We start from the raw sequence: 144179 nt of genomic DNA, 5'->3' as shown, positions 1-144179 counted from the left end.
TGACAGAACTTTAGAGAGATTAGATGTCTTTGCAAAGTCAAAACTAAGTTAAGAACAGAACCAGTCTTGAAGTCAGATCTATCTGCCTATAAAGTCCATGCTTTTTAACTATGATACTTCCTCAGTCACTGTTTCATTCAGGCATTCATTTTGTTCAGCAAAATATTATTATGTTATTATTATTATTTGACTTCTCCTGAGTGCCTGATTTTTACCACTCAATTAGAACTTCCTAGAGTCAGGGACTGTATCTTATTCCTTATTGTATCCAAGCAGAAGCTGGTGCTATCACCTGCACAGAGCAGACACACCATACACGTCTGTCCAATTAATTAATTAATGTAACCATAGAGTACATAACAAAAGATAACTCAACTATAGAAGATATTCAAAGATAGAAGGCAGAGGTGTCAAAATGTTTCTACCTGGCTGGAAACCTCTCCTTGGTACAGTCAAATTTTATTCCTCTTTATATTTTCAATTGTTCACAAGTTCTTGGCATCATCCTTGTTGTGTGAATTAAGAAAAACTGGTTTATAACTGGGGGTCTCACAGAGTGGTAGAATTAAACAGTCTTGAGGGATATTTTATCAAGACTTTTGAAAGTTTTGATAGATAAGCACCTAGTATGATGCTTAGCATACCGAAAACACTCAAAAATTTTCGAATAAATCAGTGGTGGTTTCATAGTAACTGGTACAATATCTGATACAAAGTGAATATTCAATAGCTGATCACTAACTTGTATGATTAAATGATTTGGCCACGCCCAATGAAAATTGGTTCCATTTATCTAGCCAGGCACTATTTTGCATTTAGTATCTCACTTAATCCTCATAGCATCTCTATAGAGCAGGAATTATTACCTGCATTTTACAGATATAAAAACTGAGGCTCAGAAAGTTTAAGTACTTTTCCTAAGATTCCACAGATATAAGGGCTATAACTCCAAAGTTATAGCCACGAAGCTTGGTCCTGTCAGCTCCTTGTAGGGGAGGCACTATAGCCTGACAACCTGATGGTCCTGGGACATCGCTAAGCTTCACGAGCCAGGAGAGAAGTTCAGGTACATGGCAGTGCCTTAAGATGGTGCTTGGGCTTCTGACTTCCTCTACGGCCCACAGCCAGAATCCCCCATGTTCTCCCTCCTTTCCAGTAACAACTTCAAGTCTCAGGTAAGAACACAAAAGATTTGAGGGCTCTTGGTCCACATATGTTATCCGACATCAAAGTTCTTTGCTGTCATTATGTCATTGAGGTCTCTTGAAAACACGTGACATAGATACTGGATTTTATTACCATTTATGGAAGAAGACACTTAGGCTAAGGGAGGTTGAGTTACTTGTCCAAGTTCACACAGCTGGTGAGTGGCAAAGCTGGGATTTGAACTCGGGTCACCTGGCTTCCCAAGCCCTTTACTATCATGACTACCTTACAACTTATAGTGTCCAGAAGCTGCCAGTTAAGATATTAATATTGATATAATAATTATAATCACGGAAACCATGTAGTGGGTGCTCCCTGTTTGCCAGGCATTGTTTGAAGAGTTTATTCCCCTTATTTGATGCTTCTGCCAGGGCTACGGGTGAGTACTATTAGCCACATTTTAGTGGCAAGAAAACTGAGGCTAACGCAAAGAAGTGGTAGAGCTGGTATTTGGACACAGGCCTGGCTAATTCCTGCCCTTGGATACTCCACTCCCTTCTGAGCTCCGTGTCCTTGACAATCAAACTTTCTGGTGTTTCCGTGTTGGCTTTGCTTTCGTCTTTGAGGTTGAACTACATACTGCTTCCACTCGATATGTCTTACGCTATATACTTCTTGGGAACTACGATCAGGAAGATTATGGAGAAATACAAACAAATGAATGTTGATGCCTCTACCCTCTGCCTTCTACTGGACCAGTGAGGGGTAGCCCTGGTTTTCTGCCCTTTTCTATAAAATCATCAGGGTTACGCTTTCACAAGGACTGTAAAATGGAGGGACGTTGGAAGGATGTTCCTGCTCCACTTACAATACATTTGGTTTTTAAAAAGTGTAAGACAAGGCATATTCTCATTAACAAGCAGAATGGCTTCCTCAAGTAAAATCTGTTTGAAAGCATCCCTTTAACCAACAGCTAAGCGATAGAAAGAGAAGTAAACATATGTGCAGACTAAGAAGCACAGATGCTAAAGGGAATTTCTTTTGTCATAGGTTTAAACCCCTTCAAATTTTGTTGCAAATGCTACAGAAACTTGTCAGAAAACGAATACTTCACAAACGGCTCTAGGTATTTTCTAGAAATAAGCATGTTATGTTGTTAACATTGAAATCAACATTGGCAGAATGTCTTACACATTAATTAAGCTGGCAAATGCTTCTGAGTATAATTTATGCAATCAAGGAATGATAATAATAACCCCTAACAGCTGTATGAATTTATGGTTTATGATACTTTTTCACATATACTGTATTGCTTTGTCCTCACCACCACCCATTGAGATCCAAAGGATTTCCATTTAGTACAAGAAAACTAAGGTTCAGATTCTAGGTTTCCTGAATTCAAATCCATTGTTCATTTGTTTTTTCTGTTATTCTTAAATGTAGTAGTAGTAATAGTAGTAGTTGTTGTAACATAGAACTTTAAGGGAATGGCCCAGAAAAGCAAATATATTCCCTACCTTCACAATTCTGCCTTGACCTTGCTTGTGCATTGGCTTCTTGCATTTTACAAAGAATAATGAAAAATGAGTGAAATGGGTGCAATTCCTCCCTTCTGGATGATTACATTTAGATAAGGCAATGGTGCTGCCCAGCTAAAGAGTCTGCATTTATTCATTCATCAAATATAAGGACCTAGCGAGCTGGTGCCTAAGGAGCCTTTGTGTAAATTAGAAAAAGGTGCCTCTGAGCTGATGTGGCCACCACCATTGCAAATGACCAGCACAGCACTGGCCAATTTGAGCTCCGATTTGTCCCCCAGGCCAGATACTTTTGTCCAGTACAAAAATTGTACCACCAGAGGCAAAGGCACTCCAGAGGAGAAGACATATGTAAATGGATCATTATGGCAATGTAATAAATATTATAAAAGAGAGTTGAGAAAGGTACTGCATGAGGATAAACTAGTTCTGGTCAAAATTTTATTTTCAATACCACAGCTGATGTTGAGCAAGCCCAACGAATGATGTCCCTTTTCCCTGCCTCTGAACCAATTGAGAGAGAATTTAGAAAAAGCGGATATTAGAGAACGTCTAATTTGCTAGACTTTACATCTGTGGGCAAGTGGACTTCTTGATACTAAATCCCAGAATCAGACCAATTTACCCACCGGGTCAGTTGCAAGCAGTGATGGATTTTCACTGTCTACAACCCACCTGGAGGACACTGGGACCTGCCATGTCAAACTCAGTAGTTGAAAAGGCCAAGCAGAATGGGTGCTTCCTGGATTATATACCAGAGAAAGAGGAAAGAGAGGATTGAAACACCCACTCCCAATTCCTTACCCCAAATTCACCAGTCAAAAGTTAGAAAGGCCAGGAGCTAAAGCACAGCTTCTCCTACATGGAAAGAAACATCAGAAATGTGGAAGAATTTCTGCTCTACTTTACCCCACATTTAACAAATAGTATGATGTCATCCACTTCTAGTCCTAGCTCTAGACCACGAGCAGCGACCACATCTGCTCTGCTCTCCATTTTTTCCCTCCAGCTCTCATCACAGTACTCGGTGCATAGTAGGCACGCAATAAATATTTGTTTTAAAAAAATGATTAAACGTTGACTGAAAAGATCAGAAAAGGCTTCCAAAAAGAAAATAACATTTGAATTAAGCCTTAAAGAATCAACAGCCAAGAAAAAGCAGACCAAAGCCACACCCAGAATGAGACCTCAAAAATTCCAAAGGGCTCCATTGGAGAAGCAGAGGTTAAATAACTAAACAGCCTATTTCACTTTCAGTTTTCCTTTCAGGGGACATGAATCATTTGTGAGATTTGTAAATTTTAAGAGAAGCAGAAACCCCCAAGCATCCATTGGGTAAGTAAGGACAGGGTCTGTCACCTTGTGGCTGCCATCATTGCCACCCAGGATCACAATCTTGGGGTATCAACTGAGGGCAGGCTGCAGGAACGTCTGTGATCCTTGTTACAGACAGGAAGAAGCCCACATTCCTATCTCTGCATTCCCCAGGGAGCCCTGCTCCACCCACCCTCCCTTCCTCCCACCCCTACCCCTCCCTACATACACATGTGGGACACCCAGCCCCACTCCTGCCCAACACAGAGCAGCTAAGTTCTCATGATTGCAATGATGGTATGAGGTCTGTTTATTTGGGGTTAAGAAGTAAATGTTTATAACTCAGAAAGTCAATGAATGGTTTCCTAGTAACTGCTTGTATAACTATTATGAAATAATATTCATAGTCTCTCTCTCTCTCTCTCGCTCGCTCGCTCGCTCGCTCTCTCTCTGTTTCTCTCTCTCTTTTTCTCTCCCTGACCACCAAGGATTCATTCTCTGTCTTAAGTCTTTAAGTAACAGACTACATTGAGGGTCTGATACAAACTGGGAACCTCTCCCTAGGAAAATACATGTAAACACATACAGGTTCGCTCACAATTCTGTATATACAATTCAAGGCGTTCATAGACCCCTGAAACTCACCCATGGAACCCGTGACTAATCCTCGTGTCCTACACACAGGTAACATCTCATTAGTTTGATATCTCTGTTGTCCAGGCAAGAAAAAAACAAATGGCCATGGGGTGGACCCGGCTTCCTTCAAACTATCACCTCTACCCCTCCCAATGTTACACATTCTAATCCCAAAGCCTCAGCGCTCCTAGCCAGCAGGGCCTGATCTGGCTGCTTCTGTCAGCATTCGTCCAGCTGGCCAATGCTTAGGGAATGCAAACACACTGTGCGACAGCCTGAGAAAAATGCCGTTAAGATAAGGCAACTCGAAAGCCTTCCAAAGCCCAGTGCAAATGGCATTGGTGGTCTCCCCGCCAGGCTTCCTTCCCCAGGCACAGCCACCACTGGGCGTCGAGCATCAGGCAAGGCCCAAGAGCCCCAGCCAAGTGTGGATGCTGAACTGCCCTCTTCTCCCTCGCCTCTTAACACAGCCCAAGGTTGACTTCATTACTTCGTGAGGCCCAGGGGCCTCATAAATGTCAACTGGACTCGGGATAGCATTAGGTCCCTGATCACTTCAATGTCATCAAGTTGAAATGTCTCCTTGATCCAGTCCTTTATAAAGTAAGAAACACATGGAAGGAAGGAAGATATTAACAATCACCATGGAGTGCTTATTACGTGCCAGGCACTGGGTCAGATTCTTGCCCTATCCATCTTTCTGTCGTCCTCATAGACAACCTTTTAAACTATCACTTCAAGGAATCAGAGTAACCTGGGGAAGCCCACCTCTACCCCATATCAGCTGTGTGACTTTCAAAAAATTGTTTAACTTCTCTGTGCCTCCGTTTCTTCATCTGTAAAAGGGGAACAAAATATTTAAAAATATCTCTGTTATAGGTTGTCATGAAGATTAAATGAGCCACCACATATAAGATATTTGGAACAATCTCTGGCCATAGTAAGTGCCCAATAAATGTAAGCCATTACCTCTCTTCCCACCCTACAGATGGGGAAACTGAAACTCAGAGAGCTGAAGTGACTCTCTTAAGCTCACAGTCCTAAAATGCATCTCTAGGGAGCAATCCAAAGGCCTGGGAGCACAACCAGTCTGTGATGTTTCCAGTCTTTCTTGAGTGCCAAACCCTTTGAAACAATCACCTTTTTAAAAGCAGTCTTTATGACACTGCATCACTCCTCTGCTATTCCTGCCAAAATTGCAAACTTGCATCTTACTATAATGCTTAAGATCTTTACTATAAAGGAAACATCAGATAAACCCAAAGTGAGAACCGTTCTAAAAACATTTTTTAAAAAAATTACTGTCCCACATTTTTGAAAAATGTCAAGGTCACAAAAGCAAAGCCTGAGGACAGTTTCATATTGAAGGCAACTAAAGAGACTTAATTAAATTCAACACACGATGCGGGATTGGATCCAGAACCAGGAAAATGTTTTGTTTTGTTTTGTTCTTTTACTATAAAAGATATTATTAAGTCAATTGGCAAAATTTGAATAATGTCTGTGAGTTAGAAATACAATTATATCAATGTAAATTTCCTGCTTTTGATCATGGTAAAAGAATGTCCATGTTCTTGGGGAAATACACATTGAAGTATTTAGAGGTGAAGGGACATCATATCTGCAACTTCCCCTCAAGTAGTTCAGAAAAAGTGATGATAATATGCAGACAGAGACAGAGAATGAAAAAATAAATGTGGTGTAATGTTCACTTCGGGGAAATCTAAGTGAGGAATATTCAGGAATTCTTTGACTGTTTTTGCAACTTCTCTATGGATCTGGAATTACTTCAGAATAAAAATGCTTTGAAGAAAGAAACACAAAGAATCAATGTCTTTCACTTTCAATGACTGCGCCTGAGCATATGAGGTGTAGAGAAGAATTTCTTACAGTCTCACCTCTAGCCACAGCTTCATTTCAGAGAAGGCCTCCCTGTTGATGTTAGCCCAGTAGATTTGCTTTTCCAAGAGATAAAATACTCCTAAAACATCCAATGGGCCCTTTTACATAAAAAGAGAGACATTTTAAAATTAGAAGACGTCGTTCTCTCTTGTCCAAAGTTCATAGCAATTCCTCACCCCTTTTCCCATTCCTAAAAATTGTCCATGGTTACACTCATCCTTTGACACCCACTCACAAAACCCTTTTTTGTCTGCCAGATTTTCACAGGCTCCTAAAGAATGTGGTGAATATGCAGTTGCTAAATGTGGTTCATTTGCACAAAATTCCTCAACCCCTTTTTCCATCCCCTCTTTCATCATCCATGCCCTTTTCTCCAATAGGTCACTTAAAACAGAATCAGAGAGTGAGGGGAAGACAGGCAAGGCCTGGAGGGGAGGCTGCAGTTCATTCAGTCAACAAGCATTCATTTAGTGAGCACCTACTATGTGCTGCCAACTGGGCCAGGGACCCAGTAGGAAAAAAGGCAAGCCTGATCTGTCCTACAGAGCCTGCTCTGGAGAAGTGAAATGGGAGCTGCTAACCAAAACTTGGAGAGTGTTACAGAAGGGTGTTGGGAGGTGGGGGGCCATGGAGAAGGGGAGCCAACATACGCTGCCCAGGTCAAGGGCAATCTTACACCTGAAGGGTGACCACATGTTAGTTAGATCAGAGGGAGTTGTGTGGGGAGAGGAAAAAGAATGCTTTTCACTTATAAAAATAAACACCCATACTTTCTTAAAGCATTTTATTGGAACACCTCCACACCCACGCATGTCCATATTGTCTGTGGCTGCTTTTGTGCTACAAAGTTTGAGTTGAGTAGTTGCAACAGAGACGCTATGGCCCGCAGAACCTACAATGCTTACCACTATCTATTCTCTTTACAGAAAAAGTTAGCAAATGCTGCCCTACATACACACCTTGACGAGCCCTTAGCTTTTCTTATTACTATTAGTTATTAACTAACAGTCACATTTTTCAGATAATAAAAATCCAGCCGAGTCTAATACCAAAGCCTCATTTTCTTACCCGCATTAAAGCTTCTCACTCATACCCTGGCCCCTCCCACCACTCTGTTCAAGCCCCGCCCCCAACACACACCCGCTAGGAAGCCTCCAATGAGGAGGGCTCCAGCCCCTCTCTCACTTGCTGATGTTTTCTGGTCCTTCCAGGCTAAGGTTGGAGTAGGAATAAAGGGAAAATCCAATTGGGTTGGTGCTGGCATTGTGGCAGATGGAGGCACTTTTGTGATTGTAAGAGACTCTCTCCTTGGGGACTTCCCACTGTGCCATTCTCTGACAAAGGTGGTCACCACCTCCTTCTCCATACACCCCACACAGCCCTCACCTTGCCTCACAGTTCCATGAAGAAGGGTGAGTCTTTCCATGGTGAGCCAGCATTAGCTTTCCCACCCCTTCCCTGCACTGGAGCCCTCACCCTTTGCTGTTTTGTCACATGCCACTCAAGCCAGCTTCTCACTTTTAAACTTCTCCAGGCCAGAGTCCCAAAACACCCAGCCATCCCAGTGTTCTCCCAAACGCTCTAGTTACGTTCAGTTCCAACCCAGTGGAGTCCCGGAGCCCATAAGTTTACACAGCTCAGCCAGCGTGAGGGTGGTGGAGACATATATGTCTCCCTCCTGATGGGCTTTCCTGTTCTCTGTGAAAAATTGTCTTCAAGTCCCTTTGGCTGAAGATGGGAAGGGGAACTCCTGGTCTCTGACAACTTTCTGCACAGAAATCCTCCTTCCCCCTCTTTTCTTCCTCTGTCTCACCTTCTCTTAAACATTAGCTGAGTAAGTGAAGCTACAGGTCACAGAACTGGTCTGGGACGAGCCTCACATGAATTGTCTAGCACCGTGGTTTGCATCCAGGGGTAATTTTGTGCCGTCCCCCTTCCAAGCCATTTGATAATGTATGGGAACATTTTTCGTTGTCACACTGGGAGGGGCGCTACTGGCATCTAGAGGGTTGAGACACCAGGATGCTCCTAACATCCTACAATGAGCAGGAGACCCCTCCGTAACAAAGGGTCATCTGGTCTGAAATGACAATAGTGTCAAGATTGAGAAACTCTGTTCTAGTATCTTTCTTTGTATGACGTTGGGGGAGGGGAGAGATGCCTGTAATTCTCAGGTTGGGGACTTTAGTCAAGAGTAGAAAAAGTCCCATTAGACATCCTTTATTATTTATATTAAGAGCTCCAGACGTTCCCAAGATGGCTACTCCACTTCCAGGGACGGAAAAGAGAGTGATTCCTCCTTACCTTTTTAATATAGAACGATAGGCATTCCCAAACGCCCCTGCTGACTTCCCCTCCTGTCTCCCTGCCAGCATTGCATCACCTGCCCACACCCCCACGTGTAGTGGCGAGTGGGAGGAGAGCACTTTGATTGGCTTTCACCAATCGTGATTCTTCCCCGGGGTTCTCCACAGCTGCACAGCCACCCACGACCCAAGTATTGTCCTGGTAGCAAGTACAAAGAGGGATGAATGGCTGTTGGGTAGGAAATCAACGGTGTCTGCCACATCCTGATCCAGTGTCGCTAGCTTCCTCCTTTCGCAGCTCAGACAATGCGATTTTATATAGAGGTTCTAGGGCAATGGTTGTCTAACTTAAACACGTGTCATTGTCAACTGGGTACAGAAGCTCCTGCACTTGCGATCCTTGCAGACTTTGCCCTGTGCGCCACTTCATTTGGCTGTTCATTTGTAGCCTTGATAATAAAATCATAATTGTTAAGTATAGAGTTTTCCAGAGTTCTATTAGGTCATTCTAGTGAATCGTCAAATGTGTATGTGTGTGTGTGGAGGGGGGCGGGGGGTGATGGGAACCCCTGAATTTGTAGACAAGTTGGACAGAATATGGATAGTCTGGGGACCCCCACTTGCACCTGGCATCCAAAATGAGGGCAGTCTTGTCGGGGACCTTGCCCTTTAACTTGTGGGACCTGATGCTAACTCCTGGTAGGATTAGAATTAAAATGAATTGTAAGACATTCACTGTTGTCGGAGAACAGGTGTCGGAATAAAGTCAGACAATGACAACAGTTACAGTGGGATGCAGGACAGTCCCAATTTACATTCAGATTTGTTTCTGTCCAGACCCAGAGCTCTAAACCCAGGATGACAGTTTAGCACAACACCAGTGGGCACCATTTACATTCTGCATAGGTGAGGATGCTCCTGGATGCTCCTGCCTGTCCCTGCTGTTGTGCAATGCACAGCTTGCAATCACTCCCCCAGTGCTGGCCAAACTTGCCTGCTCATCAGAATCATCTGAGGCACTTATTAAAAATAGGGAGTCCCGGGCCCCTCCTCTTTAGATTCTGATTCAGTACGTTTGGGTGGGGCCTGGGAGTTTTTATTTTTAACAAGCTCCCCAGGGGAGTCTGATAATCAGGCCAGTTTGGCAAACACTGCAATGTGTTGCTTTTATCAGTCTCTTTACTCAGGTCTGTCCATCTGCCATATAACCCCACCCTCTGTTGCCCAGTTTTTGTCTGGGTACCTGCAACATTCTTATGCAGAGATTCTAAGAACTGGATATAGTTTTTTCCAAGCTCTGCACTGTTGCTCAGTCTTATACTTAGAAGAATTTTCATGAATCAGGCAATATAAATTCAACTGAGCTTGGCCAAAGCCAAACCCATCAACAGCCCTACTCCTGCTTCCTGCTCTTTCTCCTATGCTCTCAAACTCAACAAATGACCCACCATCCACCCAAACAGCAGAGCTAGGGATCTTAGGCACGTCCTCCACGTTCTGCTTCACTCTTCATTTCCTGATCACCATTTGCTAGTCATTTCTACCTCTGACAAAATACAAATCAGCCCTCCTCTTCTTTCACAATGCCTTGATGACATCCCATTTCACTTTTCACACAGACCACCTTACTAACAAGGCTTTCTGCCTTCATCCTTTGCCCCCCCCCCCCCCCCCCCGTATCTGCCATCCCAGAGGAGGCAGACTGTATATTCCAAAGACTGTTACAGCAACATATCCCATTTCATGTGTTCTTCTGGAATTTTGCCACTACTCCATCAAGAGGTGGGGTCTAATTCCCCCTCTCTTTGAACACGGGTGCTTTTTTATGACTATTTCAATCAATAGAGTATGTAAAAGTGATGCTGCATGACTTCTGAGGCTAGCTCTTAAAAGGTGATTCAAGAACCACTTTTCCTACTCTGACACTCTGGACACCTTCAGTCTCCATCTATGCCTCCGTGTCAGCAGTCAACTGCCTGAGACAGCCATTCTGAGAGGAAGCCCAAACTGGCCTATGCAGAGAGACCACGTGAAATGGCCCTGAAACTACACAAAGAAAGATGCCTGACCAGCCTCCAGCTTCTCCAGGCCTGACTATTCCATCTCTAGTCACCATCTAGCTACATCCCCAAATAAGCCCACAAACCAGAACCGACCAGCCGAGCCCTTCCCAAATTCCTGACCTAAAGAAATTATGAGGGATAATAAAGTAATTGTTTTAAGCCATGAAGGTTTGTGCCGCAAGAGCTAACAGCTGCCCCATTTAATGAGCACACTGGCCAGAAGTATGTGAAGCAGTGCTGCTCAAAGCATGGTCCCCGGCCCAGTGCTGGAGAGTACACTCGTTACCAGTCAGTATGGATATTGAGAGTAAGTAGTTAGATGCCTTTGATGGGGTGACTTTACACTTGTTGAATCTAATCATTAATAAAAAATGGACTTGCTATTTTGTCTGGATTTAGGCAGATGTGAGGTCATAGGGTGACGGGGAAACCCATTTTGATGCGTTGCTGAGACGCAGCCCCTCGGCAACTGCACTGCATTGAAAGGATGAAGAGGAACTATGGGAAGGAGTGAGGGGAAAGCAAGCCAGGCAGAGGCAGGATATGAGGGGGGTCTCTTTCTAATGCAAGAAAAAGCGTGATGTGTTCATGGGACTGAAAGCAAGCAAAGTGACCTTAGACAAGAATTCACTTTGGGAATCCCTTCAACTGCAAATAACAGAAAACCCTACTCCAGTGGCTTTTAAAAAGTGTGCTTTATTTCTGTCATTGTGTCAGAATTTTGTCCATGGCACTCCTAGAGCCTCTTGGCACCGGACACTCTGTACACACTGGCCTCGCCCTTGGGTGGGATAACATAAGTGCGTGTTCTACACTGGCTCCCACAGTCCCCAGGTACAATTAAGCTCCAAGCACCCCAAAGAGCATACTATATTGCCTTTCTTCCCATCCTTGTCTCATGCCCCCTCTTCCTTATCCGCTTCCTGGGCTCACTTACCAAATAAACTATTTGCATTCTGTGCAGCTAAAGCAGCAAAAGTATGACAGGGAATGGTAGGTAACAATGCCAGAGACGTAGGCAGGAACCAGAGAGGCAAGAGGCGGGGACTAGCCTAAGAATACACAGAAGTTAGTGGCACAGCTGGAATTAGACCCTGCCCCTGGGAGAGCCGGGCAGTTCTTCTCATTAGGCTGTACTGTACTAAGAAGTCAATAAATAAAAGCTATAACTTACAGTTGCCTCCAAAACAATCTTTGTGATTCTTCCTACAAATGATCTCACCTGAATTCTTACTTTTCACAGCTTCTTCCCACCTCACAGCACCCACCACAGAGCATTTCTGATACTGACACTGTCAGCTAAAAACAAACTGGAAAAGAGACTCATAGGAGTAGGGAGAACCTTACAGGTATGTTCACGTCAGTCAGCTTAAAGTAGAAGGAACAGAGCACTTGAAGTCAAACAGTCTCTGCTCAGTATAGGTCTCCTCCACTTCCTAGCTGTGTGACTAAGGGCAATTTTCTTAACTTCTCTGTGCCTCCTCTGTAAACAGAGGTATGCCCATAATGCTACCTTGCTGGATCATTTCAAACTAAAATGGATAACATGGAAAGTGCCTAGGGCATACCTGACACAGAGTAGGTGCTCCGTCATGGCCAGTTTCCTCTCATCTCTTCCCACACACTCTCCCTTTCACAACAGAATGAAATATCAAGTAAAGATGTATTAGCCAAATAATCAACTCCATTCGTCTGGCTTTTCTCAGCCCACTTGCTTCACATGATTATTTCTACGAGGCTAATACCTCATTACAATAACACTGCACTCTAATACCAGTGGGTCCATAAACAGGGGCCCAACTAAAATAAAACCATTATAATCATGGCTCAGATTTAATCACTGGCTAGTGGGCTCTCCAGTGGTTTGACCAAGAGCCAGGCAATAGTCAAATAATCACACTACAGATGCTGGGATAGCAAATCGGCTTATATTTAAACAGTGGCAAAGACCCAAACTACAGTGGGGAGAAAAGAGAGATGAGGAGGGGGCGATGCAGCCTTGTACTACCTTGGAATTTCCCTTCCACAGCCTCCCAAGTTAATTGGCCCATAAAATAACCAGGCTTGTTAATGAATAATGGGCTCATTCCCGAGAGGCACCTAGGTCAGGCGTTTGCTCGGGGCCTGCTGGCTGTTGACTCTGCTCTTAGAGCTGAAAAGGATCCCAAGGGTGACATGAAGGCAGAGGCAATGATCTCCATCCCACTGATCACTCACAGACACGCAGTTACTCACGAAGCAGATCCTGAGTCATACAACCAATAATGATAAGGAAGGAGAGGCAGATCGGTTTGGGGGATGGGGCTGAAGCTTTGAGAAGCACAGGACAAAACTGCGTATATAAAATATGCTCGGCCATCCAACACCACCTTGCATGGAAGAGTGCTCACCCCAATACCACCCAACCCAAGAAGTGGCTCAGGGGGAGGTGAAGTAAATGGAGAGAGCAGTCTTAGCCACTGCAGTTACAAAAGCATACGGCTATGTGACTATGAAGCTAGAGCTGCTCCTGGGCCAAGAAGAGGCCCCAAAGTTTCATTCGCTTCATGGTAAACCCACCTCTCATGAGGAACGAAGACCATGAACTTCTGAGTTTTCCACAGTTTGCTTCCTGATTTCATTCCATCAAACCAAGAACCCTAGTGCTTCCTAACTTTGGAGGTGGGCCTCCACGAAGAACATGGCCTAACCAGGCATGGTGAGCATAGTACATCTGAGGGTGAGTGTCTGAGGGCACATCAGACTGTTTCCAAAACCAAAGCACCGATGGATTTTTAATTATCCAGGTTTCTTCAGTCCTCCCTGATCTCCACAAAACATTGTGTATTTGAAAACTAGGTGTTCGGTACTTTATGCAATAGGCAGACATTGAAGCCCCAAATTCTTCCAAGGAACCTGGACATTCAAAGAGAATTGTGGGTTATACAGACCCTCAGTGGAGCAGGTGGTCAGTGGCTGGTTAGAAACGTGGGCTTTTAAATTAGATGGATTTGGGCTTACGTTCTGACTCTGCCACTTACTACCTCTGTGACCTTACATAACGTCTTTAACTGCCTTCAACCTTGGTTGTCTCTTAGGTAAAACTGAGGTAATAATAATACCTGCTTCACAGAGGTGGAAAAGGAACTAACTAACTAATTCACATAAAGCACTTAGCCCAGTTTCTGACACATCATCATAGGAAACTGAGATTCACAGGGATTAAGAATAAACCTACTTTCCTTCCTATTATGAAATGAGTGTTTGTCCCCCACCCCCATCCCCAAATGCATATGTTGAAGGCCCAGCTTCTAATGTGACTGGATTTGGAGATAGGACTTTAAAGAGATAATTAGGGTTACATGAGGCCATAAGGGTGGGACCCCAATCCAAAGGAGTTAGTGTCCTTGTAGGAAGAGACACCAGAAAGCTTTCCACTGTGTGAAGACATGGGAGAAGGCAGTCATCTGTAAGCCAGAAAGAGGGCCCTCACCAAACACTGATCCTCCCAGGCTTTGATCTGGGACTTCCAGCTTCCAGAACTATGAGAAAATAAGTGTCTCTTGTTTAAACCACTCAGTCTATGGTATGGTGTTAGGGGAGCTTCCGTGGGTCAGTCCTCCCCATAGATAAAAATTACTGACCAGTATGTCCTGCATGTCTTCTGTTCTCCAGCATAAATAACATCTCCAATTTCCTTACTGATTCTTCGTAAGAATAAAATGTACCAGCGAGGTGAGTCTCTCTAGAATCCAGTTAAATAGATTGGCTCTAATAGACTGATAAAATATATCGATGGCTGTCTTAAACATTTGTGTCCAACATTGAACTTCCTCTTCCCAAGTGTGATCAGACCAAAAGGAAGGCAACAGCCAGGGACACTTTAGGCTGGTCCTTCCAAGCTGGGTTCTCAGGTCCCAAGAAAGAAATAGACATGCATAAATGACTTCCAGTGACGGCCTTACTGCAAGGATCCTTGGAAATGTGATGTGGAGGGAGAGACCAGCACACTCAACATCAACAGTAGGATAATTTCATATTATTCCTTCTACTCTGAGATAGTTTCAAAGCGATGGGAAACATTGCCCACCAAGGCTCAGAAAGCAACTAAAGTCAAGGACCCATTTCCCCTAAATGGAACCAGCATTTGTTCTTCCCATAGTGAACATATATTTTGACTGTCCAGGATCCATTCCATTTGGGAATGCACTCCTCTCCCCACTCCAAGTGCTACCTGGGGGCTGCCAACCCCCACGCCCACTCCAGTTGCAGTCGTGGGTCAGTGATCCAGGATGGCCATTGTGAACATTTTCACTCTCCAGCCACAGTGATTAGACAAGAAGTGAACACATGACCTGAGCCACACAAATCGGTCTTCACTGAGACATTTTTGCTAAAGCAATCTGAGAAGATAACTTCCTGTTATGGGGATTCTTGAGAGGGCATGAGGTCATGGTTTCTAGTGGTCATCTTCCTCCATCACAGGGAGTGAAGCTGTCTGTAGGGGGAGAGAAAGAGGCCAGTGCAGAGAAGGGGAAAAGAGCAAAGAGATGAAGAAATAGAGTTCACTCTAAAGATGGTTGAGGTCCGGATCCAGCTATGCCTGAAAGCTATTTGGACTTCCCAGTTATGTAAGCCAACAAATTTTATTTTTTCGTTAAGCTAATTTGACTTGGATGATTTTTTTTCCCTGTCACTTATATCAAAAAGAGCCCTAATACACTTCCCATTCTGTACATGACTGGACATTTTTAGCACCATTTGGTCAGGCGGATCACTATTGGACAGCATTCTCCCACATTACCTCAAATTCAAAAGTAGCCAGTCCCCCTTGCTGCTTCATGTGCTGGCCACCCAGTCCTTCGCTGCCAGGTGGCATGGTGGCATCACGCCTACAGACCTCTGCAAAGCATGCTGCCCACACCACAGCATTTAAAGCAGGAGAAGCCAAGTTGGGGCCGCTCTGCTTAAGTCTAGTCCAGACACCTTTAAACCTGCAAACACAGTTAACTGAAGGGAAGGTAATGGAGTCTGCCAGCCAAGCAGGTTCTACAAGAGAAAGGAGTTGAAGTTTTCTTGTCAGACCAGACTTCCAAAGCTGGTTCTGTGTCTCCAGTGTTTGCTCTGGAGAGAGATGTAGTTTGTCTGTCTTGGCTTGTCTGTGTGCTGAAGGGAGGGAGAGGTATAAGGAGCCAACACCTCTATCCACAGGACACAGATAAGTGGAGTCAGCTTGATTTGAAGGGTGTCCAACCCCCGTGACATGGGACTAGAGGGCACCGGCTCCTGGGGGAAAAGCATATGCCCACATACGTGTGTGACAGCCCAGTGCAAATGAGACAGAGCCTCTCCTAGGCCCACATGCACGTCAGAGCCCTGAACTTGTTGCTGACAGCCCAGATGGGAAACAAGAAACCAGAGCTTGATGGCATTTCCTTCCCCCTCGTCCTGTGATGCGCTTTCACAGATGTCAGCTCATGTGAGTCTCACACCAAGCTTGAAGACAGAGGGGATGGACAGAGCAGGAGTGAGTCTCTTCCATGTTTTATGTGGGGAGACCGAGGTTAAGTGAGATCAAGTTGCTTTCTCAAAGCCACGCGGTCTGTCCCGTGCCTCACTTTCCCTACCTCAGCCTTTTCTAGTATATTGGCCACTGATCCATTCACCGGCGAAACCCATGAAACCTTCAGCAATCCCCGTGGTATCCTGTCTGACCAGCCCTGGATTGAGGCAGGAATTTCTTTAGTTCGCACACAAACATCTCTCCCCACATGTACACATTCCTACACATATACATATACACACATATACTCATTTACATGTTCACACGGATGTACATATATACTATACATTCATGCATATAGGCTAATCACAAACATATGGAGAGACCCATGCAGACACACGCGCACACACACACACTCACCTGTGTGAAGGTTAATCCCTGGCACTCGCCTTAGGCAAGTTCACAATAGTGTGACCCCCTTAGAACTAATGCCTGCATTCCTCCATTGAGCTGAGTCATCCGGACTGCAAATCCTTCCTCTAAACCCGCCAGATTCCAGCGATTTCATCCAGGATCAAGAACTGAGTTTTTGTCCTCACTTACAGCCTCTCACAGATGCTCCAGGGCTGTCGTTGTCACAACAGCTGGACTAAAATCTGTCACTAACATATGTGGAAAGGCAACAGAGAGGACATATGGTCCAGTGGAAAGACCAGGGACTGGTCCACTTGTGCCAAAGTTAGACAAGCAGAGCACACATATAACAAGCCGTAGGCCATATTCACTAAGATAGATGATAAATCCCAAATAAATATTAACAGATCAGACTTAGCATTATAATAAAAGAAATTTAAAAATCATAAGACATATATTACTGTAATTCACTAACTATCTCATTCAAAAATATTTAGTGTGTTGTTTGAACACTTACTCTTTGCCAATGCACAATATTGGTTCAAGGACGGAGCAATACAACAAAATAGATGGATGAATATAACTAAGCCTACAAGCATATTAATGGATCAGGCAATTCCAGAGACAGACCCATGTATGGGATATACGCTAATGATAAAGGTGACAATTTAAATCAGAAGGGGAAAGGAAAGACTAATACATGGTATTGACATGACTTCTCATTTACAAGGGAAAAAAAATAAAACTAGATCCTACTCAATGCCATTCAAAAAAATAGATCCCAGATACATTAGACTTCAACACAAAAACCAAAACTACAAAGTATGCCCCATCACAATGAATTCAAATATAACACGACCAGCGATTGGCAATTAATTCTCATCTTCAATGCAATAACACTGACTCCCACATTTTAAGTGACAATATTTTGGGCCCCACTTCTGGCAATCAGATGGGATTATACCAGAGGAGAGCACAGGAGATTATTTTCACAACCTTGGGATGGGGGAAGACCTTCCTACGTAAGACACAAAACTCAGAAGCTGTAAAAGAATGTCTGACAGATACGTATGACTACATTAGAATTTAAAGCCATGTCAAATGAACACTAACAAGTGAAGTTCAAAGATGAAACACTACAAATAATCCAAACATTTTTCAATAGAGAAATCATTCATACATTTGATTACATAATTATCATACAACCATTTCATGGAATGTTAAGTAGTGGTTACAAGAAAAATGATGCAAAGTTATATATACAAGTATGGAAAAATTTCCATGACATAGAGCTAAGTGTCAAAAATGAGTCACAGAACTGGCTAAATAGATAGATACCATTCACGTTTAAAAAGTGTGTGTGAAAATTGTGATGAAACTTCATACAAAACGACTACTCTCATTCGTAATGAACTGTTAATGGTGGTTACCTCTGAGGAGGAAAGTGAGGTCAATCGGTGAGGGATGAATTTCACTTTCACTCTATAAACTTCTGAATTGTTGAGTTTTTACAAAAAGACGTCTCTGTGCATTTCATTGTGTAATATGTAGGAGGTAAAGAGAATCGTAATATTTGAAATCAGATAGGCAGTCATCCTGGCTCCAATGTATATTAGCTTTGTGACCTGTGGCAAATTGCTCAGTCAAAATGGAGCAATAATGCATAGCTTATAACAATGTTATGAGCATTGAATAAGGTAAGATAAAACTACTGTTTATCGAGCACCTGCTGTATACCAGGCTTTTCAAATGCACTATTGCCTTTTTTTCTTTTTCTTTTTTAATTTTATTAGTTTCAGGTGCACAAGACAAAGCAATTCTTAGACATTTATCATTTATATCCCTCACACTGTGTGAACCCCCCACCCCATCCACTGTCCCTCTGACATCACACAGAGCCATTACATTTCCACTATTGCCTTTTAAATAAACTATTACACTGCACTGTAGTAGCAGCCTCTAAGGTAGCTATTATCGGTGTTTTGCATATAAGGAGACTAAGCCCCTGAGAGGTGAAATAACTTGCCCAAGGTCACAGCGCAGGGGGGAAACCTGGATCTTTTCACTCTAAAATCAGTGCCAGTCCCTCCCATGTTCGCCAGTCAAGATCCTCCCATTGTCTCTCTCAGAGGGGTGGTGCTTACACTGGGCTAAGGCACCACCCCAGAATAAACCTTAGACCAGCTAGCCCCCAGCCTAACCCCTGCAGAAAGGGGACCAGGAATTACTGACTCACAGCCTCCGCCGATTGCTCATACGCAGTGTCTGGAAGCGCCCATCTCCCACTTCCTCTGAAATAGATAACGATAGCTATTTTAGCCTGAAATGCCACTGGCATAAACACACAAAGAGTAATAAATCTGGACTGAAAAAAAAAAAAAGAAAAAAAAAAGCCTTGTAAAAGAATAATCAGGGACTTGCATTGTAAAACTCCCAATCCCGATACTGCCAGCTGGGACCCTCACTCTAGGGACCCCCAGCCAAAGACAGGAGAAGAAGAGAGGACCAGGGACACATGCCACATATAGTGGGGGGCTCATTAGAAACTTCAGTGGCAGAAGCTGAACACACATTTAAGACCAGAAATGGCTAACTGGATATTTGAATTGTTGACAGCAGGGTACACAATCTGATTCCTCTCTGTGAACCCCAAATGTTCAGTGATGTCTAATATACCTACAACTATTAACCAACCCCTTTTAAGGACTTACTAATGCCAGGAACAGTTTTAGGGATTTCCACAAATTAACCGACTTAATCCCCACAACAACTCAATTATTACCCCAATTTTCCAGATGAGGAAACAGAGGCACAGAGAAGTTAGGTAGGTTGTCCAAGGTCCCAAAACTAGTAAGTGACAGGCCCTGAGCAGTCTGACTTCAGAGTCCACGTCATTAACCATCACCCCACACTGTCTCTCAAATGCTTGGCATGGTGGGGGTGCAGGGTGGTTTGCATTGAGATCAGTGAATGAGCTAAAAGTCAAGTCTGGGTTTATGTAGCACAGAGAGCTTAGCCTCAAGGCAAAAATGGTCTTGAGAATGTCAAGAATACTCAGAAGTCTGGAGCAGAGAGCTGGGCTGCTCAGAAACGGAATGAGGTTTCAACGCTATCTTATCTGGATCTCAAGGGTTCCGGAGACACAGCTGCTGTCTGGGTTATGTGTCTGAAGGACTTTACCACTTCCTCGCCCCCAGATCTTTCTAGGGGGGTCAAGAAGACCTAATGTGTGCGGGGCCTGGCATCCTCCGGTCCCTGGCAGCTGGGCTCCTCCCTTCCAGGTCCCCTTCAGGTCCCAGTTCTAATGCACCCCTGTCCTTGCCTAGTTGTGCTGGGATTCAAAGGATTCAGTCTCAGCTCTGCTCCACTGCCCCGAGGGCAAAATACATCTAGAACTTTTTATATAAATACGGAAGTCGGGTAAACTCAGCTATATTCTTGATTTGGGCCAATTGGAGAACATGGGGAATGCTCCCTGGCTAATGGGTGTCCTACGAGTTTCCCTGAAGTCCAGCCCAGTGCCATCCAATAGAACCTTCTGTGATAATGAAAGTTCTCCGCTGTCCACAAGCCACATGTGGTGACTGAGCAGTTGAAATGTAGCTGGTGCAACTAATGGAATGAATTCTTAATTTGTGTTGAATTTTAATTCAAATAGCTTCATATGGCAAGTGGCTACTGTATTGGACACCACAAGTCTAGACTTTGGAGCACATCCCCTGAGGAAGACCAGACCACACAGCAGCAAGAAGGGGAATTGCTGTCTCATACCAATTCAGCCTGTATTCATTTCCTATTGCTACTGTAACAAATTACCAAAACTTAGTGGCTCAAATCAACACACATTTATTATCTGGATGTCAGAAACCCAACACATTTTTATTTCACTGGGCTAAAATCATGGTGTCACAGGCCTGCATTACTTTCTAGACACTCTAGGGGAGAATCTTTCCTTGTCTCAAAGCCCCTTCCTCCACCTTCAAAGCCAGCAGTAGGACATCTTCAAATCTTTCTTTCCTCATCGCATCACCTTCCCTCTTATAAGGACCCTGTGGTACCAGATAACCCAGGATAAGCTTCCCTTCTCAATATCCTTAATGTAATCACACCCGCAAAGTCCCTTTTGTCATGTATGATAACATATTCAGAGACTATGGGGACCAGGATGTGGACATCTTTGGGGGTGGAGGTCATTTTTCTCCCTACGGCAAGCTCTGCACTGGGACAGGAAGAGATGGACTTCCAGATGTGCCTCTAAAGCCTGCCTCTGGGCCCTGATCCAACGCTGTTCACCCCATTGTGGGCTGGAGTTAGAGGAGAATGCAGGGCCGGTACCCTGCTCAACTTCAGGGGTACCATTTGCTCCCTTCATGCAAATAGGATGCATGGAGTACACAGCCTGAGTATTACAGTACACAACCTGAACAGCTGTAAGTGGGGACTCTGGGAGAAAGCTTCTATCCTGCAGACAAGCCATCAAGGGGAAAGAGAGCATAGGCGACCATCCATCCTCAGTTCCTTATCCATTTAGCCAATCAGATTAGGCCCTCGTCATCCCTTGGGGGAAGATTAGGTGAGCAAAAGGTAAGAAATGCTTTACCTTCAAATGCTTTTATCTCCTGGAAAGTGGGGCAAAAGTTCCTCATGGAAACATGAGGATAAAGGAAGAAGTTACTCCTAAAGGGTTATCTGGCTCAAAGCATCCAGCTACCAGTTGGCTGGAGTAAAGATTCCTCCCCACACCACAACACACCCCACACTCTGGACTGACACAGCTGGAAGACTGATAAGACCAAAAGTCCCTCACCAAGATCACCGCTTACAACTGGCCCACAAAAATGTCCTGTGGGGTTGGCCTTTCCCTACTGGGAAGAACTGAGAGAAATCAGCATGCTTTACAGCTCTCTCTGTCTTTGTCAAGTTACTCATACCCGCCCTTCCGGAAAGAAGAGGATTTGTAATTTTAGCCACAATTTTCCCCTCTACCAAGTACCCGTAACAGAATTTTTCTGGCTCTATCCTGACAGTCAGGAATCTCCAACTACAATTAGATTCCCCCAGCGAGTTCTGAGAATCCTCGGGTCGCTGTGAAAATTAGAAATAACATCTCTAAGATGTCTGAGACCTCCTAGCTGCTCACATAAATGATAGCTGCCCACAATGGCAAGTGTACGGAGGAATAAATTGCTATTTTATTTAACTGTTAAAGAGGGCCTACTCTATGCCAGCCACTGGGCTGATTGATGACTGTCATGAGTCATCTTGGTGATCATATCATGATCAAGACAGGGATTGCTGTTATTCCCACTGGACAAATGGCTGGGGTTGCCCGATGTAGCAAATAAAAACACAGGATGCTTATTTAAACGTGAATTTCAGACAAACAATGGATCATGTTTCAGTATAAACGTGTCCCATACAATATTTGAGACATATTCATGCTTCACAAAAAAATGAAGCACAATGAAGTTACTGTTTTACAGTGAAATGTGCATTAGGTACCTAACAGATGCCAGGCACGGCCTAGTAAACAAATGCAGTAAGACAGAATCCCAGCCCTTGAGGAATATTGTTCCCTTCATGGAGAGCATTATGGGTCAGGGTCAGTCTTTCTGGAGGAAATTTGGCAATGACGATGTAAGGCCTTAGAAATATTCTGCTTCTTTGACCTAGAAATTCTACTGCATGTGACTTTCTGACGTATTAGTTAATTTTCTAAGTCTTTAACATGTTTCATAATTTTTTGCACAGTAGGCCACAATTGTAAAACATCAACACTTTCATCGAGACAAAGAAAAAAAAGAAATTTTATGGACTCATGCCCTTATGGTGGTGATTGGGAACTATTATGAAATGAATTGTGTCCCCCCCCTCAGAAAAAAAAAATGTTGGAGGCCTAACACCCAGTATCTCAGAATGTGACATTATTTGGAGAGATAAACAAGTTAAAATGAGGTCATCAGGGTAGGCCCTAATTCAATATCACTGGTCTTTCTGAAACGGGGAAATTTGGACACAGAGACACACACAAAAGAGAGACGAGGTGAAGAGACACTGGGAGACGGTGCCCATCTAGAAGCCTGGGACACATCTTTTGTTCACAGCCCTCAGAAGGAACCAGCCCTGAAGACACCTCAATTTTGGACTTCTGGCCTACAGAACTTTGAGACAATAAACGTCTGTCCTTTAGGCACTCGGTTTGTGGTATCTTGTTACAGCAGCCCTAGCAAACTAATGTAGGGACATCTTAGCTCATTTTCAAATTTGGGAATGAAATTGATCATGAGTTTCTTTTTCTTTCTTTTTCAATTTGGCGCATGATTTGAAATCTGTCTACCACCCTGGGTTAAACAAATTGTAGTACAATAGAAAACTTTGCAGCTAAAGCTATAGAAAAATATTAGTATGGCAAGCTATTCCCATCTATTGCTAAATAAAAAAGTGTGGAGTCAAATGCCTAATTCAAATACTGTCTTCATTACTCACTGCTATGCCAGCTTATTTAACCTCTCTGTGACTTAGTTTCCTTGTGTCTAAATCGGACATGGTCATATTAATACCTACCCCACAGTGTTATTATGAGGATTAAGTAAGCTAGACTATACAAGACATTAGAATAGTACCTGCACGTAGAAAGTCCTTTATAACTATTAGCTATTATTACAGTTTGCAGTGTAGTTTGATTCCATGTTTGTAAAAATCATATGTATGTATATATACATAAAATTTATATGATTCATATATATATATATATAATTTATACACATATATAATTTATATCAATATATCAGGATCTATAAATATTTTAAAATCCTAAATAAATAACAGTGACTAGTTCTGGAGGGTGGAATTACAGGTGATTTCTATTTTCTTCTTTTTGTTCATATTTATTACTATTCTATAAGAGGCATGTGTTATATACATAACACATCTTCATAGATGTCTTTATTACTTTAAAAATATGTCTTTTGACATTCCTAAGATTACATTGCAACATAGTAACACACAAGGAGTTGACCAAAGGCCAGTTAACAGAAGGATATCTTCATCCCCTGTAACCTGGGCTGGGGTTTTTGATGTCAGGAAGAGACCTGCAAGTTTGTCATTGGCAGGTTCAGCTCTTCTTCCTGTTCTTGGTCAGGTTGCCATGGGGAGGGCAGGTGTGGATAAAAAAGGGAAGCACCCATTGATCACAGCCCGTGAACAGGGAAGATAGGTGATATGACTTTTGATGATTCCTCCCTCAGTATATGATGTGTGTCTACGCGAAGAAGGTCTCAGTTATTTACTCACTTGTGTTTATGCATCAAGAAACATTGATTAAGTACCTGCTACACACCAGGACCTGTGTTAAGGATAAAAATATAGTTCAGATGTCATCCCTGACCTCAGAAAGCTCCCAGACCAATGCTGAAGACAGGTGGCAGAGGCTACGCCATGAGCGGTGACAATACCTAGAGCTTAAGCAATGACCCGCGCAGGGACGCAAAGACCCTCAGGAAGGCCAACCAAGCCACAGAAGCTGTGCACAGAATCTCTTCTCAAAAACTCCTTCAGAGCCTTTTTGGTTGATTCTGAGATTTTGTACCTCATATCTAATCCCCAATCTGGGAGAAGAGTCAGACATTGTCCTTGACATTTTGTTCTTTGATATTTATACAACCAGCAGAAGAGATGAACTCAGACATCTGAGAACGAAAGCATTCCCGTCCCACAAAACACAAGTCTTCCACTTTTTTGATGCAGGTGTACCCCTGCCAGGTTAATAATAGCTAATAAAAAACATTTGTCAAGCTCTTTGCAAATCCGATAAAAGGCATTGTAACAGATCCTGTCCAGCGTTGAGAGATACCATAATGTCCAATAGCAAGCAATAATAACTGGATAGCATCCTATAAACTCACTCCAGAATCTCAGGCCTCAGCCAAGAACATTCCACTGCTTCACCTCATTGTCTCCCGCGGCCCTGCCTTCCTCCCAAAGGCTGAGCCATCAACTTCTGAAGCCTGTGCTGCCTATTAGCTTTAAGACGCCCACAAGACAGAGGGAGAGAGAGCCTCTGAAGCTGAGGCACGTCAGAAAAGAAAACCTTTCTGGAGCCTGGGAAGGAGGAGATTAACAAGTCCTCGTCACCACCACCATCACTGCCACCATCATCATTCTCTACCTCGGGAGATAATGTTGAGAACCAACTACGAGCTCAACCCTCCTGAGGCTACAACATAAGCAACACAGAAGAGGATTCTGCCCCCACGGAACTTTCATCCTCATGGAAGAGAAGCAACAAAAAAATGTTCAGAAAATTCCAGATGCTGATACATATTATAAAACAGAGAAGTTTGGGTGAGGGAAAGCTTAGAGAAGGAGAGGAGAGGAAGCACCCTTGGAGGGGAGAGCCTAGAGGTATAAAGAAGCCATGAGGCTGAAGATTCGTGAGGAGAGTTCTCCACACAGAGGGAGCACCACATGCCAAGGCTCTGAAGTGGGAACGGGTTGTCATGTTGGAGGGGCCGAAAGACCAGTGTGTTCGCACCGTGTGCAGTAAACCACAGAAAGAGGACAGGAGATGGGATGGGCGAGAGACGAGCGGCCAGATCACGTGGAGCTTATAGACCGACCGTGACAGGGACGATGGATTTAGCTCACTACTTTATGGAGCACCTGTTATGTTCCAGGCTTTTTACAGACACCACCTCTTTAGAGCCTCATCCTAATCACAAAAACATAGAGCAGCATAGAGAGGGTATGGGGTGTGTTTTGTATCCCACAGTAAATGGCAGACCTGGAATGTCAACCCACATTTGTCAGACCCCAAAGCCCGTGCAGCTAACCACCACACCACGCTTGGTAAAAGAAAAGGATTTTAGCGGTTACAGTGCCTCTGTGTGTTCACCTCTCCTCCTTCCTCCTCACAACGCCCCCGCAACTGCTTGTCCCTCCTCATTTCCCTCAAACATCTGTGGTATGTGAACAATGTGAGGGTCAGGGCCAGACAGCTGCCCTAGACCCTTACTGATCTCAGCGCCCAGGACTCTGCACCAACAAGCCATCCTGCATGTTGGGGTGTGAGCCCCTTCCTTCCCCTCCTGACGTGCCTTCCATGCGGAGATCCCTAGGGTAAGCTCTCAGCTTCTCTGTTCCCTCTCTCACCTCCCCCAGGGGAGAAGGGCTGACTTAAGCTGATTGGTAAGATTGAAAGGAAACCCTTATCCCTTCCCTCCCCTCCTCTCACCTCTCCTTTTCTTCCCTTCCTTTTGGGAACACGTTGCCCACCTGGAACACCCATTCTGCTCTCCTACCTCTTGGCAGGCTTGGGCCTCACTGGGGAAGGCGGGCCAGAGCTGCGTATGGCTGGTGGGTAAATCTATCTATTCCAGGGTTAGCGTTAGGATACCCACAAGTCTGCCATCTGATCCACAGCTAACTCACCTCCTGCTGCTTTTAGAGGAACAAATAGTGCGGGAACACTTTCTAGGGGAACAATTAATGTGTGAGGGTGTGGTGCCATTATTAGGCACCCACTGCATGCCACCATCATCAATGGGCCTCTGCTTAGGTTCCCTGAGCCATGTTTGCACGTTGGTAACAGTTGGGTGATTGTGAGAACCACCTGAACAAGATGGTGAATGGCAAGGTGGCCCATAACCCATAAAGCTCTATGAATAAGGGTGGAGGGAGGAGAACATGATTAATATAAAGATGCAGATGCCTGGGCATAAGAGTCGGACCTCAGAATCAGGAGTATCCAGAGAGTGTGATGAGAAGATGGCACAGAAAGTGGCGAGGGACAGCATGCTCTCAGCAGTGCATAGCAGAAGGAGCAGGGGCTTTGGAGTTAGAGACCTGGGCCAGACAATTGGCAGCTCCACTAACTAGCTGTGACTTAACCTCTTGGTCAGTTTCCTCATCTGTGAAATGCATGAGGCATCTGTTGTACCCGCCCTGTATCCATGGCCCCTTTCTGGTAACAACCTCCTGATTTCCCTTGTGGAACCACCAGTCCCCACTCTCAGGCCATGTCGTGGAGCTGACCTCACCCCCATGTCCAATGTGGGCATCTGACAGAGAGCTGTATGGCTCAAGCATGAGACTCCCACAGCCACAGCGGGTTGTTTAGAAATGAACAGGTGAATCTATTCACATTCTGAGACCTTTATGGAAACTCTCAACCAAAAATGTCTCCAGACCTTGACAAATGTTACCTGTTTGGGGGGGAGGAGGGGTAGAATCATCCCAGCTGTAAACTACTGATAGACCAAAGTCATGACTGTTCAATCCATTGAATAATCTTGGAAGTAAAATGTGAAACCCAAGGACCCCAACATTTTCAAGAAGAAATGCAAGTATGAAGTTTGGAGACAGCTTGGAAATGCAAATTACATGCTAGTGGTGAGAGCAGTCACATGGGTAAAAAATTAAACAAAGCTTAACACCAAGTACGCCAACACTGCTTACCAAATGCTGATGAGAATCTGTGATTGGCTATCAGCGCCAGCAATTCCTAAAATGCAATTTTATCGTGTAATCAGAAAAATGTACATATCTGAATCTAAGTAGCAGGAAACGCATATTTGCTATTATTTAACATATAGTTTGTTCAGAAGACAATATCTTTCAAAACATGGGAAGAAAGAGAATAAGAGAAAGCCCCCAGGCATTGAATAGTGTGAAACTCTACTTTGGTCCAATCTAGTTGTTTTTAATGAAAGTGGAAAATCATGGGAGCCAACCTGGACAAGCCTCACAAATGCATTGCGTTTTTCGATGTGTGGGTTGAACTTCCCAAAGAACTTCTCACTGTGGCAGAGGAGTTGGCCAACCGTCCTAGATATGGAAACATTTGCATGGAGCCCCACAAAATGAGCATGTGACCAGCAGGGAGATGTAGAGAAAGCAGAAGAACAAAAGCACCAGCCTCCTGCATCCTGCCCAGGCTTGGGCAACAGCAGAAGGAAAGGCTGGCTTGGCCAGTTCACACGGACCACCCACATGACCCGTGCACATTTGCAGAAGGAAATGAAACCCTGGCTGTGGTCATGTGCTTATTTACTGATCTTCCCTCCAAGACGACAACCTTCTCTTTGTATCTCCAGTGCCCAGCACCTTTCTTGCCATGTAGTAAGCACACCATAAATGGTCCTGACTCTTACTGGCAAACTTAGGGACCCGATCTAGGCTTCATTGCCTTATCTGTAAAAATGAGTAAATTCGAAAGTATTAATAAAACTCTCTGCCACGTTGGTGGAAAGGTGAATGATTACAGACATTTCAGAATGCAATCTGTCAGCCCCGAGTGAAATTAAATGAGTATATGCCCTCTTGGATGCATATATCCCAGAGAAATTCTGGTTTACGGTAACAGTTTATGGTAATGGGTGATGCCAGGGGAAATAACAAAGTTTAATGTAATGATTGTGGTCTCTGGAATGCAATGCAGCCAAAAGAGCAACAAACTATACATCCCTAGCACATTGTGGATAGATTTCAGAGGTGCAGTGTTAACATACAAAACAAGCAAGCATCCAGAAGCATATGAAAGACCTAAAACCTCACTCATAAAAAGAAAAAATGCAGATTAAATCTGTACTGAGATACCATTTCTCATCTATTAAATTTTTAATAATATAAAAGTATGATTTCACTCTTGGCAGGACTGCAGATTAACTGGCATCTCATACCTTGAAAATGTCTCACAAAGGGTTGTAGCATTTCTGCAAATGCACCTCCAGAAATACAACATATGCCCAGGGACATACACCGTGCCATTGTCTGTCATAATAAAAGAATGGAAGCAACCTGAATTTTCAACAGTAGGAAACTGGTTGAGGAGACACTTGCACACAATGGAGAACTAAGCAATTCTAAGAATAATGAAGAAGATCTCTATATACTGATTGAAAGTAACTCCAGGATATATTGTTAAGTGAAAGAAAACCAAGGTGTAAAATGCTGTTTATATATGCACCACATTTCATGTAGTAAGAAAGAGAAAGAACAATATATATACATATATGTGTTTATTTTTGCCAAAAAAAAAAAAAAATGATGCCACAAAGGAAAAACAGAAACTAATAATAATGGCATGGGGCCAGAAATAGGATGGAGGGGTAGGGATGAACGGGAGATATCTCCAAGTGGAATTTTAAATTTAGTTTTGTCTTTTGAACTATGTGTGATACATATTCAAAAAATAAATTAAACCAAAAAGAACGAAAAACGATAAACCTCAAAATTGAAAACAAACTTTCGAACACAACATCCTATTTATCGTTAGTGGGATATAGTCTAAGAACCACAAGAATAAGAATTCTGCAGAGAAATCTCAAACTTCACTCAGTAGCTCTATTGTTAGTAATATTTGTAATTTTAAAAAAAAAAGTAGTATTGAGTGAGAAAATAAGGAAAGAATAAGATGTATGGCACAATACCATTGTGAAAATTAAAAACCCGTATTTTACAAAGACACATCCATATTTAAGGACATATGAGTATATGTGTATCCCATTAGGATGAGTACCTATCGAAGGGAGAGAGAATGGACATGGGTATTTTGAAGAAATTGGGGGGAAATAAAACAAGGGAGAGTCTTTGCAAGGACTAATGATGACAAAGAGCTCTGAGCTGAGAGGTGTGACACAAAATTCTCTGAAAGGTAGAGAATTTTCAGAGAAAGGTAGTACAGATATTAAATAAATAAAATCATTGGTCTAACGAGTAATTGCTGAGGTTTCTCCCAGCTCTCTAATCTAAGTTTAAATAAAGAAAAATAAAAGACCATGAGCTAAATGAAGGCATTCTTCTGCTCCCAGAACTCAGCACAATGCCTGGCTTACGATAGGTGCGCATTAAATGTTTACTGAATAGATGCCGGTCAGCTATGAATTGCATTTGACTATTACTAATACAGATGGAACTTCATAAGAAAGAAACTTATTTCCCTCACGCACAAAAGATGTCTAGTAGAGGTAGGTAGTCCAGGGTAAGCATGGTGGATTCATGGTCATTAGGGACACAGACATTTCTCTTTCAGCTCCACTGACCTCATCCTCCTATGACTTTTGTCCTCAAGGTCACTTCATGATCAAACGTGAATACCAGGTTGCCAGGCATTTCATCTACATTACAGGCCAGATGAAGGGGAAAATGGGAAAGACCAAAGGGAAAGAAGCATAGTTTGTTTGCTCTCTTTGAAGGAAATTTTCCAGAAGCGCCAAACAACTTGCGATTGCATTTCATTTGATATCACCTAGTCACTTGGTCACACCTAGTTTTAAGTGCCCAGTAAGGAAAGCTTAGAAACATTGTCCTTTATTCTGAAGGATGTGGCCAGCTGGAAGTGAGGGTTTGTTACTGAGAAGAGATAGTTAACAGGAATTGGATAAGCAGCTAGTAGCTTCTGCAATAGAAAAAGGAAACTAAGACTTTTGTGTACAACCTAAGTGCTAAGTGGTTAACAGAGTTTCCATGCGTATCACGTGGCCATATTGCATGGGACACAATACTAAAAATTATCTGAAATATGTTGCTTACCTGAAACTCAAATTTAATTGACAATGCTATATATTTGTTGATGAAATCTAGCAAACCTACACCCTCAGGATGTGATACAAGCTAACAGTTGCCTGGGAATCTGTGTGGCTTAGTGGTAAAGCAAGCAGACGCCGGGGTTCAAACCCCCATTCGTGATACGAACTGGAACAATTTCTCAGTCTCTTCCTATGCTTCAGTTTCTTCACTTGCAAATGATGATAACAATAGCCTCCATCTTTCAGGGTGTCGCTGTGAAGACTGGATGAGCTACGTGAGCAAAGTACCTAGGACACAGCGTATCTACATAGAGCCAGGAAGTGGGTCTGTGACAAAGGACCCAGTCCATCGCCTTGTCATCTCTCCTGACTTCAGACTCCAGGAGACTGTGGTCCAGTAACATGTGTTACCACCGACCCTCTATGCTTCACAGTCGTTACTATTACTAATAATGATGATTAATCATAATGGCAGTAATTGCAATCACCCATCCACCCCACTTCACAACGTATGACAACAATCTCCCCTGTATCGGCTCATGCTCTCCAGTCTCCATTTCATCATCTGTAAAGTACCTGGCACATAGTAGATGGTCAATAATCCTTGTGCTTGATTTCTATACTCTCTAAGTTAGCCCTTGATGTGCAACAAATATCGAATATGTATACATTATTTATTTTATACGTATTTGAATACAGACTGTATATTTATATCTACTGAATACATATGTATATATGAATATTTATCATAAATAAATGTCTAAATGAACCAACTCTTGTCAGTGCTACTAGTCACCCTCACGGATGGCTTTTATTGGGTCACCCCGAGGCACTTTTGAATTAGGGTTTGCTCTCTAGGGAGTCTGAGCTTGACGTGTTTCCATTTAGCCTGGCCCTCACACCAGTAGAGTAACTCAAACCTCTTTTAATCACTGGCCTGTGTCTGGAGTCAGGAATAAGCTCAGAGTCAGGAATAAGCTCTAAATGAGAGCCTTTTGTGTGTTCTTTCTGGTGTTGGCCTTGCTCAGAGGAGAGGCTATAGGGCAGGAGGAGAGAAGTGTATTCAGGATGCTAGATGGGGCTTGGAGGGCTGATCATGCCAGGTGGACCCCACGACCCACGGGAGGCTGTGATTGGTGTCTGTCCTATCCCGACAGAATCCTGGGTGACTGACATTCCCAGGACAGTCCCATTTCCTTTGTAATGCCCAGTGGGGACAGACAGTAAAGGGGAACGGAGAGCAAATATCTCATGTGAGTGGGAAGGACAGAAAGAAAGGTGAAGTTTGCCAACGGTGGTGTCACCAGAAGAGCCTCAGGCATCCTTCATCTAAATCTGAGGTTGACAGAGGGCAGGCCATGTCACACAATAAACAGTAACAAAAGGAGACCAACTCAGAACAGATGTTAAAAGGCATATTTCACCAAATAGGGAAAATAAAGTTCTGCCATACCTGGGCCTCACAAGCAAATGGGTTGGACTGCGGCTGGCCTGCTACAGCTCCCATTCAACCCATCTATCCAGAGTCCTCTGAACCAAGGACCAAAGGGAATCCACTTATCTCTTCTTTCCTCGGAAGGGATCTTGACCTTCACCCAGCAGAAGTCACAGCGGAGAGGGCCCGAGTGATGTGCTTAAGATCCAAGTGACCTGGGTTCAAGTTTCAGCTCTCCCCGGTACAAACTCAGGACCTCCAGAAAGGAGCTTCACCTCTTTGGGGCCTCAATTTCCTCATCTATTCTGTGGGGATAATAGTAGATCCTGATGGGTTATAATGTGGATTAAATGAGATGGTATAGGATGATTTGTTACTTGTCGTGGGTCATTTCTTGGCTGCCCAAAATTTGAATCTCTGGGCCTGTGACCCAGGCCAGAGCACTCAGACACACCTGCCCAGGATTCCAGATCTCAAAGTAGCATCCACAGAAGCAGAGAAGAGGGAAAATTCATCCTGGCAATTCCAACCAGGACCATCTCATCATATTCTAGGGCAGTAGTGCCCAGTAGTTGGAGGTCAGACCTGGCAGTGGTACCAAGCATCCACAGAAGCAATGTTCAGCCATAGTAGCTGCTGCGGTCTTCACAACAAATTGGCTCTGTAGCCTGATTCTGGCTGAGTTCTGACCACCTTGCTTCCTTTACATTCCCCAGCCTTTCGTTTTCCATGCGTTATTTCCCAGGCTCCCTGGAGGTTCTGGGAATTGCCCCATATTCTTTGATAAGTTCCTTTTCTGCTTAGATCAGCTGGGTTTCCTTTCTGTTGCTTGCAACCCAGAGTCCTATCTGGCATAACAGTGGGAAGGACTTGCCATGATGCCCGGTCAGCAGCAGGTGTGTAACGCAGGCTCATTTCCCTCAGAATTAGTTTTCTGTTCGTATGAGTTTGCTAGGGCAGCCATAACAAAATACCACCAATTGAGAGGCATAAAGAAACAACACCCACTTGTTAGCTCACAACTCTGTAGTTCAGACATCTGGCTTGACGTGGCTGAACTGCTCAGGGGCTCATGAGGCCAAAAGCAAGGTGCCAACAGAGCTGCATGCCTTTCTGGAATCTCTGGCAGAGGAACCCACTTCCAAGCTCATTCAGTATTGACAAAATTCAGTTCCTGGTAGCTGTAGGACGGAGGTGCCCATTTTCTGGACCTGTGGCCCCCCTCCATCTTCAAGCCAGCAACAGCCGTTGACGCCTTCTCATACTTCAAATCTCTCTGACTTTCCCGTCTGCCTTCTGCTGCTGCTGCTAAGGGTTTATGTGGTTACACTGAGCCCACCTGGGTAATCCAGGCTAATTACCCGATCTTGAGGTCAACTGATTCTAATCTAAATTGCATCTGCAATGATGGTTGGGTTATTTGTTTGTTTTTTCCATTAAGACTGGAGTCTTGTGGGGCCACAAGTATGCCCTCCTAAAGCCACCTTTAACACCTCAAATCTCTTTCCTTGCTCAGACTGTTGGTACTGCCTTGAAGTGAAGTCTGATCTGCTTTTTAGAAAGACTCGGTGTCAGTGTGCAGAAGGGAGGGCAGAAGGAAGAGGCAGTCAGGGAAATCAGCTCACGTGAGAGATGATAAGGATGAGAAGCACGGCCATGGCAATGGAAGCACACCTGACATTGAGAGTGATCATCGAGAAACCAACAGGAGACAGGGAGGGAGAAGGAGAGGTGAGGCTGGAAGCATCCTGCCCACCCTGGAGCCATTAAGCAACATAGAAAACCATCTAGGAAGAGAAGTGGCTTTACCAGGTGGGAACAAAGTGATTTTGATGGGAAGGCCTGAAGATTATTAAAGCGAAAATTCCTCCCTAGGCCCTGGGAGGAGCCAGAGGGAATGTGAGATAAAAGCCAAAGCAAAAAGTAGTGAAAGCAAAGGAGAGAGAGGGAGCAGGAACTCAGAGGGAGTGGGAAGTCCAGGGGAGGAAGCATGAGAAGCGTCTGACATACGAACAGCCCTGCTAGGGGGACAGAGTCTGCTGGCTGCACCCACTGCGACATGTGATTTTACGTTCCCATCTGCTGCATAATCAGACCTGTCAGTCTCTGTCTGCTTCCAAAGCACGAGGCTTTTAGCTTCCCCGAGCTGCAGCCCAGCACCGGCCTACTCTCCTGATTTTGCAGAGATAAAATTGGCTTTGGGACTTTATGGAACTCCAGATGGCACTCTGGGATTCCTGCCCACATGCCTCATGCTTCCCGTGCCCCAGGGATCACCGCCACCTGGATCCTCCTCCATTCCTGCCTGCAGTCTCCAAAAGTCATACACAGCAGCCTCCTCCTTATCTCCTTCTCATTCCTCCCTGCCTCTTCTTCCCCTGCTCCGTGATACACTGGAAAGTTCTGGAACCCAACAGTCCTGGGTTAGTACCTTAAATAGCTGTGTGGCCTCGAGCAAGTTACATAACCTCTCTGAGCCTCAGGTATTCACACATAGAATGGAATCAGTAATACCTGTCTCAATAGGCCCATTGTGAGTAAATTGCTCAGTACATTATCTGGCACGAAGGAGAAACTCAATCAATATCACTCCCCATCCTCCAGCCTGGCACACAGGCCCGTAGATCACTTTTCAGGGGCAAGAAGGTACAGCCAAAGGCTCTGGGGCCAGAATGACTATGGTGAGCCTGAGCTTTATAGTGAGGGGGCTGAGAAGTGTCTTACGGATATAATCTTGGACCCCTATCTAACCTCTCTGAGCCTTGGTTTCCTCGTCTAGAAAATAGGGCCAGTAAAGCGTGTGCCTCTGCTGAGGAGCTCCCATTCACCCTTCCAGATGGACTCTCTGCCTTTCTCCACCTGCTCTGGGCCATTGGAAGGTGAGCTGTGTCAACTACATCAACATGGATATTCCTGCCATCTGGCTGCAGTTGAAGTTCAGCTGAAGGGGGGCCCTGGGAGAAGAGCGAGGCCAAGGTTGTCATTCCTTCCCTTTCGGGTCACTGTCAAGCAGAGCACGTGCGTCCATTGCCAGCCCCAGGGGAGGACTCTAAACACTTCTGCCCATTGCCTCTTGGTTTTGGAGTCACCAAGAAGAACACAAGTACTAGATGGAAGTCAAGTACTAGATGGAACAATGCTTTGCTTACACAGTGAAGAGATGGAACCAGATCAGCTTCAATAGTGGGGTTGGGTCCCTCATGGCCAGCCGGTCTCTCTCAGCAACTGAGGCAGGTGATTGGCCTACACACACCCATCTTGTGCCCGAAGCAGAAGGAACCTATCCCTTTCCCCAATGTAGGACAGATACAACAGACGCCATATGACACACATACTGTAGACCAAAGAGTACTCATTGTACCTGAAACAGGGAAAAATATTCCCACACTCGGCGACAAGCCCGACAAGCTCTTTATCTCTTAGTGAGGAGGTGCTCCAGGCCCCAGAAAACCCATTCTTACACGGCCGAGTGGAGGTTGAAAGACTGCATCCAGGGGACTGCTTTTCCCAACAGCCACCTCGGATGGACTGCTTCCCCTGATGACAGCTCCTGTCAAGGAGGCCCTCTCGACACAGCTCTGTCCTTCCAGAGCCCAGGAACTGACACCTGCCTCACTCCCCTGCAGCTGCCCTACTCCTTGCCCATACCTTTGAAGACTGTTCTTTTATAAAACGCAGAACTTATCCTGTTTTGTGCCAGGATCCTGCCTAAAACTAGTAAGGAATGAATGAACTCATGTATGTCAAGGGCTTAGAAAATTTTCTGGCGTAAACACTAAATAACGGCTAGCTCTGAAAATGATGTTATTTTGTAGGGTTTTCATGAGAATTTAATGAGTGCTTAGTAGCATGTGTGACACAGGAAGGTCCCAATCTATGAGAGTATTAGGAGAGTGTTTATTCCCCCCTTTTTAACAAAGGGAGGAAACTCCTTTGCTACTTAACAAAAGAGAATATTGTTAAGAGGGACATAGCTCATCCTTCTCTTTACCTCTCTCTCCTTGGCACAGAGCGATAATCTGGCTGGGGAGACCAGGAGAAAAGGCACAGGGCAAGCTCACCCAAGGTCTTTAGAGGTCACTCTCTTGCCCACAGGGGTCCCAGGTTCTTCCCTTGATCCCAGGCGAGGCGCCCTGTGCAGGGGAAGCTGTGTTCCTCCAGCTTCTCTGACTCTCACTACTAGAAAAGTTTACTTGAATAGAAAAGGAGCAAAAGCCCAGTATGGCCTAGGGCCCAAGTCATAGCCCCTACTTGTGCTTTACCAGGAATAAAGCTAATAACAAAGCTAACACCTGGGTTGGTTTGTCAATAGGGTCAGAACCTGAAGCAGAAAAGGTGAAATTATTTATTACCCTATCAATCCTAAACTAGAAGTTGGTCGTATAGTATTTTAATTATTATCATTATCCTGCATTGGGTCCAATATTTGGGTCCAGGAGAAAGAGACATCCAGCTAGTTAGAGTGGGTGAAGAGATCCCCCTGCGGTGTGGAAGGCAATGAAAGCGAGGTGATGTCCCACTGGAGTCCCATTGCTGTGGGAGGGACAGTTTCCCAAAGGAAGTAGAATGACCAAAAAGAGCAGATGTCCACTAGAGAGCCATAAGGGGCACAAAAGCTACTAGAATGGAAACTAAAGTAAGGAGTAAGGAATTCTCTTACTAAGATTAATACATTCTTCTCTCTCCCTTCCCCTCCCCCTTCCTCTTCATCTTTTCTCCTCCCTCCCCTTCCCCTTCCCCCCTCGCTTTTGTTCCCCCTTCCCCTCCCTCCCTCTCCCTCTCTCTGTCTCACATATACACATGAGGAAGAGGTTTCAAACAGTCCCTAGGGTCCTTACAGGGGAAAATGGCCATGAAGATCTATCCCCGTATTACTCGGGGGACAGAGCTAAAGTCTCTTGTTACATCAAGAGGAAAAGAAAAACCACGAACTGAAGCATAAACTTCCTAATTATGAGGACCCTGATTGGCGGGCAGTGAATACTCATCATTCTCCAATAGACCGTAAGCTTCAGGAAGCCTTCAATAAATAACCTGTTATATTGACACGAATAAAGTTAAGAGGGAGTAGGAAGAGCTGAGGCAGGAGAGATGAAAAGAGAGGGGGGAAAAGAGATTGTTTCTGATGTCCCTTTGTATCTAACTCTTACCCAGATACTGAAATTGAACCACCACAATGAGCTAAGTATCATATTCCCAAAAAATCTGCCAGACATTCCTGCCATTTCAGCTTTATTGAATTACTATGTAGTGCAGCCTTAGAAATATAAATCATGGAGAAGCAGGAAATGCATTTATTTCATTAACCCATCAAGCTTTCATTTAAGGTCTGCTGGTGCCTCTTACAACAGCCTTGCAACCTCTCCCTGCAAATACATTGCATTTTGTTTTCCAGCAGCAGGAAACCTGACAACAGGACATCACTTAACTCCTCCTCTTCCTCAAAAGCCCTTTCTTTCCAATTTAGCTGCCCAGATGGAGTAGAGAGCTTTCAGATGGGGACATCTGTGTGTCCTTTTGTTTGTCATTTCTCAGTCTTCCAGGCAGTAGTTGGCCAGACTTGCTTTTCACTTCCATCCCAATCAACCCTCCACAAAGAGGAACTCCCAAGACTGGCAACAAACATCTGGATGACATGCAAGAGCCCACATGACCTTTGGCACAAAAACGTGGTGCTCAGTGGAGAGGCGGCACATGCAAAATGCTTTATTGATGGCCGAGTAATGAAGACAGAGATCGTTTGGCCACAGCAAGCAACTTTGCATGTTTAGGATTGGAAGCCCCGGAGTCAGATGCCCTGAGTTCAGAGTCAGGCCATGGACTTACCAGCTGGATGACTTGAGCCCATGACTTCCCTTCTCCAAGCTTCCGTTTCCTCAGTAGTATTAATGTTTACCTCCAGGGCCTATTGAGAGGGTGCTTCAGGAAAAAGCTGAGTGTGGCAGACCTGTAACCTACAAAACATCACTCAGCTTTGCTATGATTATGACACTTAGACCAAAGAAGGCAAGAGACATACACTTAAATGGCTCAGCTTGAGGCCAAATTTCAGAGTCTGCCCTTGCCACCTTTCCTGTGAAAATTCCCCTGTTTTCTCATCCCGTCCCATTTCCCAGGGGGCCTATGTTGTTCTCCATTCTTATTCTCAGTTAGCACTTAATAAATCTCTCCTGAAACTTTAATGGTTGGCTAAGGTTTAGCTGACAGTGGCTCAACGTGTAATTCCTCCTAGGAGTATTGACATTTATTTTAATAGGGAAGGAGGCCCTAACTTCTCTCCTAACGGCTCAGAAGCTCCACCAGGATCCAGGGAGACATCTGCAAATGTCCCCATCTGGGCCTTTCCCACATGATCATGAGCATGAAGGTTTGGGAGAGACAGCAAGGAGAGAGAAAAACCTATTGAGAGTTACCTCTTACCCTCCAACATGAAGAAAAGCTTAGTGCCTGGAATGTGGTGGGTGTTCCATAAAGAACCTTGAATGGATGAATACATGATAGAACTAATGAATGAGTGAACAAATAAATGAAGAGCTGCCCCATGCATTCTCTACTCACTCACAAAGAAGAAAAGAAATGAAAGCTCCCTTTGTCAGGGCACGTCTGAGAGGTAGCCAACTATAACAGCACACTCCCTGGCTAGTCCTTTTTACGGGAATTGCCAGCAAGCAAAACAACCAATTTGCTTTTTACTGATTGGAGTTTTACCTGCCTTCTTTCTGGAATGTGATTTTTTTTAAAAGGGGGTGAGGTGGGGAGGAGAACAGGATCTGGATAATGGTAAAAGGCAGAGGCTTCAAAGTCTGCCATATCTGAGTTTAAGACTCAGTTCTGCCAATAATTATTTTTGTGATTGAGCAAATGAATTCACTTCAATTTTTATTTCTATCCATGAAGGAGAAGCTCCTATGGGAAGTCCCTTGCCCCACTGTGAAAACAAGCTACAAGACAGAAAAAAATATGTGGAACAAATATTTTCAGACATTAGACAGCAAGCAACATAGGAGTATGATCCCAGCCGAAGGGGGAAAAAAAATTAGGGAAGCCCTATAATCATCCCAGCTTAACCTGGGAGAAGTTTCTGGTGAGAATCACCAGGAGGGGGAACCCAAACAGAGCAAGTGACAGAGATCAGGGAGACCAAGGCAGCTAGATTTGGGGGCACAGAGTCCCGGAAAGGATGCCACTACACAAAGAAAGAATCCCAGAAATCTGCATGGGGACACTCTGAGTCTTTAACTAAATACTAATCTGCTAATGTGTAGGGAGAAAGTCTATGAAGCTAGGCAAAGAAAAATAACAACAAAATAATCCTTGGGGAGCTGTAAGCCAAACAATTTTCAGACCTAACCAAGAACTGGAAATGTCAAGTTCCCACCAGCCAGAGTAAAGAGACATTGTTGAATGTATAGAAAAGAAGAAGGGAAAAAAAGATAGATAGATAGATAGATAGATAGATAGATAGATAGATAGATAGATAGATAGACAGACAGATAGATATAGATATAGATATAGATATAGATATAGATATAGATATAGATATAGATATAGATATAGATATAGATATAGATATATAGATATATAGATATATAGATAGATATAGATAGGTAAATCTCTCTCTCTCTCTCTCTCTCTCTCTCTCTATATATATATATATATATATATATATATATATATATATACACACACACACACACACCGAATGGAATATTTAGGGATGAAAAACACAATATCTGATGTCTGAAATAAAATTTCACAAGATGGAACTTAGAACAGATTAAACACTACCAAAGAAAAGATGGGTAAACTTGAAAACACACCAAAAAATCCAAAGGAATCATGGAGAGAAAAAACAGAAGAAGAGCAGAGCTTCACTGTCACAAAAATAACAACATCAGGTGGTGGTAAGACAATGGAAGAAATACAGTAGGACAAAGGAAATCAGGAGGAGAGCGGAGTGAGAAACAGGATTTTTTAGAGTGGTCAGGGAAAACTTCATTGAGTAGGTGACACTTAAGCAGAAGCCCTACAGCTGTGTATTGAAAAAGACTTCACCCAGAGGAAGGAGCAAGTGCAAAGGCCTCAAGTAAGGAGAACACTTGAGGGGTTCAAGAAACAATGAGGACCAGGGTGGCTGGACAGAGGGAGTCATAGGAAGAATGGCTAGAGCTGATGTAAAGAAGTAGCCAGGGGTATCCCAAGCCACAGAACCCAATTGTGGAACTTAGGGAGAGTTTTGTTTTGTTTTGTGTTTCCTTTGTAATGTGCAACGTGTAGTCTAAGGACTGCTGAAAATCCCCCAAGGCCTTTTGCAATTACACATCAGATTTTCTTCATATACTTCAAGCAAAACAACATATAACATGGTATTGAATGCAGAAGAAGCAGATATGAGAATCCAGCGAAGTATATAGATAAAAGCATCTATTTATATGTTGTCTGTCTCCTCCCCACAACCATTGGAAGTTATCTCCACGATGTTAAGGGCCATCTCTATCTTTTCACTGCAGACTCCTCTGAACCTGTCTATAACAGTATATGCAATATATATGTGCTGATTGAATCAATGTTAAAAGTGTGGCAAGAAGCAGAGGTAGAGGATTTCTGATACCAAAAGAAATAGGGAACAACGCTATAAAAAGTAACCAATATATATCCATTTCATTCATACAGTGAAAAACCACTGTGGAGTGCTTTGGAGTAGCTATTTCCCTTTGTGCGACATTGGGGGAGACCACTAAGCCTAGCATGGTGCTGGAGGACACATATACCGGCTCACAAGAGCCAACTGATATATTTCCAGGAATTTTGCTAGCCCATTGATAGCACATCGTTATCTTGAACTCGATCAATGTGGGAGAATTTACACTATGGAAATGGGCAAACTATAAATCAATGCATCGCCTCACACCTCCCCCTCCCCCCATACCCCACTGCACTGACTCCAGAGAGCCATTTGCTAAGCATTTACCAGCACACCACTGACTAAAGCTATACAGACCAGTGCTGTGTTTGGAAATTTTCTAGCCATGAATTTCACTCTTCAAACAAAAACGTTTCAAGAGGCACAACACACAGATAAATGGAACAATTCAGATTAAAGTGTGGGTTAGTTATCTAAACCCCAGCAGCTCAGGTTTCTTTCTCTCCCCTCTCCCTGACCCAGGTGGGTACTCTTTAAGATGATTCCAAAAACACAATTTGCAAATCACTGTCCCAATCCAACACCTCCCTTTGCAGATGAGAAAAAAAATGGAGTCCAGAAAGAGGAGACAACTGGGTCAAGATCACAAACGCCAAAACTAAGATCTCCCAACTTGGCATTGGCATCTATATTGGACTAAGACCCCTGACTTCCTCTAGCTTGAAAAGACAATTCCCAATATTTTATTAGGCACTGGGTCAGAAAACAAGGTCGCCCAGAGCAGGGAAACTGTGCAGGCTAATCCAGGGTCCAGGCTTGGAAGTCACAGCAGTGTTCACATTCAAGGAATGAGTATGAGGCTAAAAACCAAGGCAAGCAAGACTTCAAGGGGCAGGAGAAGGCAGACATGGTTCAGCAGGTGAGATGGAGGGAGGAACAAAGCCCTGAGCATCAGGACACTGGCTGTGAGGAACGTGGTTGGCACTGGCAATGGTGGCAAGACCACGAGTTGATCCATCAGGACGGAAGACGCAAGGACAGGAAAGACCTCAGGTGCAACAGTCAAAGCACCAATGGGAAACTGCACTGGAACCTTAGAGGATGACTTGTCTCTTTCGATCTCTTCCTTCGCTTGAGAATCCTCTTCTCAACAAGGAGGACTCCTATTAGTTGCAACTTAACCTCATCAGCAACATTATCTTACTATCCTGGATCCCCAAAGAACCTGAGCATGTGGTTCTGAGTTGTCACTCTAAAAGGGGGGCAATCTTTCCCAAGCCCCCATGTCTCTTTCCTTCGTCATCAGGATACCCAGCTATACGTGTTTATGAGAAGCCAGTCTAAGAAACTGCCACTGCCAGGGACCATTTTTACTTCATAGGGACTGAACCCATAACTGTGGCCTCTTTGGAACTGACCAGCAGGCCTGCCTCTGAGGTCTGCATCTGGCTTTCTGTTTTGCTCACATCCTTTTGTCTGAGCTCCAAAGCCTGATGGCTGAAGCTTCTGGAATGCCCTAGGCACTGCTGAATCAGATGTTTTTCAGTTTCAGTGATTCACGAATTCCAACTTTCAGAACTTTCTCAGGTTAGTGATTTTTTTGGAGCCTCTTTTCTCCAGCTGCCTCCAAAATGAACTGTTCCCCACTCTCCCCGTTTCTCCTCACTGGGAGAGGTTCCTCTGGAAGTCCGGTTTGGGATCATGCCTGTGTCATCACCTTGCTCTGGGCTTTGAAGACGTGGCAATACTCTGTTTTTTTGTATGATCGGAGCTGCTGTTGCAATGCCTGACCCCAGGCAGGTTCATACAGCCCAGCCTGGCATCCTGGATTTCCATATGGCTCCAAGCAGTTGCTTTGAGCAATCAGCCCTCTAAAAGCAGGGTCTCCAGAGGCCCATCAGCACAGGAAATGGCATGTGGAGCCCTGTTGGGGATGCATGGGAATACACAGCTTTGGACAGGAAGACCCAGCCATTGAAGGTCCACTGTCCCTCTACTGAGTTCTGAGCCACAGTAGGTGCTCAGGATGGAGAAAGACTCTCTCCTCCATCCCATTCAACTCAAGAGGAAACAGGAAACCTGAGTCAACTCCATTAGTTCCATCTGCTGAGACTGGATCTTCTAGAACCTAACACCAATGGGATACCGGGGACGGTTGCTCTCTCCATATTTGTTTGGAGAGTGCATTGACTTGGGCCAGTATCTTCATTCCTGAGTGTATCTGTTTCACTCCTGCAGGAAAATACCATTTACATGAACAAGGATGGTGACAGGATGGGGCTTACGATCAAGGAGCCTGACTCGAAGAAGGATCAACTCAAGGGCACAACAGAGCAATTAAGATCTTGGGCTTGGAAGCCAGTCAGCCAGGCCTTTATTTGAATCCAGCTCCACATTTAACAGTTGGGCAACTTGGGCAAGTTACTGCACATTTCCAACCCTCAGTTTTCTCATCTGTAGAAATGGAGATAAGGGAACATGAAGAGCATTAAAAGAGATAATGTATGTCAAGGGCAGATACACTGCCTGCAGCTCAGTAAGAACTCAGTTAATATTAATAATAATGTTTTTTATTTATGCTGGGGCCTTTCCATGAGAAACAAACATACGTTGTGACTGAGACACTGTTATGTGTCCATCTGATTCCATGTTATTTTCCACTTTGGCCTTGAAGACTATCCAGGAAGTTAGGTTGGAGTCAGATGACTGAGTTCTGGCCAATGGTATGTGGGTAAAAATGAGGTACATCAATTATATCCCAGCCTGATTCTTTAAAGATCTTGACCTGTGTTTTTTCTCTCCCTCATTTGCACAGCTAAAAATGAAGGACCCTAAGATGGCAGAACCACAGGGCGGAAGAAACTTGGATCCCCAAGTGTCTGCATGGAGACGACATGACAAGGAAAGCTGCCCAACCTCTATTGAAATTGGTGAGAGTAAGATATAATTGTTTATCATATTGAGCCAGACATTCAGGGCTTATTTGTCACTTCTGCATAACATAGCCTATCCACACTAATTCATGAATGAATTATTAGGAAGTAGATGAGGGAACCAGCTGATCAAGAAACAATGGATATTCCCAGTCAGGTGGAGATGGCACCATAAACTTTTAATCAGTAGGAAAATAATTGTCGCAATTAAAACACAAAATTGATGGCCAATTTTCCACACAATTCCCTGCTGCAACCAGACAGCTGTGATAGCTTGGGGCAATTTTGGTGACATGGCAGCCTTAGTGTGCACTTGCTGATCTTTATAGAGCATCACCTTTGCCCCAGTTCCATGGCCCAAACTTGGTAGAATTCTGTGGATCAAAAACATCCTCTCCATAAATTTCAGTAAGTTGGCAGTGAATTTCTGCAGTGGAAACATATTCTCATTTAAAATGCACGTCATGGCATGTATCTTGTCTGGGGACCACCTGTTGAAAGCAGCAGCCATTTGTAATTATGGGTACACAATGTCAAATGATCACAGCCAGTTCACATTAGAACGTGGCCACATATGTTTAGCAAAGCACCAAACTAGACCATGGTTGTCTTATGCCAATGGACTGGAAATTAATCCTGTAATGCTGTTTTGGAGACCCGAGGGCTTTTGCTTATACTGTTCCTGCTGCCTGGAATACTCACGCTGCATACAGCTATTACTTCATCTTCAGACCTCTACCCACAGGGCAGCTCTTCAGAGATGCCTTCCCTGAGTACTCTTTCTATGAGAGGTCCTTCCTCACTTAATTCTCTATGTTTGCATGCTATCCATTTCCTTCATAGCACTTATTACAATCTGTAGTTGGGGGGGAGCATTGTTTATTTACCCATTTATTATCCATTTCTCCCACTAGGCCTAAGCAACCGTGAAGTCCACCCTCTCTCTAAAATTCCAGATATATGAGCTAAGAAAGCCCCTGTAGTGCCAAAACCAGTTTCAACTGGATCTTCTCATATGCTAGCTCATTTCACAGCTAAAACCTTCCTAACGAATATATTTCCTCTATAGCATATTGTCTTCCTGATATACCGTCTGTATAAATTTAAAAACTTGTGTGTCAGGCCCTGCATTAGGCACTTTATTTCATTTAATTTCACAATACCTCTGAAAGTTAGGGATGATTTCATGCTATTTTATAGATGAGGAAATTGAGACCCAAAAGGTGTAACTTTTTGTTTTGTTGGTTCTGCACCCCTTCTTTTCGGGGTGCTGCCCTTCCCACCCCGTGTGATTCTGAAGGAGCTGTCATTCAAGTATACCACAAGGGCGGGCACATGATCTAGGCTGGCCAATCAAGGCATCTCTCCACCGGAACTCTGTGTCTGGGCCAGAGGGAGACACATGATCCCAGCAAAGCCAATCACAGTGCTTCCTTGTCACATAAATGCTAGGATAGTAAGAGTCTCTTTCTGAATCTAGGGTCACACGTGAAAAGGACCTCATAACCCTGTTACTAGCAGACGCTATCTTGCTGCCATGCAGTGAGAGCCTACCTAAGAATGAAATCCACATTTAATGAGAGTGAGTGAAAAAGACGCCAATGGCATCACTTGAACCCCTGGATCCAGCTGTGCCTGAGACATACACCTTGGACTTCTCAGTTACATGAAGCAGTAAGTTCATCTTGTTACTTAACATGGTCTGAGTTGGGTTTCTGCCGCTTGCCCCTGAATGAGGAATGAAATGAGCACCATGTAGAAGCTCAATAAACATTAGTTCTCAATTTTCCTCCTTAAAGGAACCACTTCCCATAACCTCACAGATCTATCAGTTGACAACATATTAACTGTGCTACTCCTGCCACCCCTATTTTTCCTCACTACCCCTATATGTCACATTTGGTCCAGCCCCTCGCCGTGCATATGCTATTCCCTCTATCTGGCTGCAGAATTATGTCTTTCCAAAGGGGCTTACTTTTAAGTAAATGTCCCTAGTCCCTTACCCTAAAAATGACTGACAGGCCCATTTGCTAATAGTGGCAGGGACCACAGCAAGAATTACAAGCCTCCAAGCGAGGTAGATTGCCTCTAAAATGTCCTATTTTAAAAGTCAATGGATATTACCCTGTAAAGAAAGGGCTATGGTTTCCCAGTCAGGTTGAGTTTTATACTCAAGGGAACTTCATAGAAATTCTCTCACTCCATCACAGCCCTGTTATCAGTTGGGTAAGGCAGCAATCAATGTACCCAGCAGATAAATGAGAAAACTAAGGCCAAAAGATGCAAAGCAATTTGACTCAAGAGCAATCACATCCAAACTGGAGCTGGAGTTCTTCCCACCTCAGCCCAGCTTGAGAGGCATGGACGTGTCCTAATTTTGGCAGGCCACAATTATAAGCACCCATTCCCCAACCCTCTGCCATAGCTGGTACCCAGTCAATTTAGCCAATGAAGCCCCATCATATTAGGTTGACAGATAAAATATACGATGCCCACTTAAACTTGAATTTCAGATAATCTTGTTTTTTGTTTTTTGTTTTTTGTTTTTCAGTATAAGCCTGACCCAAATATTGCATGAGACATACTTATACTAAAAAAATATTTCCTCCGGGTGGCCAGATGGCTCAGTTGGTTAGAGCTCAAGCTCTAAATAACAAGGTTGCCGGTTCAATTCCTGTATGGGATGGTGGGCTGCGCTCCCTGCAATTAAAGATTGAAAACGGCAACAGGACTTGGAGCTGAGCTGCGCCCTCCACAACTAGATTGAAGGACAATGACTTGGAGCTGATGGGCCCTGGAGAAACACAATGTCCCCCAATATTCACCAATAAAATTTATTTAAAAAAATTAAAAAGTGTATATATATATATATATATATATATATATATATATATATCCATTATTTAACTGAGTGACCTGTAGTTTTATTTGCTGAATGTGACAATGCTACATCAGGTGTTCTCCAAGTAGACCAGATAAGGGGTGAAAGTTGCAATTTCTTTGGAGAGTCAGATTATTCAAACCCTAACACTGCTCTTCAGTACAGAGCATGACTGTGAGGTTTGATACTCGGATTGGGTTTGATGTCCCTTGATACTGTGACTGAGATCCAAGAACTCCTCAATCTTACCCTATTATTCATCCCTCTTTCCCGGAGCTTCCTGGAGTATCTGTTTGCACAAGGAACAATGGCAAAATGGGACTCAGGAAGCCATTTTATTATAGGCAGAGCAGTGGCCCTCCCCATTAGGAAACATGGCCCATTGACCAAATTAGCAATTTATCAGCCCTTGGCATAGAGGGGCGTGCCAGGGACGGGAGCAGGCAGAGGAAGCTGAGGTGTGGGCACAGAGCCTGGCTAAGTGTTAACCTCTGATGCTGTCTCTAGTCCAGGTTGAAGGAATCAGGTTAGTAGTCTCTTTCAGAAACCAGAACTGAGAACGTGTAAATTTGAAAGCTAATGGGATAAACCAAGGTGGGTCATACAATCAGCGAGAAGAAAGCCAGGCTACTAAGCAAGAAGAATAAAGTTGGTATGAATAAAGAGAAGCACAGAAGACCTGTAGTTCTCTTAGATCCCACTACTCCAGTTCTTGGTTTTAGCTGCATTTCCTCTTCTGAGAACTTTAAATAAATTCCCCTTTTTGTGCTTAAGTTAGCTTGGATGGGTTTCTGTTACTTATATCCATTCTGTCACTTACTTAACTAAGAGAAAAACAACCAAATAAAGAAGCGAGGTCCCAGTTCAGTTCAGTTCATTGCAATTTATTTAATTTAAAAATAAAAACAGAAACAAAAAAACCGAAAAACAAAACAAAAATCAGTTTCCAATGAAAATACAAACACTTTGGGTGGTTATCCAGCATTTTTTGTTTTTTGTTTTTTGTTTTTTTCCCTGTAGGCTGTTCTGGGCTCAAACCAATCAAATGAGTGAAAACCAATTTTGACTGGAGCCATAAAGCATGTTGCACCAATTAAATTATACCAATATATTATTATAATACCTTTGAAATGCCTTTCAGACCAATAAATTAAAAAAAAAGACAAATTCAAATAAAAAAGTCAACTTTTTATTACCCAAAAAAATAGAAATTAAATAAAAGTCACAACACGGATTTAAAAAAAAAAAAATGTGCAGTCAAGTTTCTCTCTCTCTCTCTCTTTTTTTTTTTTCTTCTAGGAATGATACCATGCCAGTTAATCCCTACATTTCCAGTTTGGCAATAAGCAGTCAGTCAATCATTCACATTTGTACTCAAGACAGCAGGCCTGGGCAACACTCACCTCAATTTCACCCTGAAAAGTGCTCCCTGTCATCAGAAGAAGCAGCACCTTATAACAGGGATGGAAATTCAGAGAGTACTTAACATTTTCATTTCACCTGGAGTCTTGAAGCACTTCCTGAAAACTGATCATGCCTTGAAATTTACCTGTAAAAAGAAGTATAATTCTACTCCTTTGGCAGATGTGTAAACTAAGACACTGAAAAGCCCACAGAGGCAAGGAAAGGACCAGGAGAGCTGACATCGAATCTCCTGCTTGGTCCACCAGGTCATAAAAGTGTCTCTCACTTGTAATTCATGGAAATGAATGAAACATGACTTCCTTGGCTGGGGATTGGCTGGTAGGGACAACAGGACTTAATCGGGAAGCAGGGGACTGCTTTTCAGAGTTTTTCCCTCTATTCCACATTTTTCCTTGAAAAGACAGAGTGAATATCACATCTGGAATGAGAGGATTTAGCAGAATGTCAGAACTAGGCAGGGCCTGAGCGACCAGCTAGCTAATCCACCCCTCCAGCCCTCACTGAAGGGAAAACTTAGCCCCCAACACACTGCAGGCCACCAGCTAGTTAGCAGCACATCAGGACTCAACTCAGAATCTCTGCCTCTGAGTAGAGGACTGTCTTCGCCACAATCCACTGTCTGGGTTTACTGATAAAAGAGAACGTGCGCACGCGCGCGCGCATTGGTGTGTTTTTTTTGGGGGGGAGGGGCGTAGAATAACTTCCCTCTTAGTGTCATTTTTATTGAAAGATTTCGAGAAGGCTGGAAAATATTAAACAGAGGCAATCACTTGGCAAAAGGAAAAAAACACACCACATCAACCAGTTGGTAGGTGTTATACTGACAGCTACCAACTAGGCCAGCTGCCATGCATGAGGGACCAGCACTGTGGCGGTACAGGCTGTGTAGAAAAGGCTGCACAAAATGAGGAGCAGGGAGTTCAAAGATTGCAAAATGTCCTCCTTGCATCCACATCCCCTCCACACACAATTTGCTACCTACAGATATTTTTCCCTTTGAACCTATATTGGAGCTCACGAAGGAGGTGAAACTGACTGAAAGGAAACTGAGAAGCTTCCCACAATACATGACTCACTCAACCTGAAGGAATACACAAGCCAAAACCCCAGAACTGGTGGCAAGGGGACAAATGGAGCCATCTCCTAGGGAAAGGGCAGTTTCGTTCTAATTAATGTTCTCAATGCCTTATGGTGAATTTTTTCTCATCTCCCTATGAACTACTGTCTGTTGGTTTTCCCAAAAATACCCTCAAGACTAGTCCTCCTTATATATCAAGGTGGTGACCAGAAGTCAGCCATCTTGAAACAAGGGTTTCTGGGCCAGTAGAACCTGAAGTCATCCAAAATACCCAAACAAAACCATTAATTCCAAACCCCGTATCTGAAGATGTCCCACTGTGGGAGTGACATCTTGTCACCTGTAATTTGGGTGTCTAGAAGTTAAATATGTTACTTTTGAGAGTCCTATCACATCGCTTCTCTGCCTCCTCCGGAACCATCTGGATGACTTCTAGGGAAATGTTCCCTTTCCTGTATGCTTTCTCCTAACCCACTCTGTTCTTTCAACACCTTATTCATTTGCATGGATGGAACTTTCTTCTTCCCCAGAGCCAAGAAGTTCAAACCCATGACACAGACAACCTAGATTTGGGGCGAAAGTACCTTCTGCCTGACTTTCCTTTCCTCATCCAAATATTCCACCTACACACTAACTCCCTCCAAGCAAACTCGCCTACCTCTGAGGATTCCATACTTGGTGGATGGAGAACCGTCTGCTATCTGTCAACAGTCAGTGGTTGAGCCAGTTATTTCTTTGGAGACTATGGACAGTATCACATCCAAATTAGAGCATTCATGCAGGTGGAAACGAACCCAAGAGGTGGTATTCCAGTTAATATTGAAACATGAAAGAAATCGTGGCCCCCTTGTGGGTGTGGGTCAATTTCCATTCATCTGCACAAGGACAACAGAGAGTCCCACGCTCTGTTATACACTCAAGTTTTGACCTCCGACACCATCTTTTTTCCTGCCCACCCTTAGGAGGTTGTGCTGAAGAGCAAAACAGACCTCAGGAAAAAAGCCAAAAAACTCACCATGGGCTGACTCTAAGTCCTTAGCAGAGTTCAAAGCATTCTCTCTCTGACCAAGGCCCTGTCTTGCCACACCAGCGGCCTGAAAGAGATAACGCAGATCCCACAGAATGCCCTAACCTAATTCCCAGGGCTTAGCCAGGTCAAGGACGGCAACTACGTAGCATGAGTGCTACTGCCCCCCTCCCCATCCCCATGGCAGCCATGACTATTCAATCACAGTACTCCTTCCCATGTGTCTGGGCTACTCAAACCAGCACCTTCAGCAGCCACTATCAATCCATCACCGATTCAAGCTCAGGTTGCTGAAATCTAGTTGCCAACCCCATGCGGTCAGACCAAGCTTGCTAACACAAGGAGAAGAGCAAGCTCTAAGCTCACCCAAAGCCAAGGGTCTCTCTTGTTCCTCCTCCTCCGGAAGCATCTGGACGACTCTAGGGAAATGCTCCTTCTGCCATATGCTTCCTCCCCACCCTCTAAGAGCTGGCCAACACCGTCTCCCCTGGATAGATGGTCTTCTAGGAGGTGCCATAAAGCTAATGCCAATTAGGAGCCAAATTCTGACTGGCAGTTGACAGGACTGGCAGAGAGCCCACTTCTCCCTTTTAGGGGCTGGCCCAAGGCTGCAAACCTGGCCAAGCGACATGGCACCAATCCTTTTTCAGTTTATTATCAAGGCCAGCAAAGAGGTAACCAGCTCATTAGCACAAGTCCTTGCTCCCCTCTCTCCCTCGTACCCACCCCCAACCCACCCTTGCACCCCGGAGGAGCTAATTGAGCTTGTTGCAGATCTCTAGCGCTTTCTTATAGACCTGAGTCACGTCATCCATGTCTGTGAGGAGGGAGAAACTGCTGTCTCCCAGCCGGTTCCGGTACCGCTTCAGGTACTGGGGCCGGGGCCGGTTTTGGAGCCCCTCAAAGTCCTGGATCTGGAGGAAATTTTCGGCAGAGACGCAGCTGCGGATGCGCTGGCGGGTGGGGCGATTCTCCTGCAAATCCAGCAAGTCAAAGGAGTCACTAGACAGGACGCTGTCATCACTGATGACACTGGAAGGCCGGCTGTAGCTCCGGGAGAGGCCCTCGGCGGGGACGCCAGGCTCCAGCAAGGATTCCAGTGTGGGCATTTCGGGGCTGGCGAGGGCTGGGTCCATGGTGCCTGTGGAGTATTTGCTGCTGTGCTTCAGGATGCCCTTCCTGCGGCAGGAGAGGCTGTGGACAGTCACCCTGGTGGGGTCTGGGGGGCTGGGAGACGGGATGCTGTTCCCCATCCCGTCATTACTGTCCAACAGCTCGGAAGACTCACTGCGCTCCGGAGAGGAGTAGTAACCCGATTCTCTCTGCTGGGTCTTTTTCAAGATGCCTTTCTTGGGCATGGTGGCTGACTGTTTGGGGCTGAGTTTACCTGGCACCTCTGCCTCGGGGGAGCTTGGGAGGGGCACACCAGTCCGGCACAAGTCCTGCTCCATCTTGAAAGCAGAGGGTAAGGCAGGACTGACGACGCCTTCCATGAAGCCGGTGCTGTGACAGCGGTGCTCACTGTTGCTTCGCTTCTTCAGGATTCCTTTGGGCCTCTTGGAACTCAACTTGGATGGGCTCTCGGGCATCGAGTCCTGGCCGGACTGGGCAAAGTCATTCTCTTTCTTGGACTTCTTCAGCGACCGCTGCCGCTCCAGCATGACCTCAGAGGCCCCAGGTTTGGCCAGGCCCTTCATTTTGGCTTCGGCCTCAGCCTGCAGCCCCGTGGAACGGTGGTGCCAGTCAATAATGCGAGCCAGGAGCGGGGACTCGGAGTTGTGAAGGGCGTCACAGTCGCAGACGCTGCTCTTGTAGCCCCAGTTTACCCACCAGTGGTTGGCGATGTCCTCGATGGTGGCCCTGCGATCAGGGTTCACCATCAGCATCCACCGAATGAGTCCTCGAGCATCTATGGGACAAGAAACAACAGGAAGATGCATCACATGGGAGCGCTTGGCGTTGCGACAGGGCTGACACTCCAGGACTGGCTCAGGAGACACGCTCACTTTCAGAAACCTCCCGTTGGAGCCCTGGTCCAGCCAAGTCTGCCAGACTATACCCCAAAGGCATCATCAAGACTCAGAACCATAGGCCAGTGCGTCATCACATCCTGGCATGTTTTTCCGTATGAGTGAAGGAATGTCATGTACTACTGAGCTGTCCATCAACTCCGGTCTTTATAATATGGGCAAGGCCAGGTACCCAGGAAAGAATCTAGACCCAACCACAAACAGGGCACCACCATGCCCTTGGTGGATATCATTTTACCAAAAAGGAAAACAGGTGTCGATTGCCATGGCTTTGTTTAGTCCTCCAAAGGTCGGCTTGCATAAACGCACAGTGCTCTGTCACGAAAAGGAACTCTGGGGCTGAGACGGTGAGAAAAAGCCCCCTCCTCAGAGCGGGAAAGACAGAGAAGGGTACAGAGGAGCTCATACGTGGCACACCAGGGCAGTGAGAGGGGCCGTACCCGAGGTTGGCCTTAGCCAGGTTCTGAGACCCACACCCAGGGAGCTCGCCTCCTTTCCCTCTCTGACATAAGCCAGTGTGCTGAGCTCTCATATCAGGGAGCTGATCTACGTCTGCTACGTGCTTACAGCCTGCCTGAAAAACTCCATTTGCAAATTTCTGCTGCCAGAGAATTAAGGGGAAGCCCCAAAGGGACGTCAAGGAAGACACAGGAACCGACTGACTCTCATAGCTGATAAACTGACTTTTAAGATCAAGCTGTGCTCTCCCGATGGGGACTAAATTATATCCTGGGAAGGCACCGCCTCCCCTTAGCTGCCATGCAGGCTAATGAGTCATTGGCAAGGGGGCCAGGGTGAGCTACACCCCTGAAAAGTACAGGAAGATCATTCATTCAGTCAGTCATTCAACAAATATTTTCTAATCCCCTGTAAGGTGCCAGGAACTGTGTTGACACCAGTCAGCTGGTGAGGCAAATAAGACTACCAAAGAGGTCACCCTGGAATTTCTCAAAGAAAAAAAAGTTGGCTTATTAAAAAATAAAGATGCATATATATGTAATATATACATAAATTATATATATACATATATATATATATATATATATATACACACACACATATACACAAACATATACAACAGTCAATCCTCATTATTCACAGATTCTGTATTTGTAAATTCACCTACTCACTAAAATGTATTGGTAACCCAAAAAAATCAATATTCAGGGTGCTTTCCCAGTCATTTGAGTACATTTGTAGAGTGGCAAAAAATGTGAGTTGCCCCAACAGGCATGTGTGCTCCCAGCTGAGACCCAACAAGGGGACAACAGCCTGTCTTCTTGCTTCTGCTCTCATACTAACAAGTGTCCTTTTCACGGTCTATTTAGTCGGTGTTTTTCACATTTTTGTACTTTTTGTTGGTGATTTCACTTTTTAAAATAGTCCCCAAGCATAGTGCTGAAGTGCTAGCCAGTGTCCCTAAGTACACGAAGGCTGTGATGTGCCTTGTGGAGGAAATGTGTGTGCCAGATAAGCTTCATTCAGGCATGCGTTATGGTGTTGACCACGAGGTCGATATTCATGAATGAACAATGTATTTTAAGTGAGGTATCTTTAAACAGAAACATACGTAAAACAAGGTTATGTATTGGCCGGTTGACAAAAACATTGTGACCAGAGGCTCACGGGATTTGAGCCATGTATTTCCGCTAAGAGCAATGCTTCAGTAACTCCATGTTCATAGCAACTTTATAGAACATAAGTATCATGAGTAATGAGAATCAATGATACGTGTCACGTACGTGTGTGTATACATATATAGTACATATATATGTATATGTGTGTGTATATATATATATATATATGTGTGTGAGTATATATATATATATATATATATATATATATACATACACACACACACATATATATATATATATATATATATATATATATATATATGGAGGGTCCGTGTTAACTATATTCCAAAGATGGCCACCTGCACACACTGTTTTACATGCGCACATGGCACTCTCCCATCAAGAGATAGAGCTTATGGCCTCGGTTGCTTTGACCAATAGAACATGGCGGAAGTGACATTATCTGGCTTCCAAGTGCAAACATGAAGAAGGCCTAGCAGCTTCTTCCTCCTCCTTCTTAGAGCCCTGAGCTGCCACATAAGAAGTCCAGGCTCCCTCCTGGACTGAGCGGCCTGGGGAGTTACCTCACGGAAAGAGAATCCACACGGAGGTGTCCCATAATCAGCCCCAACCCCAACTGCCATCTCATTGCAGCTGTAGGAGAAATCCCAGGCACGGACAGCACAGCAGTAGCTAACCCAGGGACTCAAGAGACGTGGTTACATGGTTGTTGTTTAAACCACTGAGTTTGTCTGGGGTGATGGGATACAGCCATTGTGTAGATAACAGACAACGAAACAGCACCCATGGGCCATACCTCAGGCAGTGGCATACTAGTGCAAAGGGCATTTACAGTCCGGCCCTGGTAGTCTAGTGAGGGCATTTTATATGTCCACGTGAACTGGAAGGGACTTCATGCACTACCTTTCTCAAAATTTTAATTTTTAGTGGAGAAAATGAACCCAAACAGAGTCAGAGACTTGCCCAAGTTCACTCAACAAGCAAACAGCACTCTTAGCCCGCTTGCTGTGTAGAATGCTTCTCCTGAAAATTTAATCTGGGGAGGTTTGGGTGAAGCAGGCTAACAAGCCAGCTTTGCCAGGAGGCAAAGACATGGAGAGAAGAAAGAGGAAAAGCAGGAGACTCCTTACACACACTAAACAGAAGCAGAAAGCGTGAGCCAGGGCAGGTAACCTGAACACTCCTACCCGACCTCTGACCCTCCCCGGGCACGCACCTGAGGGCTGCGTGGGCTCTCGGTACTCTCCGCTGCTGATCTGCCGAATGAGGTTTTTGTGATCGAAACCATCGAATGGCATTGTTCCATAAACGAGAGTGTAAAGCAACACGCCCAGGGCCCAGCTGTCCACCTGGAGCAGAGAGATAGGACATACAGGAGCTGGGAAGCAGATTCCGGACGCCTCCCAAACCATTAGCATCACACAGTGAGCAGCCACCCCCGGCGACCCCAGGAACTAATTTAGTACCTGGCAGACAGGTTCCCATGCAGCCTGACAACTGATATGCAGTGCAGCTGGGCATTTCCATTTCAAACCAAGACCTAACCTACATAAGAACTTTTCAAATAGATTATCTTCCTTGATCCTCATTATAATTTTGTGAAACAGGCAGAGCCTGGATTATTTTCAAACCTACTTGACAGGTGAGAATACTGAGTCACAAGGAGCGAAATGGTTTCTCCAGAGGCCTCACCCCAGTGCTGGAAGTAAAACTGGGACCCAGGGCTCTTTACTCCTAATCCAGGAATCAGTTCCTTCCTGTATCCTCTTCAAGTGGATCAGGGGTGGCAAACCCAAATGCTTACAAGAGCCAGGCAGACAACAAACATAAACAAAACAAGAGAGAATTTGGGGGACAACAGGGAGTGTTGGGGACAGAGACAAACTGCAGAGTGCATTCACCCATCTTAAGCAGGCAGCCTCCCCTAGGCTCCTTGCTGCCACATAGCAGTGTAGGCCCAGCACTGTTAAATCCTTTGGTTCTTTAAGAGATGTGAGAAACCAAATTTTTATGTGAAATCTCTCAGTTATTAAATGCGTGTTCAATTTTTTGTAGAAAGACTAGCATGGCCAAATAAAACACGCTTGCTGGCCAGATCACAGGCTGCCAGCTTGTAACCTCGGAAACAGATCCTGGAAGATCAAAGAAGCGTTCATTATCTATGATAAATTTACAGTGTCGAGTTTCTACAGTTTTGTAAATTGAATCCTATGCTCCTCCCTTGCATTCTTCCTTCAGAAAGACTCTCTCTTCACTGTAATTGGTAGAGGCTTTTGGCATCCTTCTCTTCAGCCTCCAACCCTGCCCCCAAACACTCTCAAACAGATAAATATTTTGGAAGGAAACATTTCAATCCACTGAGCAGCTGCTATTTAAGGATACTGAGTGGATGAATCTCTCCGTAAAAAGAACCATCCTTTTCAAAAAGAATAGTCACTTGCAACTCACCCATTTTCAAAATAACATTGTTCACATACGTATCTTTTACAGTGGCCATGAAAGCTTTAGCCATACAGAGAAATGCATTTCTCGTGAATTTAGAAGATGAAATTAAAATGTTTTTCCTTAATCAAAAAATACTTGCTGTCAAAAATATTTGCAAAACTAATATTCCCAGAGATAGGGGTATTTTGGTTTGCTGTTTTGTTATAATGAGGAAAAACTGAAAATAATCTGATTGTCAATCTTGGGAAGTGATTAAATTAAGGTATATTTATTCACACAGTAAAACATTGTGTCATCATTAAAAACCATGTTTTCAATAACGAATTCAGAAAATGTCACAATATAACATTAAGTTAAAAAAAGGCAAGATACATATACACACAGATATACATAAACAGTGATCTCAATTATTTTTTAAATGCACAGATTGACACTGGAAACTATCTTTTAAAAAGTCACAAAAATATTAAGTGGTTATCTTTTGTGGCTCGATTGCAGGTAAGTTTATTTTCTCTTTTACGCTTTCTTGGATTTTTCAAATTTTCTCACAGCTGTGTATGTTATAGCCTTTATAATCATGTAAGGAAAAGTTTTCTTTGCTTTTTTTTTTTTTTTTTTTAAGTATTTCCTGGATCCAGTTCTTGCCCTCCTCCCTTTTCTTCCCCCAAGCTCCTCCACCTGCTCCACCATAAATACACAACAGGCAACCTGCTCACCTCTGGCCCTCGGTAAGGCCTCCCGTTGACAATTTCAGGAGATGCATAAAGTGGACTCCCACAAAACGTTTGCAAGAACTTGTCCTTCTGGTACAGGTTAGAAAGCCCAAAGTCAGCAATCTACAAAGGCAAGTGAGATCCGGAGATGTGTGTCAGTGGTACAGTAAGTGTCTGCATTGGATCAGCTCACACCACACAACAATAGAGCAGCTGAGCGACGCCCAGGTGGGTCTGCCAGCTGGGTCGTCCTTTTCTCTCCAGCCCTGGGTCTTCATAAAAGGACCAGTCAGTACGACTGGGCCAGTGATTCCCAACTGCAGCCCTTGGCATCCAAAACAAGTTCTGTCATCTCTGCAAACTACATGCTCTAGTCTTACTTAAAATTACTCCGTACATGGACTCTCTAGCTTCACTTCGGTTTTGACTTGCCTGAGAAATATCCACAAAATCACAGGTTTGATGTTTCTGATGAACATTAAATTGCATAACTATTCATTTGAAATTTGTCAACCTGCGGCCGACTGAAAATCACACTGCACCACCGTGGTGTGCTATCACACTTTGGAAAACCCTGACCTGTGAACCTGACACCACCACCTTTTTATCCACCCATGCTCTGACCAGAACTGTAGTTTGCCCACATTGTGACCAGAGAGGAAAAGAACTCAGGGCACTGGGTTTTGAGTCATTATATTTCAGCCCAAACTCTACCACTAACCATCTGTGTGACATGGAGCAAGTCACAGAGCCTCAGCTTACCCACCAGAAAATGGGCACCTAGGATCCCTGTACTGTTCTAGGTCACAGGATTACATGAGGATGATAAGAAGAAAGAGGAATCGGAATGAGACCCTGAGTGCAAAAGTGCTTTATAACCTTCAAGTCTTCAAGTTCTACGCAAATGTTTGACCTAACCTGAGTTCTCCGGTCTTGCTTCTCTTGTATTACACAACCCTTTGTAATACAAGAGAAGCAGAATGACCCTTGGAGTCATTCTCTTTTCCTGTGGTCTCTTGAAGTGTTTTATTTATTATCCTTTATGGCAACACTCTTCCATATATCTATCTATCTATCTATGTATCTCTATATAAATTTTTTCACATATATACATATAACGTGTATATATGTATGTACATATCACCTACATATCACATATGTACATATAATGTATATACCAGGGGTGCCAAAAAACCGTATACACATTTTAAGCAACGTTAACACTTTGTCAACATTGCTCAAGCGGTAGTTCGCCGTAATCAGAAGTGTCTGGACACTGATGGTAACCACTTTGAGCACCTCTTGTAATTGCAGAAGTCAAACATGACTTGTATTCATCTTTTGTGATCAGTATATATTAATACAGTTTTTTCCTTTCTTAAAACGTGTATACATTTTTTGGCACCCTCTGTATGTGTATATATTATCAAATATATCACACATATACATATAATGTATATATAATATGTGTATGTACATATATGCATATGCATATATAAATATATTAAATTTGCCTCGGCTATTAGACTCTGAGTCCCCTGAGGCAGGCGGTAGATTCTACGTCTTCCCCTTATCTTTGTGTCATCCACTGCTTAGCACCTGCCCTCACCCAAGAAATACTTGTCACTAGAATAGACATTATATCTTGAAGTGCACAAGATAATTAGTAGATAATACAAAATAATAATAAACTTAGTTACCACTTATTGAACAACTTCCATTTATCAGGCACTGTTTTAAGCACTTTATACTCTCTAATCTCATCCTATCTAAAACCCCATTTACACAACAATGTGAATGTATTTCATGGCACTGGAACTGTATACCTGAAAAGAATTAAAATATTATGTTATGGATATTTTACCAGAATTTTTTTTTAAAACCCATTAAACAGATTAGGGAACTGAGGTTTAGGGAGATCTGGTTATTAATCTCAGGAGAGATAACTAGTAAGTGTCAATGTAAACCTCTGCATCTCTAAGGCTTCAAAGCACTTTGCCACATTGCCCCTGGGTAACAGCAAATTTCACTCCACGCTAAGCCTTTCCCTTCCATCCTTGCAAGTGGGCTTCTGCCATTTCCCAAGCTGATTTCCATTTGAGGCTTATAAGCAGGTGGAGTGATTCACGTGCCCAGAGAGCAGCCCAGCCTGACCGCAAACGCGCTGAAGCTGTTTTGAACACAGCTCCCGGAATAAGCCTATTTCGTAAAAGTCATCCCTGAATGAATGGAATGTCATTGATAGTAGCTGGTGAAAACCCACCCTCAGGAAACGCATTCTTGGGGCTCAGATTGCACTTAATTGCCCTGAATTCCACTTTCTTATCAAGGCCCCTGATTCACTTGCAGGAAGTTGGCTGGAAGCTCGATGAAGTGTGCCTTGTCAATCAGAAGAGGAAACAAATGGCTGCAGCCCTTGGACATCCCGAGAAGTTGCAGGCTTCGTCCTCGTCGACTACAGCTAAGGCAGGAACTGCACAGCACAGTGCACGTCCTGAGGAAAATGCATTCCTTCCCACCCCAAATGTCTGTGGCATCTGGGGTGCCTATGAGCTTCCAAATACACATACATGTGAGAGGCACCCACCAGCTCCACGTGCAAATCTCCGCACGCACCCACTGGGAGTTCTCCAAGTCTGGGCATCCTTACTTTGTTTGTAACCCTTCTGAGAAGTGTGTTTATGTTGTACCCAATCCCATCCTCGCAGACTGATGTTTATCAGACTCTCCCAGTAAAACTGTCATTGCCACTGACAGAAGATTAATTGAAGTCTAGATTAGTCCATGTTCTTGGCACTTCAACGGAAAAGCCATATTAATCAACACATACAGGCACACATAGTTCTCAAACCTTGAGCCACTTAAACTTGGGCTGCAGCTCTAAGGTTTCATGCCGTGAAGCTTATATCAACTATAAGAGGGGAAATGGCCACTGGTTATGAAACTTCTGAAAGCCTCAGTTTTCTCATCTGTAAAGTGGAGACAGGAATAGTATCTACCCCCACAGGGTCATGGTGAAAATTAGATGACATATTGGACGTAAAGGGCTTAGTAACTGGCACAGAGTTGAAGCTCAATAAATATTTGCTTCCCACCTTTAAATCCACATAGGTAACTTTAGTAACTTCATGATACTCAAAATAATACTAGTTTTCCATTGAAGGAAATTACATAAGGCTTCCTAAAAATAAATATAATTTTTAGAAGTGAATTGAACTAAAAATATTAAGTAAAACAGCACAGAAGAGACTAGGAAAAGGCAAAATCCAAGAAGACAGTGAAAGAAATCTGGGAAATTTGGGAAAACTGAAATTTGGGGAATAATAATTTTTAAAGTAAAACAAAATAACCAAATAATAAAACAAAAAATAATAAAACAAAAATAACCGAATCCCAGAAATGGTTTCAACCTGAAAGAGCCCTAAGACGTGAGCTAATCTTGCACTTTGCTCTTTACCTGAAGCAACTAGAGGTCAGAGGACTTGAGAAGCTTGGCTGAAGGTCACAGAGACAGAACAACCATGAGTGTCAGGTTCCCAACCTGTGTGCTTTCTATGTAACAGAACATCAGTTGTGTAGAGAGGGTGACTCTCTGCCAAGGAGGCATCTGGGCTTTGCTTGTAAAGTTGTATTTTGCTGACACACCAGTCACCTTTGGAGAGAGGTTAACTACTTCGCATTTTTGCTGGTGATGGATTGTTCCCCTGCCCCATCCTGGTTCAGAACCACCCTCTGTCCCCACACTGGACTATTCAGTTCCGCCTGGACTCTGAAAAGGAAACTGGGAAGTCTTTAATTTTTGGAGTTTTTGTTGTTATCAAGACTTTGTAGCTTGCTGGATAAAAATCAGAGTTAGAAGATAAACTAAGAAATGATTATTCACATTTCAAAAGAATTAACTTCACTATAACAGTTAACCTTGAAGACACTGTGCTAATTGAGACAAGCCAGACACAAGAGGACAATATTATATGATACCACTTACATGGGGTACCTAGAGAAGTCTAATTCATAGAGACAGAAGATAGAGTGGTGGTCATCGGGGGTTGGGGGGGAGGAATGGGGAGTTGTTTTTTCATGGGGACAGACTTTCAGTTGGGGAAGATGCAAAAGTCCTGGAGATGGGAAGTGGTGACGGTTGTACAACCATGTAAATGTACTTAACGCCACTGAACCGTATACCCGAAAATGGTAAACTTTATGATACATAGATTTCACTACCATTAAAAAAAGGATGAACCTCAGATCACATGAATAATTACTGTGAGCTCATTCGATGAAAAAGGAAGTATCAGCTTGCTGACAGTTAACCACTGGGAAAGGCTGCTGAGGACAATGAGAATATAAGCAATGGTCTGAGAGTCATTTGCAGTGTCTAAGAGGAAGTGCAGTGGGCTGGACAGACCAGAGGTTAGGAGTCAGAAGAACCTGGGGCTCAGTTTGGCCTTAGCACTACTAGGTGATTGGTGGGACCTGCCAAGTCACTCAATTTCCTCATCTGCAAAATGGGAATAAAAGACCCCACCTCATAGAGGTGTTGTGAGGATCAGAGAACACTCATGTAAAGCCCTGGAATAGTCTTGGTCCCAGTAGACTCAGTAAATTACAGCCACTATGATAATGCCGATGGTTTGGTTTACTTAACATTGCTTGCTAAGCAAGACAAAGTTAGAACTGAATGCTCTAAGCCACTGCCCACCAAAGAGCCAAGAGAAATCATCATCATCCATTTCTAAAATAAGCATGTCTGACATGAGAGTCTGTACTGCTTGACGGGAAAAGTAAGGGATGTAGGGCCTGAGTGTTTGAGTTCAAATCCTGGCCTCACCTCTTCGCAGCACTAGCTGTAGGCACCTTAGTTAATCCCTCCTTCCTCCACTGAGGTCCCTGGGCCAGCAGCACCAGCACCAGCTGGGAGCAAGCACATCAGTAACTGACATTTCCAGGCCCCACCCCAGGCCTGCTGAGTCAGGGGCTACATTTTAACAAGATCCCCAGAGGGTTCACCATACGCTGAAAAAAAACTGGTGTGATAATAAATAATGTAACTTAATCAGTAATTTTGTAAAGATTATGTAGGGTGCCTGATGGGTACTGGATTTATTGGGGGGATCACTTCATAGATTGTGCAGATGCCTAACCACTGTGCTATATACCCAAAGCTGATGTAGAATAATATTGAATGTCAACTATAACATATATATATTACAGCATAGGGAATATAAAGTACAGCATGGGGAATATACAGCTATATATGATGTCAGAGGGGTAGTAGACTTGAGGGGGTTATTACTGTGAGGGGTGTAAATGTCTAATCATTATGATGTTTTGTACACATCATATAAAGTATATAAAAAATTAAATTAAATTAAAAAATAATAATAATGTAACTTACCTTGCCAGGCTGATATAAAATCAAATGAACTGATAGACAGAACTCTCAGACAGTAAGCTTTCAATAAATGTTAGCAATTACTAACTCTGAGTCTCTTTCCATTACTGGAAAATGAAATTGCAACAGTACCAACCACATGGTGCTGTGAAAACCAAAATTAGATTAAATGAGATAATAATAACAACAGTAGCAGCATTGCTAAATGCCAGTTGCTGCTCTGTGAGCATTACATATATTAATGTATTAAATCCTCACGACAAAACTATGAAGAGGGTACCATCATTATTCCCATTTTGCAGATGAGGAAACTGAGGCCCAGAGTGGTTAAAGTGGCTGGCCTGAGCTGTGAGAGAAGAACTGCCTTGGCTATAAAGTTCCACATAAAGGGGAGTTATTGCTCTCAGGTGGCTGAGGAGGAAATGGGCTTTCTGTGGAACTCTTCAGGAAGACAGCAATCCCATCCAGGAAGACACACTCCATAGCTCCTTTCCGGCCTTGGAGTTAATTGCTTTACCCATGACAGCCTCACTCCTGAGTCTGTGCCTGCCTGCCTTTGAGTTGTCAGGAAGTGAAGGTAGGGAGTGGAACAATGAGCAGAAGTGAATGGGGTCAGCTTTCATCTTCAAAAGATCTAAGCTCACACCGAGAGAGAGAGACAGCGACAGAGAGAGAGAGACAGAGAGACATATGCTGGAAATGATCGACTCCATGTGATCTGGGGAAGCTCTTAACTGAGGGCACCTCCAAGAAGCAGCCTTTCAGGAGACAGTAATGAGCAACCTGTCCCAGCTCACTACACATTCAACTCTGGCATCCCTGCACTTGAAGAGTCTCTCCCAGGGACAGCTGAACACAAGCTCCCTACAGACCAGTAAGGCCAACTGAAGCAAGGACCAAAAAGTGTCCTCATGTGATGCTTTCTTGGATTTAGGGCAAATTTAGGTGGGAGCAGTAAAGGGTAGAATTTATCAGGTGCCTGGTCTTTAGAGTCATATAGCCATAGGTTTGTGGCCAGCTCCATCACTTATTAACTGTAGGAGCCTCCTCATCTGTAAAATGGGAGTAATCAGACATACCCTGGTGGAAACATTCTGAGAACCAAATGAAATAAAGCATGTGGAAGGTTTGGATCAGGGCTCTGGATTTCAGCACAGGCTCAATAAAGGTTAAATTTCCTTTTTTAGCTTCCATGCCCTGTTCATGTGCCTGCTGCTCCTTCCCCTTGGAAGACCATTACAGTGCTTTCTGTTGAACTCCTACCCATCCTTCAAAACCCAGTTCAATCACCACTTCCTCAGCAAAGGCTTTCTGGTCCATCCAACTGATAGATCCACCACTTCCTGCTCAGCACTTCCACAGCATATTACACAGGGTACTAAGAGGCACATAGCAGGGCAATGAGGCCCTGCCAAGGGACAAGGAGCTGGGAAGCCTTCCTGGAAGAAGAGGCATTCAAGCTGAGACTCAAAAAAAGGAATAGGCAAAGAGCACAGGGAAGAGCATCCTAGGCAGAGGGAACCATGCATGCAAAGGCCAGGAATCCAGAGAAAACTTGTTGGATTTGAGGAGTTCAAGACCTACACAAGGGGTCTTCTCTGACCATCCTATCTAAAATAGCACCTGCCATTCTCCAACTTCACCCTGCATAGATTTTCATCACCACTGGACAATTACATTACATATTGCCTTGCTTATTGTTTGGGTCCCCATCTGAAATTCTCAGTCCATTAGGGCAGGTACCTTATCTTCCTCATTTACCTCTATCCTTCTCATGGCTCGTGATGAGTGATGACTTAACAAGTGCTAGATTCTGAGCTCCAAGAAGACAAAGACCTCACCATCTGGTTCACTATTAAGTCCCCAGCATGCAGCACAGGCCCAGGCACCCAGTAGAAACTTAGTAAATATTTGCGGTCAAATAAATAGTGCCCTAGGAGAGACTCAATTTGCTGAATGAGTTAAGTGCAAGAATGGATGACTGAATGCAGGGATGCATGGGTATATATGTAGACACACACATAAATGGATAAATGAACAAAAAAAATGAATGGATTAATTAGTGCATGAATGCACATTCTCACATTCATATACTCAAAGCCCAGAGGCCCATGTGCTGAGCTGCCCCACTTGGTCTCGCTAAGGCTCAGAGGTTCCTATCTTGCCTTAGCCCGGTCCATTCAAAGCTTCTTTTCTTATCGGCAGCAGCTGAGTTTCCATTGTCATCAGGGGCAATGAGCCATTTGCCCTATGGCCCTCTACTCTGAGCCCTGGGAGCTCACCAAATTCCCAGCCCTCTTTGAGGAGGTCGGCTGACCCTGGTGCCTGGACCTCTTCTCATTGTAAAGCATTTTTACAGGAGCCTCCTATGGGAATTGTCGGCATTCCATTCTCCCAGAGAGTGGGATGTGAATCTGGCCCGTTTTTATTAATTGCAAATTAATGCTACACTGGGTGTCTATTTTAGTAGACATGCTTCTCCACAGAGTACGGAATGCAACCCAAAGAAGCACATTTCTCTCATTCTTTCTGCTGACCGACTGTGTGAATATTTTTAGAAGCCACACCCTCTCGCAGTGGCCAGATAATTTCCAATGCCAGATGTGCTCTTTGCAAATCAACATCAAGCAAGGAAGGTGAGAGGAACAAGCTGGATGGCTCATACCAAAACTGCAATGATGTGTAACCAGTTTAAATCAGTAGCAATTTTATAGGCTTGGTGGGCAAAAGCCCTCTACCCTTAGAACAGGGAAGATGCACCCACATTTAGAGGCACAAGAGGGGGCTCCAAGAGGCACCTCGCTGCTCATATCCCATTGCTTGGTAACAGGCCATCGATGTCAACGGTCCCCCGGGCCAGACACTGATGTCATGGGCTTTCCGGAACATGAAGGCCAGCTTGTGGCCGTGTGTCTGTGCCTGCCTGCCTTTGTCACAAGTGATCTTTCTAAATATGTTTTCAGCAAAACGCTGACTCAGGAAGAGCTGAGCATATACAGCCGGAAGACAAATCAACACCAGCTGAAACACATTTTAAAAAACCTTGGAAGTGGGTGTGAGATAATAAAAAGAGAATTTGCCTGGAAGTCAAACATGTGAGTTCTAATCCCGGCTGTCATCCCTTCACTCCAAAATCAAACAACTTAAATGCACCTACTGTGTGACAGGCACTGTGACACACACTGGGGAAACAAAAACACAATAGTTTAGTCTATACTGATTCGTTGTGTGTGATCTTGGGCACATCATTTAGACTTTTGGGGCCACAATCATTAAAACAAGGGATTGGAAAATGACCACCATGGTTCTTTCAAGGTGTAGGGTTCTCAGATCCTAGTAGCATTCCTTGAACAAGCAGAAGAAAGGATTAGTGTCAGAGAGTGGGAAGGATTGGTTTCTGTTTGGGATGCGTGTGTGTTTTACCTTGGTAAATGCCAAGGGAGAAACTTTAAAGGATTAAGCATCCTAAAAAAGATATGACCAAACCTTTAATTTCTATCATGTGCTACGTGTCTGTTATTTCCCTGTGAATGGACAGGGATCCTAGATTGAAGGACTTGGTCCTGGGAACTGAGGAGACCCAACATCGTGGCCCTAGTGCTTATGCAAATGACCTAGTCTCCTGGGCTCCTACCTATTGCTCCCAGTATAGCTGCTTTCAGAATTCTAACCATTCTTCTCCATTGGGAAATTCTATGACTCCGTAGGAAGCTATGTGCCTTATCACTTCTGGGACTACGTTATGGGAGCAAGAGGTCACGCTGTACTACAGAACTCAATCCTCAAGCGAGAGGCTCACATTCCAGGCCTTGTAAAGACTACATTTAGTTCTGAGAGCTCTGGGGGCAGGTGGCAGGAAGAATCTGCAGAGAAGGTGACTAGGGTGGATGACACAAACCCTTCGAATGTGCCCCTCAGTTCAAAACCCAATTCTCTAGCCATGGCCTGACCACCACTCCCCAGGCCCCAGGTACCTGTAGGGCAGCTCACTTCCTGTCCGGTTTCCTCCCCAGTGGCCAGCCATTTAAGCAGGCACCTTGGATACTGAGTCAGTGCTAAGTACTTTGACTATTTATTGTCTAAAAGCCTCCTGTCTCATCGAATCCGCAGGACTGGGCACAGGGCATGGCACACGGTCACTGCTCAGGAAATACTCATTGGGGAAAAAAAATGAACAAATCAACAAGAATCCCCAGAGAAAGGGACTGGCCTCCCTACTGGACAAACGAGGAAACTGAGGCTTAGACAGGCGAGTAATTTATCCAAAATACAGCTCTTAGTAAGAGGCAGGGCTGCAATTCAAACCCAAGCTATCCAACTCCAAAGTCACCACTCTTAACCTTGACTCATTGCCCAGTGCTCAGTAATTTATATAGCTAAACACAGAGTATCTCATTTAGCCCTCAAAACAAGCCTATGGGCATTACTGTTACCCCATTTTATAGAGGAAGATATAGGGTGAAGTGGCTTTGCCAATGCCAAGCAGCTAGTAAGCCATCCAGGATGGGGTTTTCTAACTCTGCAGCTAGTCAGTCTCCTTCTCAAATACTCCAGCCACTTTGCCAGAAGTGCAAAGAGATTTCACTTCCTGTTCCTAGAGAAAACTGCTTTGGCCAACTGTTTCCTCCTTATCCTAAGGACTACACAAAAACATGTGACCATGGTCAACCACTTACAGGAACAAGAGGTCACCCGGACATGGCTTCAAGGGGCCTCTCAAAGGGTGATGATAACTAATGGTGGCCACCATGATCTGCAAACAGGATCCAACCACCAAAGCAACTAGGTCCTTCCAAGCAAGGAAATCGTCTCCCCATGACACCCCCCCACAACTGAGAGCAACAACAACAAAAAAGGACGACGCGAGGTCGTTCCCATGCTTTGTCCGGGGACCAGGGCTGAGGCGCTCACGTCACTAATGGCCAATTAGAGGGATCCCCTGGTGCCTCGAGTACGAAGGCCCTTCCTAATGAAACCCATGCAGCGAGTGCCGTTTATTTTGAAACCGTATTTGCTTATTTTGCAGATGTGATCAAAAGGACATTCAGAGTGCTCTGCAGGAGGCACTTGAACCCTGTCGGCCAGGAGAACTTTCTCCAGCTCCAGCAGCAGCCAGCAATAATACTCTCCGTAAAAGTAAATTCTATCACTTGACAGTAAGGTCTTTCCCAACGGCAACCACCATCATTTCAGTCAGTTTCCCAGTTCCACAGCTGGTTTCGGGGGGGGGGGGGGGGGGGGGGGAGAGTTGAGAGGGAGAAGTCGGAGACATGGGGTGGGAGTGGGACAGAAAAGTGGCCAAAAAAGAGCTCCAGCTCTAAAATAATTTGGAGCCCAAAAGCAAATCGAGCATGGGCTCAGGCGTCAGACAGACATGGGTTCAAACCCCACCTCCACTACCTACCACTATGTTACCTCAGGTAAGTTAACTTCTCTGTGCCAGTTTCCCTATCTGTGCATTGATGTAAATAACAGTACCCATTTCACAGGACTGTTGTAAAGATTGAACTTACGTTTTATCAGACAACTATGATATGAAATACACATGCAATGTGTTATTGTATTTTTATGGTGATGATTGTAGATTGTGAACTTCCTGAGGACTGGGGCTGTTATTTTAGTCACCTTTTTATCCCAACGTGAAGAACAATGTATGGCAGGTAGCTGCAGATGGGTAAATGCTTACTGAATTTAATGGTTTGAACTGAACTGAGGGCTCAAGCCCATAATGCTCCCCACCCATCTGACAGGGAAGGAAGTGGCCGCCTTATTTCCAGGCTGCAGTTTAGAGCGGCTTGAGCCCCCGCTGGCTGCCCCCCCACCCCACCCCAGGCCGTGCATATCAATCCACGAGGCAAGAGGTTTACCTTAATATTGCAGTTGTCATCGAGCAGTATATTTTCCAGCTTCAAGTCCCGGTGGACCACACCATTCTGAAAGGAAAAGACAGGCAGGGAACTTAATGGGAGTGGTTGGGATGAGAGAAAGAGGAAGGCGGAGGCAGAGCAAGGGGAAATATGTGACAGATGAAAGAAATGCACCAGCCCGGTGGTCTTCGCCTCCATCTTTCAGGGCTGCTTTCACTGTCATGAAGCTCCCGCCAGCGACCAGGGACAGAATAGCATTAGTCACTTGCTGTGTGGTTAAGGGAAAAATGACTGGAATCCATTCTCCCCCAGAGCCTGTAAAACAGCAGGGGGATCCTTTGTCGGAATGTCATTCCACTGTGTGAAAGCAATGTAGTCCCAGGCGGCAGCAAACAATGTCTGCCTGTGATGTGATTCCCAGGGAAGAAGCAGATTTCTCTGCTGGGGACTCAGAACGACAGTAATAACAAGGCTCACAGACCGTGCTTGTCTGTCTGTCTGTCTGTCTGTCTGTCTGCCTGCCTGCCTGTCTGCCTCTCTGTCTGCCCACCTCCCCAATGCTGGAAAGGGGCCTGATCCAATCTGTTTTGACCCATGAAATCAATCCAGATCTGTTCTGAGGATAACAAAGGCACTCCCAGGGGTGGGAAGATTCTGAAAGTCCCTTTCTACTTAAAAGGACTCAATGTGGGATGAAGGGTGAAGGGGGGAGAGGCAGATGAGACCGTAGCCACTGGGTTGACCAAAGCAGGTGGCTGCCATACTGGGTGACCTTCCCATTCAGGCAAACTTTAGAAAGGCTGGAAGCTGAACTGCAGTGACAAGCAGACAGCCAGCGGAAAGGTAAAAACAGTCATTAGCCAAGAGGCTAGGCTGTTGGTCTATACAGCATTAACAATGGGTGTGCTGAATCCTCTTTTAAAACTCAATGATATTTTAAGGGGGTGGGTGGGCATAGGGAGAGACGTGAAACAGAAAGAACCAACTATTTGGGGCTGGGCAGATCAATAGCAGGGAATAAGTTTTTAGCATCATTCTGTGTAAAGGACATTTGCATTGAAGCTACTCTTTTAAGCAAAAGAACTGGTTAGAAATTCTTTGCCTTTCATTTAAGACTTCTTTAGTTCAGAATCTGCCCTTTCACAGTTGGTTCTTTATTGTTTATTTTCCTTCCCATTTGACAACTCCTAACATCGCCAAAAGCTCTGACTGGAGGGGTGAAAACATATATTTCTACTACTCTTTTTCTAACCCAAATCTTCAAGGATGTGTTTTGAAATCAGAAATGCACAAACCAAGGCTCCTGGAGGCAAGATACAGGAATCCAAGGTACCTGATTTTGTTTCGTTTTATGCATTGGGGGGGGAGTCTGGTTTACATTGCTGCAATAAGATGGAATGAGTCTAATAAAGTCCCACTCATATGAAACCCAAGTATTCACACACTTCAAATAATGAAAACCCAGTGCTTTACGATGATGTGTGATAATAAAATATTGTATGACCTGAATCAGCAGTGTCTTTCTGAGTGAGCAAAGAGAAGTCAAATAATGTTCACATGGGTGAAGGGGTTTCGATTTGAGTAATCATTTTCTAATTACTTCCAGAGCCACTATGAATTAACCAGAATGTTTAACAAACCAGAAGGCCCCACAATGTGACCCTATGTATGAAGAAGGTGACTCTCCTTTGGATGCCATGTTGGATGGTGTCACTGTTGTCCTCAACAGCGAGTGATGTTCAAAGTAGGGTAGTTCTGCAGAAAAGTATGAATGGGATGGAAACCAGGGCTTGTTAATTCTAAGATGAGTATTAACAATCATGGCTGAAATATGGCTTGCAATTATCTGTGGCTTGCATTTCCTTCTCCAGAGACCAAGGGTGGCTAAACTGTGGCTGTATTAAGAGCACATCCCATTAGGTGTGTTAAAATAAAACATATGTGAGCATCTGTAGGTAATGTATGTGGATGTAATCAATGCAACAAAAGGGATCAAGACAATGAAAGGTTCAGGACATTATGGCCCAGTAATCCCACTTCTAGAATTTCTCTTAAGTAAATGACTCAAATGAGAGGAAAAGGTTAATATATAAAGATGGTGATCACAATTTATAATAAGCAGAAACTGGAGCCAGCCTAAATGTCCAAAAATCACAATAATTAGAAAAGTGTTTAGTAACATAGGAAAATGTTTAGAAATAGTGAGGGAAGAATACTGAGTAAAAAAGTACTCAGTACTTTTATTAAAATACTGAGTGCAATGTGTTACTCTGGGTTGGATCCTGGAACAGAGAAAGGCCATTGGTGGAAAAACTGGAGAAATCCAAATAAAATCTGGAGTCTCGTTAATAGTAATGTGCAAATGTTGGTGTCTCCGTTTTAACAAATGTACTACAATAATGTCAAATGGTACCACTAGGGTCAACCAAGTGAGGGGTTTATGGGGAACTCTCTGTACTAGCTTGGAAGCTGCTGTAAGTCCAAAATGACTCAAAATAAAAAGTTTAAACAGAAAACAAATGGTAGGAGTAGGAGGAAGGAGACTGGAAAGGAACAAACAAAAATGTCAATCGTGGGTTATCCCCAGATCCTGGAATTACGGCGAGTGGTAATTTTCTTCTTTCCATGTTATACACTTTCCATATATACTACAATGAACAGACATCACCTTTAGAAACGTGACAAAAAAACCATGTGGTGCCATAATCACGGGGCCAGTCTCTGTACCTTGTGACAATAGTGCACGGCGGAGACGATCTGCCTGAAGAAGTGTCTGGTCTCCCTCTCGCTGAGGCGTCGCCGCTCGCTGATGTAATCGTACAGCTCCCCTTTGCTTGCATACTCCATGATGATCACAATCTTATCTTTGTTCTCAAACACTGCGGTGGGGGACAGCAATACACAGATGTCCTGTTTATCCAACAAGCTCACTTATGACTACAGAGAGCGCGAGAGAGGACGATGGAGATGTCCCTGGGTGCGGGGTAAACAGCTACCGGTCAGCACACAAGTCAGCCATTCATCGTGACAAGGAGTTGAGCAAGTTTTCCAGCCAGGTGGACAATGACGTCCTCACTGTTGTCACTGGACACACCTTTGTAATGTGAAGGGAATGAGCCTCTCTCTTCTGAGGACCCTACTCCCTTTACCAAGATCCTTTCTCCCAAGTCCCTCCCCTGAGAACCCCTCCCCTATAGACAGGATAATAATGGGTATTAACCAACATGACTACCATTCATTTATTAACCATTTGATATGGACCAGCTACCTGGACCTCGTAACTTATGCTAACCCCAAAGTGAATGGCTGGTCACCTCTTTGCTCAAAATTGTCCAGACTTTCCATGAAATAAAACCCCCGAAGTTCCGAATGTGGCCCACCAGGTCCTACATGAGCCTGCAGACCCTTCTTAGCCCTATTATACATCTCGTCTGTGTATTTATTTTGTCTCCCCCACTAGAATGTAAATGTGGGTCAGGCTACTTCATTCCCTGATGTATCCCCAGCACTCGGAGTGCTATTTGGCAAAGGGACTCAATTAATATTTATTAACTGATAAACTTAAAACTTCATAAATGCATTCTGGACAATCACAGTAACTAACTACATAGCACTAAATGCTTCTCTCCCCCCAACCCTGATGTTCTCTAACAGCAATTTGCAAACTCTGCTGGATGGAGTCCTTGGAGTTCAAGGCAGATGACAGGGGTGGGGGGAGGGGTGGAGCAAGGGGAGGCCACGAAGGACAGGCCACGAAGGACACGCTCTAGGTCCTCAGCAGCACCTCAACCAAAGCAAGTCCACTGTTATCTGTTCCATATTTGGGGCTTTCACACAAAAAAAGTCCTTTGAGTAAAAATAAATAAATAAATAATAACTGTTTTGGAATCAATCACTCCCAAGGGATATGGTATCAAAACATTTGTAGGGTGCTCAAGACCCTCCCGGAAGGGCCCCTGCCTTCCTCCCTCCATCTTATGGGCTTCTACAATTCCCTGCCAGGACCCTATGCCCACCAATGCAGGACTGTTTGCTGTTTCTTACACACACACACACACACACACACACACACACACACACTGTTGTTTCCCACCTCCATGCTCTTCCCTCTGCCTTCACTCCTACCTGTCTTACCTGCCAGGGAAACTCCAATTCATCAGTCAAGAACGAACTCAAACATGGCTTCCAGTTTGCCTCCCTTCTGCCTCTCACTATACTAAGCGAGCCTTGCATCACAGCAGTTTCAAACTGCGTGGATTTATTTGCTGGTTTACATATCCAGTTCCTCTGCCTGGACATTGAGAGGTGAAAACAAAAAAAATGTAGTTTTGGAATCAGACACTGCTATGCAGGATTCCTGGATCTATAATATCTCTTGCTTGCTGTGTGACTCTGGGGGAGTTGCTTGCCCTCTCTGTGCTTCAGTTTCGTCAACTATAAAAATGTGAATGATATTAGTAAGTTTGTCTTAGAACTGCTGGGAGGATCTATTGATATTAGGTATGTCAAATGCTTAGAACAAGTCCTGCGCCTACAGCATGCCCTCAATAATGTTAGCTATTACTGTTGGTATCAATATTATTGGACCCCCGGGGCCTAGCATTGAACCAGATGCACACACACACACACACACACACACACACAGTCTTAATGAGAACTGAGTTGAACTGGAATGTGCTCCAGGGCTGGGTTCCCTGTCCTCCCACACCTTGTCACTGGCTGCTAGAAGCTCAGGCCCCTTCAGTTCCTTTTGGGCTCCTTCAAGTCCAGCCAAACCTCTCTGATAAAATGAAGGGGGAAGAGGAGAGCAGGGAGGAAGAGGAGCGAGAACAGCCAGATAACGTTGGCTGCTCCTGCATCTGCAGCTCTGGCTCCTGCCAGGGATTTCAACCTGATGTACACTTTTCATTAACAATAAACTTTGCAAACTGGAAAAGCTGCCTCAGGATGCATGGCTCAGCCTCCAAAAATGATAGCGTGCTATGCCTGGAGAAGACAGAGAGTTGTCTCATTGTAAAAAGGTGAGAAAGGAAGAAATAGGGAAAGAACTTTGAGAGGGAAAGAAACAAGGAGCCTCACATCTCAAAAAGCCAAAGACTTAAGGAGAACAAAGCCAGTGGTCCCTACAGTGACTATCAGAAGGTCTGGGTCATTTGACTCAAAGAATGGCTTCAGCGACTGGCTTCTTCCCTTTCCCACTGGCTCACTTGGTATCGAGGACATATAAGCACAGTTCAGTTCAACACAGTTCAGGATACCAAATACTTTACTAAGCAGCTTCCATCAGTAAGTCCTGCTGGTCCTACCTCTAAAATATATACTGATTCTGTCCACCTGTCTCATGTCCCCGGCCACTTCTTGCTCCGAATCCCCATCCTCTCTGGTCTCCCGTCTTTCCCTCTTGCCCCTCTGCAGGCTGCATTTGGAGGGAGCTGGGGAACAGTTACAAATGCACGTTCCATGGGGCACTAGTCCTGCAAGATGTTCTGGAGGAAAAAAGCGTTCCATGGCCAAACACAGGTAACGTATTTAGAAAAGGCTAATATTTGATCGCCCTTGGAGAGTCTTGTTTCTTTAACTCAGAGTTTTGCAGGCTGATTTGGTCATTTCAATATTCCTATTGACATCCAGAGGAACTAACGAGGAGCCAGTGTGGGAAGCACTGGATGGAGGAGATGACAGCCTAGTGATAAAATCGGCCCCTCACTCTTGCAGGCGGGGCTGCTGGGCAGCCAGGTGATAGAACTGTCCAAACGGCCAGGCCTGGCTCTGAGACCCCACCCCTCCCACAAGAAGCAACTGGAGTCTCACCGTCAAGGCCCTGAATGTCACCCTAGATTAGGTAAATGCAAACACAGTTCTAGCATCAGTGGATGCTTGGAACATCAATGATTCATCAAGGAGGCCGTGCGGTGTCACACTTGAAGCTTCTGAAGCCTGCCCTCATAGCAACAGCATTTACTGAAGGCCTACTATGTGCGGGCACTGTGCTAATAGCATTTTGCATGAATTATGTCCTATGGCTTTGGTCCTATGAGTGTCCCCATTCTACACGTGAGAAAGCCTGGGTACGGTGAGGTTAATAACTGCCATGGCCCAGAGCGCATACAAGGCAGAGCCAGGCCTGGGCCCACATTCTAACTGTACCCTCCACGCTCTCAGCCACTAACTATTATTCATCTCTATTGACCCTTCCTGAACTTCAGTCTTCTCACCCGTCAAGTGAGGCTCACAATCTCCTCACCCCGTTGCGGGAGATTCAGTAAATTCTGGGGCCCAGCACCCTCAGCGCGGTGCTTCGGCCAGCGCTCAATAAATGGAAGCTAACCTCATAATTATTTCATCTGCCTCTTCGGCAGCTCTGGCAAAACAAAAGCCTATGACTTTCCCCGCTGGCCCCGCTCTTTAAAACATGTGGCTGCCACAGAGCCACAGGATTTTCAAGCAGGAACAACCTTAGAGATCAACTATTATTTTTCCAGAATAGCCCAGGGCTTAGAACGCGTAAGAGCGATGCCTTGGGAATCTGTCCTAAAGAATGACCGCCTTCAGCACCCTGGGCCCAAGGCTCCTCGCCCAGAGTAAGGTCACTATCAGCGAAGTGACAGGAACTTCACTCTTGGCCATTCTTGTGGCAAAAAGGGCTGCTTCCCTTGGGCACTTTTACAACTGGTTATTTATAAGCCCAAAAATCTTGTCTGTGTTTATGTTATTAGTCACTAAGCAAAAGCTTATTTTCCACCAGTTGGGAAGGGTTTCCTTTCTAAAAAATGAAAGCCTGTGTCTCTTGGCCAAGCAGTTTTACCCAGAAGCCCAGTGGCTCCAGAGTGGTGAGGAAAACTATGGCCCTTGCCATGCCAGGCCTACCAGGAAAATGAAAGCCCTGAATAGAAACTTACCTCAGCTGGAATCAGCCCACAGCACTGGGGTTCATGTCTATTTGGTGCAGATCTGGGTTTTTAGTGCAGCAACAAATGTTTATGCAGTACCCACTATGTGGATGGCACTGGGGATACTGAAGGAAGTCTTTACGAGGTTAACGAGGGGAGGAAAGGCAGGCCTGGCAGAAGGGGTGACGTGAGTGAGGACCACCATAAGCGGAACTGCCAGTAGGTGGCAGGTGATGGGGATTCAGAGACGAGAAAGAAGAAGCAGGCCACGAACGCAACACAGAGGCCTTGACTGCCCACAGGGAGCTCTGCAGAAGGAGTCAGACCCACGACTACACATTGTCAAGAACAATAAATAGATGGCACAAAGGACAGGGTAGCATGCAGGACCTATGAAATAGTCCAGGGCTTATTTCTCCCTGAAAACCTTCTCAGACAGTGAGACCTTCCCTAGGAGGCTTACTCATAACAATTGCTAACACTTACTGACCAATTACTACACGCCATGGATGGTCACATTTGATACTAACAATCCTACGAGATAGGTATTAATGCTATTCCTACTTCATAAATAGGGAACCAGCACTTGGATCAAGGAACAATATGGCCAGCACCCTGCAAGCACCCCCCATGTCCTCTTTCTGTCACTGTCCATCTCCCCAAGTGTGTGTGTGTGTGTGTGTGTGTGTGTGTGTGTGTGTGTGTGTGTATGTGTGTGTATTTATATGCCAATATCAATCATGACTATGATAAATAGAAGCCAATATCATAGATTAGTTCTAGATTTCAAGTTTTCTAAAAAATGGAATCGTGCGGTGTAGACATTCTTTTGTGTTTGGCTTCATTAGCTTATCGTTGCATTTGTAAGAATAATCCATGTTGTTCTATGTGGTCAGAGCCTGTTCACCCTCATTGCTGTAGAGTACTCCATCTGGCCACTGTATCGTGCTGCAGTTATCTGCCCTACTGCTGAGAGACATTTGGGTTGTTTCCAGGTGAGGGTCATTATAAACAGTATTGCAGTGACTGTGCTTGTGGGTGTCTTTTTATGCATTTCTGTTAGGCAGATACCCAGTAAGGATTTGATCCCAAATTTGTGAGATTCAAGAGCTTGTATTCTTGCCACAAGTCCCCACTGCTTTCCTTCAACATCCGCTTACTCTCCTTACATAATACTCAATAAAGAGTCTCCGTCCTTAAAGAGAACCAACATCACTACCTTTTCTGAAAATGCTCTTTATCAGCCTATCTGAAGCATTTATGTGAGCATTTTGCTATGTGTTAAAGCGGATATGAATGTAGTATTAAGGCACAGTCGTGGTCCTTGAGGAGTTGCCATCCAGTTGAATAAACTTAGTATTTATAAATCAAGTGCTCACCTGTACGATACAGGCTTTAAATGCCTAAATGATCAGAAAGAAAGAACGGTGAGGTAACTTGAATGGGCCTGAAAAGATTCCTAGAGAAAACAAGCGTAGAACAGAACCATCACAAATAACTTGGGTTTTGTTTGCATGAGAGGGTTTTACCATTGTTTCAGCATATCCTAAAATAGCCAAACTCTCTTCATTTTCTTCTACTGTCCTCCAGAAGGCCCTTCTTCCCAGACACTAACTTGAATTATTTTTCTTGTTTTCTGTTTATTTTCCATTTCAAAGGAAAGCGGGGACTGGTTGCTACAGCAACAGCTACTTCTCCAAATTAATTCTGAATTTCATCAGATGTTCAGTTTGACAGTCCAGTTCTGCCTTCTGATTTGTCTGGCTTTCACAACCACGCTAATTACCCAACTCCTAACGATTCCCTTCTGTTGCCCTCGGGGTTAATAACACAACTCAAATAACTTGAGAAAATGCATATTATAAAAACAATGCTCTGGCCTGGGAGAAACGCTGATGAGTGAGGAGATCTTGCGATTTTTAACCATCATCCACCAGCCACTTTAGAGCCAAAGATAGGAGAGCATTTAGGAAGAAAATGGGCTTGAGGAGAGGGTGGAAACTGATTTACAGGATGCGCTGTGAAGAGCAGGTTATGAAAAACGGAGGATATCTTTCTGGTTTACATGTAACCTCAAGAAAGGAAGATTAGTTTGTGGGTTTTAAGCAAGAAGGCCAAGGGCCTAGAGTGAACCAGTCCGAATTCTCTTCATACCTCTGCCTTCCATCAACTCCATCTCCTAAATTAGTTCCAGGATGCTGCCATTCCTTCCATGGTGTTGCCTCCCCACATGGCAGCATTTTTATTACTTCCCTAAAACCTCAGACAGAAGTACCGTTCTGTTCCTCAGGGGTGCTCTTTTATTAAAGGTCAGTAGAATCCTCACAGAAAGTAGCTTATTTTCCATCTCAGAAATGGAGTGATCTTTCCTTTGCAAGAATTATCTGCAACCTAATTAGGTCACTTAGTCAATACACGATTCATTCTTCAAGAGTTTCCTCCCCAGAACTAAATTTCAAACACCTCATGGGCTCACAGCTTCACAAAATGGTCCTCTGAGCCTTTAAGTCTGAAAGTCTAGGGCAGTGAGAGTGAGAAAATTAAACTGGACTGGCAGCTCTCCCACTGTCCCTGAGTTGGTCAGAGTTGACTCAATGTATTTCCTGGGTTGAACAATGAAAGGTACTTTAGTTCGCTAATTGTCTTTTCTTAAACCAAAACTCTTTCTGGATGTTGGTTGGCATGCCCAAGGAAAACCATAGCCAACCAGGCCACCCACTGCCAGCAGTGGATGCCACAGAAGGCAGAAGAAATGGTAAGAAAGTGTACAAGCTACCTGCAGAAGAGGGGATAGCAAGAAGGTTTACCAAGAACCGTGAATCCCTGCTAAGATCATTACTGTTATTTGGGGGCCCAAAATGAAGTCCTAAGAGGGCAGGGGACCTGGCCAGGATAGGGAGAGAAGTTGCATGGGAGACGGGCTCAAGGGCACCACGTTTTACCAGCCATTGGGCTCCACCCTCCTTCCACCACCATCCCTGGGGCATTTCCATGAACACAAGCAGAGGTCTCAGGTAATGGGCTCAGTCAACCATCACCACACACTCATCAGCTGTGCCCACAGACTCCCTGATCATTCATTCCCTCTATTGCGGTCTCAGCCTTTGTCACACACACACACACACACACACACACACACACACTCGCTCACACAATCCTGAATCTGAGAGAGCACAGACAATTGATCAGAACGTCTCAGAAGCATCCCAGGATAAAAGCTAAGGCTCTTGTACTTGGCACACAGCGAACTTCTGAACAAAAGCATGCTCCCCGAATTGGGGCAATGAAGAGGGTAGAAATCCCCATCCCGGGAACACAGCCTTAGTCTTCCCCTCCCTACAGGGGCTCATCACACCCTTAACACCAGGTAGTGGAAAAGCCAGGCCTGTGATTATCATACCTCTACATGTAGCCACTGCTAGACCCACCATGTATGGCTCAGGAGTATCTTGTCAACTCTAAATTCCAGTCCCCCTCATTGGGCAACAGAGCGGAGTGCTTAAGAGGCCGACTCCCAGAGCCAAGACACCTGGGTTCAAATCCAGGCTCTGCCACTTACCAGCTGAGTGACCTTGGCAAGTTACTTAAACTTTCCGTGCCTCAGTTTCTTCATCTGTTAATATGAAGACTATGTATCCTCATTGTAAAGATGATCACAGGACATAGTAGCGAGCACTCTTTTAAGTGTTAGCCTGTTATTATTAGGCCGCCAGTCTCAGTGTCAGAAAGGAGAACAAATGAAGACATGCCTGGATCAAATCCAGGATGATTAAAGATATGTATTGGCAGACTCTGTGCCTGAGATTACATTTGTGCCCTAGAGGGACAGGAGGGAGGTGGGAGAATGGAAGAGACAGTAAACTGAAACTCAAAGCCAGCAAAGCCCCAGATAGAGGCAAGCCCAACTCTCTTCACTAGGGCCCATCCATTCCTCAGTCCCAAGTGGGGCTCCAAAGCACAGCTCTGAAACTCAGAGCCGTACCTAAGCAATGAACCCACTGTCAGGAATCAGGGTGGACGGTAGACCCTCTTCTCTACTCTAGGCGCCTTCCGAAGTGCATGCTGTTGATTGCCTGGGGCAAGGTAACAGAGCCCTCCCCGTCAATCTCCAAAGACCCTACATATTAAACGACAACACAGTTCCATTTTTTCCCCCTTGAAAAATTAGCTTCAAGTACAAGTGGTATTATCTGAGGCACTAGAAATATTGAATTCCAGGAAACCCACGAGGGCGAGGCAGGACAAGCAGGGAGTAGCATTCGTTGTTAGTTGTTTTATTTCTAATCTCCAGCCTCTAGAAAAATGACTTGGGTGTAATCAAATGAAAACAATGAAAATAATACACTGGAAGGTCAAATAGCTAACTTAATAGGAAACTCATTAGAAACGTGGCTGGACAGACTCACAACTGAAGAGCTCATTCATGTGATTAAAAGTGAAGAAAGCTCTCTGGTGCTGTGTTATTAACAGGGGGTGAGTTCTTCACTTGGATCCAGTCTGCAGAGACTTCATGTGGAACTTGTGAATCTGGCAGCAAAGGGAGTGTGTTAAAAGGCTCAGCAATTTGCCATGGGTTCAAAAGAGTAAACACAAGCATAATACACCACTTTGCCAAGTTCAACAAACTGTTTCACGGGGCTCTGAGTCCCTGATGAGGGCAGCAACCAAACAGCGAAGTAAGTAAGTCCCAGCCCAAAGGTATCACTCACTGCTCGCTGGTGACTGCTGCCAGATACTCGTTCTTCCCTGGAATTCACTGATGACAAATGGTCAGACCGAGATGAGTTTCTAGAGCACAACTCTCATTTCCCCTTAGTTGCAAGATTAGGTCCATATTTCTCAGCCTGCCCAATTAAATCTGAATCCCGAGGGGTGAGGCCAAGACACCAGTATTTTTTATAACTGCCCCATGAGATTCTAATGTGTATCCAGCACTCGGAGCCATGGATCTAGGCAATTTGGCTTCACCCTTCTCTTCGAGCACCTCCCAATAGAAGTTTCTACTCCAGCCTGAAAGGACCTCTCAGAGCCCTAAAGATCGATCGCAAGAGGAATAATATTTATTGAGCATGTACCCAGAACTGTGCTTAGCAATTCTATTCATTATCTGAGTTAATCTTCACAACCTTATCTATAAAGTAACTGGCTATTGGTCCCATTTTATAGATAAGACAACTGAGACTCAAAGAGGTTAAGTCACTAGCTCAAGGTCACGCAGTAGCAATTGGCAAAGCCATTGGCTCATTCAAATCCAAGCATATTTGGACAATAAATACAAAGGGTGCCAAAAAGATGTATACACATTTTAAGAAAGGAAAAAACTATTAAAATAGAAATACTTAATATATACCGATAACCAAAGATGAATACAAGTCACGTTTGACTTCTGCAATTACAAGAGGTGCTCAAAGTGGTTGCCATCAGTGTAATTTTAATACAGTTTTTTCCTTCCTTAAAATGTGTGTAATCTTTTGGGCACCCTCTGTATATACTCACCCTACCAGAGCAGTGTCTGGGACATAAGTGCTCTATAAATTTTTGTTAAAGGAATGAATGATTGAATAAATGATTAAATAGGGAGTGAGTGAATGAATGAAAACAGTGGCTAGTATTAATGACCAACAAACCTTAGTAGATCAGTTCAGCCACCCTTGCATTTGGCCTAAATCAAGATTTGCTTGCTGCCTGAGAAACCTGAACTAGGACACTTGAGCCTGAGAAGAACAAGGTAAACTGCTTCCACTGCAGGTATTTTTAAATAACTGATGCTAGCAATGCAGCCCTGCTTTGGTTTCTTACCTCCTGAGCAAGGGTTTCTCAAATACAAGTGGTTCTCAAGCTTGAGAGTGCATGGGAACACTGGGCCCCACCCCGGGAGGTTCGGATTCAGATGGGGGGGCGGGGCAGGTGATATTCAGGTAGCTGGCTCCTGGACCACTCTCTGAGAACCAGAACCGCTACTCGAATGCAGTATTAGGCAGTTTATCAAGGTCCTGCCATTCTCAAGGGGTTACTTTCCAGGGGCAGCAATAGTTTCTGACTCCAGAACCTCTGCTGGGTCTTATGGAAACATCTTGCACTGGCCCCACTGCCCCTGGCCACAAGTGAAGGGGAAGGAGAAGGCAAAGGTAGAATGCACTGTCATTCAAGCCTGAAGCACACAATCCAGATTAACAGCTGTGGGCTTTTCCACAGAACCTGTCTTAGTTTCTCCTCTGTATCTCTGGCTGGATGTTTAGAGCAGTGTGTTTTTTCACCAGGAGGCAAGAACAATATCCCCCTCCAGAAAGATTTATTAGAACCTTAGGAGGCACAGGTAGCTTGAAAAAGCATATTGTAATGCATACTTCTAGAAAGATGGGAGGAGCTTTTGACTGATTGTAAACTCATCCAAAGTGTCTTTATGGTAGGAATTTGGAGAATTTTCTAGAATACAGAATCGTTTATGTCTTCTCGTAGGCAGAAGGTTTAAGGCTCCCAGGGCAAGGGCATAAGACTCACGTGCTTATCAAAGAAGTCATGTTTGTTTACTTGGGTTTGTTATTTTAAGTTGGAGAAACTCTTCCTAAGGCAAGAGATCACAGCTGACAAATGCCAACTAGGCTTCCTACTTTGTCCCAGATAGGAGCCATGCTGAAAGGGGTGGCCAGTTCTAGCATATCACAATGCAAAGGGCCAATAAAGAGATGTAATCTTGCAGGGCCAGGAAGAGAGATATCCAGGAACAAAAACCAAGGGCATAAAAGTGAAGGCACAGGCCCAATCTCCCCCACTCCCCCGCCTTTTCGCTTTTACCTGCAGGACGGTTACCAGATGGGGTGCTAAGGTTCCCTAAAGTGTGGCAAGATGTTCATTCTCATGATTGTGCAGATTGGGTCTCCTAGGCTTTCAAAGGGGAAATGGGGGTGAGACAACATGCCTTTGATGTTTGAACTCCGATCCTGAAATCAGAACCTTAGGCAAAAACTGTTTTTATCTCTTCCATCCTCGGCAACCACGTTGAAAGCTCTGGCGGGCACCACTTCCTTTTCAGCTGCTCTTTCTATATTGTCAATTACCTCCCCGCTGAGCGAATGGAATTCCTTTGACTGAAAACAGGGGTCCAGCTCTGAGATGGTGCCAGAGATTTCTTCCTTTTTCTCTCAATTAGGTTACCCAGTATCACAACTGGAAGGGGTATTTCCATCCTCTTTTATTTGACTTAGCATTACAAGCCAGTTCTGGTTTGTGTTGACACAGAGTTAACAGATTTGAGGGTTAATCACCATCCCCCCTCGGTCAACAGGAGAGTAACCCCAGGGTCCGGTTCAAGAAACATTTGAAAGGAATTCTTTTTGAGACTTGGTGAACAGCAGCGTTGAATCAGTGAGGTCCCAGATTTTATGGGCCTGCAGGTATTATGAATAATATATAATAACTTACACTTCCATGGACTTTCATGTAGAAAACACTTGCCCGAGGAGTGTACTGGATTCGGACCCCAAACTTCTTCCTGAGATGTATGCAGAAATATTTTCTAAAATACCCACAGAGTTGGGGTTTAATGCTCCTACATATTTAAGACAGCAACCTCTGTGACAGGCAGAAATTCTCTGCATCACGAGGTCTAGGACAATGCCCCCAATTAGGGGTCACCACAGACCACCAGATGGCTTGGTCAGTTTTAGGAGCACCAGCTTCGGAGTGTCCCTGATTGGCTTTGACTCTCAGTCCCACCACCTATTAGCTGACGTAACCTTGGGAAAAACTAAATTTTCCTTACCATAAAACAGGGATGTTAATAGTGTGTATATCATGGATGTAAGGATTAAATGAGATCACACATATGCTCTTTCTAGCACAGGGTAAACACTCAACAACTCCTCGCTATTATTATTTGAGAGTGTAAATTTTAAAAGGCTCTCTCATCAAAACCAATGGCTTGCCCTCATTCTTGGTGTACAATCCACACTCCCTCCTTTAGCCATTGTAATCAAGATCTGAGTCTCCCCTGACACCATCCTACTCACTCATCCCCTCAGCCTTGCAAGCCCTCTGTCACGTCTCCAACACAACCTCCTTCCCTCTTCTGAGCATTTGTACATACTGTTCCCTTTGCCTGGAATGCCAGGTCTTTGAAGGACTCAATCCCTGCTCCATTCAGGTCTCAGCTCAAAAATCCCTTATCTGTCCACTTGTCTACTCACTGAATGGCAGCTCCATGGGGCCAGAGTTTGTCTTGTTCAGCCCTGGATTCCTAGAGCCTAGAACAGGACCTGGTACATACGAGTATTAAGCACTTACTTAGTATTTTTTTTTTTTTTTAATGAATGAATAACTTTCTCTGAAACTAGTAACTCAATATCACCAGATAATACAGACCAAGATGGTGCCTTCCTGTCATGGAAGCCTGAAGTTCCTAAACATACAGGGTAGGTGCATCACTGCTTTGTCATGTTGCTGTTCTTATTGTTGCTGCTGGTGTGTGTGTGTGTGTGTGTATGTGTGTTTTAAATCATAAAGGTCATTGTTGAAAAAGAAATTATAAATTTCTTTAATAGCTTCTATTCACTTGGCTAACAGCCAAACACCCACTTAGATGTCTTGGCATTGATTTTTCATTAAGCAAATTAATGTATTTCCGCACTCAGCTAAGGCTCTTGATTGGCCTGTCAAACAACCAATCAGCTTCCAGAGAGAAGGTTCCCTTTCACTCTGTGAGGGGCAGAGAGACCAGCCCCTATCACAAACTCAGATCCCACCACCACTGCTGCCACCTCAGGGTCCCGGGGTTGAAAAGGACAGAGAAGGCCAGTCTGAGGGGAATGCCTGGGGCAGAGAGGTGGGCTGCAGAGCCAGCTAAACAAGACCCAAGGTCAGAAATAAAGGGCTGAGGCCTGCCAGAGGTAAAAAACAAATGGGGTCAGGGGACCTGTGGCCCAAGACCACCACTAGCTGTGACACCCAAGTGTCATGAGCTGAATTGGATTCCCCCAAAATTCATATGCTAAAGTGCTGACTCCTAATACCTCAGAACGTGACCCTATATGGATAAAGGGCCTTTGAAAAAATAATTAAGGTTAAATGAGGTCATTAGAGTGGGCCCTAATCCAGTACGACTGGTGTCCTTATCAAAAGGGGAAATTTCTACGCAGACCTGTACAGAGGGAAGATGATGTGAAGACACAGGGAGAAGATGGCCATCTACAAGCCAAGAGGTCTTAGCAGAAAGCAATCCTGCTGACACCTTGATCTTGGACTTTTAGCCTCCAGAACTGTGAGACAATACATTTCTATTGTTTAAGCCACCCAATCTGTGGCACTTGGTTGTGGCCGCCCTAGCAAACTAATACACCCAGCAAACCATTAACCTTCTAGAGCCTGTTTCCACAACTGCAAAATGGGAGCACCTGGGCTGCCCACCACACAGATTTGCTGTGGGGATCAAATGAGACTAGATGTGGGAGAGCTTTGTCAACTACGCAGAATTCTACTGATGACATCAGGATAGCTAACTTCAATTTCAGAGTGGGGTCTTGGGGTCCTAGGCACCAAAGCAGGTAAAGTCTGGGGCTTGTGGGGTCACAGGTGGAGGTGTTGGAGCTGGAACAGCGCATGGCGATCTCCTGCTCCTAACCCTGGGAGGGGGAGGGGAGCTGCCCTCCCGCACAGTAATTTAGTGGATGTGGGAGAAACGGAACTTGCGTGGGAGAAGGGAACGAGAACAAAACAGAAGCTATACATCCCTAAGAAATTAAAAAGAAAAAGGGGCCACATTTAGGTCCCTGGGGGTTTTCTGGGTGAAAACAATACCTTTTATTTGTATGGTACTCCTGATGGCAGTGGGGATTTTTTTTTAACCTAAGAGTCTGATGAAAGCTATGCACTCTCTCCCCAGAAAAAGAAATAACCCACACACTTACCACATACAACATTAGATACCAGCACGGTCCTATCCTGCAATGATGGAAAGGTTCTATATCTACAATGTCCAATATGGCAGCCACTAGACACGGTGGCTGATGCGCACTTGAAATGTGGCTAATGCGACTGAGGAACTGAATTTTTAACTTTTTCATTTCAATTAATTTGAAATACCCATCTGTGGCTAGCGGCTTCTGTATTCTACAATGTAGGGATATACGATTTCAGAGGATTAACAGACCCCCTGCAGCTCAGTCATGAAACACCCTTGCCAGTGAACCCCAGGTTAAGAACCACTTATGATGATTACAGTGTTTTCAAACTAATTCTCTTTTTTGAGCTTACTAGCCCATGTATCATCTCATTTAACCCTACAGACAACCCTGAGAGAGGTAGGACGGTTATCCCAATTTTACTGGTGCAGTTACTGAGGCACTGGGAGGCCCGCCATCTTTCCCAAAGTCTTGTGTCTAGGCCACAGTGGAGGATTTGGGACTGACACCCAAGACTGCCTGACGTGAGAACTCGAACTCCTTTCCTGACTCCCTAAAACCAATTCCTAGGGTTTTATGAACTGAGACGAATGGAGGCCCAAGCTCCCACCTGAGGCCTTGATGGAAATTATTTCCAGTCTCCCAAAGAACTTTAATTCACGCTGGTACCCATCTTTAAAGTTCTAAGCAAGGGTTTCTCTTCATCTTGAAGCCTCCAGCAGGGGCTGGACTGAGGCCAGTTGTCTGACCTTGGTAATACAATGTTCTTCCTTCAAGGTTCATCGCTGGCCTTCGCTTGGAAGGGAGACAAATTCCTGTTCCCCATTCAGTGAGTAGGATTCCCAAGGCCAAAGAGGGCACAAGGCTAGTGAAGTCAGGCTTCTCTATGGCAGCCTTCAGCTACCACAGACGCCTCCCAAAGGAAGAACCTGGGACTTTGCTGTGAGAACAGCCTCTCTGCCTTCCTGATAAAGAAGGCTCCTGCTCTAGGCCAAGAAATCCCAAACACAGAAGTGCTCCCAGAGCACGAGGACCACCCCAGTCTACGCCATACACGTCTCATCCATCACTACTGCCTTCCGGTTTCCATAATAAACGGGCCACATGCAGCAAGAACACTCAGAATTTAATAAAACTGACTCTCCTCCGGCGTTTTGTATCGCTACTCACTTCTAACTTCTAATTTCCCTCATTCGCCAGGCAGATTCAGATTTGTTTTGTCAGCCCGAAATTCTCCTTTTGCCAATTTTTCTTCACAAAAACTCTTCCAAGGCCCAGCCCGGATGCCACACAGCACAGCTCCAATGAAAACTTCCAACCCCCAGGCCTCCATGGTCCCAGAACATGTTGTGTATACATCCCCGTAATACGTTTTCTATCACACCTGGCATCACTTCTTGATCATGAAATCCACAGCGTGTTCCTCTTTAAATGTCTAACCGTGTTTCTCGCAGTGCATAACAAGAAGTAGGCACTCAGTCGATCCGTGGTGCCCAAGCTGTTAAAACACAGAAGGCTGGGTCCCACCCCCAGAGATGCTGACTGAGCAGGTCCTGGGGAAGGCCCGGAAATCTGCATTTCTAACAATCCCAATGTATGCTGGGGCTGCCCGTCCAGAGACAGGCACTTTGAGAATCACTGCAAGAGATGTTTGTGGAATGAAGAGATGACTGAATGAATGAAACTTTCCCTTAAAAATCCTATCCCCAAGAACTCCAAAAATGAGCTTTAGAAGAATCAAGACAAACGGTATTACCAACATTCACTTCTGGGTGAGGAGCGAAAATCAGCAGGGAACCAGAAGAAGGAGAATTTTAAATATCAGAAAGACTCGAGAGTTACCATCTGGTTTTCTCTTAGCCCTGACTGTGTAACTTCTTATAATCAGGCCAGAAATTAAAACTAGGTTCCTTTTTCTGACTCAATCATACATTAAAAACTATTCTGGACAAACACTCTGACCAGGGAAGTCCAAGACTTAGTATTTTTCATAAGAAAATAATCAGAAATGAATGTAAAAATGATGTCCAAGGAGGGTCACTAAAGCACTATTTATAATAACCAGAAATTTGAAACAACTTAAATGTTTGACAAAAGGAATTAGAGTCCATACGTTATGGTATTTCCATAAATGGAATACTATAAAGCCTTTTAAAATGTCCTTATAAGGGAATATTTACTGATATAGGAAGAGATGCATAGTATAAAAAAATGGAAAAAGAAATCAAGCTGAAAAAACAGTATAAACAGTATGAGCTAACTTTGAATAAAGACTGCATACAGATGTAGAGCAGTAGATAAAAATATAAATATGCATAGAAAGCTATTTATCAAAGTAGGAGCTAGAATAGAAATTATATTTTAATTTTTACATTTGTATTTTAATCATTTCTGCAGTAAATATATTGTTTGTATAATTGTTTTCCAGGACATTTCAAAAAAATGATATGCTGTGGGAAGTTAATACTCTCCATTTCTTCCCAGGAGAAACCAAAGAGTTAAAGCATGGGCATTTTTACAAGCTTCCCCCCACTCCACCCTTCCACAAACACCAACTACAAGGGACTCCATTGGTAAAGCAAGCATCTGTTGCATCAACAGATCCTTCTTCTTTCTCGAAGTTTCCTGGACCTGCTCAAAGGTAATTCCTCACTCTACGAGCCTAACTTTGAGTCACTTGTGACACCACCCAACCCCTAGCATCAGCTTTGGAGCATGACATTTACAATGTATCCTCCGTCACTTGGTCACCCAACAAACTGCCATTTTTCAGAAATCACACTATCTCATACTGGCTTTCCATAGGCAGGTTGCTTAGCAACCGCCAAGGAACTGGGAAGATGGAAGATATTTTATGACCAAATTGAGCCGTGATACGTGTGTCTGGTTGCATTCAAGGTAACCAAATAAAAGATAACACTCATCTATTTTTGCATCATGAGGAAAAATATACTTGGCTCCTGCCCAGAAGGGCAATTACCTAAAAATCTTGGCACGCCCCATGGTATGAGAAATGGTAACCGATACGGGGGTGAAAAAAAAAAATCACTGACCTTCATAAATACTGATGATATGAGGATGGTTGAGGGATGACATGATCTCAATCTCTCGTCTGATGTGAACCATGTCTTGTTCATCCTTAATTTTGTCCTTACGAATGGATTTTATAGCAACCTATAAAGTCAGGAAATGAAATGTTACTCGGCGAACTAAACAGACGCAAATCAGCTATTGGGGGAGTTTGGAAAATAAATACAGATGTTACTTGTTGGCAGAGCCGACAATAACCAAAACAAAGCTTCGAAATACCCCCTGTCATGTCTTTCATTTATAGCAGAAACACCCTTCTCCCGACAACAGAAAACATCAGGTTTTAACAGCCTGGGGTTTGGGATGGTGGATTTTTTTTTTTTTTTTTTTTTTTTTTTTTTTTCATATAGCGGAGGCTGCTTCACGTGACCAGATTCATTTACTCTAGGAAGCCTGATCCTTTGAAAAAAGAAAAAAAAGAGCACTCAGTTTACAGGGTATCAATGATTAAGCATGAATAGGTGAAATTAGTATCACTCAGCTCCACCGTGCAGCTGGCGGTGATGGCTACAAAAAGCCTAGTTGCCTGCCCTATCTAGAGGCCAGTTCTGCTCAAACCTTGGGTTTTAAGCTCCAGGTTATACTGTGTTTACGCAATTGCTCAGAAGCCAAATCCTTCCTCTTGCTCAAGGCACTGTCAATAGCACATGATGTGACCAAAAGGCTCTGCCAGAGAAAAATCAGGGTAAAACCGAGGGAATGACAGCTCGACTCCCTGCCCTGCCCCAGTTGATTCCAAAAGCTCCATACCAATGTCTCCTGCAAATACAAACCATTGAGAATTGCCAGGGCCAACACACAGAGCAATTACTCAAAAGAAATCCATAAATAAAAAGGCACTAAATGACAATGGGAATCCAATAAGGAAAAATATACTGAGGGTGCCAAAAAAAATGTATACACATGACTTGTATTCATCTTTTGTTATCAGTCTATATTGAGTATTATAATTTTAATAGTTTTTTCCTTTCTTAAAATATGTATATATATATTTTTGGCACCCTCTGTATTTGCCAATGGATTCATCTTTGCTCATGAACAAGTTGGTTGGCAATTTAATTCTCCTTGGTTCTAGGGGGACAAAAACTACTTTGGTGGGAAAGGTATCCATGGGTAACAAGGAAGCCCGCCAACCAATTTGCTGGCAGCTCCAAAAACCTGCTTCGTCCCCTTCAGACTGGTGCTTCTGCGGCCTCCACTCACCGAGACCACCCTTTCACAGATAAAAGGCGGTTAAACCATCCTCTGGATTACAAAGGCATTAAGTGCTCTGGAGAAAAATAAAAAGTCCTTATTATCAGCAGCGCAGTACCACACCTTACTATCGCAGGGTGAACGAACCCTAGTCAGCTCCAGCAGGATGATACGCACTCCTGTGAACAATCGCAGCTTCCGGCTTGTGCCAGGTCCCGACCAAACGCTATACATGGAAACATTTCTAAAATACAGTGAGGCCACCTATGACTCAACAAGAATGGGGAAACTATTTTTATTATTGTTTTTGCTATTTACTGACCTCCCCAAAACAGATTAGGTCAGCTAGCAGCTTCTTGTATTTCTCCTTTGCAGAAACTTCCCGAAGGGAAATCGACTCAGTATTTGTGCCGTTCCTTGACTCTACACTAGTGGGAATCTTAGTCACTGCTTTATCTCCAGTGCTTTACATTGCGCTTGGCACGTGGCAGACCTGAGAAAACACTTAGTGTGGGCAGGCAGGCAGGGAGACAGACAGAAAGGGAAGGAGAGGCGAGAAGGAAGGGAGGAGGGAGGGGTTGACGTTCTTCGGTGATGAGAGCCCAGACCAGAGACGAGATAGTGGAACTGGAGCAAAAAAGGAAGGCCCACTCCTGCCAAACACAGCCAAGACAGGCACGATTGTAAGATGACTCAGGATTTCTTTGACATCCTACCTACATGGGTAATCGAGGACTGGAGAAAGCAGAGAGAAAACACAGGACGTCCTGCTGGATAAAAGGAGGTTGCACAAAGATGAATGAGCTTCCAGCTACAAGGCCCCTTTTCACCACAGTGCCAGGCTCAGAACTACCCCAGACCTTCAAGACAGCCCCATTCAGTTTGTAGCAAGAAAAGCTTCCGTATGCTGACGTCAAATGTAAAGATATGCTTGGAAGGCTTTATTTTATCTGAGCAGGGCCTGCGATCCTGAAAGCTGGTTCTTGGAGGAAGCAGACAGTGAACACACACAGACAGGAGGATGTGGGTAGTAGCTACTGGACCAACTCCTACATTCCTCCCTGAACTAAAGACGGCCTAGGGGAGAAACCACCCGTTTGATTATGCAGCAGGCTGAACTTGGCCTCCAGGAAGCCCTATTGTCAAATGACAATAAGAATACATTCTTTTACCATCCAGGGTCAGGGGAGGGTGACGACATTCCGACATTCCGGGGATAAGAAAATAAGCCCACTTGTCAATTCCCCCCAACAGTGGAGCCAGAGGCCGAGGGTCCCACGGTGCATTTGCCAGGGGGATGCTTCCAGCCCAGTGTGAAAAGGGGAATGCCCACATTCTAATAAAACCCCACTCAGCACTGAGGAAACTAAATGAGCTCCATAAATGTTAATAAGCATGGTGGTTGTCCTCCCACAAAAGCTTCCCTCTTCTGACAATGAATCTTCTATTGAAAATGTAAGAGGGCTCATTCTGCGCCCGATTTCAAAGGGATGGCGGGAAGTCAGGAGGAGACAAATGCTAGAAATCACTTAGAACTGTGTAACTGCCAAGATCATGAGGAAGGCTTTCAGTTCAACTCCCAAGAGCAGTGAAATGACTCACCCAAGGTCGTAGAGCCAGTTAATAGCAAACCACAAAAACAATAACGATAGGAATAATAGCAGGCACTCATGGAGCACCTAATATGTGGTATGGACACCGTGCTGAGTGCTTTGCACACCCCAGAGCTTTATACCCTTCTCATCATTCAAGGTTCAGCTTCACGCCACCCCTTGGAGAAGGCCGTCTCTGACACCTCTAGCTGATAAGCGCCCCTCTCCCCCCCCCCCCCCCCCGGCCACTTCCTTCTCTCTACACTTTTCCTCATTTTATTTTTATCTTCTTTGGGCCATTTTCCACCATCTGAAATTATCTTGCGTCTTTGTTTGCCTATGGGCCAAATCCAGCTCCAGTCCTGTTTCTGTAGGACCCAGAGAGCCAAGAGTGGTGGTCACACTTTTAGAGTTGTTTAAAAAGGAGGAGGAGATCAACAAATGTAGCTCCTGCAACGTAATATAGCACCTGCTTCATGAAGTTGAAGGATAAACTGAGCCAGGGCACAGTGAAGCAGTATTACATAATGGTTAGGGATATGGCTTTGAACTCTGGCTGAAATCCCTCACGAGCTGTGTGACTTTGGACAGGTTACATAACCTCTCTGTTTTCCAGTTTCCTGCTCTTTCAAGTAGGGGAATAACTACCTACCGCATGGGTCCCTCCCTATGAGGATTACATGTTAGGTGCTTAGCATGTGCCTGGCCCAGGGTAAGTGCCCAATAAATCTCAGCCATGTTTAACCCAGAGAATGTCTCATACTTATGGCCTTCCTTCCTTCCTTTTATCCTCAGAACAAACTTGACTTCCTGCGGGTTCCTCATGGGACAGCAAGCGAAGGCCTTGGAAATGGAGACCGGGTTTCCTCCCAAAGTACATAAAGGGCAGGAGAGTATCCCTGCTGGGTCTTTAAATTGGACCCTCATCTGAAATGTCAGGAAGCTCAGAGCCACTGAGGCCCACCATAATCATCACGGCATCTAAGTGTGAGACCAGACAGAAGGGTGGACAACTTGAATCCTGGACCACCTTTCCCCATCTCCTTCTCATGGTTGCCCATCAAGGGAACAGGGGATAAGACCTTCCTCCTCCTTAGCATCAAAAGTCTGACTCAGGATATCTGCTTCAGCCTTTCTGGGTCTTGATTGTTCATTCCCTTACTCCTTAGAGCACCTACCAGGTACCAAGCATAGTGCTGAGACAACACAAAAGGCAGCCAACAATATTCTGTCCCAGCCCTCAAGACGGGAGGCGGTGGGGAGAAGGACAAGAAGCACAAGTGACACAAAGAACTACATAAGTTCCCTCATGGCCAAGGACTGCCAAAGACACGCACAGAGATGCTAGCATGATGGAGAAAAGCTCCTCTCCAGTTTTCTTCCATCCTCACTCACATCTACAGAGACAGGCGGAGGTAAGGAAAGGCCCAGCAGGAAGAGATTACCAAATGTCTGAAATCATACACCCTCAAAAAAAAAAGAAAAAGAATCCAATTTGTTGTTGCATGAGTCACACAGATTTCACTCCACCTTCAAAATGACTGGAGCCGGGAACTCAGGTGTTTGAGCCCGACACACAGCACAGTCACTTTCATAAATGTCCCACGTCTAGACGGCACCGTGTGCCTTATAAAACGGTCTGCTTTTAAATAAGGCCACCCTACAGTTTAATGTTTAAACCGTATGCAGCAAGCAGCAGGTCTTGCCGTGGATCTGCGAACTCTACCCTGTAGTGCCTGCCTGTTTAAGAGGCAAACAGCCCAACCAATTCCCACCCCTTGTTAAATGTAACAGGCCCAGGTTCCTCTTCCACAGAAGCAGTTTTTCCTTTTTTTGAATAATCACCAACACCACCTACTCTGCAACCGGCCACAGAGGCCGCTATGAATATTAAGAGCTCAGTGATCTAGGCAGGGTTAATGGGGAAGCAGAGCAGCATGGTGAAAGCTCAGGTTTTTACTGGCTGGGTGAGCTTAAGCGAGCCTGAACCTCACAGGTCTCAGTTTCCTCACCTGTAAAATGGGGTTAGCAAGTGCTACCTCCTGGGGCTGTTGTAAGGAGTGAAAATGATGTAATTAAACTTCTTGGCACACAGTAGGTGTTCAATGAACGGTGGTGACTATAAATGAGTCCTATCAGACACAGGGTCCTAGACCATATTTTAGGAATGATGAACCCACAGCAAATCATCTCTCCCCTCCCTGTTTCCCCCACACATCTTCCCCCTCCCCGCATTTGTACTGAGGCAACGGCAGGTTAAAATTAAAATTCATATTCAGCCTGCATACTCACATACAGCAGGGCAGACAGCTGTCTTCCTGGCCTGCTTTGGGGAGAGAGGAAAATTCTAGGCAGGTTGTATTTCAGGCTCTCACCAGGAGAATCACAGCCCTCTTCCCTCTACAGTCATGTCCCACAGATGCTCATTCACTGCCATATGTCGGCGGCCTTCAGGGAGTGTTCTGGAACAGTGCCGCTCAAAGAGGGGTCATGGGCATCTTGCTAATATGCAGATTCGGAATCCAAAGGTCAAAGGTGGGGCCTGGGATTCTGCATTTCTAGCAAGATCCCAGGGGATGCCAATGAGGCAGGTCCAGGGACCACCCTTTGCGGAGCAAGACCTTAGTGCTCTGCTCTTGGCCTTGACATATCCATATTTTTAAATCAGTGGCAATAGCTTAACAGCAGTGACTAACGATTCATTAAGTGTTAACCATGTGCCAGTGGGCCTTACCTTATTTACTCCTAACGACAGCCCCATTTTACAGGGGTGGAAACTGAGGCACGGAGAAGATAAATATTGCCCAAATTAGCTCCATGTAAAAGATGGAGCTAAGACTTGAACCCAGGCAAGCTGAGCCTAAAGGCTGCTGATTCTTGAGACTGTGCATAAAGTTGGAATGGACAGCACATATGGCAGGTGACAGACTCTCTCAAAGGACCCCAGTCTCCCAAGTCCAGTGTAATGGGTCCCCTCCAAGCAGATGAAGTTTTACAGGGTCATATGTGAGGTCCCAGGAGGTGGCACTGGGGGAGTAAGCAGCAGGGAAGACGCACGGCCATAAACACGGCATTAGCATCACTTCGTGAGAACAAGTTTGCATTATCTGGCCACAGGAGCTGGCAGCTTCCCTGCCATTCACAAGATGTGATCTCACACCCAGCCACATTCTACGGGAGCTGCAGGGCACTGAGTCAGAGGCAGAACAGGGACCTTTCTAACCAAAAGGCCAACGGCCACTTGCAGTGGAAACAGGCAGCCAAGTTGGAGGCCAGCGTACGGGCTCCTGCTCTTGTCCGGTTGATGGTCAGAGTTTGGACAAGGCACAGCTCCATTGGGGCCACACAGGTCCAAATCTCCCCAGGATCACCAAATGGCTTTCACTCAGAAAGGCTGTGCCGGGCCAGCACCCTGGTGATGCCACCCAGGAGGCCGTTTTGCAGCCAAAGATCCTAATTCCATGACCCCCCAGCTCTCTGAGAGCAGCCTGGCCAACTCAGGACAACATACTAACAAGTTGCCATGATGCAACTGGCCCCACAGGGACCCGAGCCAGCAACGCCGCGGGGCCCACGGGCTTCTTCCTCTCCGGACTGTTGATTCATGTTGTTACATGGATGTTTTTTCAGACAGAAGCAGGTTGGAAGCCAAGAGTTGTATCATCAGGCTCTGAGAAGAGCCACCCCGATGCCAAGGAGCACAGCCTGTGTAAGAAAGAGCTTTTTCTTCACAGAATGGCCTCACACCACTCACCACCACCCGTCCTTCAATCTTGTAAGAAGTTCTGAACTACAGAATCCTCTAGAACTCAGTTCTCAATCCTCTCCATCCCAAAACTCCCCATCAGAGATGATGTTTCCTCAGGTGATACTGATTATTCTCCTGCCATGAAAAAAAAAAAATGTGTTCTATTTCCAGAATTTAAGCAGCAAATCAGATTTTGATTTGGCGGTGCCAGGGCCTGCTTAGGACGACCGCAGAGAGGCCTGGGACGTTTTTATTTACACATATACTCCGTCCTTGCTCTCCGTCCCCTCCCCCTTCAAGGACTGAGCTAAGACTGTCATTACTGCATGTGGGGATGCCTCCTGGGAAGTGGAATTAATGACGAAGACGCCATGTGCAGATGTGCACTCCCTGTAGGGTGGGCGTTGGGGTTTGTAAACACAAGATAGTGGCCATGGCTGAACGAGCAGCGAAAAGAAGGCCGATGGGAAATTAATACCAGTAGCAATGCCAAAAGCAAGCAACAAAGCAGCTCGGAGCACACAATTAGATTCTTTGAGAGAGCAATCTTCCAAAAGGTGGTGAGCGCACCGCTTGCATTAGATCCCCTGGTTGGGGAAAAAGGGGAAACTGATTGTCAAAATGCAGATTTCAGGGCCCAGCCCCCAAATCTACTGAATTGGAGCGTGTGGGGCAAACTGGTATCAGCATTTCTTACAAGCTTCCCAGGTGACGCTGCTGCACTCTGAAGTTTGAGAAATGCCATCTTAAACCACAGTCCATGAAGCCATGATGGCCCTTATTATTCTGTGACTTAAATATGACACCGTCATATCAAACATTAGGTGATGAGTGAAAATTAATGAGCTGCCCCTCTATATAGAGGGGAATTATAAACACGCTGCTTCCTGAAGGGGACTCCATGAACCAAATTAATTTACCCCTTGGCAAATGAAAGGCTTGTTCCCAGCAGTCGTTCCTCTCATCCGAGCCCGAGGCGGGCCTATGGATGCTGGAAGGGCATGGAAGCTGGCTGCCGATGGATCACTCCATGCTCGGCACACAACCTGGGGCTCCCACGCCTGGTAAAAGTGAATGTGTGCAAAGGAGGCGAGGGGAAGTGAGCTCCCGAGCCTCACGTCCTGCTCTGCTTTGTGAGAGAGGGTCTGGCTGCAGCTGCGAGGAGCCTTCTTACCAGGATCCTCTGAAGTCTCTCCAGGCTCTGCTCCAATAAACACCCCTAAGGCTCCCTGCATGAAAAGGCGTCTAGTAGCACCGGAGACGCTACACTGGCAACCAGAGTCACAGAAAGACGAAAAATGCAAAGCTGTGGGCAAGCAGCTATTTATTTTTCGACTTTCACGTTTCCAAAAGCCAAATGCAACACCACCTCCGAATTCTCAACTGCCACGGCTCTTCTTCTAGGTAACAAGTACCCTGGAGACGGAGGGGAAGGGATGGACCGGAGGGCTGAGGTTACTTAGAAGCTGGACAACCTCAGCTGGTAGCAGCCCGTGGCTCTGATGCTGTTTATAACACGGATTGGATAAGCTTAGGGTTGTGCAACCTTTATTTATCAGCCTCCAAGCCCAGCAGAGTCCCAGCCAGAACTGCTAACAAACCCAGCACCACTTAGGCCCTGTTCACAGCATCGGTCACAGCAATTTGGCCCAGGCACCCCCTCAGAGAGGTCCTCAGGCAACCATGTCACAGCCTCAGTCTCCTCATCTGCAAATGAGGGTGACCAAAGCATCAACCCCACAAGGCTGCCGTGGGGCTCGCAGCAGATGGTATATACAATGGAGGGCAGAGAAGACCAACGGTCACTGGCATAGGATAAGTGAGTACCATTACCATCAGCAGATGTTAGAGCTGCAAGGACCTCAGAATGTCCTATTGCCACCTCCATTCACCCATTTTCCAGATGAATAAACTGAGTCCAGAGGAGATTAAAGCACAGTCCAGGTTCATGCAGTTAACAGTAGTACTGCAATTACACCAAGAGTCCTGAGTCTCACTTACTCCAGCCTGGGATTAATACTCTGGGTAAGGAGTCCTAACCAAATTCCACAGCCTAAGCCAGCAGCAGGACAGAAACTGCCAGAGAAAGGTTCCACATTTACATACGAGGCGGGCTCCAGGGCAGCAAAATCCCAAAACTGATACATTATTAATGCACCGAGATGGGCAGTGACAGGTACTCCTAAATGTGCTGGCAAATTATGACCGCAGCGTGGGGTGTTATTTCAGCTTCATCTAATGCTAGGGGCCTGTCCTCACACAAACATGCTGGGGACACTGTTTTCAGTCCATTTCAGTCCAAACCTTGTTCCAATTTCTGAAGCCTGATTTGATATCATACGTGAATAGGCACACGAAGTTTTCACCCCATTATTTCTTAATTCACTGAAAACATCGCTTTTAAATATTAACTTCAGGTTGCTACTGAATCACTGACCTTGGGAACAATGAACAAGGGACACAAAAAGCCTAAGGAACGAAATGAGTTTTCCAAAGAGAAAGGAAATCAGTCAATTGAATTTAGCTGATCCAGGTGAGAACAAAAGGAAAAAAAAGTTTTTAACTTCTTAAGATGGTAAAATACATGTAACATGCAAAAAAAAAGGTGGGGGGCATGACTTTAAATTTTAATTCATATTTTAACCATGGGGGACTTTATAGCTAAGGGAAAGAGATGATTCTTTAGAAGTTATTTTTATCCTGACAGATTCACTCTTACTCAGAAAACTGATTTATGGCAATGAGAGCATGCAAAGACCTATCAGCTAGGGAAGGAACAATAACCCAGGCTGCAATTTGTCCCCCTGGAGGCCTCATTCATCATCTCCTCACAAGCAGAAGCTTCTTTTCCTTCCAAGGGAAGCTCTCATTGTCCATTACCGAGAGAGTTAACAGACTGGTTCCTGCTCCACAGCCCAATTGCAACATCCATCTGGATGCTTATCAGCCCTCTAATTCCCACCCCACAAACCTGCCTGGGAGGCCTGTCACAGCAGCACCTCCGGCTACAAACGTCCAGCCCCCCCAAGGAGCGTGCTCCGTCCGGGCACTTTCTGCCACCCATCAGGCAGATTGCCTCCGTGAGCTTTATCCAACACCCGTCACTCAGTTCCTACGCTGGGAGAGACTGGGGCAGGGGTCTGCGGTCAGTACAGGGACCCCAGGAGCAGCCTGGCAGAGGAGTGTGTTCATATCCCCGATACCTTTGTCCTTCTGTCTGCCAGCATCCCTCCACACCCTATCGTCTGCAACTAACTCCTTCAGCTGACCGGCTCCCGCACGTCCACCCCCACCGTGCACATACAGGACCCCTTTCATAACCTCACTCATGGCTCTTGTAGGGCTTCATTCGCACCGGGACCTCTTCTGTCTCCTTCACTACATCCCGTCTAGTGCCTAGCAGGCGCCTGGTATATAGTAAATGCTAAAAAGCTATTGCTGAAACGGACCCCAAGTATTTAAAAGGACCCTTCACATAAATGCTAAATGAAGTAATTCAGACAAAGAAAGACAAGTGCTGTATGATCACACCTGTGAATCTAGAAAAGCCAAATTCATAGAAACAGAGAGTAGATTGGTGTTTGCCAGGAGCATGGGGGTGGGGGTGCGGGTGGGGAAAATGGGGAGATGTTGGTCAAAGGGTAAAAACTTCCAGCGATACGATGAACAAGTTCTGGGGATCTAATGCACAGCACGGTGAGTACAGTTAACAATATTGTGTTATACACTTGGAAGTTTTAAGAGAGTAGATCTTAAATACTATCACCACACACACACAAAATGATAGTTTTCGTGTAAGGGGATGAAAGGGGTGGAGGTATTAACCAACCTTATCGTGATAATTATTTCTCAATATATATGTGTATCAAACCATTACTCTATACACCTTAAACTTACGTATGTCTTATATCAAAAGTCAGTCATAGCTCAATAAAGCTGGGTGGGAAAGGACTCTTAAAAAAAAAAAAAGCCATAGCAGGACATTTCATCATCCCACAGCCACCTGCCATCAAGTCTTCTTTTACTTGCTAATCTCTCAAGCGTTGAATCCTTATGTGTCCCGAAATCACTGAGCCTGAACTTGCTGGTCTTTAAAATGAGATAATAAGAGCGCCCACTCCAGAAGGGCTGGGAGAGAATTCACGACAGCTAAAAGTAATCGTAACAATCACCAGTTATCAAGCGCTTAGTATACGCCAGGCACTGTGCACCGTTGCGTTAAACATCTCAACCTCTCATTAAATTCTTGCAAAAACATGATTGTTTCTGCTTTCTCAATGAATATAAACTGACTCTGAGGAAGATTAAATAACTCGCCCTGGGGCACACAACTAATGAATTGGAGAGCTGGATCTCACTAAACCCAAAGACCATACTTTTAACCTCTGTACCACTCCGACGAAGCAAGCCGTACGTTGCCTGACACGTGGTCGGTGTCTGATGGATATGAGCTCAGTCGGAGTCTCTGGAGATGAAGGCCCACCAAAGCCACACAGACCTGCCCCCACCCTAAGTCTTTTTTTAAGCTAAAATCTGAATCACTTCCATCTTCACTGGTGTTCCTTGCTGCTCTCTGTGAGGCCAGCCCATGCAGCTGAGCAGAAGGCAGCACTGGACAGGAGGGTCTGGGAGGCATGTCCCTAAAATGATGCAATAATGAGTCAATTCTCCAGTCAGCAATTCTGGGAAATCTACTCCGAAAAAAGCATTGATACAGGTGCAGTAAAACATGACCCAGACCTACCTAACCTTCAAGTTGCTTACAATCCAACTGGAAAGGGCAGCGGACATGGAGGCTCCTCTCTGACCTGCATGCATCCAACTTTCTACGAGTAGGAACATCCTGACTTTGCGCTGGGGAGTAGCCCTACCCCATTGGATGCAGTGTTAAAGAGACTGTCAGTCAGGATAATTAATTCACTCTTCCCACGCCAATGGGTGGACCTTTGATCCTAGAGTTTGCCTAAGGAGATACTCTTTCACCAGAATTGAATTTTGAGTGGTCTGAAAATGGCAGAGGCATTCATTCCAACAACAATCTCTGAAAAGACAATTTATTATTACTTCGTCCTACCTAGATCCTCGGGGCTTCCTTGGGTCTTGTCTTTTGCCAAGCCTGGCCCTATGGGATACACCACACCACATAAATTCATTTTCTCCTTAAATGAGTCAAAGAGTCCATTTCCATCACTTGCCACCAAGACCCTTCTACTGGGAGACGTCAATGAGTCGATGTGGGAAGAGAAAACAAAGTTACTAAGCAGGTTACTAAGAACAAGGTTGCCTGCTATGCTGTGGGCTACAGAAGCCAAAGAGGGCTCCAGGGAGCAGGTGGGACCTGAGATGGAACCAGAAGATACACAGGCTTTGGCACAAAGAGACTATCAGTTAAGGTACTTCACCCTCCTTGTGCCAATGGGGAGACACGTGACCCTAGAGTTTGGCCAAGGAGAAGCTCCTTGTAGGATTCTAAGACACTTCCCAGCCAAGTGTGCTTTTGTGAGATCACAGGTAAACTGGTGTACCTGTGCAGAGGTGGGGCCTCCCGAGAAGTCCTTCTGTGAACGGCTCCCATGTCCACCTGTGTTTCACTCACTCCTAAGTAAGACCAGACTGAGGTCTCACTTTGCTCAGTTATTCACTTTTCCATCCCCAAAAAGAGCCAGGAAAGTATCTCCACTGTCCCTTTTGCTCACTATTTCACTCGAGGTACTAGTCGAAATGCCATCGCCAGGTCCCATCCAGATACAGTGTTTACAATAATTTCCTTTCACACCACAATAAAGCTATATTAAACCGTTGTGGTGTTTTGTCTTTTTTTCTTTCTTAATCTGGCTCACCGGGGGTTCAGTAAGGATCATTTTGACCGATCTTACAGAAAGGTGCAGGAAGTCTAGCCATATTCTCTGCCAATAATGTTCACACCTCTAAAAGAGTTACCAGTTGTTATGGACTGAATTGTGTCCACCCCTCCCCAAATTACTATGTTGAAGCCCTAACCCCAGGCGTGACTGTTTTTGGAGATGGGCCCTTTAAAGAGTTAATTAAGGTTAAATGAGGTCATAAGGGTGGGGCCCTGATCCAACAGGGTTCAATGTCCTTATAAGAAGAGGAAGAGACACCCAAAGCATGTGCACACCAAGGAAAGGCCATGTGGGGACACAGCAAGCAGGCAGCCATCTGCAAACCAGGAAAAGAGCTCCCACCAGAAACCAACCCTGCTGGCACCTTCATCTTGGACTTACAGCCTCCAGAATTATAGGAAAGTAAACTTCTGTTGTTTACGCCACTCAGTCTGTGGTTGGTCTCTCTGTTATGGCAGGCTGAGCAGACTGACACACCAATCATTCATTGTCTACGCCCCCTAAATCGTAGTCAACATATAACCTAACAAAAGGGAGGGTAATTCAGGGTCCATACCAGGCAGAGTGAGAAGAGAATGCAGGACAGGAACCCTAATTGCTTTGTTCCCCCCATGTCCCTAATATCTAGGAGAGATTGGCACCCCAGCAGACATTCAATAAATACATGTTGAGTTAAACTGAATCCAATACGATGAATATCCTAAGTCTTAATTTTCACAAGAATGATTCCTTTCTCACCCATCAACCCACCACCACCAACCTGGCCCAGTATATACAAGTTGCTGAATTCAGTCAACCTGCACAGATGATATCCCGGATTCCACTCTGGTCCATATTGCTTTTGAACTTGTGGATAAGACCACAAACCCATAGATGCGATACCACGGAGTGAATGACCACCTCCTATGTATACAATGCCACCCCACTGTATTTTACTCTCCTCACCATCCCTCAGTCAGACAGAAGAGGGGAACTGAAACTGGGAAAAAGAACTAACTCTCCAAATCCCCCACAGGTCCTAAAGTCAACACCCAAGTTGCAACCCAGGTACTTGGATTCTGTGGCCAATGCTGCTTCTGCTGGCCCACACCTATTTCCACATTTCATCAAATCTATGGAAACATGGGGTAAAGAACAAACACCCTGAGTCCTGGCCTTGTGATACTTCCTTTCTCTGAAGCTTAAGCCTTGGGGAAAACTAAACTCAGATATCGGACGGTTCAAACGTCATCAACAATCTGGCCAGGGAGCTAATCAGAACAATTTGAGAGCTCGGCTAAACAAGGACACCCCTTCCTGGATCAAGCATTGTCTTTATGGCACCACTTCATACGAACCATTCCCTTACAACAAAACTGTCAAATCCAGCAACCACAGGCCAGAAACATCCCAGCTGAACCCCGCCAAGCTGCTTTCTGATGTACTGTACACAGAAATACCAATATTCCCCAGATGTTCTCCATGTAAAACATTTGGTTTGAGACACAGCCCTTCTTTCCTCAAAACTCTTACATTTGTTTAATGGACTCATACAGTTCAGCTAAAATATCCTGGAGCAAATATCTGAAGCCAGCCCAGCTCAGATGCAAACATCCCATCTGCAGAAAAGACAAACAAGTAAATAAGACAAACCTCCCCAAGATTTATGCTCCCTGCATCTTTAAGAAGGTCATAAAATGTAAGCAATGTACAGATAGTAACGTATGTTGCTTTCAAGTGTGTTTCTGCGCCCGTCTCCATATTAATCTAAGACTGATGTTCCAACAGAGAGTAGGTCTGGCATGCTGAAGACGAGGCTACATTCTGCTTCTTCCTCCCTCAGAAAAGAAGTTAAAAAAAAAAAAAAAAAATCTGTCACCTGAGCAACGTAGATGATCGAGGTAAAGGTAGGTTTTTTCTAGATCCAGTTATACATATGTACCAGTAGCTCCTTATTCCAAAGCCACTTTCTAGAACACAGGTGGCAAAATGGGAAATGCACTGGACCTTGAGTCAAGAGACCCAGCTTGGCCACATACTAAGTGGGTGAGCCTGGCCTGTCCCACTCCCGGAAACTGGCTCATCCTATTACATGAGAAGACGGAACTTCACTAGATTAACTGTCAGGGACCATTCCGCTGTGAAGACAACATGAATAAGGCAAATAAACCATTAGAAAAGCCACCCCAAGAAATGTCATCAAATCCATGCACTGAGCCCCCACAGATGGTCACCCATAGTTTTCCTACTAACAGTTCTAACAAGCTTGGTCACAGCAAATCTGTGGGGAAGTGGAAAAATAGAACTAGAAAGCCAGTGAAGACAACCTCACTGACAGAATCAGACAGGACAACTAACTTGACCTTCAATCTTGTCTTGAGAGTTTTCAGAATTGAGCACACATTATTTTTGCTTTAAGGAAAAGAAGACTCTTACCATTTAAAAAGGGCACCGAAAGGAATGAAAGTTGATAAGGGGGCAGACAGACAAACTCGAAACAGCAGACATGAGAATTCCAAAACACAGTACTGAGAATCATTTAGAAGTTCCCCAAAAACATAAAGACGAAGTTTAACTATCTTTAAGATACTCTGTTTTAAGAAGGCAAGAAAAGTGCAACCACTTGAGAAAGATTTCCATAATACATGGTTACAATTTTTTAAAAGCTTGGCTCTAAACGGCTGAGATTCAATGACCTGGAAAGATATATTTTGAGCTCTCCATTAAGTTATAACAGATCAAGTTATATTAGTATTTCCACTTAACCAGTCAGTGCATCAGATTAACCAATGTTTTCCATTTCCTTGACTGAGAATAATGGCAGGTTGAAGAGCAGGTACTGTTGGGCTACCCCACACCCTTCTGTTCAGTTAGCCAACTACCCACCGCCATCCCAGCCAAGCCAACTGCTCCAATATGGCACCCACCACAGTCCATGGAACACCTCATTCTCCAACAAGGCCAGCAAATCTGGCATGATTGTAACTTTCTCCATTCTAAGGATAAAATTCCCCAGATTTCAGACTTGTGTTTACTCTCTCATCACTGCCAAGAAAATGCAATCAGATAACACATTAAAAACGCTCAGTAGTCTGCCCAACATACAGTCTATGCTCCCAAACCGCTTTTTTAATTACAATTATTAACAAGTAGGCCTTATACGAGATGTGTATAAGTCAGAACACGACAGTGAGGCTGAGAGGTTGATGTCAGAGGGCAAAGTGAGATGGGAGTTGGGAGACAGTGAACAGCTGTAGCCTCTCTTAAGAGGACATTTCAGGTCACCCCACTAAAAGAAGTCCCTTCAAATGTACTTCTGTAGCCCCCAAGGAATCAATTTTGTAGGATGGAATTATTTCCCTGAAATAAACAGACACACAAAGGTCGCTACAACTGGGGCCTAAAAAGAAAACATGCTGGCTGCCGATTTACGGGCAGCCTCTGATGCAACAGAGCAAAAGGTCCCGGCCCACGTCCAGGTCCAGTGGGATGGCTTTGGATACACCAGTCCTCCCTGGAGAAAGCACATGGGGGGGCAAGGGTGGGGGAGAGGATTCGCCTTCCTGTGGGCAAGGTCCCTCCCAGCTTGACCAGTCATCGATGTGGACACCTTCAGGCGTGCAGACCCTTGGACCTCGGCAGTCAGCACGCTTTAGCCAGCACCTTTCAACTCCCGCAGTGCAATGCAGTAACCAAGAGCGCAGTTTAAAAATACTGATATCGGGGCCCCATCCCCAGAGAGCTTTAGAAAGGTCCCCAGTTATGTTAATGCTCAGCCAGGACTGGGAACCAGTGGGGTGGCAGGAAAAGTCACAGTGGGGCAGAGAGACCTGAATTTTGAACTCAGGTGTTACCCTGGTTACTTGAGCAGGTCAGTTACTCTTCCTGACCATCAGCTTCGTTACTGCAAAATGGGGCTAAGAGTCACCACACGTCACAGAGTTGCTGTGACATGAGATGACACATATAAACTGCCTCATTCAGTATGTCTTGCAGAAGGCACACACTAGGTATTCTAAAAATATCCACCCCTTTCCCTTTCACCCTCCTTCTTTCAAAGTTCTCCCAAGTGGGTCAGCAGTTCTGGGCACTCCCATCTCAAGGGGTCTCCTGCCTTGCTAAGTGGTTAACAAAGAAAGATACATCCTTCTTTATGTTGAACCCCCACCACATATACAAAATACACACACACACACACACACACACACACACACACACACACACCCTGAACCTCTGCTGGGTGACACAGATATATTCTACAGCAAAACTATGTGAAAATTGAGTCACAAGTAACAAAATGAAGGAACTCCTAGTTTTTAAGATTTGCTTTGCTTTTCCTGCCTAGAAGAAAACCTATCTTAGTTGTGACCCTTTCTCTGGCTATGTCTCTGTCCCCCCATTAGGCCAGGTGCAAGGCTCTTCCACCTGGGAGCACCGCAAAGGGCTGGTACATAGCAGGGCCAAGGAAAAGCCCGCCTAATGAATGAATGATGTTCCTTGAGGTCCGGCATGGGCATTTGTAGATCAACGGAGCTCATAATGCCCACACGTGTTAATCCCCCAAACAGGCATTTCATCCATACACCTGAACTTCGATTCTGAGCAACGGGCAGGAACGGAGATGAAGACCCGTGTGGTATTTGGGAGGCAGCTGCTCAAGTTCAGTGACCATGAGCAGCAGTGTCACAGCTCTTCAGGGTCTGAGCAGAGCAAACATGGGCAACTGACTTGATTTTCCATGCTTCAGTTTATCCCCTGTAAAATGGGGATAATAATGGTAGGTACCTTTTAGAGTTATCATAAGGATGAATTCAGGTCAGTGATTTAACATGCTTAGTCTCTCACCTGGCACAACCATGCAACTGTGTACTAGTATTACTATTTATTACTCCATGGGAGGATAGAAGGCAAAGAGACCTCAAGCTTCAGGTCCAATATAAGGGCCCGGGGTCTTAAGGCCCTCCGGCAATTACAAGATGTGGACCGAAGAAAGTGGGGTAGTGTATCCCCAAGTAAATACAACTAGCTCCCCCTTGCTGTGTTTCTCAAAGTACAGACCATGGAGCAACCCCTTCTTCAGCCTTTTAACCAACACTTCAAGTGACTACGAGGTCTGACAATTAAGTTCGTGAACTCGCTGCACCGATGTTGCTAACCTTTTTTGATATCAGAGGGATTATTCATTATGAATTCGTACCAACTGGACACACAGTTACCCAAGTTTACTACTTAGAAGTGCTGGAAAGGCTGCGTGAAAAAGTTAGACAAAAACAACCTGAACTTTTCGCCAACAATTCATGGCTCTTGCATCACAACAACGCACCAGCTCACACGGCACTGTCTGTGAGGGAGTTTTGAGCCAGTAAACAAATAACTGTATTGGAACACCTTCCCCACTCACCTGATCTGGCCCCCAATGACTTCTTTCTTTATCTAAAGATAAGGGAAATATTGAAAGGAAAACATTTTGATGACATTCAGGACATCAAAGGTAATACGAGGACAGCTCTGATGGCCATTCCAGAAAAAGAGTTCCCAAATTGCTTTGAAGGGTAAACTAGGCACGGGCGTCGGTGCACAGCTTCCCAAGGGGAGTACATCGGAGGGGACCATAATGATATTCAGCAACAAGGTATGTAGCACTTTTCTAGGATGAGTTCGTGAACTTAATTGTCCACTTGAGATGTTAGTTAAAAGGCTGAAGATTCTCCAGGTCCCCCTGAGTCCCACCCCAGCCCTGCTGGATCAGACTCTCTGGGGTGGGTGCCAGGGACGGTGCATTTTACAGACACACCCAGGAGATTCACATGTCCCCTGCACACTTAAGAACCATTAGAATTGGATAAGCTCCTACTCTAGAGAACCGTGTCTGTCTGCTCATCACATCTCCAGAGCCTCGCACAACGTCACCTAGTATGTGCTCAACAGCTATCAGATGAATCCATCCAGTCAATAGTTCAACTCTAGAAGTATACATTCAATTTTTTTTTTTTGCAAGACCCTCTATGTGTTAGGCACATGCAAAGCAATGCTGAACAGACAGACAACTTCATTCATTCATTCTAAAAATCTTTACTGGGTGCTTACTATATACCAGGCACTGTGCTAGACACTGGCAATACAGTAAAGATGGTGAATGCGGTTGCTAAGAGATAATTACAGTTAGTGACAAGTGCTACATATGGAGCTAATAATGCAAGGGCAAGGGTGGAGTGTGTCACTGCAATCATGAAACTCAGCCTCTAGAGCAGGGCTGTCCTTCAGAACGTTCTATGATGATGGAAATGATCTTTACTGCACTGTCCAATCAATGGTAGCTACGTGTCACAGAGGGTTATTAAATGCTTAAAAATGTAACGAGTATAACCAAGGAACTGAAGTTTTCATTTTATTTCATTGTATTAAGTTTTCATTTTAATAGCCACATGTGTCCATGAGAGACAGTGCAGATCTAGACACAGAAAGAGATAAGTAAACTGGAAATTATAACACAAGGCAATATGTGCTATGGGCTGGGGGCGAAGGGGGGGGCGGGGAGGGGGGGGCATAGAGCACCATGTGTTATCAAATGCCTCTTACCCAATTACCAGATGCCCTAATGTTCTCTGGCTCTGGGAATGGAAGGAACAAGGTCAGGTACAACTTGGGCTGGAATTTTTATAGCCCATGATCAGTTGGAAGTGGTATGCAGCCTAGCCAAACCCTAGATACTGTGGTTAAAGAACACACCAGTGTCCGAAAAGCCTGCCCACAGCTGCCAGAGAGATCTCTTTCTTCCCCATCATTCCGCTGATGGTCATTTTGTCCTTGGCGAGAATGTCCCACTGGGCCCGAGACACTGCATGGATTTTATGAGATGTCTTCGCTTCAGGCATAAGTACAAATACAAGCCTCCTAAATTCCACCGGAAAATTGGTGGCTAATCCAAACATTTCATAAAATTAGAACTCATTGTGGGGCTGAAAGGAATTCAGACTGTGCCGCCACCAGAGAAATGCAAAATATTTGTTATAATTTTTTCCTTCATGAGCTGTTTTAAGAAGCAAGTGTTTTTCCTACTTGAAGCAAAAGAGGGGGGGAAAATTTTGTTTTTGTTTTTATTCTGTGGTTTGCAAAAAGCATCACCAAATGAAAAATCGAGGAATCCTGCCTGACTCCCGAACCCTTCAGCGAGCAGAAATAATAAACCCTCCCAATCTTGGCTGCATCTTGCCTTTATAAAGATGGTATTTTTCCTGGAAAAAATGGCACTTTGGTGCTTTAATTTTCTTCTTGGGCTTTAGCCCCAGAATTTTTATATCCTGAGACTTCACTAGCAAGAGAGACAAGGCAATCATTCATTCAGGTACGCATGCCTGCCTATCCCCAATATTTACTTGTCAAGCACTGTGTTAGGAACTTGGTACCCATCCGTAGGCAAAACCGATGGAAATCCCTGCCCCGGTGGAACACACCTTCTAGCGGTGGAAGACAAAGAAGGAAGGATTCAGTGTCTGCCACTTGGAAACAGTTTGGGGAGGAGACATGAGGGCTCACCAAATGCAAACTCGGGAAGGGGCTGGAATCAGATGGACTGCAAGAGAGCAGAAACCTCATCTGTCTCATCCTTACTCTCGCCCTATCGCCTAGCGCAGAGTGGCGTGTGACACATAGCAGGCACTCCACAAATATTTGTTGAATGAATAATGAATCATAAAACAAAAATCAGGCCCGGAGCTCTCATCTTACAGATCAGTTAGTTGTAGCGTTGTAGCCACAGGAAGAACGCTTCTTGCCCGAGGTCACGCAGCACAAGTTGTGGCAATGGTGGGACAGGCCCCCAAGTCTCTTGACAACAGCCTTAGACTCATGACCCTCCACAGCCATTTAGCAAATATTTAGTGCATTCTTATTGTGTGCCAAGCACTGAACTAGCACTGGGAGGACATACATAAGTAAGACACAGAAAAATCGGGATCATGGGACGAAGTGCATCAAATGGCTATTTTCACAAGCCTGGAGACAACCTTCTCTGAGCTTTACATGTGGGTTCCACGAGTGTCTACCATCCACTGTGTGGGTGAAGAAACAAAGCAAGAAGCTACAAAAGCTTACAAGGCTCCATACCCACGAGAGGCCATGGACTCCAGCGGTCACGGCCATGACTCAGAAGTCAGTCAACCCAGCTCTAAATCCCAGCTCTGATTTTTGGGCCAGTCACTCAATCTCTCTAAGCCTCTCCTTCCTCAAGTGCAAAATGAACGCAATAATAATACAGGCTCAGAGGACAGAAGGCATGTAAAGTAGGCAGAACAGTGCCCGGTACACACTTGTCACTCACTAACTGTTTCCTGCTATTAGGACTGTTAGCAAAAGGGTCCTCCCTTCTGCTCCGGACCTTCCTACACACTCACGAAGGTGGACAGGATTAGTGGAGATTCACTTAATTCCTCCCCTCTCTAGGATTTCTGCTACCAGCAGCTTGCACACCCACTCACACACTGGTTTCTTCCCTGAGCATTCCGATTGATTCTGCCTGGGAAACAGACATCAATTAACCATGAGGAAGACACAACGTGGGGTTCTCCCTGGAGTGAGCATATAACTGCCCTGCCTTTCTGTCCAAACACATTCTCCTGCTGGGCTCTGAGCTCGGTAGATCAGCGGAGTGTCAGCCTCTTCCGTCCCACGACTTCTGCAACTGGAGGACGAGTTCCCTTTCAAGTCAACTAAGAACCATACAAAGCAATTGTTTGCATCAAGGACCACTGAGAGTATCTCTAAGTTGGCAGGCATCTTTTTAAATTGATACTGAGAGAGTCAAGGCTGGATTGATGGATGTACGTGATACAAAGGGATGGAATTCTGGGAGATTTAAAAAAAAAAGTCCACAAAAAAGAATCAGTCTCTTAAATGGATCAGCCAGAGGGGAGAGTGTGGGCCACAAAGCTAAGGATTTAAAAACGACACAGGGACAGGTACACGTCGTAGGACCAAGCGGTGGCTGAGCTCCTTTGGGACAGAGGTCATAGCTCATTCCTTGGTGTCCCCCCAGAGCCCCTACAGTGCCTGGCACAGAGAAGGAGCTCAACACATACCTGAATAAATCTTTTTAAATGTGCGACCGGGGAAAGGCACTTGCCACACAAAAAAAATAACAGAGATAATTCTACTCCTTCTTGGGAAGCGGTGTCTCGGGTCACAGCTGAGAACTCAAGCAGACTGAGTTTCATTCCTGCCACCACCCCCAGGTTACAAAGTGTGGCCTTCTGCAGTAAAGAGGATGGTGACAGCATCTCTCTCATAGGCTGGGTCCAAGGCCGACGAGGAAGTCAGTGAGATGATACAGGTAATGCACTTACCCCCAGACCTGGCAAATACACCGTGTTTCCCCGAAAATAAGACCTAACCAGAAAATAAGCCCTAGCATGATTTTTCAGGAGGACATCCCCTGAACAGAAGCCCTAATGCATCTTTTGGAGCAAAAATTAATATAACCCGGTCTTATCTTCGGGGAAACACAGCAGTGTTCCCTAAACGTGAGCTTGACTGATTGATTGACTGATTTCACCTTTAAGGATGAAACAGTAGTAAACTTATTAGTTAAGCCTGCCTTTTAAATGAGGCTGCCAAAAACATCCCTTGCCCTGGGGAGAGGACCCCTCTTTAGTCTTTTCCTCATTCCTGGAGTCTTACCTCCACCCCACCTGTCACCAGGATGAAGGACCCAGGCTAAATGGATGCTGAATGTCCTAATCACTGTTGAAGTCACAGGGAGAAATTGGCATCTACAGGAAGACCCAAGTGCACAGCCGCGAACAGAGGCAGCTACAGGGCTCTGGCTTCATTGGGACCAAGAGCAAAGCCTCCTACACACTAAGTATCTAAGAAATGAACAAAAATCCTTCCAGGCAACTCAGTAGAACATGAGCTTGCCCTCCTCTAAATCCTAAATAATAATGGCTAACATTTATTGAGAATTGGCTACATGTCAGGCTTTGTTCTCAGCACCCTCCCTGAATCTTTACGACAACTAGGAGGTAGGTTCTACTATTATCACCCCATTTTACAGATGAGAAAACTGATAGGTTCTCTGAAAGCGAGAGTTTTCTGATTCACACAGAGCCTAGTTCAGAAGCCTCCCCACAGACATGCTTACAGAAGCAGCGCCTGCCTTGAGCTGAGTGAGAACGCACTGGCATCCTAGAACCTGGGAGTAGGGAAGGTGAGAGCCCCCCCACCCCCCCACAGCCTGACACTCCACATAGGAAGACTCTCCTTACACTTGACAAAGCCTGCACCAAACAATCTCAAAAGGGTTTTGAGAGCTGAATGTACTTCCCCTTCCCCACAACAAGGAGGTCTTCTGCCAAAACCAGGCCACAGGAAATGAAGTCCCCATCTTACCCACTCCTTTCAGCAAATCCCAGGATTCTGTTCCTATGAGCTGGCCGGGACTTTGGAGAACATTTTGTCTCAGCCCCTCAATGTACAGGTGAAGAAAGGGGGTTCCACACCAGGGCCCCTACTGTGAAATGACAACATCCAGCAAGGATTCCTTCCAATCTGCAGTCTGCTAGCTGCCTTTGTGGCTGTTGAGCCACAGGAATAGAAGGAGCTTGACACAAGGAAATGGGGAGGGAATGGGCCCTTAGGAAATACTAAGAGAAGCGGCTCCCTTTTTTTAAAACTGGGAAATTGCCCTTGGGCCAAATTCAAGTGGAGCCCTGAGTCACTAGAATGCCACCAGCCCCCTCCCCTTCCAGGGAAGGAGGGGAACCTACCACAGAGGCCTCTTAGCACTTTCCCACTGGAAATCTCATGCTGCCTCTCAATATGTCTAATGAAAGTAAACAAGTGGGATTCTTTTCTTAAGTTTAAAGGGTAAATCACGATGGTGTTTCTTCCAGACATACATTACCTCCTGCACTCCAGCCAGTTTACAATTCTTTAAGTACTTGACTTACAACCCAGGGATAAAATGTTTTGAAAGTCTTGCAAATGCATTTTGCATCTAAAGCTTGCCTGCTCTGCAGAGATGATCACCAGCTTTCTCAGATGGGAGGCTGGAGTCTTGGGGAAGTGGGGAGCAACCCAAGGAGGCCGCAGAGCAGTGGACAGCAGCCTCCATGGGTGGGGGACAGGTTCCCTTCTCCTCTCCAGGCCCACAGATCATAGATGTCCTCACGCTGGTGAGGAGGAGGGTGAACCAGGAAAGGAAGACAATGGAGTCCCAAGGGGCCTTCCCTGCTGCCACCCATCCTCACAGAACTCCCCCTACTCAGGATTGCTGGTGCACTCTTCATGTAGCTGGTTGTTCGTTTGTTCATGCATGCATTCATGCATTCATCCATTCATACTTGCAGGGCACCTACTACATGCCTGGGACCAGGCTATAGGCCAGTATGCAGAGGTGAGTAAGTCAGACAGTTCCCCTGCTTCCGTTCCAATGGAGGACGAAGGGGAGGGTGTATACAGACCTACCATGAAACCCACATGGTTTACGTGCTCCAAAGGGAACGGACACAGGGCCAAGACAGAGGAATAAGGAAGTGAGAGTTCAGACGCCCAGGCAGGAGCCTTGAAGGATATGGCAAATTCAGAGTTTAGTCCCCTGGCACCCCGTGAGGTTTTAAGCCGGGAGAGCCATGATCCAAGATAGAAAGGTTGCCAGGTACTCGATGCTAGTACGTCTCACCAAAATAATAATACCAGGTATAGTTTTCAAGATCCCACTATGCACCAAGCTCTGCGTTGGAAGCTTCAACACCCTGCTTCTCATGGCAATCCCACTTGGTCGCCGCATTTTGTAGATGAGAAAACAGAAGGTTGCAGCTTGCCCAGTTCCACGAGCTGCCAAGTAGCAGGAAGGAATTTGAACCCACATCTGTCTGATTCCACAGCCGTGATTTCTTCCTCTGCACCTCATTACCTGGCATAGTTCTCAGCTTATTCCAGATGTGTTCATTACCCACACCAACTAAATTCTCAGTATGTCGGTGGCAGGATGTGTCATATTCTCTGAAATGCCCCACAGTCCTGGGCACTTTCGTAAGCACTCATTAAATATATCTGGTTTATTGCTAAAGTGCAAATGTGTGCCAGCCCTCAGGGTACGCTGTGTCTTCGTCATGGGGACTCTTCAGCCACAGAGTAGTGACAAGCGGTAGCTAATAAGAACCATAATGAAAGCCAGCACCAGGGCTGCAAAACAGGGATGTACGCAGGTCATACACACACCAGGCACTCAGTGGAGGGACAAGTGACTGGCCTCCAGCCCACACTATTGTCATAGAGCCACCAGTTTGGGGGGGTTGCTTCAGGCCAGGAGAGGAGCCTTGTCAAACACATCCACCTAGAGAAAGGTCTTTTTCTAATTTGTACAAATGTGCCTTTTAGACTAGCAATGGCCCTGGCTGCATTTATTGCATGCCTACTATGCGCCAAGCATGGGGCAAAGCCTTAGCTACTGCACTTGAATCCTCTCAACAATCCCTAAAATAAGAAGTATTATGAGCCCTAGATGAAAAAACAGGGTTTAAATGAGATTGGTGACTAGCCCACGGTCACACAGCTGTCGAGGATGGGACCCAGGCAGTCTGACTCCAGGGCACTTTCTTTTGCCCATGGCAGACAGGACCATGCTTCCCACTTTTTCACACAAAATGTGCGTGAAAGTTCTGTGAACCCACAGGTTAGAATCTTGGGGGCCAGAGAGATATGAGTTTTAACCCCATTCCACTTTCTAACCACCTCCCCGAGGCACAGTTGCTTTTTATAACAGCTTCATTGAGATCTAATTCACACACCATCATTTCACACATTTAAAATGTAGAAGTGAGGGTCTTCAGTATATTCACAGAGCTGTGCGCTCTTCATCACGACCAATTTTTCAACGCTTTAATCCCCAAAAAGAAACCCCCATTAGTAGCCACGCCCCATTTACTTCCAACACACCCCAGCCCTAGGCAACCACTAATCCACTAATTTCTGTCTCTATGGATTTGTCTATTTGGGATACTTCACAGAGATGGAATCATACATTACATATGACTTTCTGTAACTGGCTTCTTCACTTAGCATGATGATTTCAAGGTTCAGCCATGCTGTAACATGCACCAGTACTCTATTCCTTTTTATTCCTGAATAATATTCCTGAAATATTCCATAAATAAAACTATGGAATTGATTATAAATAACAATCTGTAAGTAAAATGAACATGCATTTTATCCATTCATCAGCTGATGGGCCATTGGGTTGCTTCTACTTTGGGGCTTTTATAAATAATGTTGCAGTGAACATTTGTGTGCACGTTTCTGGGTGGGCATGTGTTTGCATTTCTCCTGGGCAGACCCAGGAGTGGAATTGCCTGGCTCCGGTTTAACATGTAGTCAAAAGTTTACTGAAGAGCCTCGCTGTGAAGTCAACATCTGGCTGCTCCTGGGCCGTTTCCAGAGAATTTTATCAATACAGCCAGACTCCCCTCACGGGTGGGTCATCTTGGCCCAGCCCCTCCCTTTCTGGGGCCTGGGATCTTCTCATTCCTGCACTATACAGTGTCGTCTGGGCCAGTGCGATGATAAATGCACTCTGCTTTAAAGCAGATACTTCACAAATCATAACTTACAGATGCTCGAGGACTTTCATGTGGGAAAGACAAATGAGACTTACGCTGTCTGACTCCAGAGCCACTGAGGACAGGAAGCCATGGCCAGGAAGCTGACAAGCCCTGGACAGATGTCTCTCTCTCCCTAACGAGTGCATAAGCACATGTAACAGAAAGGGAACTTGTGCAGGGGAGGGTCTGCCTGGCTCTGCAGACTTTGCTACGTAACCCGCCATTCATTTCCAGCCATTGTCTTTTCTTCCCAGCAAATCAAAAAGCTCCTTGAGGTCAGAAACAACGACCTATAGCCTTGACACCTCCTAAAATATCCCCTGGCTCAACTGTTTTCACTTCAGTTCCATCCTACAGGCCTTTGTTGAGCACCTACTATGTGCTTGCACTATGTTAGGCGTCAATGGTAGGTTCCAGAGGTTAGACAGGGCTTACCAACAGAACAGACAAAATACCTGACTCAACCTTATCTCCTGTTACTTCCCATGAGGAAGCGATGCCACGAAGACCTGGCACGTAGTGTGGGTGCATTTCTGTCTGCGAGCAGAGAAGTGTACCAGCTGACCTCCTGAGGCCCCCTAAGGATTCTAGAATCTGAGGCTGCTTACGCAACGAAGAACTCAGTGTGTGTCCAGGTGGAGAGCCCCTCAACCTGATTCATTAAACTAAGTCATGGCCCAGCAAGCAGCTAGTTTGTCAGAAGCAGACATGTCTCTCCCACAACACGGTTCCGATCCTTATCTTCTCATACCTCAACTCTTGCAAAAATCTCTAGGCTCGCCTCCCTGCTCCGTGCCAGCCCGCCAGACTGATGGGCTCAGGGCCCCACTGGGATCAGAAACCAGCCCAGCCCCCAAGAGCAAGGGAGATGGTCAAGGTCTCTGCATTCGTGTTGCCTGGGTCCAAACCCCGGCTCTGCAGCTGCAAGTACCTTGGGCCAGCTAGTGAACCTCTCTGTGACTCAGTTCCTTCATCTGAAAAATGAGATGCTTACAGAATTATTAGGAGGATGAAATCCAAAATGGGTACCCAGCATGTTATAAGTACTCAAGAAGTATTAGCTGTTACGATGATGATGACGACGATGATGATGATGATATCCCCCCGCCCCATCCTATCTTACCCATCTTGCCTCCTACTGCATCCCAGCACAAACCCTGCATTATAAGGAGTCTGGCCTGCTCACCCTGGAATCTGCCTTCTGGCTGAAATGCCCCATTTTTCAGTCTTCTGAAACTCAAATTAAGGGTCATCATCAACGCACTTGCCCTCCCTAATCCTATAGTACGTCATGGCTGTTCTCTATATCCCCTTCCTGAACAATGAGAGCCCCCCACCCAGGAACAGAATCACCCCATGGCTGGTCTTCTGGCACCAGGTACAGAGTACCAGACCCAAATCCAGAGGTGACCAGCTGGGCAACATAAGGAAGGTTCTCCATTCCTCTAGCAGCGATGGGTTTCAACACAGACTTGTTTGACACTGACTAGCTGTATAACCCCGGGCAAGTTACTTCACCTCCGTGTCACTTTCCCCATCTGTTAAATGGGTCTAACTAGAGGGCATACCTCCTAGGGTTGTTGAGAGGATTAGAGAAAATGTCTGTAAAGTACCGAGTACAGTGTGACACAGCCCAGGCTCTGAAAAATATCAGCTGGTGGTAATAATAGCAGCAGTGCAAATACGGGATGGGGTTTTCCTGTCCAGGATCAAATTCAGTATTATGAACTAAATGTCCATGAGCTACATTCTGATTTGAAAATCACCTGCCATAATCCAGTCCTGTATGAAAGCGGAACCCGTGGCCTAGCAATTGCTTACTCTGTCTCTTCCACCACACGGAACATTCCTTGTCTATGCCTCAGCATTTAACATGGGAAAAAGCATATGGCAGACGGTAATAAATCTTGGTTGAACTGAGCAGAATTAGTTCAATATTTGTAAGTACAGTTCATCTTTGCTACTAGATCATAAGGTCTTTAAGAGTGAGGATCATGTCTTACTCTGGTAAAGATTAAATGAGCGATGGAAAAAATACCAAACTATGAGTTGTGCCTTAGACCCAGCTCCGTCACTCACCAGCTGTGTAACCTCCGAAAAGTCACTTAACACTTCTGTGCATTACTTTTCCCACCTCAAGGAGGTGAAGTTTGGACTGATGTTTGCCAAGATCCCTTACTCCCTGAAACTGGGTTTGGCTCTTAGCAGAAACATGGCACCTCAGCCACCATGCTTATGACAGCCACACATCCCCAGGTTTGGCAGGTCAGCTTATTCATTTGCCCCCCTGATTTGCAGTTCTCTGGCACCAGGCTATGAAAAACTGGGCCAGTGATTCAAACATCCATTTTGGGTCCAATCAGTTCCTTTGCTAAATGAGGATGGCCCATCTCTCACACTAGAGCTCTAGTATGTGGGGGCACATCTGTCCACTGGTCCTGCCACCCCTTCCCAGAGACCTTGCCTCCTGCTCACACCACACCACATACTGTTCAGAAGAGATGACTTGGTACAGAAGGAAAGTCGAACTTGGTCTTTGGTGGTGAGGTGATTACATGGCACCTCTCCCCAAAATGTTGTTTGTTTTTGGTCTTTGTTGTTTTTGGCAATACTTTGTGCAGCCTGCCAGTCCAGGGAGCTTGGCTCAAAGAGAATGCATGCCATGTTATGACAAAGGGGCTCGCTCAACAGCCTTGCCCAAAATTGCAGCAAAACAAGAGTTGTGCAATAAACAAAGGCTAAATTCAAGGCTTTAGAAATACGCTCAGAGCCTGTCAGAATCTGGCTGTCTTGGCTTCCTATGGCGCACTTCCCTAATTAACCTAGCATTCTCTAATTAACCTGAAAAGTTGATTATTTTTCCCACCTTTCTCTGAATGGTACTAGGCTAACTGTCCGATGCATCATGCCCTTTTGATGGTCTTAAAATCTAAATGAAAATCCAAGTGAGATTTGGAAAAAAAAAGTCTGCGAAGAGAGGAAACTAAAATTGATTAATTTCCCTTTTTGAGGCTTTCTGTAGATAATTTTATTCAAATTTTCACAACAAATCTATGAAGTTGGCACTCTTAGTAGCCCATTTTACAGATGAGGAAGCTGAGGTTTCAAAAAGCTACATAGCTTGGGCAAGGTGACAAAGCTAGTAAGGGATGGGTCAGGATTTGAATGTAAGCCAGAGCTCTTAGTCCTTCTGCAAGAGTGGATCGTTGTTGGGTTTGTTAATCTCTGGAAGAAGCTACTTTTGAGTCCATGTTTTGTGGACTCAGGCAGTGGCCACAAGACCACATTTGGGATTGAAGGCTATCTGGACCACGAGGAGGACTGGACCAGCTGACTCCAACGCTGCAACTCTGTCGGAACTGCCTTTCACAGAATACAGAATATGATGCCCTACCATGTTTTATTTGAGTTAGAAGGTCCTTCCAGACGTGCAATTGAAAGCTGTAACATTCTTGTTTTTAAACACTTCTGTCTCAGGAGTGCTGATTTCACAGCATCTCTTGCAGCACCTGACTTGAGCCACTCACACTGGCACAGCAGCTTAAAGCCACTGCTCTCCTTCAGAAGTGCTCTAAAAGCACTTCTAAATGAAAATGAAACATCACTGCAGAATTCTCCATGAAGCTAAAAAAAAAACACAGAATTGTGCCTCAATTCTCCTCGATTGCACCTCAAGCGCAAGTTATGGCTATTTCATGTATCCTTGGAACCAGAAGAAAACTCCTGGTTTATACTTGAGATGAAAATTTCTTGCTGCTCTTGACAGATTGAGTCACCAAGCACTGTATGGGCAAAAACAATTTGCTGACCACTTAGTTGTTGTTGGTTTATTTTCTGTTCAGTCAGGCACAGGGAATTTTCCACCTGACAATTCCTGTTTCTCACTTAAGTTCTTACACCATCTGTGGGCAGTGTGCTCAGCAGGGGGAGGACTCAAGGCCAAGGAGGAGTTCCCTTCACAGAACTTCAGTTTTCCCGTCTATTTAATGCAAGGTTTTCACCAGATGATTTTGCTACCATTCTAAGCTTATCTATCCAGTAGAAAGCAGTTTGAAAATTGCCAGTTTGGGGGCGTAGGTCTTCTACAAGATTCAAAAATCTCTGTATAATTTTTGAGTAAAACAAGAGATTGAGCTGAAACTAATAGCACAATGGGAAACCAAACTAAGGCTGGACAATAACAGCAGAACGCCTATGGCTGAGAAATGAACCTCTTCTGTTCTCAGGGCGCCCCCTCGTGGCCATTCGTGTAAATTCCGACGGAATGTTCAGAGTTTCTGCAAATAAAGGGAGACACCCACCAAAAGAGAAAGGCAGGCTCCCCCCTACTGATGCAATCCCTTTCACTCTAACCTACTCTGTTGTTCAGACAGCCAGACCAATGCCTGACAGGAAGCCCCAGTGAAGCTAATAAAGGCGTCTGCCATAAGACAAGCTTTCATTCTTTCAGTTGGCGGTAGCTCCCCAGCATTCAGGCTTCTGCGTCCCCTCACAGATCCCAGACACACCCTTACCACTCAACCCCTCACAAGCTCACATCCTCAACCTGCAACTCCAGCTCCGTCTGTTTTTCATTATTCTGCTTTCCAACTTCCCAGCGCGATTCTTCAACAGCTATTAAGACAACATGAGCAAGGAGCTAAGCTTAGTTTTTGCTTATTCAACATCCAGCCTGGGGAATATCACCTCAGAAGAAAAGCATGAATGAAGTGCACTTTTCTCAGCCTCTTCTTCCACAAACCTGAAAGTGTGTTCCTCAAAGGACATTTTTACAACCACCCCCTCCTTCAAATTTTCAATCTACAAAACTGGCACCTGCCCAGAGTGAATTCTCACCTACTTGCCTGCTACAGAATTTGTTTATTGGAGCCAGTTTAAAAATACAGTGCACAATGTCTCAAATTTCCAACGAACCTATAACAGACTTTTAAAAGCTATAGGATAAAGTTCTATCAATGCAAACAATGAAGCCTAGAATGAGGGAGTTATCCAGGTATCCAAATATTTGAGAATTAGGGTGCTGAACTTTCTGATTGGTGTCCCATTTTTTTCCACAGGGCTGTCTCTGCATAAACACAAAAGAAAAATACCAACATCAACCTACCACTTCATTCAACAATTCATTTTGCTATTTCCCTGTGGTTATTTGTTAAGTTTATAAGCAATCCTGGACCCCTATACACCTCCCCAAAAGTGCCCCATAATTAGTTCCTGACTTTGGCCCTAAATCGATTAAAATAATATCTGATATGCTTCAAATCAAAGAACCGTGTTAATTTTCTGCCACACCACATAAAATCTTTCTGCAACAGTCAGTCACTTTGAACCCAACCCTCTAGCCACAAGCAGTGTGGATTTCAGGGGCCTGTTCTGCAGGAAGGAAAATGACAACAAACCAAGGTGGGGACAACCCAGAGACCCCAAGTTGCTCCTTGGGGCTGTGCAAATGGTGTTGAGACCCTGGCAGGGTTTCAGCTGTCACAAAGAGTGGGGCGGCTGGGCCAGACCCCTAAAGCAATTTAGTAGCCCTGCAGCCAGGACCTGAAATGTAATTGCATCTGCTGCAAGTTGGCATGTGTGTGGCTACCCATGCCCTGGGCATTTCAGTCCTCCCAGAAGCCAGACGCAAACTGTCACAACCTTCAGGCATGCGGCTGCCTTTACTTTTGCTCCCTCACCTTCTCTCTGAAAAACAGGCAGGAGTCCCTCGACCCTTGCAGCGACAGCAGCAGCAGGGTGATGGGGAGTACAAGTTGGGGGATACAGGGGGGTCCCACTCCTCTACAGGACACGGGACTTGGGGAGCCAGCTCTGAGCTGCGGACGTGGGTCTGTTTGGAGTTAGAGCAATAAGGCATTCCAGGGCATGGTCTGAATGCGTGCCCGCGAGGAAGACCCCGACGGTCCCAACATTGCAAAGTGTTTGCAAATCATAAACACTACTTTGCTGCTGGGATAAAAACCCCTAAAATATGCGCAGACAGGATGTAACAAGTGTTTCGGGAGAGAAACACGCCTGAGTCACGGGGAGCTGGGGGGAGAGTGAGGACTCTGTCTAGGGGTTCCCGGGAAGCCCCCTCTCAGACAAGAGCGCCTCAGTGCCCAAGACCCCCGCCCTGCATGCCCTCAGTCTCCAGCAGCGTCCAGCCAAATCGGCGCCCCCCGCCCTCTGCGGGTTTTCCCCACTCACCACACGGCCCGAAAACCTCTCGGTAGCCCTCTTGACTTTGCCGTAGGTGCCTTTACCCAGGGTCTCCTGCAGTTCGTAGCGGTGCTTCAAGTTGTGCTTGTGGTGATGCCGTTTCACCCCGTGCGGCTTCCTGGGTTCCGGGGCCGCCGCCGCCGCCGCGGGGGCTGCAGTCGCCCCCGCCACCGCCTCCGGGGGAGAGCCTGGCGCCCCCGGCCCCAAGTAGGGGCCGTCCCGGACCGCGGGCGCAGCGGCCCCCTCCATGTCCAAACGCGGGGCGAGCCGGGCTGGAGAGGGCAGGACTGGGCACAGCGCTCTGCGTGTCGGGGTCCCCGCTGAGGGAAGCCGGGGTGCGCTCAATGTCGCCCCCGCAGCATTGGGGAGGCGGCCGGATTCCGCTCGGGCTGCGGCTGGGTCACTGGCAGCGGCGGGGACTGCACATCTGGCGCACCGGGCGCGCACGGTCCGCGCACCGCCCACCCGCCGCCGCGAGCTGTGGAGCGTTGGACGAGGTGGCGGCGGTGGCAGCGGAGGCGGTGGTGTTTGCAGGAGGGAGGGGAGAGGGGTGGCTCCGAGCGCAGGAGGGGAGTGTTATGTGGGCGCCGCGCCCCCCGACCCCTCCCCGAGAGGACGGGCAGACCCGGCGGGGGCGGGGCGGCGCGCTGGCCGGGCCGGGAGGGAGGGGGAGTGAGGGGCGGCGCGGCCGGGGCTTCCCCCACCTCCCCGCCGCCACCGGGGGCTCGGGGCCACCCCAAGCTAGAAGGGGGATGGGTGCGTGTCGCGAATCGCCCTTTGTGCTGCGCGGTGTAGGCCGCAGCGGCGACCAGGGGGCTTTGTCCTCGTACGGCCGGGACAGGGACGGGGGGCTTCCAAGCCCGGGCGCCCCCTCCCCGGCCTCGCCCGCCGCAGCTACCGCGGGCCCTCTGCCGCGGCCGCAGCCTCCTGCTCCAGCCGCTCGGCCTCCCTTTCTGCTCGCACCCGGGCGGCGGCAGCAGCTCGCGGAGCCCCGGGGCCGGGCAAACGAGAGCGCTCCGAGCTGAGGGCCGCTGGGGCCCGCTCGCGATCCAGCCGGGGGCGCCCCGAGCCCAGGCGCCCCTTCATTCTTTTAGGTGTCGCCGCGGCAGCCAGTCCGGAGCTGGGGGAGACGCTGGGGGAGGGGAGGCAGGGCGGGTGTTGGGTTACAGGCGATGAGTCACGGGCCCCCTCCCGCCGCATGCGCACCCCTCCCGCCCCGCCAGGGCGCGCACCCTCGCCTCGCAGGCCTCTACCTCCAGCTGGGGGAGGACTGCCAGCCTGGGGCAGCTGTGCGCCCCAGAGAACACCAAGAGGCGCGCTTTGACCCGGGCTCCGCGCCCTCCCCGAAGAAAGGAGAAAGGGAGGCTCGGAGGCTGAACCTGGGGCCTGCCGCCGGACTACCGGCCCTCCATCACCATCCAGGATTCCGGCCCGGGCAGCCGCCTGGGAGAGGGAGAAAGATGGCATGGAAGAGATGGGGCGCTAGAGGCGCCAGGACAGAGCTGGGCGCCCACCCTGCCCGCCAAGGCTGCCTTCGGAGGTGGGCAAGTCAGGGACCCCAGATGGAGCAGGGCCCGGGGCCTGCTGGGCAGGAAGCAACTTGCAGGCCTACTGGCCCCTTGGGCCTTGGGAGTTTTCCTTTAACTAAAGAGGCTAGATCCTGGAGATGGTAACAGCAACTGCATCCCACTGCAGCGAGGTAGACCCCCCCCCGCCCCCCCCCCCGCCCCCACCCCGTCTCCTAAGAATCGGCAAGGAAAAATAAAGAAGGCAAGAGAAAAAGAGGCCTTAGGAAAATTTTTTTTTTTTTATAAATGGTGCAGTATACCAAACGGGGATAGGAAGAATGAGGTATGAAGAATGTCTGGTGCATTCTGTAGATTCCCTGGTGGTTCTTGACGTTTTCACTAGTGAGCCGGGCTCCTTCCTCTGCAGCTCTCAGGTTCACCACTTCTGCATTCCTACTGTCTTCACTCTTGTCTACCCCTATCACCTTACCCTGGACTCCTGCAAGGGCATGTCCTCCCTGTAAGCCCCCTCCCTGCTGCCAGAATAATGGCCTAAAACTCTGCAGTCATCACCTCCTCCATCTCTGTTCCTCTGCCACACGCCAGTGCTTGGTTTTCTTATCTGTCCAAACTTCTCTTATACTGCAGCTTGACATAAACCCCTCTGCCACTTCCTGCCTTCCCCAGGAGCACACAACTGGCTATTGCATAATACAAACACAAAGGCCATGTTTATTCAGTTCCTATTCTGTCCTCCACACTTGCAGTGCCTCCCTGTCCCCCTCCTGAAACCGTATTCTGCTTTTATACAAAGTCTGTAGACATTGTGTGTGTAGAATAGAGTCTGAGTGAGGTAGCATGCAGGTTGAGCCTGGCTTCCCGGTGGATAGGCTATGTGACCTTGGTCAAATGTCTTAACCACTCAGAGCTTCAAACCTCTCTTCTTCAAATATGGATTAGCAGGTCTGTTTTAGAAGTGAACAAATTGTGTCTATAGTGGTAATTAAAATTGTTCACCAGATATTTTCTGGTTCTTTCCCACCCTGGGGAGGTGGTAGGAATCCACTACCTTATCCTCTTGAAATTAGATGTGGCCATACGACTTGCTGAGGCCAATGGAATGAGAGCAGACGTGATAAACATTGCTTTTCAGAAATTTTTAAGAGCCAATGGGCAAATCCCCATATCCTGACAATTCTGAAAGTACCATCTTGGCAATCCTATCTTGACAACCATGGAAGTACAGAGCCTCCCCCAGCCAGCCTGGGTCTCTGTAAAGATGGCAGAGCCGTCCCACTAACCTGCATTAGAAAAGTAGTGTGAGCAAATATCAAACTTGGATAGCGTTAAGCCAGGGAGATTTAGGGGGTTGTTTGTCACAGCAGCATAACCTAGCTTATCCTAGCTGATACTGCGGCTCCTGAGCGCATGGGGCATCATTAGTATTCACAGACTGAAGAGCACCTACCATAGGCTGGTACCATTTTATGACAATAAACCATCTTCTGTAAAGTGGTTGTAATAATCCCTATTTTCACCTGAGGAGATCGTATCATAAAGATTAAGTAATTTGCCTGGGATTACACAGGTTGTAAAAGCAGCGCCTGGATTTAAACCCGACCTATCCAGTTCCAAAGCTCATGTTCTTCCTCTTCCACATACACTGTGCCGCCTCTCCTTAAATGGGAAGGATGGAAACACCCCATACAATGCCTGGCACACAATCATGCCCAAGCACTGGGAGTTCCTCTCCAGACTGAATTCCTATAGCATTTATAATTTGGACCACACTTCAGCACAATGTTATCATGCATTGCATTCAAGTGTTTTCCATAGATAAAGCATTTCCTCCAACAAGATCCCAGACTCCTTGATTTAGAGCTTGCATTCCGGAGTCAGACTGCCTGAGTTCAAGTCCCTGTCCCATCACTACTAATGGACCATCTTGGACAATTCCTCTCCCCGACTATGCCTCAGCTCTCGCAACTGCAAAATGGCAATGGTAATAACATAGGTGTTACTGGTGATGGTAATAGTAGTATGTCCCATGGGGTTGGTGTAAGGATTAAGGGATATAATATATACACTCAATAAATCATCAGGGGAGATGATCTATGATGACCCCTCCGGTGCTGACAATTCTTGACTCATTTGTAGATTTCAGTTTTACTTTCATTCTTTTTCTCCTTTCTTTGCGTGCATGTGAAGAGGATGGAGTAAGATGACATTTGGCAACAGTTCCATTTGCTTTGTTTTCTCTGTCCTAAACTTTCTACTGAAAAATAAGATAGGTTCTTCCTGAGGGAAACAAAACAGCGGGGATTCATTGAAAGGTTCTATTCTTGAGAAGAGAAACTGAAATGTGATAAATTCCCCGTCAACAGGGAAAGCACTGGCAGGCCTCCAGAAGCAGAAAACAACACTGTGCCACCCTGGAAAGAGTGGCCACCAGAAAGTCCAGAATGTAAATATGTTGCATACAGGACCATGCGGGAGTCATGTGGGAGAAAACCTCTGATTGACTACAACAGAAGAGACTTTGGGTTTGACAAAGGTTAAACGGGGGGTTCTGGGCAGGGTGGAGAGAGATATAAAGAGCTTTCCTCTACATTTTGCTCCCTGAATGGGCGGGTGCATTCAACCATATTAGCTAAGTGCGAACCATGGTTCCATCATGAGTCTAGGTACTGGGGATCCAAAAGTGAACAAAAACAAAGTCCCTATCTTCATTAGGTTTACAGATAGACAATGAGCCATGGACAGAGAAATGTATTACATGTCAGGTAATGGTGAGGGTTAGCAGGAAGAACAAAGCAGATTAAGGAGGTACAGAATGATGAGGGTGGCAAGGAGAAGACTTTCTGATAAAGTGACATTTGTGCAAAGGCCCCAAGGAAGGAAGGGAGTGTACAACCTGGATATCTGGGGGACAGTAGGTTAGCTGGGGGAAGAGCCTCCCAGGCCTAGGGCATAGTAAGTGCAAAGGCCCTGGGGCAGTAATATCCATGACATGTTTCTGAAATAGTGAGGAGGTCATTGTGAGTGGAGTGAAATAGGAGAATAGTAGGAGTTGAGGCCAGAGAGTTAACAAAGGACCAAATCATGTAGGGCTTTGTGAAATGATGTAAGAACCTTTGAGTTGGGCAGGGTTTTATTCTGAGTCAGGCAGGAAGCCACTGGCCAATTCTGATTAGAGCAGTGACATAATCAGACTTGGGTTTGAAAAGGATCCTCCTAGCCACTGTATTGAAAATAGACTTGGGGAGAGAAGGGTGGGATTTGGGGATAAGGGATAGTATGACAAATGCTAAGGAGTGGTGACTACATAACGCAAGAACTACAGCACTTTGGTCAGTCTCCTGAGTGCCATCCTGTCTCAATCTAGTCACGATAGTTTGATCCTAAAACACATCTGACCCTGTGTCTCCCTCTCCCAAGACTCTGCTGATCTCCAGCGGCCTTCAGAACAAAGTCCAGACCCCTTAGCCTGACACCCAGGGTAGCATGATAAGATCAGGAGAGCATTGACATTAGCATCAGATTAGAATCCGGATTAGAATCCTGCCCTTACTGTTCACCAGCTGTGTGACTTTCCCCAAGTCACTGGACCTCTCTGACCTGGATTTTCCTCTCGTGCTGACCTGCATGTCAGCTCCCTGCTATATATTCAGCACCCGGAACAGTGCTTAGCACATAGTAGGCACTCAACAAATATGTGTGAAATCGATGAATGAGCTAATGTAGGAGAAAGCATTAGGCATAGTGGCCAGCACAAGGTGCCCTGCAAATGCGCCTTTCTCTTGCTGAGTAATGCTCACTTCCCTTTTAAAAAAAATTTTTTTTATTAGTTTCATGGTACAAAACACTGTAATACATATTTATCTTTTATACCCCTCACAAAGTGATAACCCCCCTCCCCGAATCTGCTACCCCTCTGTCATCGCATAGAGCCATTACATTTCCACTGTCTCTATTCCTTATGCTGTACTCCGCTTCTTGTGACTATACATACGTATACATTTATATATATATAAAATTATAGTTGACATTCATTATTATTCAGCTTCAGCTTCAGGTGTACAGTGCAGTGATCAGGCATCTACATCATCCCTGAGGTGGTCTCCCTAATAAGACAAGTGTCCACTGGATACCCTACAAAATCTTTACAACATTATTGATTACATTCCCCAAATTGATTTTCGTATCCCCATAGTAATCTTGTGGTTACTGACTGTGCTTTCTAATCCCCTCACCTTACCCCTTACCCCCTTGCCCCCTCCCATCTAGTTTTTCCCTCAGGAAAACCCTCAGTTTTTCCCTCAGGAAAACCCATCTAGTTTTTCCCTCAGGAAAACCCTCAGTTTTTCCTCTATGTCTCTGAGACTGTTTCTGATTAGTTCATTCATTTATTCTTTTCTTTAGATTCCACATATAAGTGAGATCATATGGTATTTGTCTTTCTCTGTCTGACTTATTTCACTTAGCATAACGTTCTCTGGGTCCATCCATGTTGTTGCAAATGGTAAGATTTTGTTCTTCTTTATGGCTGCGTAATACTCCCTTGTATAAATGTACCACAGTTTCCTAATCCAGTCGTCTACCGATGGGCATTTCGGTTGTTCCCATGTCTTGGCTATTGTGAATAGCGCTGCAATAAACATAGGGGTGCATAGATTTTTTTCAAATTAGCGTTTTGGAATTCTCTGGATAAATACCCAAAAGTGGGATTGCTGGGTCATAAGGTAGTTCCATTTTCAATTTTTGCTCACTTCCCTTTGCCGGAATGGTCTGACCCTAACTGTACTGATTTGTAGCCACACCACCTTCTCCCACCAAGCATCCTACATCAGGGGCACTTCTCATGGTTTCATGCCTCTCTGCCTTTGCATACACTGTGCCCAATGCCTGGGACACACCCTCACTTATCCTCCAGATGACAAACTCCTATTCATTGTGGAGACCTAGCTTAAGACGTCACCTCTCCTTTGATCCTGCATTAGAACTGAAGGCTCAGTTCTCTGTCCCCAGAGCACTCTGTTCCTGGGTCTATTATAGCATTTACCTCATAGTATTACAATTATGTGACTAAGGGCCCAGCTCTGCCCAGTTGCCTGGGAGCCCAGGATGGTCAGGTCTAAAACATTGCTGTCCAATAAAAATATAATGTGAACTACAGATACCACTTTAACTTTTCTAGCAGCCGCATTAAAACAGGTTTAAAAAAGGAATTAATTTTAATAATGTATTTTATTTAACCTAGTATGTCCAATATAAAAATTCATTGATGACGTATTTTACATTCTTTTTGTACTGCCTTCGAAATTCCTTATTCATTGTACCCTTAAATCTCAACTCCAAGCTAAGTTTTTAATGGTTGAACTGAAATGTAATCCTAGTAAAACAATAAAGTTGTACTTAACAGAAAAAGATTTCACACTGCTCCAGGGTTTCTTAATTTAAAAGTTAGTTAATTGCACAAAATTAAAATTTTAGTTCCCCAGCCACAGAGCCACAGTCCAAGTGCTCAATAGTCACATGTGGCTAGTGGCTATTGTATCCAACAGTACATACTTAGATCTTATTCTTGTTTCTAATGAAAGTATAGATCTGGTTTATAATGGGTGCCATATAAACATAGGATGGATGGATGGATGGATGGATGGATGGATGGATGGATGGATGGAGTATGGATGGATGAATGAATTTTATTACTTTTACTTCCTCCCTATTTTACTCTCCTATTTATGACTCTGGAAATGAATAGTCCAGGAAAGAGAAAATAAACTTAAGGGAAAGGTGAATCCATAGAAATCTTCCTTGTACTCCCAATTTTTCAATTTGTCCCACTGGGCAAAGGTCAAATGTATCAAAGTTTTACTCCTTGACCCATGCAGCACCTTCACCTCTGCTCAGATGCCATCTTGTCAGTGTGGTCTTTCCTGACCATCCCATTTAAAACTGCAGCTCACCTCCTCCTCCCTTCCCCCACCACTGGTTCTCCTTACCCACTTTCCTTGCTTTATTCGCCATTGTATTTATCAGCCTGTAATGCACAATATAATCTACTCATTTGTTGTGTTTGTCTAGACAAAGCAGGGACTTTTCTCTATATCATTCGCTCACGAATCCTCAGTACCTGGTCTATAATAAGTGCTCAATAACTATTTGTGGAAAAAATAAATGGGTGAATGAATAGTTTGAACCCAGCTCTTTCATCTGCTAGCTCTAAAAATCCCAGAAAGTAATTAAAGATTAAACCTCAGTTCCCTCATCTGTAAAATGGGTATCCTAGTAATAGTTATCTTACAGAGTTGAGTGACATGGCCCTACAGGGTTAATGCTTACCTTATAGAACTAAATAAGATAAAGTCTATGATGTGTTTAGCATAGTACCTACGTAGCCACGTAGTAAGCACTGATAAAATGGTAGCTGCTATTATTACTATTTAAATAATATTAGTAGATTTAATCTATCAGGTCTATAACACGTAAACAATATCAGGTCTATAGCCCTGTAAAGCAATTTCAATTTCCCAAGTAACTCAGTCCCAAACAAACAAACAAAAAAAACTAGGTCAGGGGAAAATAGTCTTGAGATCTAGAGTTCCTACATAATTGCCTATATTTACCTGTACTGTTTTGATTTGTGTTTCTAACCATGGGATACAGGTCGCTCAGCCCTGCCCTGCCAAGATGCAGGGCAGCTCAGTGTCAGGTCATGCATCCGTTACGTTTATTGTCACCAGGGACTTCGGCTCTAAAAGCAGGCACAAGAGGGAGAGCATTCCAGGATGTCAGCAGCCTGTCGTTGACAGCAGAAGCTCTTGGCTCACCTGCTATGGAGCAGTCACACGGTCCTTTGATAGCCCAGGTCCTGGCAGCTGGGCCCAAGTGGAGCCAGGCTGCCCAGGCAGCCAGCGCGTGAGGTAGAGTGAGCTGCCTTCCCGGCAGAGGAGGCACGTGCCCCAAATTCCTCTCAAGGGCCTGCTTCTCCGGCTCCCTCTCCAGCCTCGTCCTTTGAAACCCTTGATTTAACAGCCACATTTTCAATCTGCCCTTCCCTTCATGATCTCTGCATCCACCTGTTCACTCATTCATTCACCCAACAAATGTTACTTGAGGATCTATGAGATGCAATCCTTGTGCCAGGAGTGGGGATAGATAAAGAGAAATATAGGCCAACTCATGACCCCTGCTGTACCCCAATAAGTTTAATAAAACATTTTTTAAAAGGAGTAATATAGGACAATCTCTGCCCTCAGGAACTTTCTAACACTTTCCATTGGTATCATGCTTTACAGTTTACAAAACGTTTTCACACAAGTGGTCTCTCTTAATTCTCATAATATCTTACTTGGGAGTCGGTATTTTCATGTTCCCCACATTTCACTTGATGTGCTAGGAGACGGAGTGCCTTATCTGCAGTCTCGCGGCTCACACATGGAGAGCCAGGACTCAAAACTCAGGTATTTGGGCTACACCGCAGCTCGTATCCAAGCAACACCATATCTCACAAACAACAGTTCTATAAAAGTCACAAAAAGTCAGCTCCCTGAAAGATAAAGGCCGTTTGACTGTATATCTAACGGCTCTAAAAAGAAATTGCACGTTCTACATGGAGAGAAGCGGACCCCCTCCCCAGCACAACTGAAAGTCCCAGACGTTTGGACGAATGAGAAGCCTCTCCAGATCCGTCTTTCCGTGGCCATACACGCACCTCCAATGCATACAAGCACCTCACTCGGGCTTGCTGAAACCTTAGCACACAGAGCCCCAACTGTCCAAATTAACAGGATGTGGACAAATGCTGGAAACACACACACAGGTATGAACCACACCGCCTTCTCCCATTTCTAGGGTTCCTACCTTTAAACCTGAAGTTCTCTGGGAGAAACATCCAGGTGGCTTGATGAGAACAAACGTCTTCCCACAGCGCCACCAAGTGGCTGAGTCAGTCTCTGCCGACTCAAAGCTCCACGAAACAGGCGGAAGAAATGAAATTTGCTTCAAGGCAAGGCACGAGATGCTGAGAAATAGAACTTGGCACAATGGAGGTGGGTTGGAGAAATTCAGGGGAGATTTAGGAGGTGTGGATGTCCTCAGGACAGGCAGAAGACAAGCAGTCATAGCTGTTTATCAGAAAGCAATTTGGCAGAAAGGATGAGGGCTGCACCTGGCCAACCCCTTGCCTTTTTATAGATGGGAAAACTGAGGTTAGAGTCCTGATCTCCCAACTCCTCATCCTGCACACTTTCCCTCACATTGTGCAGTCTCTCTGGGCCTCGGTTTCCCCATATATAAGATGAGGATAATGACACTCTTCATCATAGGGGCAGTGTCAAATTTTTCAAAAAGCACATTTGTGAAAGGCGTTTGTAAAATACTTTGTTTGTGGTTACTTGTGGGGTCTCCATCTCCTTTCTATACTGACATGGAATGCACAGCGTTTTCAGCCTCCAGATTAGAGTACTGTGAACCAAAAGGAAGAGTCAGAGAAAGGACAGGACAAAGGACCCCAGCCTGGCTTCGGCTTGGCCTTCTGCTCTTTCAAAAAGGGCAGCCGCTTCAATGTTCTTTCAAAAGGGCAGCTGATTGTATTCTGGGTGCCTTCATTATGCCAGACGGGCATTTAGGGAAATTAATGTGTCCTTGGGGTATTTCCACCCAGCAGTCCCTTTCCAGCCTTGCACTCTGCTTCTCACCTCTGGCCTTCTCCGGTTACCATCGGGCTTTCTCTGTATCAGGCAGATGGCAGGTGATGAGTGGACGCTGGCCCGAGGGACTAGATCCCTACACTGACAAAGAATGAGCCGTGGACAGTGGACAGTCACCCAGGCAATTCATGAACAGAGGCAAGGATCGGCTGCTGAGGCCGGAGACAGTGAGCAGCCCACTGTCCACAGCAAGACACAGCAATTATCCAGTGACTCTGGGCCCCAATACCTTTACCTAAAATGTCCCAGCAGCTCTTACCAAATTGCTTGGGTCATGGGCCTACCTGCTGGCTCAGATCTCCATTTGATTGTGGGCTCCTTAGCATCCAGCTGCATCTAGCTAGAATGAACCTGGCCAAAGTTGAAAGGAATAAAGCACAGAGGAAGTCCAATGAAGGAGAGGCCATGGATGTTGAGAATGGAAGCTCTGAAGTTAGACCTGGGTCAAATCCCACTCCTTCATTGCTGGCTGTGTGACATTGGGCAAATTGCTTAAGTTCTCCAGTCCTCTGTTTATGCATGTACAAAATGGGAACAATACCTAACAATTTAATTTGGGGAGGATTATATTAAAGTAGCCTTCGAATATATGGTGATGGAAGGAGAACGGACTCTAGGTGGTGAACACACAATGTGATCTATAGATGATGTATTACAGAATCGTACACCTGAAATCTAGGTAACTTTACTAACAATTGTCACCCCAATAAACTTTAATTAAAAAACAAAGTAGCCTTGTCTGGCACATATATAAGGGCTCAATTTAAAAGGGGCATTGTTGTTTTTTTTACTATTGGGGCAGCATTTTCAACGTAGGCATTTTGGTAGCCCTTTGCCTCTCAGATCAGAACTGCAAAGAATTACTTGCTAAATGTGACTGAATGGGTAAATGGATGAACTGACGAGCGAGCCCAAGAGCAGCGTGCTTCATTCTGTCTGATAATGTCCAGAAGAGTTATGCTATTGAGTTATTTTGTCCAATTTACAGTTGAGTAATATGAATCCCACAGCTATTCCCCTTCTTGAATCAACTTCCCCACTCCTTGAATCTAGGCTAGCTTTATGACTTATTCGCTTGGCCAATAAAATGCAGTGGAAGTGATGTCCAGCCAGTTCCAAGCTTGGACCTCAAGGCGCTTGTTCACTTTCTCTCTCTCCCTCTCCCTCTCTCTCTTGACCTTGGGCCTCTGCCACAGGAAAAAGCCTGGGCTGGTCCAGCCTGTTGGAGAATGGGAGGCCACATGGAGCAGAGATGAGCCAACCCAGCTGAGGCCATCCTAGACCAGCCAGGCCATCTAGCAGCTGACCACAGATGCATGACCCCAGCGGCCATAAGTCCTACCTGGCACAAATAAGAGAAATAACGAGTCACACACAATCTCAAGAGCAAAATAAATGGCTGTTGTTGTAAGCCACTGATTTTTTGTAGTCATTTGTTACACAGCAAAAGCTAACTAATATAATTGGCAATCCTGGATAGTGAGAGTTGCCGTGACCATGTTCAGACTTTCTTAAGGATGAAATGAGGCAACAACCAGCTCACCTGCTGCCCTGGTCCGTTAGGTCCAAGACCCCAGTTCTCTTCCCTTTTGCCCTCTCTCCAAAGACTAGTCACATGGTCTGCAAGATGAGAAAGGACCACAGTGGTTCCCAATACTCTGTGGAAATAAGCCAAGCAGGCAAACAGGTCTTTCATTCCAGTCTCCAAGGGTTTTAATACACCAGCTCTCAACCCCTGACATAAATCTTGCTCTACCAAGAAGTGACTATTGTGTATCCCAGAATCAGAACATTTCAAAGGAATGTTCAGTGAATAAAACAAAGTGCCAGGAAAACCTCTTATGTAACTCAAAGGAACTGAAATCAATCCCTTTGGAAGTGACTTGGGCCTTGGAGAGGACACTTGTCTGTTTTTCTGGCTGGTGATTGAGGACTCAGAATTTCTAGAAAGGGATGAGCAGAACCTTGCTGTTCTCTCACCAATTCTTGGCCCCTGCGTCCCCAAGCTGTCAATTTTCAGCTAATGGGCTCTATCTCAATAAACTGAGATGGTTCTGATCCCCTTAGGAGAGAGGGGCTGTCTTTTTTATCAGCTTCTTAATTGCTCTACAGCGTTTATATAACCCAAGTCAAGAGCCTCAAGATGCATTTCTAGGAGTGCAAGTAGGAGGCCAGAGACAAGAAGCCCTTTTTTAGGATTAGCCTAGTAAGCTGGCACCATGTTAGGCCCTGGAAATAAAATGGTGAAAAGACACAGGACCTGCCTTCCAGAAGAAAAAGGAAGCAGGAAAAGAAGACAAAGAGGAGGGATCTTAGAACTAACACGGGTTTTGTTTCTTCAGTTAGTGTTTTTTGGTTTCTTTTGTTTGACGCTTTCATGTACTGAGAACCTGGCACTGTGCTGGGCTTGAGAAGAAAAGAGCGTTAAGAAAATAACCCGGATGCACTTTCAGAAAGATAATAGTAATTGTTGTTAATAATAATACTGTCAATAGAACTTCCTTGGTTTGGTTTGGTTTTGCTACGTTTTGTGGCAAAATATACATAATATAAAATATTGTTATTTTATTCATTTTTAAGTGTTGGGTTCAGGTGTATTAAGTAAAGTCACATTGTTCTGCCACCGATCTCCAGAATTTTTTCATCTTCCCTAACTGAAACTCTGTACCCATTAAACACTAGCTCCCCACTCTGCTCTCCCCAAAACCCCTGGCCAACTCCATTCTACTTTTTGTCTCTATGACATTGACTGGCTGATTTCACTGAGCATTCTGTCTTCAAGGTTGATCCATGTTATAGCTTTTGTCAAAATATCAATCCTTTGTAAAGCTGAATAATGCACTATGGTATGTACAGGCCACATGGTGTTTAACCATTCATCTATCAATGGTTGCTTCCACCTTTTGGCTATGGTAATTAATGCTGCCACGAACATGAATATGAAAATATCTCTTCACGTTCCTCCTTTCATTTCTTTTGGGTATGTACCCAGAAATGGAATTGCTGGATCAGATGGTGATTCTGTTTAATTGTTTGCAGAACCACCGTACTGTTTCCCACAATGGCTGCCCCATTTTACATTCCCACTAGCAGTGCACAAGGGATCCATTTCCTCCACATCCTTTTCAACACATTATTTTCTGGTTTCTTTAATAATATCTGTCCTAATGGGTGTGAGGTAATAGCTCATTGTGGTTTTAATTTACATTTTTCTTAATGATTAGGGATGTTGAGCATCTTCTCCTTTGCTTATTGGCTATTCATATATCTTCTTTGGACCAATGTCTATTCAAATCCATTGGTTTTATTTTTCATGACCATATGTTGCTTTCATGTTTTGTTCCAGGCATTCTAGCAAGCTCCACAGACACATTACAGCATTTAACCTCACTACAAGGGAAGGAGGGATTATTATTCCTATTTTACAGGTGAGGAAACTGAGGCTCTTCTCATGCCTTGCAACCTAGGAAGGGACAGAGAGATCTGCAGCAGGCCTGGCTGCATTTCACAGAGTGGAGACCTGGGGAAAGGCATCCAGGAGGGGAAACCAAGTGCATACCTGGCCCGGGAGAGATGGTCTTTGTGTCTTATGCATCCCCTTTGTGCCTTTTGCAGCACTTTCCTTCTCCTCTTTCTTCCTTCCCTTCTCTCTTCTCTCCTTTCAGGTCTAAGCTCCTAAATGTCTCCTCCCTTCCTGCCAACATCTGATAAATTCTTAGCACCTCAGTGAGAATGGCTCCCTCCCCGGGAGGATTTTCATTTTCAAAGGCATGAACTGGGAGAGAAGTGCCCAGAAAGACCCTCTGGAGGGTCACCCCTAAGGGAAATCCTCACTGGGAAAGCTAAATCTAACATGGGGTGAGCAGACCAAAGAAGAGGGGGGCCAGCCAGCTCCAGCCCTACCCCCATGACCTCGTGACCAGGAAGTGTTACCCAACTAGTATTCACTAGTTCTCAATACAAGGAATTGCTGGCATAGCTATGAAGTAACTGAGTACCTACTATGTGCCAGGCACTTTACACACATGTAGTCACTCATCCAATCTTCCCAACCACCAGTGGTCCAATTGTGAGATGAGGAAACTGACCCTCAGAGGTAAAGTAACAGGCTCAAACTCCCACAGCTATTAAGTGCCCCAGTCAGCACTCCATCTCAAGTGGTCTGTTCCAAAGCCTGCACCTAGCAACTATTTCATACTGCCTCCAATTTTCTCCTAGAAGAATTTAGAGACAGAGGTATACATGGTAGATAGATGATAGATAGATGATAGATAGATGATAGATAGGAGAGAGACAGACAGAGAGAGAGAGACAGAGACAGAGACAGAGAGACAGAGAGAGAGAGACAGAGAGAGATAATAGACAGACAGGGGAAGGGGCTTTTTCTCCATTTCTGCTTGATTTTACTTCCTTGTGGAGTAGCTCCACCATCAAAATCAGTCTCTCTCTGGCTCCTCATTCACTCCTCCCCAGGGGAGGAAGTTCCTGTTGTCTATTTGTTTGCCCCTCCCACCCAACACAAATCCATTCTGTTCTTTCTCTGGCCCAGAGAAACTGACCCCTGTGGGCTACACCCCTTGCCCTCTGGCTTTCAGTTGGGCACAGCCAATGGGAGGCATCAGAAAAGGTCAGAGGTTGAGAAGTGCCCTATAGCTGGCAGTTTCTGGATCCATCCATGGCCATGGATCTTGCCCTACAGCCCCCTCCACAGCTACAGCTTCCCCAAATTAAAAACTTCCGCTTTCCTGGAATCTTTAGGGGAGGTAAGTCCTTCCAGTTGTTGCTAGCATTCGAGTACCACACCACTGTGTGTGTGTCCTTCGACTCTGCCCACACCTCTGTGATGCTCCCTCCTCTTCATTTACATCTTCCCGGAGAGCTCCTCACTATCTCTGGAGGTTCAGACATCAGACAGCAAACAGGGCTGCTTTTGTTAGAGCCTACACATACACACACACACACACACACACACACACGCATACACACACATGTTTACCCGTGCACACCCATACATATTCACATATACACATGCACACACATATACCCCATGCGCACACATGCATACACATATAAACATACATACACACACATTCATATACACACGTGCACACACACACACATATGCACCAAATACTGGGAGAACATGAGCCAAAATGCTCAGTGTTTTTCTCTGGGCAACAGGATTGCAGGTGATTGTATCTTGCTTTTTCTTTAAGCATTTCTATATTTTCTATGACTTTATTTTTGTAATTTTTTTTTATTTCCGAAAAAATGCTGATCCATTGAGAGTGTGTGGGGTGGATATATTTAGGGGTCAGGAGGTTCTTCTCGTTTCCCCTGAAATCACAGGATGACAATGGGGGGCCTCCCCTGCCTTTGCAAACACCTCTCCCCAAGCCCTCCCATGGCCATCACTGAGCACCGAGCCAGTCTCTGCTCTCTCGCCAAGGCCACCCTGAGACCTTGAGCATAGGACTGGCCCTCAAGAGCCCTCGCATGCCCCCCGAGTGACTAGAAGTGTCAGCTAGCCCTCTGCCTGGGCCCTTGTCCCTTAGTAGCCCACGCTCTCAGGTGTGGAGAATCCCTTCAACCCCCTGCTCCCCATCTGTAGGAGGAGCAAAACCTGAGAACACCTTGGATTTCCCAGGCAGCCTAGATGAAATTAAGAGTCAAGATCATCAGGCAAGAAAGGCAAATGCCCCTCACCCAGGCCGGGGCTGGGCCCACAGAGCCCACCAGCCCTTACCGGACTTGTGCATGAGAAAAATATGTTTCCCATGCCCCGGGTCCTCCTTCCATCCTCTCTCTGTCACCCCACCCTACTCCACATGTGCTCAGTTCAGTTCTCTCTCAGGACCTGCTCTGAGATCGCAGACATTCTGAGGCAACAATAGCAGGTCAGATGGAAAAGTGTTGCCGCTCCCAGGGGTATTTACATCTTAAATAGAGGAATCATAGAAACACAACCGAAAGAGGGCCTTTATCGGAGGAATTCAGGCAGCGGTTGGTTGGCGCAGTCTGTTGAGAAGCAGAGGATGTCATGCTGCCCTCGCACCAGACCATAATCCACTTTCTTCTGCATTTCAAAGTAGGGTCAAGCAGGGTTAGATGGGTCACTGCCCCTGGCTGCTTTTGAGCAGCAGCTAATCTAACAAGGATCTAGCAACACCAGTTATTGAAATGTGAAAGAGGGCCCAAGCAAATGAGTGCAATCTTTCCACCCCACTCCCCAGCTCCCCTAAGTCTCTGAATTAGCTGCAGTCAACAGCCTCTGTAGGCAGAAAGGGGAGAGGTAGTGGGTAAACAGCCCCTGTGCTCTGCACCTAGCAGTCTCTTAATTTGCGGTGTGATGTTAGGCAACATACTAAACCTCTCTGAGCCTTGTGTCACAATTGCCAATATGAAGAGGTTGGATTAGGTCGCCGTTACTCCAAGGAGAGAAAATAGTCAGTAGAGGAGAAGTCAAGGATAGAGAAGACCGGGAGGCACTTGGCTATCTTCCATCCAGGTTGAGGGTACAAAACCGCAGAGCAATACAACCTTAAATTTGACGCCAAACCAGGCCCCAAAGAAGCGTCATCAGCATTGTCATCAGCATTACCACCAGCAGCACCAGCAGCAGTCATTCCCGCCACCAATGCCTGCAAACGGGCAACAAGCCAGCAGCCAGAATGAAAGCTTGACTATTGACCTGAGAAATTTTAGGAAACCAGGAGAGCAGACCGTCACCCAACATAACTGGCTCTTTTTGGGCAATCTTCCTCCTGACATCCCTGAGGAGGAAATGAGGAAACCTTTTGAGAAATATGGGAAGACGGGCAAAGTCTTCATCCATAAGGACAAGGGCTTTGGCTTTATCCGACTGGAAACACGATCCCTAGCGGAGGTTGCCAACGTGGAGCTGGACAACATGCCTGTCCGTGGCAAGCAGCTGCGTGGGCACTTTGCCTGCCATGGCGCATCCCTTATGATCCAAAACCTTCCTCAGTGAGTGTCCAACGAGCTCCCGGAGGGAGCCTCTTCTGTGTTCAGCCAGGTGGAGAGGGCTGTGATCATCGGGGATGACCAAGGAGGGCCCTCAGGAAAAGGCGTTGTTGGATTCTCAGGGAAGCTCGCTGCACAGAAAGCTTTGAACCGATGCAGTGAAGGCTCCTGCCTGCTAACCACATTGCCTCGCCTTGTGACTGCGGAGCCCATGGACCAGTGAGATGATGAGGAGGGTCTTCCAGAGAAGCTGGTTATAAAGAACCAGCAATTTCACAAGGCGCAAGGGCAGCCACCTGGATTTGCATGGCTTGGTTCCTTTGAGTATGAGAATGTATGCCATGGGCTGGAAGGCACTCACGGAGATGGAGAAAAGCAGCACGACCAAGTGGACCGCAATGCCAAGGAAGATGGTGAGAAGCTGGAGATGGAGATGGAGGCCGCCTGCCATAAACACCAGGTCATGGTAATGAGGCAGGATGTGATGCAGCATCAAGAAGACTTCGGAGGATAGAAGAACTGCACAACCAACAAGTGCAAAAATGAAAGCTGCTGGAGCTCAGGCAGGAGGAGGAGCTCAGAGGCCGTGAGGAAGAGATGCAGCGACCACGGGAACAAATGATTTGGTGACAGCAGGAAGGATTCAAGGGAGCCTTCCCTGATGCGAGAGAGCGGGAGATTTGGATGGGCCGACGGCTGTGGGAGGCACTGTGGACATAAACAAGTGAGGCGCCACGCCCCCTGCTCCTGTGCCAACTGGTACCCCAGCTCCTCCAGGACCTGCCCCTATGATGCCAGATGGAACCTTGGGACTGACCCCACCGACAACTGAATGCTTTGGCCAAGCTGCTGCAATGGCGGGACCCCCCCTGCATTCAACCATGCAGTTCCTGAGGCTGAATTCTCTCCAAACAAACGTTGCCAATACTAATAAATTTGCAATGTCTAGTTTCCCAACACCCTTAAAAGAAGGACCCTTTTTGGACTAGCCAGAATTCTACCCTGAGAAGTGTAAGGGATTCCTCCCGTAGTTAGGTCTCCCATGCTGGTACTACTCTAAGGAGTATGCTGGAGGCAGAAGGCAAGGGAGGGGCCATACTTAACAAATCAATTCTGTGTGATATGTCTATTAACTAATCAAATCTGTGTGGTGCATTCCTGAAGTCTCGTGATTATTGAGGGCCCAGGGGTGGAGGGTTTTGTGGCAAAATGGATCCAGTTAGAGCCCCCATTAATGTTGACCATTCCGTTCTGTGTTCATCCTGTCCTATATGAATCCTCATTCTTAAATCCCCCAACCCAGAGACACTGCCATATATACTACAAAGAACAAACCTCCCCCAATGACCTTAGCCTCATCCCCCATTCACTCCCTGGTGGGAATTCAGGCAAATGTCCAAAGAGGTCCCAGACGGCACACATACCATTCTGTTATATCCCATATATTACCCCCTTCGTGCCCATTTTCTCTTAGAGATTGTCATTTTAGTATATCTTTTAAAAATCTTGTATTAACTTGCCTCCCTCTTTTTCTTGGGTAAGTACAACCCAGGAATGGTCCTTTAGTGTCTGACGCTGCTTTTCGTGATAGGCCCAGTACAATCTTGAGAACAGGGGTGCTATATGCTGAAGGTCCGACCGTAGCTCTTAGCCTTGCCTATCTTGGGTAGTTATGCTATGCATTTTTATTGGTGTACCATATTTGATATGTCCCTGATACCTTTGGAGTTTTTCTGAGAAATGGAGCAGTCATGCAGCATCAACTTATTAAAATATGTTTTAAGCCTTTAAAAAAAAAAAGGAAAAACTGAAAAGAGGTTGGGTTAGATGACTCTAAGGTCACCTCCAGCTCCAGTATGCTGTGATCCCTCTCCCTTCCCTCTTCCTCCCTCTCCCCCTCTCCCACTCCCTCACATATACACATATTCCCCTGCCCCAAAGAATGCATATCAAGACAAAGGCAAAGAGTTTGGCTCAATGCAGCCCAGAGTCTCCTGGGAACTGCTATAAGTCTGCAGCTCACATTTGGCCAACCGTGGCCAGCTGTCTTAGGGACTGAAAGAGCTTCTCTTCCCAGGTCAACAAAAGGTCCCGGCCTAAATAAAAGGCCTGCCCCATGCTCAGCTAGTTGAGTTGCTCTGCCTGCATCCAGGATTAACCAAGGCTCCTCACTGGCTCTCTGGTTTCAAAACAAAACTTTGAAAGAGAACTGCATTCAGTGGAAAATCCCCCAGTAACAAGGCCCCTGGGAGCATTATGGAACACCATCTGTCAGGCATCGCTTCGCACAACCTGTGACCAAAACAACCTTTTAATGTCAATACCAATCATGATAATCGCACCTCGTGTATTTAGACAGCGCTGCTGACCTTTCAAAGCCCTTCATCTGGGCTCAATTTGGCCTTGTGCAACTTTCTGAAGTAGGCGGAGCAAGGGATTTTTTAAATAACTTAGTCCTGTGTTAGAGATGAGGAAATTGAAGCCCGAAAAATAACAGAGGTAAGAAGAGAGACATTCGGAGCTGGAACTAAGTCCCCTAAGCAGAGTTCACTGAGTTTCCCCAAACCTGTGCATCCCAGCTGCCATCTGCAGAGGCTGCCCAGCTGGCTGCCTCACAACCATCACAACCACCACAATGACGTTAGAAATCTTGGCTGTAACCCCAAATAAGTATTTGTTAGTTTCCCTAGTGATGCACAGGTTTGGGACCACTGCCCACTATGCTGCATTCACAGAATCTGGCAATCCTGGAAACTCCAGGCTAGAACCGTGCTTCCCCCAAAATAAGACCGGGTCTTATACTAATTTTTGCCCCAAAAGATGCTGTCATGCGGGAGACCCTGCTTGCTGCGCCATGTGTCATGCGGGGCAGTCTGTGGGGTCTCTGGTCCCGCTCCCCACACAAGAACACAGGATATGGTGAGGCCAAAAAGGAACATCCACGGAGCCATAGATAGGGGAGTCATACCACTATATTCTCGCTGGCGGCACTATAGTCTCACTGGAGGCTGGATCCACACTGTCCGCAACCTGCCGTCCAAACTGCAATCCGTGCTTGCCAGCCACCATCTTCTTGCTAGCCCCTATTTTTCTGCTAGCGTAGCCACAGCAGTTATATTAGTGGCCAATAGCTCACTGGTTACAACTGACGGCCAACTAGCCACAGCTGATGGCCATCCAATCACAGTTGATGGCCATGTACTTACTACCTGAGCCAGCACCTTTCCACGTGAAGCCGAGAGCCTGGAAACTGCACTCCTGGCTCTGTCCCCACAGATGCTTTAGGGCTTATGTTCAGGGGATGTCATCCTGAAAAAGTCATGCTAGGGCTTATTTTCCGGTTAGGTCTTATTTTCGGGGAAACACAGAAAGATCATTCGAGCTGATTGAGTGTGATCACCTACCTGCTCAGTACAAATCACTCTGCAGCCTCCCCAGGTGCTCAGCTTGTCGGTTCAGCAGCAGTGACAGAGACCACAAATAGTAACAACTTGAATAAAGGAGTTTAGTCTTCCTCCAATCACAATCCAGGTATAAACAGTACAGGGAGGCTAGGGCAGCTCCTTGGAGTCAGGGACATGGGATTCTTTTCTGCTTTGGGTTCTTTAGAGTAAGTTGCAGTTTAGGCCCCTATAAGCAGACTCCAAGATGGAGGTTAGCATGCAGGGTCCATACCTGTGGAAAAGGGTACCTGCTGGATTGAGCAGAGGGAGGAGCTGGGCTCTGACATGGTCACACACAAGGCCTCCGTCAACCCCTTGGGGAGCCCTGAAGCTGCAATGACCTTTCAGAGTTGTTCAAGTGGAGATGAGGCCTTTATACTCATGCATATGGACCCTGTACCTTCAGAAAAGCAATAAATGTTTTCTAGGCAGTAGTAGCTGGTGGTTACATTGTGCCCACGCTGGAGTCAGACAGACCTGAGTTCGAATCTTAGCTCTGTCTCTTATTACTTATGTGTCTTGGGAAAATGGAGCAATGTCTCTGAGCCTCAGTTTTCCTCATAGGGGGTAACAATGTCCCCCTCAAAGAGTTGCTGGGAGGATGAAATGAATTCATGGGTACATGGCACAGTGCCTAACTTACAGAAATCAAGGTGATTAACGGTGTAAAACACCAGGTTGGGTCATGGCAGTAAGCACACTGCCTGCTACTGAAGGGTGTCTTTAATGCTTGTTGACTGACTTCTGCCCCCAGGGCCCCAGCCCAAGAACCCTGACCCAAGCCGTGCCAGCTGCATTTTGTCTTTCTAAAATTTGTAATTAGTATTCAGAAATTCTGGTTCTCCTCCGTTTGTGCTTGGACAATAGGTGAGGGTGATAGGTAAGATGATAACAGCTGAGGTCGCTGTTTTATGTTCTGCTCTGGGAGGAGGGAAAAAAAAAAAACAGAGGGCAGAGTGGGAAGCAGAGATGAGAAGCAACTAGAGAGGGGGTGGGGGAGGGGAGGACAGGATGAGGAAAAGTGAAGGAGGACAAAGAGAAAGAGAGGGAAAGAAAGCACACACACTTTGTTTTTATAAGACACCCCAGGATCCTCCCATTGAATGCCCCTGTTTGCTGAGGTGGCTTGGTGAGCCTGATCTAAGACGCCATTCTTCTAGGTCTCTCCTCACCTCACTGATTCTTCTATTCCTAGGATGCATAGGTTAAATGCATCCTAGTAGTTCCTCCTTTGATAGCTGAAGACGTGAGATTTAGAGAGGGTGAGTGTCTCGTCAAGGGCACACATCTGGTGAGCCTTGGAGTCAGGACTCAAACCCCAGTCCATCTGTCTCCCTGTGGAATGAGCATGGATCCAGGATTCAGAAAACCTTAGTTGGACGGGTAGTTTTGCCATTCACCAGCCATATGATCTAATCCAGTCACTCAATTACTTGAGTGCCCTACTTGCCTATTCTGTAAAATGGGAATAACTTGTTATTTTAATAGTTTCCTCCCCTACTCTCAGGTTATTGATGAAATACTATATGTGAACCCACTTTTTAAACTGCAAAGCACTGTGTAGTTACTAGCCATTATTCATTTATATAGCTTGGTATATCTTTGCTCATCTTATGAGATTTTTAAGGTGAAAATCCCATAGATATGGGCCATATTGACTTGAATGCCCGAAAAGCACCAGAAAGTCTGTTGGTCCTTGGAAAATATTAAATAACTCCAAGTTGAGAGAGCACAGACACATTTATTTCTCTAAAGCAGAGGACACAGATTTTATGAGGAAAATAAATATATTAAAAAATTACTCAATTTCTTAACTCACGTTCCCAACTATTTTTCAGAAACACTGTGGATGGTATTTGGGGTGATTAACAAATAAGAAATAATTTATGTGAGTGTCTGTGTGTTGCTTCTTAAAGGAGCTATTAAAAACATTGCCGAATAGCATGTGTTTTTCCATTCTCTCGGAAAGCAAGAAATATAGAGCTGTTTTTACTCAAACTTTTCCAAAACAAATCACCTTTGGTGATGGAAAATGTTGCCCTAAGGAGAGAAATTTTCAGAAAAATTATGGTGAGTGAAAAAAAAAAACAGAGCACCAAATAGAAGCCCTATTTAATGAGAACAAGAACCTCGGCCTGCAGGCCTGAATCTGTTTGCACCTGGTGTCACTCAGCTGTCTCCCATCTGCATAGCATGGAAGTCGGACAGACCTGGGTTCATATCCAGCTGTGATTGTTTGATGAGTAGCCTGGGATACGCCATCAACTTTCTAAGCCTCAGTTTCCTCACCTGTAAAAGGAGGATGAAATACTTTCCTCACCGGCTTCTAGAAAGCTTAACTGAGGTTATGTATTTAAAGTAACCACCATGTTGTAAACTTTGAATATATTGTCATTTCTCTGGTTGTGCTGGACATGTGTAACCCCCACTGAGCATATAACATTGTCCTTGGTAAAGCATCGTCTTGGTCTAAGAACTACTCTCTTCCTGGTGATGCCTTCTAGAATATTCTAGTCCTTAAAACTGGGGTTTTACGCATCTCATTCTGGGATCTAACAGAACAGGGATTGGATACAGAAAGGTAAAATTTTGTTTTCTCTATTGTTTGTTGTTCAAAAACATTGCCAAAGGTAAAAGAAAGATGGGAACCCCACTAAACGCAGGACCCCAGTGCCTGAGACATGCGAGGTGGGTGAAGTGGAGAGAAGAAGGAGCTAGGGGGACGTGGACTGAAAACAATGGGAAAAGAGAATTTCAACTTTATCTGTAATTTAAAACTATCATTCATATAGAAATATTTGATGGAAATAAGATAAAATGTTAGCAGCAATTCAAAATGGTGGGTACAGGGGTATTTGTCGTGGTATTCTTTGTACCTTTCTACATTTTTCACTATCAAAATTATTTCCAACTGAACAAATTATTCACTATAATAAAATTTTTTATGGAAAGAACTTCACCATATCCTGGCTACCCTAACAATTGATGTCATTTACATCCTGTTTCTTTTTCTGGCATGACACATGGGCATAGCAATTTTACAGAGTATAATGTGTAATCCATTCCCAATTAGGGATATCCAAGGACGGCAGCTTAGCAGCCCCAGGGTGTGTTTTGTTGGGCAGTTTGTTTAACCTACATAATAGGGCAGAAGCTAGATTGTTCACATTACAAGCAGTAGGGCACCTATTATCTCAAATGTGGCCAGCTTCAGGAATTGTTTTTAGACAGCCTGGTCCTTGAGTTTGTAAGTTCTGCACCATAACATAACATCTTCATTAGTCATTGACTCATCCATTCACTCCAGATGTCTATTGAGCATGTACGCACAGGACTCGAGCCAGGTGGCCACCCTCAAATAACTCAGGGACAAATGTGAGACAAGCACACGTAAGCAGCCATGAGAGGCTATGCAAGGTGATGAGGTGTGATGATGGAGAAGCAGAGGGTGCGTGGGGCGGGGGGGCAGCGGGTACCAGGCAGACTTGGGTGTAGGGACCTCTCCCCAGAAGAGGTGATAGCTGGAAAAAGTCTTGAAGAAAAAGTAAGAGTTTGCTGATATTTAAAACTTGGGAGATCATGTTATGTGTTTAAATGCAGATATTTTGGCTTATCTTTCAAAAATACTGGGGAAGAGTCTCACAGGGTGAAAATCAGCTAGACCTGAGAGGAGGGCTGCATGC

At 45.3% G+C, this 144179-nt stretch overlaps 1 protein-coding gene and 1 pseudogene across 1 annotated transcript; one reads left to right on the top strand and one right to left on the bottom strand.

Moving 5' to 3' along the window:
- Nucleotides 1-47088: 47088 nt before the first annotated feature.
- Nucleotides 47089-121017, bottom strand: NUAK1 (NUAK family kinase 1). The gene is made up of 7 exons (XM_019728450.3): nt 119836-121017; nt 87635-87755; nt 70523-70674; nt 67796-67861; nt 56540-56659; nt 54595-54727; nt 47089-51659 (listed from the first exon to the last, which is right to left on the bottom strand). The coding sequence occupies exons 1-7, from the start codon at nt 120094-120096 to the stop codon at nt 50506-50508; spliced, it is 2007 nt and encodes a 668-aa protein (XP_019584009.3). The 5' UTR covers nt 120097-121017; the 3' UTR covers nt 47089-50505.
- A 15836-nt stretch (nt 121018-136853) lies between these two features.
- On the top strand, nt 136854-137984 carry LOC109445820 (non-POU domain-containing octamer-binding protein pseudogene; annotated as a pseudogene).
- The last annotated feature ends 6195 nt before the right edge of the window (nt 137985-144179 follow it).

Source organism: Rhinolophus sinicus, chromosome 1, assembly GCF_057876585.1.
Source record: "Rhinolophus sinicus isolate RSI-liver-muscle chromosome 1, RSI-T2T, whole genome shotgun sequence".
Classification (NCBI taxonomy): Eukaryota; Metazoa; Chordata; class Mammalia; order Chiroptera; family Rhinolophidae; genus Rhinolophus; species Rhinolophus sinicus.
The sequence above is the reverse complement of the archived record's forward strand: the minus strand, read 5'-3'. Positions and strand labels throughout refer to the sequence as shown.

Coding starts and splice junctions, on each gene's coding strand:
- NUAK1 (XM_019728450.3), bottom strand. CDS start 120,096: ATGGAGGGGGCCGCTGCGCCCGCGGTCCGGGACGGCCCCTACTTGGGG. Junction 56,660..67,795: donor ATGACAACTGCAATATTAAG/GTAAACCTCTTG, acceptor TTGCCTTTGTAG/ATTGCTGACTTTGGGCTTTC. Junction 54,728..56,539: donor GGCCTTACCGAGGGCCAGAG/GTGAGCAGGTTG, acceptor TCTCTGCTCCAG/GTGGACAGCTGGGCCCTGGG.